We start from the raw sequence: 121,896 nt of genomic DNA on the forward strand, positions 1-121,896 counted from the left end.
TGAAAGTAAAGTCTCGGGTAAATAGGATAGTGAAAAAGGCGTTTGGTATGTTTTCCTTTACTGTTCAGAGCATTGAGTAGAGGAGTTGGGAGGTCATTGATGCGGCTGTACAGCACATTGGTTAGATCAGAGTGGTGCTGGAAAAGCACAGCAGGTCAGGCAGCATCCGAGGAGCAGGAAAATCAGGAAAGTTTCCTATTGAAGGGCTTTTGCCCGAAACGTCGATTTTCCTGCTCCTCGGATGCTGCCTGACCTGCTGTGCTTTTCCAGCACCACTCTGATCTAATCTCTGATTTCCAGCATCTGCAGTCCTCACTTTTGCCTCGGACATTGGTTAGGCCACTGTTGGAATATTGCGCGCAATTCTGGTAAATTCTCCCTCCTATTGGAAGGATGTTGCAAAACTTGAAAGGGTTCAGAAAAGATTTACAAGGATGTTGCCAGGGTTGGAGGGTTTGAGCTACAGGGAGAGGCTGAACAGCCTGGGGCTGTTTTCCCTGGAGTGTTGGAGGCTGAGGGGTGACCTTATAGAGGTTTATAGAATCATGAGGGGCATGGATAGGATAAATAGACAAGGTCTTTTCACTAGGATGGGGGAGTCCAAAACTAGACGGCATAGGTTTAGGGTGAGAGGGGAAAGATATAAAAATAACATAAGGGGCAACTTTTTCACACAGAGGGTGGTATGTATATGGAATGAGCTGCCAGAGGAAGTGGCGGAGGCTGGTACAATTACAACATTTAAAAGGCATTTGGATGGGTATATGAATAGGAAAGGTTTGGAGGGATATGAGCTGGTGCTGGCAGGTGGAACTAGATTGAGTTGGGATATCTGGTCGGCATGGGTGGGTTGGACCGAAGGGTCTGTTTCCATGCTGTACATCTCTATGACTCTATGACCTTCTCCCAGAAAGTGTTTTACATCGTGATGGGTGGAACTTATTCTATGCTGTCAGTTAACCCTTTCAGTATTAACTGTTGTGGGCAGAGAGTGTCTTGAAGATTTACTGGAATACTGCCAATGCTGGGGAATTGTAGCTCTGAGGAGAGAAGGGATAGGTTGGAGCAGTTTTTCTTTGGACAGAGAAGGCTTGTAATGTCCAAACTTGTGAGTGACAGAGATAGTGTAGATAGGAGGAACCTGTTTCCCTTGGCAGAGAGTTCAAAAACCAAGGGTCATAGATTCAAACTAAGTGCCAAAATGATTAGTGGGGACTTGAGGAAACTTACTTTTACCCAGAGAGTGGTGGGTGTCTGGAATTCGCTGCCTGAGTTGGTGGTGGGGGCAGACACTCAAACACTCTTTAAAAATACCTGGATCCAAAGTGCTGTGAGCTGCAAGGCTATGGGCCATGTGGAGGAAGATGGGATGAGAAAGGACATCTGGGTCAGAATGGACAAAACGGGCCAAATGGCACCCCTTCATTTCTATGGCTCTATGTTTTCTATTGATCAGCTCTTGTCTGGTCAAATGGCAGAGCATGCACACACAGGTCAGAGTGACCATCCCCAGCTCCTAAATCATGTCTATGTTCACATGATCAATTCACATCAAGGGCCATGTATGTCAACAGAGGATAAAAACGCTGGAGGGCAGGTAGGAAATGTGAAAATCAATTGGCCATAACAATGCTGTACCTTTGTCTTTCTCTTTCTCACCTGGCAGCCCCGGCTACCATGCGAAGCTGAGGCTGAGGAAATGGTTTCATATTGTCCACATTCTCCAATCGAGAAGCAAGTTGCCATCCTGCGAGTCCTCAGTTCTCACAATGCTCCTTACTGACAATGAACCGCACTGCATGCGAATTAGAAAGTTCCAATCCAGAGTATGAAATTCTCAACATCTTGTTTGAAAATGTGGTACGTCGGGGGGGGGGGGGGGGGGGGGGGGGGGGGGGGTTGCTTGAAACTGCTGCATTGTTCAGAGAACATTCTCATCTGGGTGCAGCAGTCGGAACTCTTCTGAAGTTGGGAACTGACGTTTGTTGGTGAGTGTATCGAGAGATAATGGCAATAACTTATGCGTTACGCATGACCAAAAACATTGCTTCCATTCTGTAGCATGGATACAGAGGCACTGCAACAGGTGACCATAGCTTTACAAGGATGCTAACAGAACTGCGAGGTGTGACCTATCAGGGAAGATTCACCAGGTGAGAACTTTTGGTAGGAGGTAAGCAAAGCTCAAGAGATGACCTGATGGAGGTCCTTAAAATTACGGAAACGTTTTACCAAGCGCTCATACAGGTAGAAGATCCTTTATCCGAAATGCTCAGGACCAGCTGCTTTTTGGAATTCGGAGTTTTTTGGTTTTCAGAATAAGTGACAGTTTAATGGTGAAATTTTAAAAAATCTTGCCAGAGGAGCAGACTTCTAAGTAAGAGTGTGTTTGGCCACCACCCCCCCACACCACCCCCCCCACCCCACCCCCCCCACCCCCATGTTGTATCTGAGTGACACGTACCCGAGTGGGTTAACTGTTTGCACGCCAAACAACCCTTGTTAATGAGAAAAAGAATTCACAAAAAATCTTCAGATTTCAGAGACTTTCGATTTTTGGATGTTCGGATAAAGGATTTTCTACCTATACTTCCACAATGCTTGTGGGGTCCATCTGTATCACAAAAATAAGATAGAATTCACTCACTTTACACACTGGACCACAGAACCTTCCATAGTGCTAGGTTCTATGATTAACTCATTAAATCTAATGGACAACTGGGACATTAGGAAAGACATCATTATGTAGAGATTGCTCTGAATGTGGATTGGTTGAGGGTGAATAACATAGAAGTGTTGGAGTGGAGTCTAGACATGAGGGAGATAGGAATGGGCAGAAAGGAGGTAGGAGGAGATAGGTGTGGAGCACGTATAAATTATGCCCCATGACCTCTTTCTGCATTGCCCGTTCTATTTAATTTTTGCAATATGGTCTACTGACGCTGGGACTCCAAAATAAAACACATTCCACTGGCCTACTCTGGATTATCTCACCTTGCTGAACATGAAAAGCCAGATTTTTCATGGCTGCAGAATTCACTGCTTTGCATGATGGGTAAATGAGCATCAGAATGAGAAACTACGCATTTAGCTGCATCATTACGTTGCATCCAAAACGTTCATGAGCCAAGGGCATTGCGGTAGTCCATGTGCCCGGAATGCATCGCCTTTACAAATTTCCAACGTTCCCAGCCAAAATAAAAACACAGTGGAACGTCTTCTAAAAAGACTCTGGTCTGCAGTTGTTGAGATTCTGTGTGTTTTCAGGGTCTCTTTCCTCAATCAGGGCTGTCATTCTGTCTATAACTGGAAGGCTTTTTTCAGGAAGCTGTCTTTTTTGCAGACTTGACTCTACGTGGTTTCACCCATTACTGAACGTAAGAACATAAGAACCAGGAGCAGGAGGAGGCCATCTGGCCCATCGAGCCTGCTCCCCCATTCAATAAGATCATAGCTGATCTTTTCATGGCCTCAGCTCCACTCACCCTCTCACTGTAACCACTTAACTCCTTCAATGTTCAAACAAATCTATCTTAGCTTTAAAAATGTTTACTGAAATAACGTCAACTGTTTCCCTGGGTGGGGAATTCCACAGATTCACAACCCTCTGGGTGAGAAGAAGTTCCTTCTCAATTCAGTCCTAAATCTGCTCCCCCCTAGCCTTGAGGCTATGCCCGAGTTTGATCTTGAACCTGTGCTGTGATGACTGATCTCAGAAAGTGTTGGACAAGGTGACAGAAGAAATAGAAAATTAATCTGAACCTTCTTTCCACCGTTCAAAGATTGTGCTTGAAAAATGTATAGATGCTAGTGATGGGTGAAGATTGGATTCCGGATGTAATGCTTTCACAGTCGAATAGCTCACTGGTACTTAGATTCCAGACTCTCATGCTGAGAGTGATCGCTGGAACAAATAATTAAAGTGCATTCCACCTGAAGGCTGTCATTAACGTACGTTGCTCCCTGGATCATAACAGGAAAGCCAATTGGCCTATTGAACACCTTCACATCACAATGCTTATTTGCATGTAGTAGGACCGAAAATAAGTCACACACTCCCCTGAGTCTGCTCCATCATTCAATAAGATAATGGCCGATCTTCCACCAGAACTCAATTTTCCACCTTATCCCATAATCATACAATCTCTACAGTGTGAAAGCAGGCCCAACAAGTCCATACCAGCATCCCAACAAGACTCCCCCCCTTCCTTATCCCTGCATTTCCCATGGTTAATCCACCTATACTGCACCTCCCTGGACACTATGGGCAATTTGCCATGGCCAATCCACCTAACCTGCACACCTTTGTGATCGTGGGAGGAAACTGGAGCTACCTACAAGAAACCCACGCAGACAAACATGCAAACTCCACAGTTGGTTGAGGCTGGAATCAAACCTGGGTCCCTGGTGCTGTGAGGTAGTAGTGCTAACCATTGAGCGACCGTGCCACCCTCACCTATTCCCTGGGAGTGCAAAGTTCTATCAGTTTCAGTCTTAATTTTGTTAAATTACTGAAAGTCCACACCTTCTGCTTACCCAATTCCAAAAATTGACAAACTCTAAGCGAGGTACTGCTTCCTCATCTTAATCCTAATTTGGTACCCTCTTAAACTGAGACATTGGTCCCACATTCCAGACAAGGTAAAAAGTCCCTTATTGCCAAACCTGTCAAGGCCACTACAGGTTTGACACATTTCAGTGGGAACACCCCTCATTCTCCTAATCAGGGAGGACTGGCACATTTTACTCAAATCTAACAAGACGTCTATATATCTCAGGAATCAGTTTAGTGAATTTGTGTTGCATTCTGTCTTAGGCAAGCGTCACAGCAAATCCCAATAGATTTTTGTTCTGTTCAGACACCCCTGTGGAGCAGGTAGACTTGACCCCAGGCCATCTAGCTCAGAGAGAGGGACACTAACACTGCACTAAACAAGTTCATATCAAATCCCTACATCATTGTAACAACAGATCCTTATTTATACTGAAATTCCATTCAGGGAAGGCCAAACACTGATGAAGGTTATTGATGTGATCTGTTTCTCTCCACAAAGTGGCGCCAGACTGAGAACATTTCAAACATTAGCCCTAACCCTCGTGCTAACCCTAACCTTAACCCTAACCCTAACCCTAACCTTAACCCTGACCCTGACCCTAACCTCCATTTCCTATGTCGATGGAGCTGAAAACTCTATACATTTGAACTTTTCCTCTTCACAACTACCTGCTATTTCCAACATTTTCCTTTCAGATTTCCACATCTGTTCTACTTTGCTTTGTTGATAGCTATATCTGTTTCTGTGTCACTAGCTCCTTGATAAATCTGCAGTTACCCACAATCCTTTGTGTGAAGAGTTGCTTCCTGATTATATCATCTAGCTGTAAAGGTATGGTCAATCACTTGCCCTAAACTCCCTGAGATCATTACAATGGCTGGAAGGTGTGATACAAAAATGCACCTTCAGGACTGTGGAGAAAAGTGGTAAGGGGTTATTGGAGAGACCAATCTGACATTGGACATTCAGATACAAAGTTCATCAACATACCATGAAATATACCAAGTTTAATAGGATCGGTTTATATTAATACAGGTTTTCTGTTACTTAGTCCATTACGTGTTCCCAAGAATATGATAGGCCACGCAACACGTTCATGTGAAGTCATGCTTTTTATTTATGTTATACACACCAGGAACATTCCAGAAGCTTCATTTCCTGATCACCTCCTGACTACATTGAAATCATGCTGAGGAATACATAGGTTTGACCTTTGAGTTGTTTGTTTGGATCTGTCAAAGGTGGAGCAATAGAGTGTTTATCAACTCAGAGAAAGTGAGGACTGCAGATGCTGGACACTAGAGTTGAAAAATGTGATGTTGGAAAAACACAGCAGGCCAGGCAGCATCCGAGGAGCAGGAGAATCGACGTTTCGGGTGTAAGCCTGAAGAAGGGCTTATGCCCGAAACGTCGATTCTCCTGCTCCTCGGATGCTGCCTGGCCTGCTGTGTTTTTCTAGCATCACATTTTTCAACAATAGAGTGCTTATGACTTACAGTTCCCAACTAGTGCTTCCAACAGGCGCAGTGCCCTCCCCAGCCAAAGGTCAAGGTGACCACTTACAATCCCTCATCAATCTCTACATGAATAGTGGACATCCTTCTCATTAAATAAGGTGCACTGGATTCAGTATTGCCACACATAGACAAATACAAATAACAATCTCCATAAGAAAGTCACCTAAACTATTCCATTGTTTCAACAACACTTACACACCAGAAAGAAGGAAACCGCACCAAAATCACTTTCCTTTTCGGGAAGGATGACCATGCTGTTAAGGTGCGGGTGTAAGACTAGAATGGGATCTCCTTTATCTGTCATTGTGAGGGACTGGCCTTGATCTGAGACATTTGGAAAAGACATTCCCCAATTCTTGGTTTTATTCTACAGATGGAGCAACAATTCGGGGACAGAATGAAGACAGCATTGACAAAATAACTAAACAAACATCCTTAACTGGAATTAACCAAGAGAAAATGCAAATGAAAGCATTGTATTCTATAGGATGTCAATATTCGGATAATGGATTTTAATTATACAATCCAGAATGTGCCAATGAAATCCAATGTTGAGGCTTTATTTACACCAATTTATTCATGTCCATCTCAAAGGTATTTTCTGACTCCATGGCTTCTGGAGAAGATCATCATCTGCTGGGAGTTCAGATCTAAAACTCTCATTTATGTTACCCGCAGTTTTTAAATATTTAAATTAAATTTATGAGCAATGATCGTAATGTTCCAAACATTGCTTATGGCAATTGAAAACCTGGGCAGGGAACTTGGAGCTGAAAATTACTGATTTGAGTTACAAACCGAAGAACATCATTGACACATTGATCCCTGGACAAAGATAGTTAGGTTTGGGGTACATAGTTTCAGCATGCATGTCCATTCACACTTTAGCACACATCGTGTTACTTATGCACACAATAGTTTCAGATTTGTTGAACAGTTCATTTTGTCACTCACTAAAACACAACTTCAATAAATGTGTCTACGAATGGAACAGGCTGGCAGCGCAATTGCCGTCAGCTCTAACAAGACAATTAAGGATGACCATGTTAATTGACACACACAGTTAGAGGTACAGTCTGACGAGTAAACCTTGGCTGATAGGAGTTGCGTCTCCTGCTGCTTTTACTGACTGGTGGCACAGTTACATCATTGATGGTGATTTCCCAGATGCCCAGTCAGCGAAAGAATTAATGGTAGACATAATTGATCAGCTGTAATGAGGTCTCCTATTCAATCCTGAACTTTCTTGATTGACGCTTCTTCATTGTCTGAACTTTCAGCGGTCTCAGTCGCTTCCTGGAACGAGCCGAAAACACTAGGCCATAAAAGATAGCAAAACAATCCAAGGACAGAGAGTGCAGGTGAATCTTTAACAGTTCCAATTTTACTGTTAGCTTGGCTCAGTTGGGAGCAGCTGGGCAATAGACCTGAGTCTGATTGTGGCACGTTTTACCTTCCAGACTATCAGAGGCAATGCATGATTTAAGATCAACTTTAAGAATCAGCATTGTGTTTTCTTTGGGAATACATTTTATTTGGCCTCTGGCATATGTTGTTATAATTAAAGTACTTTTGTGACTGTTAGCAATACAACTGAGATCAATCAGAGGACATCCAGCATTCTGCTGGTTTTACCATTCAACGCTCACAGCAGCAGTAGGCGTTATGGATTGCAACAACCTTACTGAATTCAGGAAAAGGGGAGAAGGTGAGGACTGCGGATGCTGGAGATCAGAGTCGAGAGAGTGATGCTGGAAAAGCACAGCAGGTAAGGCAGCATCCGAGCAGCAGGAGAGTCAACGTTTCAGGCATAAGCCCTTCATCAGGAATGAGGCTTTAGGGCCAGGGGCTGAGAGATAAATGGGAGGGGGGGTGGGGCTAGGGGGAAGGTAGCTGAGAGTGCAATAGGTGGATGGAGGTGGGGGTGAAGGTGATAGGTCAGGGAGGACGGTGGAGCAGATAGGTGGGAAAGATGATAGACAGGTCCAGAGGGTGGTGCTGAGTTGGAGGCTTGTGACTGGGATATGGTGGGGGGAGGGGAAATGGAGAAACTGGTGAATATCACATTGATCCTGTGTGGTTGCAGGGTCCCAAGGTGAAAGATAAGGCATTCTTCCTCCAGGCGTCAGATGTTTAGGGTTTGGCGACGGAGGAGGCCCAGGACCTGCATATCCTTGGGGGAGTGGGAGGAGGAGTTAAAGTGTTCAGACATAGGGCAGTTGGGTTGGTTGGTGCGGGTGTCCTGGAGGGGTTCTTTGAAATGATCCGCAAGTTGGCGTCCTGACTCCCCGATGTAGAGGAGACCACATCGAGGGCAACTGATACAGTAGATGACATTGGTGGAAGTATAGTTACATTTCTGTCCCTCCATCACCCCTTTGTCTGATCCACGCCACCCCCTCCCCCACACCCCAGCCCACACCCCATTCCCGGCACCTTCCCCAGCCGCTGCAGGAAATGCAAATCCTTCACCTCCATCCAAGGCCCCAAAGGATCCTTCCACATCCAACAGAAATTTACCTGTGCCTCCACCAATGTCATCTACTGTATCTGTTGCTCCTGATGTGGTTTCCTCTACATTGGGGAGAGCAGATGCCAACATGTGGATCATTTCAGAGAACATCTCTGGGACACCCACACCAACCAACCCCACTGTCCCGTGGCTGAACGCCCTCCCACTCTGTCAAGGACACTAAAGACAAGCCAGGGAACTATAGACCAGTGAGCCTGACCTCGTTGGTGGGCAAGTTGTTGGAGGGAATCCTGAGGGACAGGATGTACATGTATTTGGAAAGACAAGGACTGATTAGGGATAGTCAACATGGCTTTGTGCGTGGGAAATCATGTCTCACAAATTTGATTGAGTTTAATGAAGAAGTAACAAAGAGGATTGATGAGGGCAGAGCAGTAGATGTGATCTATATGGACTTCAGTAAGGCAAGGTTCCCCATGGGAGACTGATTAGCAAGGTTAGATCGCATGGAATACAGGGAGAACTAGCCATTTGGATACAGAACTGGCTCCAAGGGAGAAGACAGAGGGTGGTGGTGGAGGGTTATTTTTCAGACTGGAGGCCTGTGACCAGTGGAGTGCCACAAGGATCAGTGCTGGGTCCTCTTCGTTTTGTCATTTACATAAATGATTTGGATGCGAGCATAAGAGCTACAGTTAGTAAGTTTGCAGATGACACCAAAATTGGAGGTGTAGTGGATAGCGAAGAGGGTTACCTCAGATTACAACAGGATCTGGACCAGATGGGCCAATGGGCTGAGAAGTGACAGATGGAGTTTAATTCAGCTAAATGTGAGGTGCTGCATTTTGGGAAAGCAAATCTTAGCAAGACTTATACACTTAATGGTAAGGTCCTAGGGAGTGTTACTGAACAAAGAGACCCTTGGAGTGCAGGTTCATAGCTCCTTGAAAGTGGAGTCGCAGGTTGATAGGATAGTGAAGGCGGCGTTGGTATGCTTTTCTTTATTGGTCAGAGTATTGAGTACAGGAGTTGGGAGGTCATGTTGCGGCTGTACAGGACATTGGTTAGGCCATTGTTGGAATATTACATGCAATTCTGGTCTCCTTCCTATCGGAAAGATGTTGGGAAACTTGAAAGGGTTCAGAAAAGATTTACAAGGATGTTGCCATGGTTGGAGGATCTGCGCTACAGGGAGAGCTCAGGCTGGGGCTGTTTTCCCTGGAGCGTCGGAGGCTGAGGGGTGACCTTATAGAGGTGTACAAAATTATGAGGGGCATGGATAGGATAAATAGACAAAGTCTTTTCCCTGGGGTGGGGGAGTCCACAACTAGAGGGCATAGGTTTAGAGTGAGAGGGGAAAGATATAAAGGGGACCTATGGGGCAACTTTTTCACGCAGAGGGTGGTATGTGTATGGAATAAGCTGCCAGAGGATGTGGTGGAGGCTGGTACAATTGCAACATTTAAGAGGCATTTGGATGGGTATATGGATAGGAAGGGTTTGGAGGGATATGGGCCGGGTGCTGGCAGGTGGGACTAGATTAGGTTGGGATATCTGGTTGGCATGGACAGGTTGGACCGAAGGGTCTGTTTCCGTGCTGTACATCTCTATGACTCTATGACATGCAGGTCCTGGGCCTCCTCCATTGCCAAACCCTAACCACCCAACGCCTGGAGGAAGAACGCCTCATCTTCCGTCTTGGGACCATCCAACCACACAGCATCAATGTGGATTTCACCAGTTTCCTCATTTCCCTTCTCCCCACTTTATCGTAGTCCTAATCCTCCCACTCGGCACCGTCCTCTTGACCTGTCCATCATCTTTCCCATCTATCTGCTCCACCTCCTCCCTGACCTATCACCTTCTCCCTCGCCTTCATCTACCTATTACATTCCCAGCTACCTTCCCTCCAGTCCCACCCCCCCTCCCATTTACCTCTCAACCCCCCTTGGCCCACAAGCCTCATTCCTGATCAAGGGCTTATGCCAGAAACATCGATTCTCCTGTTCCTCAGATGCTGCCTGACCTGCTGTGCTTTTCCAGCACCACACTCTCAACTCTGAATTCAAAAAAGACTTTGTCGAGTTTTCGGCCCTCTCAAACATCTGTTGGTTGGACTCACCCCATTTTCTGAGGCCAGTTCAATTTATGAAATGAAAATCAAATGAACTGTGGATGTTGTAAATCAGGAACAGAAACAGAAGTTGCTGGAAAAGCTCAGCAGGTCTGGTGGCATCTGTGAAGAGAAATCAGAGTTAATGTTTCAGGGTTAAATCAGAGTTGAAGTTCTGAGGAAGGGTCACCGGACCTGAAATGTTAACTCCGATTTCTCTTCACAGGTGTTGCCTAAGTGAGCTTTTCCAACAACTTTAGTTTTTGTTCCAGGTCAACTTATGGTTTGTTTTGAATAAACAGTATAAACGTAGAATCCCTACAGTGTGTGGAAACAGGCCATTCTGCCCACACCAACCCTTCAAAGAGTAACCCAGCCAGACCCATTCCCCTATCCTATTACTCTACATTTACCCCTGACTAATTTACACATCCCTGAACGCAGTGGGCAATTCACCCTAACCTGCACCTCTTTGGATTATGGAAGGAAACCCACACAGACACAGGGTGAATGTGCAAACTCCACACAGACAGTGGCCTGAGGCTGGAATCAAACCTGGGTCCCTGTCACTGTGAGGCAGCAGTGCTAACCACTGAGCCACCGTGCCATCCCTAACTTGACCAGGATTGTATTTACTGTGGCCCCCGAAACAGGTCAGGGCTGAGAATTCTGACATAAGTGCCTCACCTTCTCCCTCTCCAGATCTGCCCACCATCTATGAGGCACAAGGCGGGAGGGTGATGGAACACTCCCCACTTGCCAGATGGGCTCAACTCCAACAACACTCACGTCGCCCAAGACCATTCCAGACAAAGCAACCTTCTGAACTGGCACTTGATCCTTTACTGCAAGCATTCCCTCTCACTCTGTCTGCCACAGTGGCAGCAGGTGTAACCAGTACAAGATGGATGACATGAAATGTTTGAAGGGCAAGTACCAAAAATGCAACTATGATCACCTAAGAGGGAAAGGACAGCAGTTGCAAGAGAACAACACTGTGCTTAGTGAACATGACTTGGTAATGTCACCATCAATGGGTCAAATCCCTGGAGGTCTCTCTTTCAGAGCCACTGTACGTATCCCTCCACCCTAAGGGCTTCAAGAAAATGCCTCACCACCACCTTCTCAAGAACACTTTCAGCATGGGTAATGAATACTGACAATAAAACCCACATGCCCCCGCTGCCTCCCCCCTCTCCCCCACTAGTGACTAAATAAAGAAACAAGAGGAAAACATAACCTCCTTTCATGTGGTGATGGGTGGGGGGAGATCAGACTTTAGTTTTCAAATGTGTGTAAACAGGATGTTAAAAATGCTGAGGTCGTCATGCAGTTCATGTCTCACTCACAACATCAGTTTCCTACAAGACAGTAAGGTATGAGAGCCGAATTAGGCTATTCAGTACAGTGAATGTTGGAACAGACCCAATCGTGTTGACACACTTATCAACCCCATTCTCCTACCTTCTTGCCATTACCCTTGATCCCCTCACTGATCGAGAACCTGTCTATCCCCATCTTAAGCACACTCAAGTCGTTTGCACCAATGAGTTCCATAGATTCACCTCCTTCTGGCTGAAGATATTCATCTTCATCTCAGTTCTGAAAGGCCATTGGTCCACTCTGAGGCTATGCCTTCGGGTGTCTCCAGCAGGTGGAAATATCTCCTCCACATCCATTCTCTCCAGGTTTTGCAATTTCCCATAGTTTCAACCAGATCCTCCCTCTGCCTTCTCAATGCCATCAGGTACAGACCCAAAGTCCTCAACATCTCCTCGTATCACAAACTCTTCACCTCCAGAATCATTCAAGTAAACGCTCTCTGGACCCTTCCAATGCCCACACATCCTTCCTTAGACAAGGGGCCCAAAGCTGCTCAGAATATTCCCTACGCGATCCAACCAGAGCCTTAGACACCTTCAGCAGTATGTCTCTGTTCTTGTTTCTAGCTCTCTGGAAACAAATGCTAATTTTGCATTTGTCTTCCTAACTATCAACTGAATCTGCATGTTAACCTTAAGAGAATCCTTAATAAGGACTCCCAAGTTCTTTTGTGTTCCAGGTTTCCAAAGCCTTTCCCCATTTAGAACATAGTCAATCTTCCATTCTTCCCACACTTTCTCATATTTTATTCCATTTGCCACACCTTTGCCCATACTCCTAGCCTCCCTGCATCTTCAATACTATCTGCCACTTTGTCAATCTTTGTGATATCTACAAACTTAGCAACAATGCCCTCAGTTCCTTTGCCCAGATCATTAATGTACACCATGAATAAGTTGTAGTCCGAACATGGACACCTGGAACACTCCACCAGTCATCGGCTACCCATCCTGAGAAAGGTCTCCTTATCCCAGTTCTCTACTTTCTGCCACTCAGTCAATCCTCTATCCATGCAAGCACCTTTTGCCCCTAACACAATGGGCTCCTATCTTGTTTAACAGCCTCCTGTGTAGCACCTCTTCAAAGGCCTTCTAGAAATTCAAAGAGATCACATCTACTGGCTCTCCTTTGTCTAACCTGCTGGTTACCTCTTCAAAAAATCCAAACAGATTTGTCAGGCATGACCTCCCTTGATGAAGACCTGATTCCTCTGACTATTTAACCATGCACTCTGCAATCTCATCCTTAATAATGAACTGGAAAGGCTTACCAATGACCGAGGTCAGGCTAACCGGCCTACAGTTTCCTATCTTCTGCCTCCCTCTCTTCTGAAACAGAGCCGTCACTTTAACCATTGTCCAGTCCTCTGGCACCCTCCCTGACTTCAGTGATTTCTGAAAGATCACCATCAATGCCTCGACAATCTCCTCAGATACAAGATAAATGAACAGCAGAAGGTTACATCTGTCCATAGAATTGGATCCAAAGTAGCATGTATTAGGAGCTTTAATTATTTCAGACTGTTAGGTATGGAGCTTGCAGGGCCAATTTTCTCCCAGTTGTCTACTACTGTCCAACTACAGAAAGCAGAAATGCACATATCGCTTACACATCCGAATATGTGATTTTGGGCAGTGACCCAATGAACCGAACTCATTGATATAACAAAGCATTGTCTACTCGCTGCATTCCTTCCTATCTTTAGAAATCACTCTAATTTCTCCTATACCTAATTACACCCCCTGCTTTAACTACTCCTTAGTATCTTTGCCCAACTCTATTATTCTTTGGGTACGCGCTCTGCCCGACTTTGTCTTACTGTTTCGGTTACATCGGCATTACTGATTACCGTCCATATTCAATCAACATTTTCTATCATTGACAAAGTGCTAATGACCCCATCATCGCCTTTTCTGATTGAGGGACCAATACTAACCATTTCTTTGCTCAGCTCAGTGCAAGCTGGAAGAACATCACCTCATTTTTCACTTGGGAACTCTGAAGTCTTCTAAACTCAACATCGTGTTCAACAATTTTAGGGTTTGATCAACTTTCTCCATGCTGTCCCCCATCCTCACACACCAGGCCTTTCAATCACATGGACTGTTACCACACACAGCAGGGGCAGCATGGTGGCTCAGTGGTTAGCACTGCTGACTCACTGCGCCAGGGACCTGGGTTTGATTCCTGCCTCAGGCAACTGTCTGTGTGGAGTTAGCACATTCTCCTTGTGTCTGTGTGGGTTTGCTTCAGTTTCCTCCTGCTATCCAAAGATATGCAACTCAGGTGAATTAGCTATGTTCAATTGTCCATGGTGTTAGGTGCATTAGTTGGGGTAAATATCGGGGGGGGAGTGGATCTGGGTGGGTTACTCTTTGGAGAGTCATAGAGATGTGCAGCACAGCCTTCGGTCCAACCTGTCCATGCCGATCAGATATCCCAACCCAATCTAGTCCCACCTGCCAACACCCGGCCCATATCCCTCCAAACCCTTCCTATTCATATACCCATCCAAATGCCTCTTAAATGTTGCAATTGTACCAGCCTCCACCAATTCCTCTGGCAGCTCATTCTATACACGTACCACCGTCTGAGTGAAAACGTTACCCCTCAGGTCACTTTTATATCTTTCCCTTCTAACCCTAAACCTACGCCCTCTACTTCTGGACTCCCCTGCCCCAAGGAAAATACTTTGTCTATTTATCCTATCCATGCCCCTCATGATTTTATAAACCTCTATAAGGTCACCCCTCAGCCTCCGACGCTCCAGGGAAAACAGCCCCAGCCTGTTCACCCTCTCCCTGTAGCTCAAATCCTCCAACCCTGGCAACATCCTTGTAAATCTTTTCTGAACCCTTTCAAGTTTCACAACATCTTTCCGGTCAGGAGGAGACCAGAATTGCACGCAATATTCCAACAGTGGCCTAACCAATGTCCTGTACAGCCGCAACATGACCTCCCAACTCCTGTACTCAATACTCTGACCAATAAAGGAAAGCGTACCAAACGCCTTCTTCACTATTCTATCTAACTGTGACTCCACTTTCAAGGAGTTATGAACCTGCACTCCAAGGTCTTTTTATTCAGCAACACTCCCTCAGTGTGGACTTGCTGGGCTGAAGGGCCTGTTTCCATTCTGTAGGGAATCTAAACAACCTGTTGTCAACCACCAGTAGTTCCCATTAATAGCTATTCATTCTCTCAGGCTGACCTTTGGCTGTCCAATGATTTTCTCTTCTTTTCAGAGGCAAGGGTGTGACTGATTGAGTCAGAACTGACATGCAAAAGGTTCTTATATTCTTGGCTGAATTAGATAAGACCATAACATCATAAGTTTGGACCAGAATTAGGCCATTGGGCGTTTCGAGTCCGCCCAATATGATATGCTTCTCAACTCCATTCTCCTGCCTTCTTCCCGTAACCCTGATCCCCTTGCTTGTCAAGATGCCCGGCATGTAAGCCAACTGGAATAGTGCACAATTTGAACCTTTGGTTACAATTACGGAAATTTTGTTTGAACATTTAAAACCTTGCCAGTCTCCTCAGAAAACAAGACCAAATTCCTCAATCATTCCTCGTGACTTAAGCGTCCTGAATCTGGATTGACTTTACAGATTGTTCTGCTGCTTTTCATAAATAACACGTGATGAGATCGCCTTTATTTTATGACTGAACTGTACAACTCTCTTGGATTTGCATTTCTGTCCCTCAGCTAAGTCAATCCAAAACTTAAAATCGTGCTTTTTGTACTTCAGCCAAATCTATTTTGTCAATTCCCATAAATTTGCCCACTGTAATCCCAAAATCTCATATTGTTCATCTCAACATGTTCTCTCTATTATGGGTATTTAATTCCAAATACCATTAACTGCTGCTGCACTTCTCCTCATATCCTACTATATACTTAATACAAAACCACTGCAAAAGTTACAGAAATGGCTGCTCATTCCGTAATCCAAAATTTCCACCAAAGCTATGGCAGTGAAGTAGGAAATGGCACAGGGCAGGGTGACACTAGGCACACAGACACACAAGATGGCCGCTGAGCCATAAGTTGGCCACTGATGCACAAGATGGCCGCCAGACCACAGTATGGAGAGAGATAGTGGAGCAAACAGATACTGCCTGGGGCCACCAGAATGCCAGCACAATGCACTCACAATCTAGTTGATTAGTTTAAGGTGGGTGGGGGAAAGAGTGCACATGAGAAGCGCCGAAGTGTCTGAGTCCAGCCAGCACCTTTGATAGAAATGCTCACAGTTTGATATGGACTCAGTACAAAGTGCTAATAGCCAGGGCTGCAGTAATCGTCCTTCTCAGGAAGAGCGATTAGTGCCCATTACTACAGCAATGGACTTCCACGCAGACACTGAAACTGACAATGTCTGCGCTGAAACTGACAACGACTGAGCTGCAATGAACAAAGGTTGCGCTGGAACTGACAATGACTGCACCGAAACTATCAATGATTCTGCAATGTTTACAATAAGCAAACTATGTTACAAAGACAGTAACCTCATCACTGACCTATTATATTACAAAATGTATAAAAGTATCTGTGCTCTGAGTTGAGAGAAGACTCACAGCTTCTCACTGTGCTGTTGGTGTCTTTCTGTCCCTGGAGCTCTGGTATTTTCTTGTACAATAAACTCTGTCACTGAACCCTGACTCTGACTCTGAGGCTGGTGATTTTCCCCACAACAGCAGGAGACGAAGAAAACATCTCTCTGAGTAATTACATTGCACTATCCATCAAGAAAAGTCTGAGTAGCACAGCATCTCAACTTGGACATATACCCATTGTTATTTCAGTGTGAGATCCTGGGACTACCTACCCAACAGCACTTTTCAAAGTGGCACATAGATTGTATCAGTTAAGGAAGTGGACCCACCCTTGCTTTTTGGGATAACTTGCAAGCAGCACTCGTATTCATAAGATGCGTAAGCTCAAGAGAAAAATAAATCTCCAAACTGCGTCTGCTGTTTGCCAGTTCTGAGGAAGGGTCACTTGCCCTGAAATGTGAACTCTGATTTCTCACCATAGATGCTGCCAGACCTGCTGAGCTTTTCCAGTCATCTCTAATTTTGTCTCTGCAGTTTGCCGGCCCAATTGCTTCAAGAATCAAATTAGTTCTATTTTCCTCCGTAATGCTTATTCTTCTGTTGAAGTGATCACATTGCAATTCCACTTGCTTCTTAAAGATGATTAGATTCCCTACAGGTTGGAAACAGACCCTTCGGCCCAACAAGCCCACACTGACCCTCCGAAGAGTAACCCACTCAGGCCCATTTCCCTCTGACTAATGCACCTAACACTATGGGACAATTTAGCATGGCCAATTCACCTGACCTGCACATCTTTGGACTGTGGGAGGAAACCGGAGCACCCGGAGGAAACCCACGCAGACAAGGGGAGAACGTGCAAACTCCACACAGACAGTCACCTGAGACTGGAATTGAACCTGAGACCCTGGTGCTGTGAGGCAGCAGTGCTAACCACTGAGCCACCGTGCCGCCCCATCACACGAAAATAAACAAGGACTAACTCTTTCAAAGAACACTATCAATCAAATGGTCTCCTTCTCTGATGCAAGGATGAATAATTCTGCAGCTTTCACGGTGTACCTATTGCAGGTTATCATGAGAAGGTTTTACTGATAGTACAACCTGAAACCTATTTGACGAGACTCCTGTGGGGCAAAAATGGTTGCATCAGCTGGTTGGGCCGAATGGTCTGTGCTCTCAATCCTGTGCAGTTTTATGATGGCATTAGTCAGAATGACATGCATACAGGAGACCACATACAAATTCGTTACCTTCAATCTCTCTAAATCTGGTCGGCCAGGCAAGGATATCTGAGGTGTGTGAAAAGCCTATTCGATGAAAAGAAGAAAACAATTACTCCATCATCATCAAAGATCAAGTTTAGATCAGGTGAGAAGTGCTTTCAATAAAATCCCATTTGGCGCACCAAGTCCATACCAGCCCTCCTAAGAACAACCCACCAACGCTATAACCCCTGCCTTTCCCACGGCCAATCCAAACCTGCATGTCTTTGGATTGTGGGAGTAAACCGGAGTAAACCCATACAGACACGGGGAGAATGTGCAAACTCCACACAGACACTCGCCCGAGGCTGGAATTGAACCCGGGTCCCTGGCGTTGTAAGGCAGCAGTGCTAACCACTGAGATCCGTGATGCTCAATTACATTTTGGAAAGACTGAAGGTTCATGTTTTCCTCCTCCATGTATACATTCAACAGCTGATCGCACAGAAATCTATAATTCCAGATTTAAGAGAAACGTGCCGATACTTTTAGACATTAGCAGAGGTCTTGCGCCCACACAGTGCAGACACCAAGGTCATAGAGTCATTGAGATGTACAGCACGAAAACAGACCTTTGACCCAACTCATCCATGCCCACCAGATATCCTACACTGATCTAGTCTCATTTGCCAGCATTTGGCCCATATCCCTCTAAACCCTTCCTGACCATGTACACATCCAGATGCCTTTTAAATGTTGTAATTGTACCAGCCTCCACCACTCCCTCTGGCAGCTCATTCCATACACGCATCACCCTCTGCATGAAAGAGTTGCCCAGTAGGGCAATTTTGGTGTCCCTGCTATAGGAAGGATATTGAAAGGATTCAGAAAAGATTTACAAGGATGTTGCCAAGGTTGGAAAGTTTGATCTATCGGGAGAGGCTGAATAGGCTGGGGCTGTTTTCCTTGGAGGGTTAGAGGTTGAAGAGCGATCTTATAGAGGTTTATAAAATCATGAGTGGCACGGATAGGGCAAATAGACAAGGTCTTTTTTTCCCAGGGTGGGGGAAGGTCCAAACTAGAGGGGATAGGTTTAGGGTGAAAGGGGAAAGATTTAAAAGGGACCTCCATGTAGATGATGGTGCGTATATGGAACAAGTTGCCAGAGTATGTGGTGGAGGCTCGTACAATTACTGCATTTAAAAGGCATTTGGATGGATACATGAATAGGACGGGTTTAGAGGGATATGGGCCGGATGCTGGCAGGTGGGACTAGATTGGTTTGGGATATCTGGTCGGCATGGACGAGTTGGACTAGAGGGTCTATTTCTGTTCTGTATAATTCTATGATCCTGTGGCAATATGTGAAGAAAATGAGGATTGCAGATGCTGGAGAGTCCGAGGGGAGAGTGTGGTGCTGGAAAAGCACGGCCGGATCGGGGGTATCCGAGGAGCAGGAGAGTCGATGTTTTGAGCATAAGCACTTCATCAGGAAGGTGATGCCCCTCATGCACATTCCTGAAGAAGGGTTTATGCTTGAAATGTCGACTCTCCTGCTCCTCGGATACCCCCTGGCCGGCTGCGCTTTTCCAGTGCCACACTTTTTGACAATATATGAAGAGACAGATCTGGATTTCCATAATGAAAATCACTGGCCGCTACACAAAGAGAGACGCTGAATGCAATGGGAGCGGTTTCACGCAGCAGTACCTTCTTGGCTTGTAGAACCTCATCGGTGGATTTGGAGCGATTCTTGACACTCTGTTTCTGTGGTGAACTTGTTTCAGTCTGGGAGGAAAAATACAAGTGGAGAGATTCATTCAAACAGTAATCAGAGAGATCCAATCCATTTAGTGTCTCCAGACAAGACCATCAGACTGTCTTCCATTCGTTCACAAGACAGTACAATGATATTCAACAAACCTTTCATCAGACCTATTGGAACTGCAGCGTGTGAGTTGATCAAATATTGCGGATAACCAAGAGGTATGCATTACCGCAAGTAATCCCTGACCAAGTTAAGCTTCCAGGCAACAACATCCCTCAAAAACTCTATTATAAAAACAGCAACCCACCTCCAAAAATCAACATAAAAACATAGGGTATGTAACAGAAACATAATGCAGGAGCTGCGCCTATCACAATTAGATTTTATTAGACGTCGATATCACGGTAGATCGTGGTAATTGAGGAGGAAATTACTGCTTGCCTGCCCTCGGCATGCTGCATTGCTCCAGTGAATCACCATAAGACCATAAGACATAGGAGTGGAAGTAAGGCCATTCAGCCCATCGAGTCCACTCCGCCATTCAATCATGGCTGATGGGCATTTCAATGCTACGTACCCGCACTCTCCCCTTATCCCATAATTCCTTGTGAGATTAAGAATTTATCAATCTCTGCCTTGAAGACAATTAACGTCCCGGCCTCCAGTGCGCTCCATGACAGTGAATTCCACAGGCCCACCATTCACTGGCTGAAGAATCGTCTCCTCATTTCCCAGTGTCCACCTTTTCTAAGTCATGCATTATCTTTTAAGTTTCTATTAGATCTCTCCTCAACCTTCTAAACTCGAATGAGTACAATCCCAAGATCCTCAGTCGTTCATCATATGTTAGGTCTACCATTTCAGGGATCATCTGTGTCAATTTCCACTGGACACCCTCCATTGCCAGTATGTCCTTCCTGAGGTGTAGGGCCCAGAATTGGACACAGTATTCTAAATGGGGCCTAATCAGAGCTTTATAAAGTCTCAAAATCACAGCGCAAACTGGAAGAGGAACATCTCATCTTCAGACTAGGCACTTTCCAGCCTTCTTGACTTAACATTGAGTTCAACACCTTCAGATTGTGAACCCACTCCCACTCCTCCCCTCTCTTTTAACTTTACTTGTTAAATTCTCTGTCACTATGTCCTTTCTCCCCTCCCCCCACCCCAGAGGGACTGTCTACTCTTTCCAGTTCTGAAGAAGGGTTACACCTGAAACATCGACTGCTCCACCTTCTGCTGCTGCCTGGCTTGCTGTGTTCTTCCAGCCTCCTGCCTGTGTCTATCTTGGATTCCAGAATCTGCAGTTTTTTTCTTTGCCTTTTTCCAGTCTGGTAGGTACACACACCATTGTTCTGCCCCTCTCAGGAGCCTTTCTCTGTCAGCACTCTACCCTCCACCCATTGCATAAACAGTGCACCCTCCACACGACATGTCAGTTCTGACTAGGAGTCATCTAGACCTGGAGTGTTAGCTTGCTCTCTCTCTCTCTCTGTGGCTTTTGGCTGAGCCGATGTGATCTCGGGCATTTTTTGTTCTCAGGGGTATTTGAGGGTTTTTCTTTTGCTGGTTTGTCAAGACTGCCAGTTTATAAGATACCAGTTAAAACAAAGCTTGCTGTAGTCCTTTTGCGTGTCCTCATACAGACAGCACATTGACTGCAACTAAAATGTCCGAAAGTACACTTTGCAATTTGCCTTGAGGAATCTGATCCAGAAAGGGAGAGGCGAGAAATGGTGGCTGAAAATCTGGACTGAATCCAGGCCGCAGGAGCTACTGATTGATGATGAGAAGGGTAATGCCACACTCTTTGTCCTAACTTCAAGAGGAATAAAATAAGTCGGAGCAAATTACTGGAGATGTTGGATTCTGTCCTGAAAACAACAAATGCTGGATGATCACAGTGGGTCAGGCAGCATCCATGGAGAGACAACAAGCTAACGTTTCGAGTTGAGATGACTCTTCATCAGAGCAGACGTGAAGTGGGGAGGGGGCAGCGCTTATGTTATGGGTGTTGGGGGGGGGGGGGCGTAGGGTGCTGGGGAGAAAGGATGTTGATAGTTCAGATTGAGTGAGCGGAATGTGAGAATGGCAGAACGATGGTGTGTCTAACTGTCAGACTGGGAAGGACAGACAGTCCCACTGGGGTGGGGGGAGGGGAGAGAGGACAGAGAATATAACAAGTAAAGCTAAAACAAAGGGAAGGAGTGGGAGAGGATTGACAACCTGAAGGTGTTGAACTCAATATTTACTCCAGAGGGCTGTAAAATGTTGAACTCTATATTAAGTCAAGAATGGTCTGGCTGGGTTGGTTAGCTCAATTAGCTGGTCTGTAATGCAGAGTAACACAACAGCACAGGTTCATTTCCTGCCCCAGGTGAGGTTACCATGATTCTCAATCTCTCCCCATATCTGAGGCATAGTGACCTCAGGTCAGACCACGTCCAATTGCCTCTTTAATGAGAGAGCAGCTTTGTGGTTCACTAAGGACTAAGGTGACCTCCCATTCATAAACCGTCAATCCTCTGAGCCTATGTATGATTCAAAACCTGCTTTCTAAATCCAGTTCAAATCCATTTCCTGCCTTTTCTGATGGGTGCCAGTGTTAAATTGCCCCATAGTGTTCAGGGATGTGCAAGGTAGGTACATTAGTCAGGGGTAATTGTAGAGTAATTGGGTAGGGGAATGAGTCTGGGTGTGATAGCCTTCAGAGCATCAATGCGGACCTGTTGGGCCAATTGGCCTGTTTCTACACTGTGGGGATTCTATGGTCTTCTAAAAGAAGAGGAAACTAAGCAATGAACCAAGTAATGTAGGCACATGCGTGAAAATGTTCAGTTCAGTAATAATGAAGAAATGTTGATTTATACCAAAATTACAATTATATGCAATTTTATGTGGCAATGTGGGAGTGATTCCATATTCCTTACTGTGCTATCTCCGTGATAGAAATAATTACAAACTTGTCACTGAACTGGGCTTGGTCATAAGGCAGCTGGCTATAAACTCTAACTGTGTCAGACCAGGTAAACCTTCACATCACTCAATCACCCTGGACCATTATACACCATTACTGACTTACTTTTCATTCCAATTCCCAGTTGACAGGGTCAAGACTCACCTCCTGGCTGTCTCTGAGGGGTAGTTTTATCGGAGGCGCTTCTGCTATTGAACTGAGTTCCTTTCAACAGGCCCCACTACCTGCTGATGGAGGCCACTCTATGCTGGTCTGTTGGCCATCAAAGTCACTACAGCCCTACACATTTACATCACTGTGTCATTTGAGGTTGCCACTAGAGATCTCAGTGACATCATGTCGGAGGGCAAGGTGCTCAGTAGTTAGCACTGCTGCCTCACAGCATGGGGGCCCAGATTTGATTCCATCCTCGGGCGAGTAACTATGTGGAGTTTGCACATTCTCCCCGTGTCTGTGTGGGTTTTCTCCCACACTCGAGAGATGTGCAGGTTAGGTGGATTGGCCATGCTGAATGGCCTGGACAGAGTGGATGTTGGGAAGATGTTTCCATTGGTAGGAGAGACCAGGACCTGAGGGCACAGCCTCAGAGTAAAGGGAAGACATTTTCGAACCAAGGTAAGTCAGAGGGTGGGAAATCTATGGAATTCACTGCTATGGAAGGCTGTGGAGGCCAGGTCATTGAGTATATTTAAGATGGAGATAGATAGGCTCTTGAGTGTCAAGAGGATCAAGGGTTACAAGAAGACAGTGGGAGAATGGGGTTGAGAAAGTTATCAACCATGATTGAATAGTAGAGCAGACTCGATGGGCTGAATGGCCTAATTTCTGCTCCTATGTCTTATGGTCTTATTCTACTGCCAGCAACATCTTGCCACAGTCGCTCTCTGCACCCTGTGTCCCACACCAATTATCCTATACTATCTACTCTGCCAAAAAGTATGGTGCAGGAAAAGCATACCTGGTCAGGCAGCATCCAAGTTGATGTTTCCTGCTCCTCGGATGCTGCCTGACCTCCTGTGCTTTCTCAGCACCACACTTATTGACTCTAATCTTCGGCATCTGCAGTCCTCACGTTCTCCTACTGTCTACTCTGTCCTGCAGCACATCTGTACCAGCACTAACGGCCACGTCACCTCACCCATTATAATCTCACTCATCACCCCCTCCCCACACAGGAGAAAGCAGCCCACACAAAGGACAAAGAGAGCCTGACGGACTCAAGGTAATGCCCAATACCCAGGTCCTGACTCCCTAAAGGGAGGGGATCCCGGCCCTCGCAGGAGGAGACCAGGCAGAAGAGTTGCGGAAAAATCCATGTCCTGCCAGCTCCATGCCATCCCAAGGGAGCAGCTCACTGTCACCATCTGAAGGGATGGGAAATAACAGACACATATACCCCATTGGCAAAAATACCGAGTAAGTACCACTCTTCAGTCCACTGCACCTCCCACATAGTCCTCCCTGCACAGTATCAGTCCCAGTTATTGCACAGCACATCCAATCACTAACCTTGAAGCCTTCTCTCAATATTGTTTTGCAATCTCCATGAGCCAGCTTTGGCCTCTGCAACCTCAAACTCCACCTCTCAGGTCCAGAGCACTGAGGCCTCATGGGAAGCATCGTCAAGGTTACCTCCTGCACCCCTCACCAGCCCAGGTACTGACACCTCCTTGGGGGGAGAGAGTGTGGGATTTCAATCTAGCTGGCCCCTCGCTGCCCACAGCTCCGCAGCCAGTGGAGGAAGATGTGCCCCAGGCCCCTGACATGCAGAGAGCTGGCAGAGACCAGGAACCCGCTCAGGCCCGGGTTCGGAGAGGACCCTCTGGAATCGGGAATTAGGACCTTCATCCATGGGCACAGGGAGACATAGCAATGGCGGGAAGGAGTGGGGGAGGGAATGGCCCTCAGCGCCCAGGATCTGCAACAGTGCAGCGAGTCATGTGACTGTCTCCAGGGACAGAGTGGTGGTTGCCATGGAGATCCAGGCCCAGCATCCTCAGGTTCCTACATTTCCTGTTCTCCATCACCCCCAACCAATGGCCCTCAGCGCCCAGGATCTGCAACAGTGCAGCGGTTCACGCGACTGTCTCCAGGGACAGGATGGTAGTTGCCATGGAGATCTAGGCCCAGCATCCTTGGGACAGCGAGGACCCTCAACGCTAGCCCCCCTGACAAGCAGACAGGGCAATGCCAGGAGGTCACCAGCCTGCACACAACCCTCGAGCGTTGTAACCTCAGGACAGCAGCCCTGAGATGTAACCTGGCCCAGGCTGTGAGACCTATGCTTAAAGTGTCCCTGCAGCAGCCTTTCAATGTAGTTCCATGGGAGCTTCCAGAGTGCACTGCATAGGGATAGTGGTCCTGGTGGGTTGGAAGGTGTCAATGTACATGGACAAAAACGGCGTGTGGCTGGTGCCCCTGTGTGACCTTTGACATGGAGGTCGCTTGGGGCAAGTGGCAAACGGAATTCATCAGGCACCCGCTCCGGTTTCCTCGCCAGGTTAGCCCGAGCTCGAGGTGTTTGGTAAGGTGGAAGGGCTGGGGTGCCACATCTTACAGAGGCGAGTTGAGGACACAGTTGGGACACAGCTACAGGAGGAGCAAGCAGTGGAGGAGTCACGGTTCCCAAGCCAACGCCCAACTGCAGCGCCCAGAGGAGCATCGGGTCAGGAACAAGAGGAAGGAAGGTCAAAGAGCTCACGGCCGAGTGAATTACACAAACACCAATTGGGCATGGAGAAGAAAACGGAAAAGATGTCCTGCTCTGCCAAATATATCAAAGCTATTGCAGTCATAACATGCAATGTAAACAGAAACCCAAGATGGCGCCGGAGAGTGGCAACTCTTTGCGGAAACAACACTTTTCACTGTATTTTGGTACATCAGACAATAATGATGATTTTAATGAATTATAAATAATAACAAGCAGTAATCCCAATCATGTGACATCTCGCCACTGCCTAGCGAGAATTTCAACATGCTGCTTTTTCAAAAGCATAAAAGGTGGAGTAGGATGACTGTGAAATCGAAAAATGTGATGTCTGCAGATGCTGGAGATCAGAGTCGAGAGTGTGGTGGTCGAAAAGCACAGCAGGTCAGGCAGCATCCGAGGAGCAGGAGAATCGATGTTTCAGGCATAACCTCATTATCAGGAATGATGTTTGCGGGCTGGAGGGCTGAGAGATAAATGGGAGGGGGTTGGGGCTGGGGGGAAAGTAGCTGAGGAATAGACCGTACTCTGCCGCACATCTTACCAAAGCCCTTGTCATGCAGGCCCCTATAAGCTTCCATCTGTTGCTTCTGTGGACAATCCACTTGTTGTATTATGTGGTCCCTTTGTAACTGACATGCGGCTGCACATATGTTCAGTATCAAGGGTTAGCGTTACTTATATGCGGTCAGTGTGTTCTCAGCTCGGACCCTTCCCAGTTGCCTCACCAGTGACGCTCAGTGACGCTCCCATTGAAGGAACAAGTGGAGATTTTGTCTTGTTCTCCAGATGGGACTGACACACACCACAGCTGTCTGCAACTGATCACATTGTACTTGGAGGGAGAAGCACATTCGTGGTCATCAGGGAATCGAAGGATGAGAGGGAGGGAGGGTACAACAACTGGAGAAGATCCACCTGGGGAGGCTGTGTGCAGGCATCATGGGAATCAGCTCATAAACCATGGATACCACATAGCTTCTCATGCTCCTTCACGAGATCAGAAGTCACATGACACAAGATTATAGTCCAACAAAGTTTATTTGGAACCACAAGCTTTCAGAGCGCTGCTCCTTCCTCAGTTGACTTCACCTGACATAGGGGCAGCGCTTCGAAAGCTTGTGGTTCCAAATAAACTTTGTTGGACTATAACCTGGTGTTGTGTGACTTCTGATCTCGTTCACCCCAGTCCAACACCTCCACATCATGGCTTCCTTCTCACATGCACAACCATCTTCACTACATCCCTCCCTGTTCCCTTCATCCTACAATGAAGAACATTCGAGACACGCGGACAATGTCAGCATCAATGCTATACTGACACCTGGTGTCCAGGTCGCCTGTATTTTCCATCCTGCTCTAACTCCAGTTGCAGTTTGCAGCTTCAAGAAAGGATTCCACTCACGTGGAATTTTTCATGCTCTGGAATTTCCCAGAGGACGTCACACCCTATGGAGTACTTATCATGCTAAGTCACTACTGTAATCTTTCCAGTGATAGCGAATGTGATTTGGATGTTGATCAGTAGCTCAAGGAGATGTAATCTTCCATTTTTAGGGTTACAACGGGATGTTTCACAGCTATATTAGAGAGCCCACAGCAACCCGATGTAATCTCTCACCTAGAATATACCATCTCTCGTCTTTGCAGCCTGCTGTACTGTGCTGGCTGTCCAAGAGGCTGAAGTGGAGGTTGGATCCATCACTTTCTGACAGGGAGGTGAGAGGACTGCTCTTCGTTGTGGACTCGATGGGCCGAATGGCCTGCTTTGATACTCCAAGGATTCTGTGACTGAGCCACAGCTGACACTTCACCGGGCGTTGGTTAGCGAATATCTTGGAGAGAGTGAGCATTGCAGATGCTGGAATCAGAATGGGAGCTGGAAAAGCACAGCAGGACAGAGAGGAGCAGGAGAGTCAACGTTTCAGGCCGTAACCCTTTGTCAGGATGTCAAGGGGGAGGGGAGCCCAGAAGTAAATGAGGGGTGGGGGGGGGGGGGGGGGGGGGGTGGGAGGGGGGCTGGGGGAAGTGTAGGTGGGATGGTGGTAGGTGGATGCAGGTAGGGGTTTATTGTGATTGGTCAGGGGGAGGGATGGGCGTGGATAGGTGAGTGGGAAGATGGACTGGTTAGGGTCAGGTCTGGGAGGCGAGGGAAAGGGCTGGACATGGGATAAGGCTGGGGGAGGAGAAGGGATTTTAAAGCTGGCAAAGTCAAAATTGAGACCACTGGATTGTAAGATCCCCCGTCGAAATATCAGGTGTTGTTCCTCCAGTTTACGTTTGGCCAGACTCTGACAGCGCAGGAGCCTAAGGATGGAGATGTCACCCGAGGGAGTGGGATTAAAATGGGTGGCAACTAGAAGGTTGGGTTGGTTGATGTGTACAGAGCGCAGATGGTCCACAAACCAGTTTCCACATCTGCGCTTGGTCTCCCCGATACAGAGGAGACCACATCAGGAGCAGCTGATACAATAGCAGAATGAAGGTTGGATGGATCAGGAAGGATTGTTTGGGGCCTTGGGATGGAGGGGAGAGGGGGGTGCAAGGCTGGGGTAGGAAGTGTCAGTTTCCGTGAACTGTTGCTCACCCATCCCCATTTTCACCTCCAACCCCAGCTCCATCGGCTGGCTGGTCCAGGCCAACGAACTGTCACCCTCTCAGAACCAGCAAACAGCCCTGCCATCCCATGACAGGTCGACAGTGGGTGGGCTGAGCACCTGAGCTACAAAATGCAGCAGGTCTCAGCCAGATGCCAACAGGCCCTTATTACAAAGCATGGAAACCACCTCCTATCACACCTGCCTTCAGCACAGGGGGCAAAATCTAGAGTAAGACAGAGAACTTTGGATGCTGTGGGTACAGTGTGGCGTAGAAGGAATGATACTTTGACAGGCCATTCTTACTGTTCTCTCATGGAAGTGCTCAGTCTTGCATGTGTTAATTCTAACATAGATTCCTTACAGAGCACATGGAGGCCAATCAGCCCATTGAGTCTGCACCAACCCTCTGAAGGCCATTCCACCCGGACCTATTCCCTTCCATTCAACATGGGTGAATCCACTTGACCTGCGGGAGGAAATGGGAGCACTGGGAGGAATCCGACAGGAGAGAATGGTCAAACTCTGCATACACAGTCACCCGAGGCTGGCATCGAGCCCAGGTCCCTGGCGCGGTGAGGCAGCAGTGCTAACCACTGAGCCACCGTGTCACCCTGAATCAATCCCTCAGAAGAACACATCATTATCATAGCAGCTACACGCTTACCTTTTTCTCCATCCTGGTTGTGGTTTAGTGCAGGGGTTTTGCGAGCTAATTGTTGCTTTTTCTCTCTCTCCAGCTGATATCAATCTTCTAACTTCTGCAACGTAAATGCAGACATAAATTACAGAGTACCTCCAATTTAAGCCTGGAATATACCAAATCCTTTTCTCATTCTGTACATTTGAGAGTTTAAGAGATGCTAAAGGCACAAGTTAGTCATCCAGAACAGCAAGGATTCAATCCAGTGAGGAAGCAACACTTGGTCATGCCACCCTGGAGCTACGGAGAGGGGGCAAAGCAGCCTCAGATCACAGCTCTTAGCTGTGGAAATGCATACCCTCACTGCAGCTCCACAGTGAGGGCATATTTATCACTGCCTACCATTGTTGGATGATCAACCAATGTAGCCCAGCACAATTCAATGTCAATCCACTACAAAACACTTCATTGTGAATATATCTGACCACAAACCATGGTCAACACATACTCATACAGTTAAAGTCATCAGGTAACGGTCCAACAGGTTTCGTTGAAGTCACCTGAGGCAGGAGCAGTGCTCCAAAAGCTTGTGATTTCAAATAAACCTGTTGGACTATAACCTGGCATTGTGTGACTTCTGACTTTGTCCACCCCAGTCCAACATTGGCACCTCCACATCAATACAGATAAAGCTAAAAATCACACAACACCAGGTTATAATCCAACAAGTTTATTTGAAAGTAGAAGCTTTCAGAGTGCTGCTCCGTCATCAGGTAGCTACTGGGGCAGGATCATATGCCACAGAATTTATAGCACAAGATCATAATGTCATATAACTGATACAATATATTGAACAAGCCTGGATTGCTGTTAAGTCTTTGATCTTTTAGAATGGGTTGCAGGTTTTGAGTCATTAATATAGAATTTGTTTCAAGTCACATTATGTCTGAGCTGAGATGTCACTTTTATTTTTAAATAAAGCCTTAAGTTATCTCGGGAATGTGACTAGAAAGAAGTACTGCTATTTAATTATTAATGAATTGATACCTGCAACCCATTCTAAAAAATGAAATATTTAACAGCAATCTAAGTTTGTTCAAAATGTCGTATCAGTTGCACGCCACTCTGATCTTGCGCTGTAAATTCTGTGTCCTATGATCCTGCCCCACTAGCTACCTGATGAAGGAGCGGCGCTCTGAAAGCTAGTGCTTCCAAATAAACCTGTTGGACTATAACCTGGTGTTGTGTGATTTTTAACTTTGTCCACCCCAGTCCAACACCAGCACCTCCTCATCAATACAGATAAACACACACTAACACAGCCATCGCAAATATACCACAACACAAATCACCATAAGACGACCCATAATGATGGAGTGGCACCTGGAAAGATCGGATGGTTTAAGAGTCACAGCTTGAGCAAAGACAGCCATTGACATGAGTGGAAATCCAGCCAAGTTTCATTGGGCGGCTTGCTGACTCTTATCAGAATATTGCTGGTTGGTTTCACCACATGACTGTTAATCTCCAGTCACTTCACTCACACTATTACTCACCTAAGATGCCCTGTCTCAAAGTGTGCTACATTTTACCACCCCTTAGGAAATACACGGACTCTTTGCTCCCTGATTAAAGGACCCTTGGCTGTCAGCTAAACATTCGTTTTGCACCAGGCGCGGTATTGGAACTAAGAAGATCAATTTTTCAAACAATCTGAAAGCATGAGCCAAACTTTTTCTGTTGGAAAGATGACAGCAATGAATTTGGAGAGGAAACTGCAGAGTAGGAGAGAAAAAGAGGTTACAGCGGGAATGAAAAGTTGTGATGATTGCGGATCATCACAATTGTCAGGATAATGATCCAAAATTTATTCAGAGGAGCTCTGGGAGTGCACAGTGTCAAATATCACATGGGAAACCTATAATAAGCTTAGCGTGTTTGTCTGCAACTCACCATCTGTTGATATACAGTATTGCCATGTAAATAGTAACAGCAGACATTGTAAAGACTCACATCAAGTTGGAGGGTTTGAGCTATAGGGAGAGGTTGAATAGGCTGGGCCTGTTTTCCCTGGAGCATCAGAGGCTGAGGGGTGACCTTATAGAGGTTTATAAAATCATGAGGGGCATGGATAGGGTAAACAGACAAAGTCTTTTCCCTGGGGTGTGGGAGTCCAGAACTAGAAGGCATAGGTTTAGGGTGAGAGGAGAAAGATATAAAAGTGACCTAAGGGGCATGTTTTTCACGCAGAGGGTTGAGTGTGTATGGAATGAGCTGCCAGAGGAAGTGGTGCAGGCTGATACAATGACAGCATTTAAGAGGCATTTGGATGGGTATATGAATAGGAAGGGTTTGGAGGGATATGGGCCAGGCAAGTGTGACTAGTTTAGTTGGGACTATGTTCGGCATGGACTGGTTGGACCGAGGGGTCTGTTTCCATGCTGTGTGATTCTATATTTCATTGTTTGCATCATTCTAAGCCCTTCCTCCACCTTCACAACCTTCTGTCTCACTCCTGACACCTACTTAGCTTGCCTGCCGACCACTCAATGTTTCCCCATCTGCACATTGTCATCAATAAATCCAAATCCTCAAACGAAGGGGACACCCATCACATCAGTGCAAAAGGCAAGACTGAAGGGTAAGCGTCTACAGTCAGTCAGAAATACTGAGTGGAAAGTCAATCTTGGACCCTGTCTCGTGGTCCCTAGCATCACGGATTCCAGTCTTCGGCCAATTCAGTTCTTGCCAGAGTGCCTGAAAGCAGGCTTAGCTAAAGTGAGTTGGCAAATTAGATTAAAGGTGGACCAATATAGTTGTAATGGCAGCCATTTAAGGGGATGTTTTAGAACCTGGAGAATTGGCACCCCATCCACCTCATTTAATATCATTTTGTTTCATCAGCGACAGTGACAGCCATCTACAATATGTAATGCAGGAACTCATCAAGGTTCCCGAGACACCACCTTCCAAACCCATGACATTATTTTTTGAATTACAATTAGAATTAGAATCCCAACAGTGTGGAAACAGTCCCTTCAGCCCAACAAGCCCACACTGACCCTCCGAAGAGTAACCCACCCAGACCTATTTCCTATCTTATTACTCTAGATTTACCCCTGACTAATGCACCTCACCTACACATTGCTGAACACTACAGGGTAATTTAGCATGGCCAATTCACCCTAATCCACACATTTTTGGACTGTGGGAGGAAACCGGAGCACCAGGAGGAAACCCACACAGACACGGGGAGAATGTGCAAACTCCACACAGAGAGTCGCCTGAGGGTGGAATCGAACCTGGGTCCATGGCGCTGTGAGGCAACAGTGCTAACCACTGAGGCACCATGCTGCATCTTTTACTAAGAAGGACAAGGGCGGCAGATACATGGAAACACCACCCCCTGCAAGTTCCCCATCAAGCTACTCACCACACTGACTTGGAAATATATCGCTGTTCCTTCAGAGTCACTGGTAAGTATACTGGAGCATTCTAATATTCTGCGAGTCTACATACACCACACGAACTGCAGCATGGAGTCATAGAGATGTACAGCACGGAAACAGACCCTTCAGTCCAACTAGATATCCAACCAGATATCCTAACCAAATCTAGTCTCACCTACCAGCACCCGAGGCTGGGACAGAATCCAAACCCTCCAAACCCTTCCTATTCATAAACCCATCCAGATGCCTTTTAAATGTTGCAATTGTACCAGCCTCCACCACTTCCTCTGGCAGCTCATTCCATACACGCACCACTCTCTGTGTGAAAAAGTTGCCCCTTAGGTCCCTTTTAAATGTTTCCCCTCTCACCTTCAACCTGTTCCCTCTTGTTGTGGATTTCCACACCCCAGGGAAAAGACCTTGTCTATTTACTCCACCCATGCCCCTCATGATTTTATAAATCTCTAAAGGTCACTCCCCAGCCTCCAACACTGCAGGGAAAACAGCCCCAGTCTATTCAACCTCTCCCTTTAGCTCAAGTCTTCCAACCCTAGCAACATCCTTGTAAATCTTTCCTGAACTCTTCCAAAGTTTCGCAACATCTTTCCCATAGGAGGGAGACTAGACAATATTATCAAAGTGGCCTAATCAATGTCCTGTACAGCCGCAACATGACCTCCCAACTTCTATACTCAATGCACTGACCAATAAAGGGAAGCATTACAAATTGCTCCTTCATTATCCTGCTTCCTGAGACTTCACTTCCAGGGAATGAAACGTTCCGTGACTGGGAATCAAACCCAGGCGCGGCAGTGAGAGCGCCAAATCCTAACCGTCCACTTCTCCAGTGCAGTTCGGGTCAGGCAAGAAATGCTGTCCCAGCCTACAATGCTAACATGTGGTGCATGAATCTGCTGCAATGTTTCCTATTCACCTGCCCCTCTGTGAAACACTGTCTTTCAGAGCTAGCCTCAACAAAGGCACTTAGTATATCAGGTCAACACATTTTCAATTTGCCGTGTTGCAAGGAAGCACAGAGGTGTTGGAGATGGAGCGGCTGCATGTTTATTGGAGGAGGCATTGGAAATCAACAACAACTTGCATTAATATGGTACCTTTGAGGGAATAAACAATCCTGTGATGCTTCACAGGGGCATCATTAGACAAAACATGGCAGCAAACCACAGAAGGTGACCTTCAGCGGTCACCAATAGCTTGGCCAAAGATTTAACGGAGCTTCTTAAAGGAGGAAACAGAGAGAGAGAGAGGCAGAGAGATCTACAGTAGGAACTCAAGAGGTAAAGATCAAAATTGTTCAAAGTATGGCCATCAATGCTGGAAGAAATCAAACTGGGGGTGCTAAAGAATGTAACATCAGAAGAGCAAAAATATCCCTAAGATATTGGTCAGTGCACTGAGTATAGGAGCTGGGAGGTCATGTTGAGGCTGTACAGGACATTGGTTAGGCCACTTTTGTAATATTGTCTGGTCTCCCTCCAATCGGAAGGATGTTGTGAAACTTTGGAAGAGTTCAGGAAAGATATTGTGGTGATGAAGGAGATAAGAGAGGTAGGGGCAGTCTTGGTCATGGATGGATCTCAAAGCTTTTGAAGGACAAGTATTTTAAATTCAGTGAATTTCTGGCCATCAGTGGTGGGAGGCTGGGAATTATCCAACTACCTGGTGACATAATTAAAACTCAGTGACCCACATGACATGCAATGCTCAGTCGTGTTGACTTGATTTCAACAGTAAATGAGAATGGATTTTTATAATGATAGCTTGCAGCATGTTCTTACCTTGTCAGAGTTAATGCATGCCTTTCCATCTCTGACAGGCATCCATCCATGCAGCAGATGTCAGTGTGGATCACTGAGGATGGCTCCTTAGAGGTTTCCAGTCAGGATTTGTGTTTAACGGCAGGTAAAGATACTTCATTGGGAAATATACATCAACAGATAATTGAGCTTTCGACTGATGACTCACAGTTCAGGAGTGAGCATGAATGTACCGAAACTAAAGAAAACTAAGGTAGGTGCTGGAAATCTAAAATCCAAAGGTGATATGCTCAGAATGCTAAAGACAGAGTTAACAATGACGAACAAATTATTTATTTATTGGTCACTTGTATTTTACAGTGAATAATACAGTAAAACACTCAAAAAGCAACACAAGGGCTCAGTGGTTAGCACTGCTGCCTCACAGTGCTGGGGACCCGGGTTCGATCCCAGCCTCACGCAACTGTCTGTGTGGAATTTGCACGTTCTCCCCGTGTCTGCGTGGGTTTCCTTCGGGTGCTCTGATGTCCTCCCACAGTCCGAAGATGTGCAGGTCAGGTGAATTGGCCATGCTAAATTGCCCCATAGTGTTAGTTAGGGGTGAATGTAGAATAATAAGGTAGGGGAATGGGTTTGGGTGGGATACTCTTCAGAAAGCTGGTGTGAACCTGCTGGGCCGAAGAGCCTGCCCCTCTGTGAAACATTGTCTTTCAGAGCCAGCCTCACCCAAGGTACTTAGTATATCAGGTGAACACATTTTCAATCTGCCCTGTTGCAGGGAAGCACAGAGGTGTTGGAGATGGAGCGGCTATATGTTTAGTGGAGGAGGTATTGGAAATCAACAACAACTTGCATTAATATGGTACCTTTGAGGGAATAAACAGTCCCATGATGCTTCACAGGGGCATCATTAGACAAAACATGGCAGCAAACCACAGAAGGTGACCTTCAGTGGTCACCAATAGCTTGGCCAAAGATTTAACAGAACTTCTTAAAGGAGGAAACAGAGACAGAGGCAGAGAGATCTACAGTAGGAACTCAAGAGGTAAAGATCAAAATTGTTCAAAGTCCGGCCATCAATGCTGGAGGCATTCTATGAAAAACCTCAAACATCAACACAATCTGGCTCCATGTTTAATAGATTAAGAATAAAAAGGATAAATGAAGTAGTGCCCTGAGCCCTGGACCAGCTCGCCAACGACACCTGCTCTGCCTCTCCTTCTCCACCACCTCCCTGGCGCCTGGGCTAGACCCATCAACATGGGGGTCGTCACTCTTTAGATGCCAACACTTGAACACTGGGCCTAACCCACCGACGCTGAGCCCCCACTCACCGTGCAACCAGGAATCCTACAGTTCTTCAGCTGGTGAACAAGCAGCGCTCCGAAAGCTTGTGATTTCATTGGCCTATAACCTGGTGTTCATGTGACTTCTGACATCATTTACAATGCTGGTTAAAGATGGTCTTGTGCCATCAGTAACACTTTGTTGCTGCTACAGAGGATTGCCACCACGTGCGGCAGCTCAACGGAATTGTTCTTGTGGCAGGCTGGAAGGAAGGATACGATGGAGAGGGGTGTGCTGTCTAGAGGGACAGCCAGAGTCAGAGGCTCGATGACCAAGCTACATACATCAGTCAGTGAGGAGACCTGTTACCATCAAGTACACTTCAATGGCGACTGTCGGAGTGATGAGAGGGAAGATTTCAGAGTAAGGATAGAAATGTCAAGGGACGGTGAGTAATGAATGAAAGGTGGAGGGGAGGGAATAGTTCAGGAAGATGATAGCAGCTAGAGTGAAGTGAGAGATCAAGTTGAACACGAAAGAAGAAAACAACCCAGCATAAACAATTTAACGAAATATTGGCGGATATTTTACCGTCCAAAAATCAAGCTACAACAGAAGCTGATTGCCTTTGTGTAGTACCCTCAAAATAGTAAAACGTCCAAAGATGCTTCCACAGAATACACCACCTCACCCTTGAAACTGAGCCACATAAGCAGACATGGGGAAAGGTGACCAATAGCTTGCTCAAGTAGGTAGCCATTAACAAATGTCTCAATGGGGAAGAGACGGTGAGGAATTCTAGAGCTTACTATCCAGGTCCCTAGAGTTCTCAAGACTGCCCACATCAGTGAAAGGATGGCCAGCAATGGCGGAGAAATTTGTGGATGTGCAAATTCAGAAAGTTAAATAAGGAGCCACTTCCAGCTGTGCAGTCCTGCTAATCAGGTGCTGCGTACGTCAATGCAGGAAGTCATGCAACAACATGTGATCTTGCTCGCTCTCTTGTACAATCTCGTGGGAAGATGCGGCCTAGATTTCAGTATGTTCCAATAAAGTTAGTGCTCTCCTTGATTTGGCAGACTCTGTAAGTATTCTGCACGGTGGCAGCAAGTGAAAGCTTAGAACAGGTTGTAGGCCAAAGCCGTGATTGAATTGGTGCTAAGGGATTTGCCAGATATCACTTTGCTGTGAAGGTGAGCAGTGAGCAGGTGAGTACACTACTGCAGGAAACTGGTGAAAGCCTAGTCAGGCAGGGCGGTGAAGAGGGAAATGTCACATTGAAGGAAGCAATCAAAACACTTGTCATCTACTTTACTCTGAGGAAGAACGCCATTGTTGAGTGATCTAAATTTAACTGGTGTACCCAAACGTCAAGTGCGAATGTTTGCAGGTGACTGTAAATGTAGCAATTTGAAAATGAATTAATTAGAGACAAAATTGTCATTGCAGTGTTTCCTGATGGTGTGCTGCCAATTTATGACCTGAGGTAATTTGGTTGAGCCAACAAGCTGAGATTAGGAAGCAGAATTGATCGGTGATTTGAGGTAACTTGTGAACGCCCTATCTCTGAAGTGGATGATCCAGTATGGACTGTCAAATTTAAAAGAAAACAGAGAAAGGGTCATGAGAAAACTGGACAGACAGCCAGAGGGCCCATCAACAGCCCCTAGCTAACTGTGATCGGTGTGGCAAAAAATCTCCCTGGTAGAGAGTCTAAATCCAATTTGTGACAGTACTGCGGCATGAAGAAGTGCATTTCGTTCAGTTTGTTTGATGAAAAAAGATTGTGACAGAGAATGCCGGGCTGTCTGCCCCAAAGCCAATAAAGTAGCTTCTTATACTTGGGTTTTTTTTTTAAATGTTGGAACAATAGAGGCAGCCTGAATGGGTGGTGTCAAGCTCCCACAGAACCAGAATGTTTAGTTTTAGTTTTTCAGAAGCAATTGTTGCTGGGGTCTGGAAGTTGCATTTGGAAGCTGCAATACATCTCTCCCCGCTACATTGTCTCTCAGAGACTTTTCTTGATGTTTTTCCTTCTGGACTGCAGAATTGCATGTGAGACAATCTATTTTACTGAATTTGCCTTTGCCAAAGGTGTATTTACGAGTTGTTACGATATAGGAACAGTTCATGTTTAGTAGTTAAATAGTCTTCATTCTGTTAAGTTTTCCAATAGAGTTAATTATTCCAATTTCTTTTTTATTTTGTTGTACTTTAGCTATAGATAATGAATAAAGTATGTTTTGCTTCAAATCTGGTAGTTTGACTAAATTGCATTCAGAACACAAAGCCTAACACTTGCCTTTAAAGTAAGAAAAAGTTAGGGTCTAGGCTATCTTCATAATTTATTTTGAGGGGATTTGGTCTGGTCCATGACACCTACCTCTCACCCAAGTCACAATTTAACCACCAGGTCCTTAGCTACATCCAATTGAAATACTCTTTAAGTCACCACCACACTGTCCCCACTGCGTACTGGAGACCCTCACTTTCTCATTGTCCAGTAGGGGAACATCACTAGCTAGCAACCATTTGACAATTCCAAACCTAAGTTTTCATTCATAGCTACCAAAAGCGAACACACAAATAAAAGCAACTAAGCTTGCAGTTCTCCCTCAGAATGCCAACACCAATGGCTATTTTCTAATCCATGATTATAGGGAAGGCAATGACCTAGTGGTAATTTCACTGGACTGTTAATTCAGAGACCCAGGCAACATTCTGGGGACCCGGGTTGGAATCCCACCATGGCAGAGGGTGGAATTTGAACTCAGTAAAATCTGGAAGCAAGATTCTAATGATGACCACGAATCCATTGTCAATTGTTGGTTAAAAACCCATCTGAGTCACTAAGGCCCTTTAGGGAAGGAAACTGCCATCCTTACCTGGTCTGGCCTCCATGTGACTCCAGACCCACAGCAATGACTCTATACTGCCTTCTGGGCAATTAGAGATGGATGGTAAATGCTGACTTAACCAATGATGCCCTCATCCTGCGAGTGAATTTTAAAAATACTTTGCTGCACCCAGTTCCTATCTACTGGAACCTGGTGTCAATCAGGTTCTGTCCAGTTTGTGGTACCCAATCCACAAAGAGAGCTTCAGCGTTCTCAGTGTCCTCATGCTCTTCCTGAGAGGACTGCTCACGTCACTTCAGTAGCTGCTCCAACTGTGCAGAGCACAGCGCACACTGCCCAGACTATACTGGAGGGCCATTCAGATCCAGACGGTGCAGCGCTTCTCCGAGAGCCCTATCTTCTGCTCCAACATGGGCTGGTTCAGAACATCTGCACCAATTTGGTGAAGGTGTTTTGCCAGTGCCGTATCCAACATAGTTCGTCAAAAAGGGAGTGCCTACTGTGGTCTGACCACCTTCCTATCTCAGACCCACATCAACCATTCCACTTCCTATTGCAATCATTTGAGTCCATCGTCATACTTACATGACAGATGATGCAGTATTGTTGCACTCACCACTTGGAAGTATCACAACTTTTGGGTTACTTTGCCCAGCAGTCACCTCCTTTTATGTCATTGCCACTAAAGTTTGCATCTGAACTGCCAGTGTTAGAATTGAAGAAGGGAATTGAAACGTTGATATCTCCACCTCCTGATGCTACCTGGCTTGCTGTGTTCTATGTAGTAATGCTAGAATTGCAAGCACGAAAACTTTGGTGCAATTCACCTTTGAACAGTATTTGATCCATCAGCACATTTACCCTGCATGCATTGCCAATCGGAATGTTTGCAAATGAAATGTAGCTGGCAATTGAAAATGAACGTTTCATGTCTTTGCTCCCTCAGTATCCTGGTGTCCTGCAACATTGACCCCACACTTTTTGCCATCAAAGTGACACTGAATCTGTTCTGATGGGGGATTGTTTCTGCCATTTTCCAGTTCCATTTCAGTTCGAGAGAATGGCACGTGGTGGCAGGGAACGCAGCTGATGTTTTACATTGCTACAACCTTGACAGCCCATTCCCACCTCTACTTCTCTCATTGAGAACCAACTATGTTTAACTCCACCTCCAACTGTCCTGTCAGTCTCCTGAACCCTGATATTACACCTGAACTATGCTACTCAATGCTGTCAATAATGCTCTTCCAATAGCCTACTATACCCTGTGATACTGTTGTATTTACCACTGCCCCCTCAACCCACCTGGACGGTCCACTGCCCTTATTCCCATTGCTACAAATCCCTCTGCTTTCCATCCCAGAGCCTTGACTCCCTCACTCCTTTGGCACCATCCCCTACTGTGTCTCTTTACACTGTCCTTCACCATCACTGATGGAACACCCAGGCCTTTATTCACCCCAGAGCCCTGACCAACATCAAGGGATTGTACCTGGACAGGAGGGATCAGATCCCGCACCACTGCCTTTGCAGCTCCCTGCCCAATACACCAGACTGCTGCTGCTTGTCCCCAGGACTGACAGTTGCCTGCTCCCAGCTGCAGTCAGATGTAACCCTTGAACTTGGGTCCCTGGCACCGTGCCAGGGCAGATTGATGACCATGGCCATACCCTGTACTCTGATGGGATTGTGACCCGCTGACTAAAAGTGACATTCCCCCTGCCAACACCTCCCCAACCCAGCCCCCCCCCATCACCCCCACCCCCACCCCTCCCATCAGCTTGACTGAGGACCACCCCCATTCACTCCCAGGCACAGCCGTTAAGCTGGGTCAATGTGAAGTGTTTGCCACAACACAGTGGGTGTGAGATTGGCATCTCAGTGCGTTCTGTACAGCATGATGTGCAAACGCAATTGGGACATATCCACACTGACTTGTCCAATAAGCTGTCTGTCTTTGTCAACACAAAAGAGCTTGTTAATACGGTTGTACGGATAACCTTTGGCTCTGCCTGAAACATCGTCATATTTACACGACATATGTTGCAGCGATGTTATCCCCGTCTCTCGGAACTATCATAAATGATAACAAGCATCCACCTCCTTTTATGACATTTCAGGTGCAATCCTTCTCCAGGACTCAAATCTCACGTCAGTCAGACCCCTGTATATTGCGTCCCTCATCTTAGAGATGTCAGTGCAACAATCTTCCGAGTGACAGACTGGATTACTTACACAACAGCCTAGGCTGCCTGCAGAACGTATTGCTTTCAAGATAGCAGGTGCTACCGCTGAGTCACAGCTAGCACCTGAGAATTGGGAACCATATGTATGTTTCTGCTGGGTGACAAAATGACAGATCATCCTGTGAATGAAAGTCACGCAGCTCAGATTTGTTGACAACTCCCACCTACACACTATTACTCATGAGTCATTGCATTTAAATTGTATCTCATTCTGTCGAGAACTTCAATGGATGCAATGTTGGCTTTTGGACATCCAGAAGTCTTAAAGTGGGCTACAGAAATGTGCATTCCTTTTATTAGATTAAAGCAAGAGCAGACATAACGTCAATCAGCATACAACAGCGCAGCTCAGTAAAGGCATTGCAAAGCACAAATCCTGATGGAGCAAGGATTCTCATTGTGAGCTTGAAAAGATGATTCAGATCTGAATCACTGTCAGACAATAATGGGTTTTAATACTATGAGTTCTATTCATTCCCACTGAATCACTCACTTCTATCTGGCGATTCTAGCTGTTTTTATTTGACTGGGTAAACATTTGAGGAAGGAGGCAATCTGAGTGCAAAGAATGTTTTGAAATTTCCTGAAGGAAAAAATTGAAATAAAAAGCCATAAGTGGAATCCTTAGATGGATGGAGCTTCTTTTCAGTACAAATAACAAATAAGATTGTATTAAATTATTAGAAAAAATATCAGATTTGAGTGACAGTTGTATTAATTTCTCTGAAACCCATGCTCTGTGTTTAAGCTCTTTGTACTAATTTCTCAGATCACTCAAAGGACCAAATGTGAGGGCAGTAGTGTTCACTGACCTTTCAGTCGAATCTGTTGACATTATGGGTTGGAAGTGCGCCTTCCCTTGTGCAATATTAAATATTCATATTGAGTCCACAATCTGTCTCCTAATCCTCGCTGCTACAGAACATTAAAGGGGGTTTTGAGTTTGCTTGTGAGGTTTGTAGGAAATGTGGGGTGAACAGTGAGGAAGATGAGAACAGCCCTCAAGGGAACATGGATAGACTGGTGAAAGCGTCAAACACATGACAGATCAAATTTAAAGTACAGGATTATATGGTGATCCATGAATGAGGACAGGCAATGGAGCTAAAGTGTTAACAGAAACATAGAGACTGGGGGGGGGGGGGGGGGGGGTCAAGAATCCAAATCAGAGATGGTGATTAAGCTCAGTTACCAACAAAAATGTGGCTCAGTGGTTAAAACTGGTGCCTCACAGCACCAGAGTCCCAGGTTCAATTCCAGCCTCAGGCGACTGTCTGTGTGGAGTTTGCACATTCTCCCCGTGTCTGCATGGGTTTCCTCTGGGTGCTCTAGTTTCCTCCTGCAACCTAAAGATGTGAAGGTTAGGTGGATAGGCTCATAGAGTCAAGGGATAGATGGATCAGCCATGAAAAAGGCAGGGACAGGGGTGTGGGTCTGGGTGGGATGCTCTTCAGCGCGGACTCGATGGGCCAAATTGTCTGCCTCCATTCTGTAGGGATTCTATGAAAAACATAACATACACGCTCCATAATTGGAGGGATGAGAAAACTTGATTTATGTCAGTTTCAGAATGGCCTCATGATTCCTGATTGTGCCTGTCATGGTCACTCCTGAGGCAGGAAACTCACAAACATGGTGCTGACTCCTCACTTCAATCATTTTAGGAGGCAGCACATCACAGAGGGGTTGCTGACTTGCTGCACACTCAAAGAGGTTGAACATACGGGTCTGAGCTAGCCAGCACACCTCACGCTCTCATGTGACGGAAGACGCAGTAAAATGCGCACTGCTAAAGGGTTTCAGACAGTGCAGCCAGCGCATCAAGTGGGGCGGCATGGTGACTCAGTGGTTAGCACTGCTGCCTCACAGTACCAGGGACCTGGGTTCGATCCCATCCTTGGGGCGACCAGCTGTGTGGAGTTTGTATGTACTCCTCATGTCTGTGTGGGCTCCCTCAGGGTGCTCTGGTTTCCTCTCACAGTCCAAAGATGTGCAGGCCAGTTGAATTGGCCATGCTAAATTGCCCTACAGGGATATGTAGGTTAGGTACATTAGTCATTGGCAATGTAGAGTAATGGGTCTGGGTGGGATATTCTTCAGAGGGTCAGTGTGGACTTATTGGGCTGAATGGCCTGTTTCCCCACTGTAAGGATTCTATGAGGTTACCAATGATGTGCTGTGTGATATTTCTCGCGGCTATGTGCCTCTCTCTGTTGAGCCACTGGCTCCTCTGTGGTCAGGGAGCCACTACCTGGGTCAGTGATGAGTTCCCCTCATTAACCTGCAAACAGGGTCCATTCTTCAAAGATGACTGTGTGTCCCTGTTGAGGTGATTATATATGTCAGGCGTACGGCCATCTAACATTTTTCTGCATATAGGTTGCTGCTGCGTATTGACCCGCAAGAGGGCGAACTATCTATTTTTACACTGCAGCTGGGCATCAAGCGAGTGAACCCATTTGAAATAACTGCCCAGAGGCCGGTATCCCATCACCAAGTCACCCTTTATCTAAACGTGCACAGTACGTGGATTCTGACCCAGCTAGCTCAGAGTGAAGAGAATCACTGACACTCCAGTTTACATCTGTCAGATGGGGCTGACAAATTGGCCCAGGTTAACAGCACCAACCAGGGAGCTCATACTCAATGAGGTGCACTTAGCCCTCGTTCCAGTCACTAAACCCTTGCACTCTAGAGTATCTGACTGCCCACCTTTACAACCAGAAGGGCCACTTGCACACGAAAACAAAGGAAAGAAAAAAAGACAAAAAGTAACCGGAAGGGCCACATCTGTGCAACCACTTGCTCCCTGTACCTTCAGAAATCCAGGAAGTCTGACAAATTCACATTCTCGTCTTCCCTGCCTCTCCGATCAATGAGAAGGGGATGAAGTTTCCTTTCCTGGTTTCTGTGACCTCCTGCACGCAGTGGTGAAGTCAGAGGTCACACAACATCAGGTTATAGTCCAACAGGTTTATTTCCAATCACAACTTTTGGAACGCTGCTGCTTTGTCCGGTCACCTCATGACAGAGCAGCGCTCTGTAAGCTTGCAGACTACACAAAGATCATTGGAGTTGTGGACAGCGTAGAAGGTTGGCAAAGGATATAGAGAGATATAGATCAGTTGCAAATGTGGGCAGAGAAGTGGCCATTGGAGTTTAATCTGGGTAAGTGGGAGGTGCTGCACCTTGGGATATCCAATGATAAGGAAAATCATAAAGTCTCTGAACAGCATTGATGTACAGAGGGATCTTGGGGTTCAAGTCCATAGCTCCTTGAAAGTGGCCATGCAAGTAGATAGGGTGGTAAAGAAGCTGAATGGCATGTTTGCCTTTATTAGTCGGGGAGTTGAATACAAGGGTAAGGATGTCGTGTTCATAAGTACTTTGGTGAGAGTATTGTGTTCAGTTCTGGTCGCCACTTTACAAGATGGATGTGGAGGCTTTGGACAGGGTACAGAAGAGGTTTACCAGGGTGCTGCCTGGATTAGAGGGTATGAGTTATAAGGAGAGGCTAGGAAAACTCGGGTTGTTTTCTCTGGAGTGGTGGAGGCTGAGGGGAGACTTGATAGAAGTTTATTAAATTATGAGATGCACAGATAGGGTTGACAGTCAGAATCTTTTTCCCAGAGTTGAAATGTCTAATACTAGGGAGCATGCATTTAAGGTGAGAGGGGGAGGGTTCAAAGGAGACGTGAGGGGCAAAAATGTTAACGAGAGAGTGGCAGGAGTCTGGAACTCGCTGCAGAGGTGCTGGTGGAGGCAGACAATGACAAGGGCATTTAAGGGACTTTTAGATAAGCACATGAAAATGCAAGGAATAGAGGGAAATGGACAAGGGCAGGCAGAAAGAATTAGTTTAATTTGGCATCATGTTCAGCACAACATAGTGGGCCAAATGGCCATTCCTGTGCCGCACTGTTCTATGTTCCATCCCTTTAACCACGTCCAGCTCCCTTTTGAATATATCCAATGAACTGGCCCCAACAGCTTCCTCTGGGAGAGAATCACACAGTCTCCCAACCCTCTGGGTAAAGAAGTCCTTCCTCATCTCAGTACTGAATTGTTTTACTCCTTGGTTCTTAGATTTAGAATCAGATCTGATGGACTCATTGGCAGCCTGTTGTGCTACCAACACCCACAGTTCTGTGACTTGCTGAAATGCAGGGAGATGAAAGGGAATCTTCTATCTTCAGGATAAATGGACACCTGTTTCTGTGTAATGATGAAAGCGGCTCATGCTGGGCTGGAGACTGCAGCCCAGTCTCACTGACGTACTATACTTCACTGGCTAACATATAACATCTCTGTCTCTCTCTCTCTCTCACGTCAACTCATTTCCATTAACTCTGTGATGCATTGGCTTCTCATAGTCTCACGCAGACCCAGGCTGGCAAAATAGATAAAACTAAAGGCAAGATGAAATCCTATTCACAACAACTATGAGGCATTTGACAGAAAGTGCAAGAAGAGTCAACATATGTTTTTAATAAAACTAATTACTTCAAAATATACAGCTGCAGGAATAGAGGCATAAGGGTGAATGTACATAAATTACTGAAGGTGTCAGTGCAGGATGAGAAAGTGGTTAATGAAACCCATAGGATCCTGGGTGTTATAAATAGAAGTTCACCTTATACCTACCTGCATGCGTACAGCATCTCTGCCTTGTCTTCCAGCTTCTTGGCACTTCAGGTTAGGTCAAAGGTTATTGGTGCTGCAATACCGACAAACCTTTTTGCACAGACAAGCTGCTTGTCGATGAGGATCCACCAGCATGGCAAACAGACTGCACTTTCCTTGGTTACCTCTGAGAAATAAGAAGCAGCTGCTCCTCACTCCAGTCAAGGGAGGGTTGCTGTTAATCAGGGGGTCCCCCAGTACGGCCCGACACAGGCACAGTCCACACGTAGGCCCAGGGCCTACCTCCCATGAGCTGCCCAGTTGGGGGATGCTCACTGTCAGGTGACCAATCCAAACAGAATCCAAGAACAGGGCAACGGTCAACCCCAACAGGCCAGCACCAGCTGACAGAGGAATCATGCAGAGCCAGTCAGAGAACCGTAATCTCTACAGTCAGGGGTCTGGGGAGATTATGATGCTGGGGTGTCCTGCTCTTGGTGCAGGGTGCAAGGGAATCCTATATATTGGAGGTATTACTGTAAAAAGGGCTGGGGATGTCTGCAGTGGGGGGAGGGGTGGTAGAAAGCACAGGCACGTATGCAGATGGAGACTTGACAAGTATTGGGGAAATGGAGAGTGATGGGGACACGGAGAGGGATGGGGACACGGAGAGGGATGGGGACATGGACAGGGATGGGGACATGGACAGGGATGGGGACATGGACAGGGATGGGGACACTGAGTGTGATGGGGAAATGGAGAGGGATGGGGACACGGAGAGTGATGGGGACACGGAGAGTGATGGGGAAATGGAGAGGGATGGGGACACGGAGAGTGATGGGGACACGGAGAGTGATGGGGAAATGGACAGGGATGGGGCCATGGAGAGTGATGGGGACATGGAGAGAGATGGGGACGTGGAGAGAGATGGGGACACCGAGAAGGATGGGGACATGGAGAGAGATGGGGACACAGAGAGGGATGGGGACACGGAGAGAAATGGGGTCACGGAGAGTGATGTGGACAGGAAGAGCGATGGGGACACGGAGAGAGATGGGGACACTGAGAGAGATGGGGACACGGAGAGTGATGGGGACATGGAGAGTGATGGGGACATGGAGAGAGATGGGGACATGGAGAGTGATGGGGACATGGAGAGAGATGGGGACATGGAGAGTGATGGGGACATGGAGAGAGATGGGGACTCGGAGAGTGATGAGGACACGGAGAGTGATGGGGACCCGGAGTGTGATGGGGACACAGAGAGAGATGGGGACACGGAGATTGATGGGGACCCGGAGAGTGTTGGGGACATGGAGAGTGATGGGGACCCGGAGAGTGATGGGGGACATGGAGAGTGATGGTGACACGGAGAGAGATGGGGACACGGAGAGTGATGGGGACCTGGAGAGTGATGGGGACACAGAGAGTGATGGGGACACAGAGAGTGATGGGGACACAGAGAGTGATGGGGACACGGACAGAGATGGGGGACATGGAGTGAGATTGGGAAATGGAGAGTGAATGGACATGGAGAGTGATGGGGACACGGACAGAGATGGGGACATGGGGAGAGATGGGGACACGGAGAGGGATGGGGACACGGAGAGTGATGGGGACACGGAGAGTGATGGGGACACGGAGAGAGATGGGGACACGGAGAGGGATGGGGACATACATAGAACATAGAACATAGAAGAATACAGCGCAGTACAGGCCCTTCGGCCCTCGATGTTGCGCCGATCCAAGCCCACCTAACCTACATTAGCCCATTATCCTCCATATACCTATCCAATGCCCGCTTAAATGCCCATAAAGAGGGAGAGTCCACCACTGCTACTGGCAGGGCATTCCATGAACTCACGACTCGCTGAGTAAAGAACCTACCCCTAACATCTGTCCTATACCTACCCCCCCTTAATTTAAAGCTATGCCCCCTTGTAATAGCTGACTCCATACGTGGAAAAAGGTTCTCACGGTCAACCCTATCTAAACCCGTAATCATCTTGTACACCTCTATCAAGTCACCCCTAAACCTTCTTTTCTCCAATGAAAACAACCCCAAGTGCCTCAGCCTTTCCTCATACGATCTTCCTACCATACCAGGCAACATCCTGGTAAACCTCCTCTGCACCTGTTCCAGTGCCTCCACATCCTTCCTATAGTATGGCGACCAAAACTGCACACAATATTCCAGATGCGGCCGCACCAGAGTCTTATACAACTGCAACATGATCTCAGGACTCCGGAAATCAATTCCTCTACCAATAAAAGCCAGTACGCCATATGCCTTCTTCACCGCACTATTTACCTGGGTGGCAACTTTCGAAGATCTGTGTACATGGACACCAAGATCCCTCTGCTCATCCACCAAGTATCCGACCATTAGCCCAGTACCCCATCTTTTTGTTCCTCTTCCCAAAGTGAATCACCTCACACTTAGCTACATTGAACTCCATTTGCCACCTTTCTGCCCAGTTCTGCAGCTTATCTATATCCCGTTGTAACCTGACACATCCTTCCTCACTGTCTACAACTCCACCGACTTTCGTATCATCCGCAAACTTGCTCACCCAACCTTCTAACCCCTCTTCCAGGTCATTTATAAAAATGACAAACAGCAATAGTCCCAAAACAGATCCTTGCGGAACACCGCTAGTAACTGCACTCCAAGATGAACATTTACCATCAACTACTACCCTCTGTCTTCTTCCATCCAGCCAACTCCTAATCCAAACCTCCAACTCACCCTCAATGCCATACCTCCGTATTTTCTGAAGTAGCCTACCATGGGGAACCTTATTAAACGCGTTACTAAAATCCATATACACCACATCTACCGCTTTCCCTTCGTCCACCTCCTTAGTCACCTTCTCAAAGAATTCAATAAGGTTTGTGAGGCATGACCTGCCCTTCACAAAACCATGCTGACTATCCTTGATCACATTATTCCGATCCAGATGCTTATAAATACTATCCCTTCCAATTCTCTCTAAGACTTTGCCCACAACAGAAGTGAGACTCACCGGCCTATAGTTACTAGGGTTATTCCTACTCCCCTTCTTGAACAAGGGAACCACATTTGCTAGCCTCCAGTCTTCTGCCACTACTCCTGTAGACAACGAGGACATAAAAATCAAGGCCAATTGCTCTGCAATCTCCTCCCTTGTTTCCCAGAGAATCCTAGGATAAATGCCATCAGGCCCAAGGGACTTATCTATTTTCACCCTTTCCAGAATTTCCAACACCTCTTCCCTACATACCTCAAAGCCATTCATTCTACTTAATTGTGAATCAGTATTCACATCAGCAACAATGTCCTGTTCCTGATTGAATACTGACGAAAAGTATTCATTCAGTGTATCCCCAATCTCTTTAGCCTCCACACGCAACTTCCCACTACTATCCTTGACTGGACCTATTCCTACCCTCGTCATTCTTTTATTCCTGACATACCTATAGAAAACCTTAGGGTCTTCCCTAATCCTACCAACTAAGGACCTTTCATGTCCCCTCCTTGCTGCTCTTAGCTCTCTCTTCAGGTCCTTCCTGGCTACCTTATAACTCTCAATCGCCCCAATTGAACCTTCACAGCTCATCTTTACATAGGCCGCCCTCTTCCATTTAACAAGGGATTCCAATTCCTTATTAAACCACGGCTCCCTCACACGACCCTTTCCTCCCTGCCTGACAGGTACATACTTATCAAGGACACTGAATAGTTGCTCCTTGAACAAGCTCCACAAGGACAGGGATGTGGACACGGAGAGTGATGGGGACACTGGGAGTGATGGGGACATGGAGAGAGATGGGAACACGGAGAGTGATGGGGACATGGAGAGGGATGGGGACATGGAGACTGATGGGTACATGAAGACTGATGAGGACATGGAGACTGATGGGGACATGGAGACTGATGGGGACATGGACAGGGATGGGGACATGGACAGGGATGGGAACACGGAGAGTGATGGGGACACGGAGAGTGATGGGGAAATGGAGAGGGATGGGGACATGGGGAGGGATGGGGACATGGACAGGGATGGGAACACGGAGAGTAATGGGGACACGGAGAGTGATGGGGAAATGGAGAGGGATGGGGACATGGGGAGGGATGGGGACATGGGGAGGGATGGGGACATGGAGACTGATGGGTACATGAAGACTGATGAGGACATGGAGACTGAAGGGGACGTGGACAGGGATGGGGACATGGACAGGGATGGGGACACTGAGTGTGATGGGAAAATGGAGAGGGATGGGGACATGGAGAGAGATGGGGACACGGAGAGTGATGGGGAAACGGAGAGGGATGGGGACATGGAGAGTGATGGGGAAACGGAGAGTGATGGGGAAATGGAGAGGGATGGGGACACGGAGAGTGATGGGGACACGGAGAGGGATGGGGACATGGAGAGTGATGGGGACATGGAGAGTGATGGGGACATGGAGAGGGATGGGGTCACGGAGAGGGATGGGGACACGGAGAGTGATGGGGTCATGGAGAGTGATGGGGAAATGGAGAGGGATGGGGACACGGAGAGTGATGGGGACACGGAGAGTGATGGGGAAATGGAGAGGGATGGGGACACGGAGAGTGATGGGGACACGGAGAGTGATGGGGACACGGAGAGTGATGGGGAAATGGAGAGGGATGGGGACACGGAGAGTGATGGGGACACGGAGAGTGATGGGGAAATGGACAGGGATGGGGACACGGAGAGTGATGGGGACACGGAGAGTGATGGGGAAATGGAAAGGGATGGGGACACGGAGAGTGATGGGGACACGGAGAGTGATGGGGAAATGGAGAGGGATGGGGACATGGACAGAGATGGGAACACGGAGAGTGATGGGGACACGGAGAGTGATGGGGAAATGGAGAGGGATGGGGACACGGAGAGTGATGGGGAAATGGAGAGTGATGGGGACACGGAGAGAGATGGGGACATGGACAGAGATGGGAACACGGAGAGTGATGGGGACACGGAGAGTGATGGGGAAATGGAGAGGGATGGGGACATGGAGAGTGATGGGGAAATGGAGAGGGATGGGGACACGGAGAGTGATGGGGACTCGGAGAGTGATGGGGAAATGGAGAGGGATGGGGACATGGAGAGTGATGGGGACATGGAGAGTGATGGGGACATGGAGAGGGATGGGGTCACGGAGAGGGATGGGGACACGGAGAGTGATGAGGACACGGAGAGTGATGGGGACACGGAGAGTGATGGGGACACGGAGAGTGATGGGGACATGGAGAGTGATGGGGACATGGAGAGTGATGGGGACACGGAGAGTGATGGGGACACGGAGAGTGATGGGGACTCGGAGAGTGATGGGGAAATGGAGAGGGATGGGGACATGGAGAGTGATGGGGACATGGAGAGTGATGGGGAAATGGAGAGGGATGGGGAAATGGAGAGGGATGGGGACACGGAGAGTGATGGGGACACGGAGAGTGATGGGGACACGGTGAGTGATGGGGAAATGGAGAGGGATGGGGACACGGAGAGTGATGGGGACACGGAGAGTGATGGGGAAATGGAGAGGGATGGGGACACGGAGAGTGATGGGGACTCGGAGAGTGATGGGGAAATGGAGAGGGATGGGGACATGGAGAGTGATGGGGACATGGTGAGTGATGGGGAAATGGAGAGGGATGGGGACACGGAGAGTGATGGGGAAATGGAGAGGGATGGGGACACGGAGAGTGATGGGGACACGGAGAGTGATGGGGAAATGGAGAGGGATGGGGAATTGGAGAGTGATGGGGAAATGGAGAGGGATGGGGACATGGAGAGTGATGGGGACATGGAGAGTGATGGGGACACGGAGACTGATGGGGACAAGGACAGGGATGGGGACACGGACAGAGGTGGAGACATGGACAGAGGTGGGGACACGAACAGAGATGGGGACACGGAGAGTGATGAAAACTCGGAGAGTGATGGGGACACGGAGAGAGATGGGGACATGGACAGAGATGGAGACATGGACAGAGATGGGGTCTCGGAGGATGATGGGGACATGGAGACTGATGGGGACATGGAGATTGCTGGGGACATGGACAGAGATTTGGACACGGAGAGTGATGGGGACACGGAGAGAGATTGGGAAATGGAGAGGGATGAGGACACGGAGAGGGATGGGGACACGGAGAGCAATGGGGACATGGACAGAGATGGGGACACGGAGAGTGATGGTGACACGGAGAGTGATGGGGACACGGAGAGGGATGGAGACACGGAGAGAGATTGGGAAATGAAGAGGGATGGGGACACGGAGAGTGATGGGGAAATGGAGAGGGATGGGGACATGGAGTCTGATGGGGACATGGACAGAGATGGGGACACTGAGAGAGATGGGGACACGGAGAGAGATGGGGACATGGACAGACATGGGGACACAGAGAGTGATAGGGACACGGAGACTGATGGGGACACGGACAGAGATGGGGACACGGAGAGAGAATGGGAATGGACAGAGATGGGGACATGGACAGAGATGTGGAATCGGAGGGTGATGGGGACATGGAGAGGGATGGGGACATGGACAGAGATTTGGACACGGAGAGCGATGGGGACATGGACAGAGATGGGGACATGGACAGAGATGGGGACTCGGAGGTTGATGGGGACACGGAGAGTGATGGGGACATGGAGAGGGATGAGGACACGGAGAGGGATGGGAACACGGAGAGCGATGGGGACATGGACAGACATGGGGACACAGAGAGTGATAGGGACACGGAGACTGATGGGGACACGGAGATTGATAGGGACCCGGAGAGTGTTGGGGACATGGAGAGTGATGGGGACTCGGAGAGTGATGGGGAAATGGAGAGGGATGGGGAAATGGAGAGTGATGGGGACACGGAGAGTGATGGGGAAATGGAGAGGGATGGGGACACGGAGAGTGATGAGGACACGGAGAGTGATGTGGAAATGGAGAGGGATGGGGACACGGAGAGTGATGGGGACACGTAGAGTGATGGGGAAATGGAGAGGGATGGGGACACGGAGAGTGATGGGGACACGGAGAGAGATGGGGACATGGACAGAGATGGAAACACGGAGAGTGATGGGGACACGGAGAGTGATGGGGAAATGGAGAGGGATGGGGACACGGAGAGTGATGGGGACTCGGAGAGTGATGGGGAAATGGAGAGGGATGGGGACATGGAGAGTCATGGGGACATGGAGAGTCATGGGGAAATGGAGAGGGATGGGGACACGGAGAGTGATGGGGAAATGGAGAGGGATGGGGACATGGAGAGTGATGGGGACACGGAGAGTGATGGGGAAATGGAGAGGGATGGGGACACGGAGAGTGATGGGGAAATGGAGAGGGATGGGGACATGGAGAGTGATGGGGACACGGAGACTGATGGTGACAAGGACAGGGATGGGGACACGGACAGAGGTGGAGACATGGACAGAGGTGGGGACACGAACAGAGATGGGGACACGGAGAGTGATGGGGACACGGAGAGTGATGGGGACACGGAGACTGATGGGGTCATGGACAGAGATTTTGACACGGAGAGTGATGGGGACACGGAGAGAGATTGGGAAATGGAGAGGGATGGGGACACGGAGAGCGATGGGGACATGGACAGAGATGGGGACACGGAGAGTGATGGGGACACGGAGAGGGATGAGAACACGGAGAGGGATGGGGACATGGAGACTGATGGGGACATGGACTGAAATGGGGACATGGACAGAGATGGGGACACGGAGAGAGATGGGGACATGGAGAGTAATGGGGAAATGGAGAGGGATGGGGACATGGAGACTGATGGGGACATGGAGACTTATGAGGACATGGAGACTGATGGGGACGTGGACAGGGATGGGGACATGGACAGGGATGGGGACACTGAGTGTGATGGGGAAATGGAGAGGGATGGGGACATGGAGAGTGATGGGGACACGGAGAGTGATGGGGACAAGGACAGGGATGGGGACACGGACAGAGGTGGAGACATGGACAGAGGTGGGGACATGGACAGAGATGGGGACTCGGAAGGTGATGGGGACACGGAGAGTGATGGGGAAATGGAGAGGGATGGGGACATGGAGAGTGATGGGGACAAGGACAGGGATGGGGACACGGACAGAGGTGGGGACACGGAGAGAGATGGGGACATGGAGAGTGATGGGGACAAGGACAGGGATGGGGACACGGACAGAGGTGGAGACATGGACAGAGGTGGGGACATGGACAGAGATGGGGACTCGGAAGGTGATGGGGACACGGAGAGTGATGGGGAAATGGAGAGGGATGGGGACATGGAGACTGATGGGGACATGGAGACTGATGGGGACATGGACAGAGATTTGGACACGGAGAGCGATGGGGACATGGACAGAGATGGGGACATGGACAGAGATGGGGACTCGGAGGTTGATGGGGACACGGAGAGTGATGGGGACATGGAGAGGGATGGGGACATGGACAGAGATTTGGACACGGAGAGCGATGGGGACATGGACAGAGATGGGGACATGGACAGAGATGGGGACTCGGAGGTTGATGGGGACACGGAGGTTGATGGGGACACGGAGAGTGATGGGGACATGGAGAGTGATGGGGATATGGACAGAGATTTGGACACGGACAGTGATGGGGAAATGGAGAGGGATGGAGACACGGAGAGAGATTGGGAAATGGAGAGGGATGAGGACACGGAGAGGGATGGGAACACGGAGAGCGATGGGGACATGGACAGACATGGGGACACAGAGAGTGATAGGGACACGGAGACTGATGGGGACACGGAGATTGATAGGGACCCGGAGAGAGTTGGGGACATGGAGAGTGATGGGGACTCGGAGAGTGATGGGGACATGGGGAGAGATGGGGAAATGGAGAGTGATGGGGACATGGAGAGTGATGGGGAAATGGAGAGGGATGGGGACACGGAGAGTGATGGGGACACGGAGAGAGATGGGTACATGGACAGGGATGGGAACACGGAGAGTGATGGGGACACGGAGAGTGATGGGGACACGGAGAGTGATGGGGACACGTAGAGTGATGGGGAAATGGAGAGGGATGGGGACACGGAGAGTGATGGGGACACGGAGAGAGATGGGTACATGGACAGGGATGGGAACACGGAGAGTGATGGGGACACGGAGAGTGATGGGGAAATGGAGTGGGATGGGGACACGGAGAGTGATGGGGAAATGGAGAGGGATGGGGCCACGGAGAGAGGTGGAGACATGGACAGAGGTGGGGACACGAACAGAGATGGGGACACGGAGAGTGATGAAAACTCGGAGAGTGATGGGGACACGGAGAGAGATGGGGACATGGACAGAGATGGAGACATGGACAGAGATGGGGTCTCGGAGGATGATGGGGACATGGAGACTGATGGGGACATGGAGATTGCTGGGGACATGGACAGAGATTTGGACACGGAGAGTGATGGGGACACGGAGAGAGATTGGGAAATGGAGAGGGATGAGGACACGGAGAGGGATGGGGACACGGAGAGCAATGGGGACATGGACAGAGATGGGGACACGGAGAGTGATGGGGACACGGAGAGTGATGGGGAAATGGAGAGGGATGGGGACACGGAGAGTGATGGGGACACGGAGAGTGATGGGGAAATGGAGAGGGATGGGGACACGGAGAGTGATGGGGACACGGAGAGTGATGGGGAAATGGAGAGGGATGGGGACACGGAGAGTGATGGGGACACGGAGAGAGATGGGGACATGGACAGAGATGGGGACACGGAGAGTGATGGGGACACGGAGAGAGATGGGGACATGGACAGAGATGGGGACACGGAGAGTGATGGGGAAATGGAGAGGGATGGGGACATGGAGAGTGATGGGGTCATGGAGAGTGATGGGGAAATGGAGAGGGATGGGGACACGAAGAGTGATGGGGAAATGTAGAGGGATGGGGACACAGAGAGTGATGGGGACACGTAGAGTGATGGGGAAATGGAGAGTGATGGGGAAATGGAGAGGGATGGGGACACGGAGAGTGATGGGGTAATGGAGAGGGATGGGGACATGGAGAGTGATGGGGACATGGAGAGTGATGGGGACATGGAGACTGATGGGGACAAGGACAGGGATGGGGACACGGACAGAGGTGGAGACATGGACAGAGGTGGGGACACGAACAGAGATGGGGACACGGAGAGTGATGGAGACACGGAGAGTGATGGGGACACGGAGAGAGATGGGGACATGGACAGAGATGGAGACATGGACAGAGATGGGGACTCGGAGGGTGATGGGGACATGGAGACTGATGGGGACATGTTGACTGATGGGGACATGGACAGCGATTTTGACACGGAGAGTGATGGGGACACGGAGAGGGATGGGGACACGGAGAGAGATTGGGAAATGGACAGAGATGGGGACACGGAGAGTGATGGGGACACGGAGAGTGATGGGGACACGGAGAGGGATGAGGACACGGAGAGGGATGGGGAAATGTAGAGGGATGGGGACATGGAGAGTGATGGGGAAATGGAGAGGGATGGGGACATGGAGACTGATGGGGACACGGAGAGTGATGGGGACACGGAGAGTGATGGGGACACTGAGAGAGATGGGGACACGGAGAGAGATGGGGACACGGAGAGAGATGGGGACATGGAGAGTGATGGGGACATGGACAGAGATGGGGACACGGAGAGAGATGGGGACATGGACAGAGATGGGGACACGGAGAGAGATGGGGACATGGAGAGTAATGGGGAAATGGAGAGTGATGGGGAAATGGAGAGGGATGGGGACATGGAGACTGATGGGTACATGAAGACTGATGAGGACATGGAGACTGATGGGGACGTGGACAGGGATGGGGACATGGACAGGGATGGGGACACTGAGTGTGATGGGGAAATGGAGAGGGATGGGGACATGGAGAGGGATGGGGACATGGACAGAGATGGGAACACGGATAGAGGTGGAGACATGGACAGAGATGGGGACATGGAGAGTGATGGGGACTCGGAGGGTGATGGGGACACGGAGAGTGATGGGGAAATGGAGAGGGATGGGGACATGGAGACTCATGGGGACATGGAGACTCATGGGGACATGGACAGAGATTTGGACACGGAGAGCGATGGGGACATGGACAGAGATGGGGACTCGGAGGGTGATGGGGACACGGAGAGTGATGGGGACATGGACAGAGATTTGGACACGGACAGTGATGGGGAAATGGAGAGGGATGGGGACACGGAGAGAGATTGGGAAATGGAGAGGGATGAGGACACGGAGAGGGATGGGAACACGGAGAGCGATGGGGACATGGACAGAGATGGGGACACGGAGATTGATAGGGACCCGGAGAGTGTTGGGGACATGGAGAGTGATGGGGACTCGGAGAGTGATGGGGACATGGGGAGAGATGGGGAAATGGAGAGTGATGGGGACACAGAGAGAGATGGGGACATGGAGAGAGATTGGGAAATGGAGAGTGTTTGGGATACGGAGAGTGATGAGGACACGGAGAGGGATGGGATCATGCACAGAGATGGGGAAATGGACAGAGATGGCGACACGGAGAGGGATGGCGACACGGAGAGGGATGGGGACACGGAGAGGGATGGGGACACGGAGAGGGAGGGGGTCACGGAGAGCGATGGGGACATGGAGAGAGATGGGGACATGGAGAGGGATGGGGACCCGGAGAGTGATGGGGAAATGGAGATTGATGGGGACACGGAGAGTGATGGGGACATGGAGACTGATGGGGACACGGAGAGCGATGGGGACATGGACAGAGATGGGGGCATGGACAGAGATGGGTACTCGGAGTGTGATGAGGACACGGAGAGGGATGGGGTCATGGACAGAGATGGGGAAATGGAGAGAGATGGCGACATGGAGAGGGATGGGGACACGGTGAGGGATGGGGACATGGAGAGGGAGGGTGTCACGGAGAGAGATGGGGAAACGGAGAGAGATGGGGACATGGACAGAGATGGAGACATGGACAGAGATGGGGACTCGGAGGGTGATGGGGATATGGAGACTGATGGGGACATGGACAGAGATTTTGACACGGAGAGTGATGGGGACACGGAGGTGGATGGGGACACGGAGAGAGATTGGGAAATGGAGAGGGATGAGGACACAGAGAGGGATGGGGACACGGAGAGCAATGGGGACATGGACAGAGATGGGGACACGGAGAGTGATGGGGACATGGAGAGTGATGGGGACACGGAGAGTGATGGGGACACGGAGAGGGATGAGGACACGGAGAGGGATGGGGAAATGGAGAGGGATGGGGACATGGAGAGGGATGGGGACATGGAGAGTGATGGGGAAATGGAGAGGGAGGGGGACATGGAGATTGATGGGCACACGGAGAGTGATGGGGACACGGAGAGTGATGGGGACACTGAGAGAGATGGGGACACGGAGAGAGATGGGGACACGGAGAGAGATGGGGACATGGAGAGTGATGGGGAAATGGAGAGGGAGGGTGTCACGGAGAGAGATGGGGAAACGGAGAGAGATGGGGACATGGACAGAGATGGGACACGGAGAGTGATGGGGACACGGAGAGTGATGAAGACACAGAGAGAGATGGGGACACGGAGAGAGATGGGGACACAGAGAGTGATGGGGATGCAGAGACTGATGGGGACATGGACAGGGATGGGGACATGGACAGAGATGGGGACAAGGACATGGATGGGGACATGGAGAGTGATGGGGACATGGAGAGAGATGGGGACATGGAGAGTGATGGGGACATGGAGAGCAATGGGGACGTGGAGAGAGATGGGGACGTGGAGAGTGATCGGGACACAAAGAGGGATGGGGACACGGAGAGTGATGGGGACATGGAGAGAGATGGGGACATGGAGAGGGATGGGGACACGGAGAGTGATGGAGACACGGAGAGAGATGGGGACATGGAGAGGGATGGGGACACGGAGAGGGATGGGGACATGGAGAGGGATGGGGACATGGATAGAGATGTGGACATGGGCAGAGATGGTGACAAGGAGAGAGATGGGTACACGGAGAGTGTTGGGGACACAGAGAGGGATGTGGACGTGGAGAGAGATGGGGACGCGGAGAGAGATCGGGACACGAAGAGGGATGGGGACACTGAGAGGAATGGGAAATGGAGAGTGATGGCGACATGGAGAGTGATGGGGTAGGGAGAGACATGGGAACACAGAGAGATGGGGACATGGACAGAGATGGGGACACGGAGAGTGATGGCGCCACAGAGTGAGATGGGGTCAAGGAGAGTGATGGGGACATGGAGAGAGATGGGGACATGGCGTGAGATGGGGACATGGAGTGAGATGGGGACACGGAGAGTGATGGGGACATGGAGAGTAATGGGGAAATGGAGAGGGATGGGGACATGGAGACTGATGGGGACATGGAGACTTATGGGGACATGGACAGAGATGGGGACACGGAGAGTGATGGGGAAATGGAGAGGGATGGGGACATGGAGACTGATGGGTACATGAAGACTGATGAGCACATGGAGACTGATGGGGACGTGGACAGGGATGGGGACATGGACAGGGATGGGGACACTGAGTGTGATGGGGAAATGGAGAGGGATGGGGACATGGAGAGGGATGGGGACATGGACAGAGATGGGAACACGGAGAGTGATGGGGACACGGAGTGTGATGGGGACAAGGACAGGGATGGGGACACGGATAGAGGTGGAGACATGGACAGAGGTGGGGACACGTACAGAGATGGGGACATGGAGAGTGATGGGGACACGGAGAGAGAAGGGGACATGGACAGAGATGGGGACATGGACAGAGATGGGGACTCGGAGGGTGATGGGGACACGGAGAGTGATGGGGAAATGGAGAGGGATGGGGACATGGAGACTGATGGGGACATGGAGACTGATGGGGACATGGACAGAGATTGGGAAATGGAGAGGGATGAGGACACAGAGAGGGATGGGAACACGGAGAGCGATGGGGACATGGACAGAGATGGGAACACGGAGAGTGATGGGGACACGGAGATTGATAGGGACACGGAGAGTGTTGGGGACATGGAGAGTGATGGGGACATGGGGAGAGATGGGGAAATGGAGAGTGATGGGGACACAGAGAGAGATGGGGACATGGAGAGAGATTGGGAAATGGAGAGTGTTTGGGATACGGAGAGTGATGAGGACACGGAGAGGGATGGGGTCATGCACAGAGATGGGGAAATGGACAGAGATGGCGACACGGAGAGGGATGGCGACATGGAGAGGGATAGGGACACGGAGAGGGATGGGGACATGGAGAGGGAGGGGGTCACGGAGAGGAATGGGGACATGGACAGAGATGGGGACATGGAGAGAGATGGGGACGCGGAGAGAGATGGGGACGTGGAGAGTGATCGGGACACAAAGAGGGATGGGGACACGGAGAGGGATGGGGACACTGAGAGGAATGGGAAATGGAGATTGATGGGGACACGGAGAGTGATGGGGACATGGAGAGAGATGGGGACACTGAGAGGATTGGGAAATGGAGATTGATGGGGACATGGAGACTGATGGGGACAAGGAGAGGGATGGTGACACGGAGAGCGATGGGGACATGGACAGAGATGGGGGCATGGACAGAGATGGGTACTCGGAGAGTGATGAGGACACGGAGAGGGATGGTGACACGGAGAGCGATGGGGACATGGACAGAGATGGGGGCATGGACAGAGATGGGTACTCGGAGAGCGATGAGGACACGGAGAGGGATGGGGTCATGGACAGAGATGGGGAAATGGAGAGAGATGGCGACATGGAGAGGGATGGGGACACGGTGAGGGATGGGGACATGGAGAGGGAGGGTGTCACGGAGAGAGATGGGGAAACGGAGAGAGATGGGGACATGGACAGAGATGGAGACATGGACAGAGATGGGGACTCGGAGGGTGATGGGGACATGGAGACTGATGGGGACATGGACAGAGATTTTGACACGGAGAGTGATGGGGACACGGAGATGGATGGGGACACGGAGAGTGACGGGGACACGGAGAGTGATGGGGACACTGAGAGAGATGGGGACACGGAGAGAGATGGGGACACGGAGAGAGATGGGGACATGGACAGAGATGGGGACATGGACAGAGATGGGGACACGGAGAGGGATGGGGACATGGAGACTGATGGGAACATGGAGACTTATGGGGACATGGACAGAGATGGCGACACGGAGAGTGATTGTGAAATGGAGAGGGATGGGGACATGGAGACTGATGGGGACACGGAGAGTGATGGGGACACGGAGAGTGATGGGGACACTGAGAGAGATGGGGACACGGAGAGAGATGGGGACACGGAGAGAGATGGGGACATGGACAGAGATGGGGACATGGACAGAGATGGGGACACGGAGAGGGATGGGGACATGGAGACTGATGGGAACATGGAGACTTATGGGGACATGGACAGAGATGGGGACACGGAGAGTGATGGGGAAATGGAGAGGGATGGGGACATGGAGACTGATGGGTACATGAAGACTGATGAGGACATGGAGACTGATGGGGACGTGGACAGGGATGGGGACATGGACAGGGATGGGGACACTGAGTGTGATGGGGAAATGGAGAGGGAGGGTGTCACGGAGAGAGATGGGGAAACGGAGAGTGATGGGGACATGGAGAGTGATGAAGACACAGAGAGAGATGGGGACACGGAGAGAGATGGGGACACAGAGAGTGATGGGGATGCAGAGACTGATGGGGACATGGACAGGGATGGGGACATGGACAGAGATGGGGACAAGGACATGGATGGGGACATGGAGAGTGATGGGGACATGGAGAGAGATGGGGACATGGAGAGTGATGGGGACATGGAGAGCAATGGGGACGTGGAGAGAGATGGGGACGTGGAGAGTGATCGGGACACAAAGAGGGATGGGGACACGGAGAGGGATGGGGACACGGAGAGGAATGGGAAATGGAGATTAATGGGGACATGGAGAGTGATGGGGACATGGAGAGAGATGGGGACACTGAGAGTGATGGAGACACGGAGAGAGATGGGGACATGGAGAGGGATGGGGACACGGAGAGGGATGGGGACATGGAGAGGGATGGGGACATGGGCAGAGATGGTGACAAGGAGAGAGATGGGTACATGGAGAGTGTTGGGGACACAGAGAGGGATGTGGACGTGGAGAGAGATGGGGACGCGGAGAGAGATCGGGACACGAAGAGGGATGGGGACACTGAGAGGAATGGGAAATGGAGAGTGATGGCGACATGGAGAGTGATGGGGTAGGGAGAGACATGGGAACACAGAGAGATGGGGACATGGACAGAGATGGGGACACGGAGAGATGGGGACATGGACAGAGATGGGGCCACAGAGTGAGATGGGGACACGGAGAGTGATGGGGAGATGGACAGAGATGGGGACATGGACAGAGATGGGGACACGGAGAGAGATGGGGACACGGAGAGTGATGGGGAAATGGAGAGTAATGGGGAAATGGAGAGAGATGGGGACACGGAGAGTGATGGGGAAATGGAGAGTAATGGGGAAATGGAGAGGGATGGGGACATGGAGAGTAATGGGGAAATGGAGAGGGATGGGGACATGGAGACTGATGGGGACATGGAGACTTATGAGGACATGGAGACTGATGGGGACGTGGACAGGGATGGGGACATGGACAGGGATGGGGACACTGAGTGTGATGGGGAAATGGAGAGGGATGGGCACATGGAGAGTGATGGGGACACGGAGAGTGATGGGGACATGGACAGAGATGGGGACACGGACAGAGGTGGAGACATGGACAGAGGTGGGGACACGGAGAGAGATGGGGACACGGAGAGTGATGGGGACAAGGACAGGGATGGGGACACGGACAGAGGTGGAGACATGGACAGAGATGGGGACTCGGAAGGGGATGGGGACATGGAGACTGATGGGGACATGGACAGAGATTTGGACACGGAGAGCGATGGGGACATGGATAGAGATGGGGAAATGGACAGAGATGGGGACTCGGAGTTTGATGGGGACACGGAGAGTAATGGGGAAATGGAGAGGGATGGTGATACGGAGAGTGATGGGGACATGGACAGAGATTTGGACACGGACAGTGATGGGGAAATGGAGAGGGATGGAGACACGGAGAGAGATTGGGAAATGGAGAGGGATGAGGACACGGAGAGGGATGGGGACATGGACAGACATGGGGACACAGAGAGTGATAGGGACACGGAGACTGATGGGGACACGGAGATTGATAGGGACCCGGAGAGTGTTGGGGACATGGAGAGTGATGGGGACTCGGAGAGTGATGGGACATGGGGAGAGATGGGGAAATGGAGAGTGATGGGGACAAGGAGAGTGATGGGGAAATGGAGAGGGATGGGGACACGGAGAGTGATGGGGACACGGAGAGTGATGGGGAAGGGGAGAGGGATGGGGACACGGAGAGTGATGGGGACACGTAGAGTGATGGGGAAATGGAGAGGGATGGGGACACGGAGAGTGATGGGGACACGGAGAGAGATGGGGACATGGACAGAGATGGGAACACGGAGAGTGATGGGGACACGGAGAGTGATGGGGAAATGGAGAGGGATGGGGACACGGAGAGTGATGGGGAAATGGAGAGGGATGGGGATACGGAGAGAGATGGAGACATGGACAGAGATGGGAACACGGAGAGTGATGGGGACACGGAGAGTGATGGGGAAATGGAGAGGGATGGGGACACGGAGAGTGATGGGGACACGGAGAGTGATGGGGAAATGGAGAGGGATGGGGACACGGAGAGTGATGGGGACACGGAGAGAGATGGGGACATGGACAGAGATGGGGACACGGAGAGTGATGGGCAAATGGAGAGGGATGGGGACATGGAGAGTGATGGGGTCATGGAGAGTGATGGGGAAATGGAGAGGGATGGGGACACGGAGAGTGATGGGGAAATGGAGAGGGATGGGGATACGGAGAGTGATGGGGACACGTAGAGTGATGGGGAAATGGAGAGTGATGGGGAAATGGAGAGGGATGGGGACACGGAGAGTGATGGGGTAATGGAGAGGGATGGGGACATGGAGAGTGATGGGAACATGGAGAGTGATGGGGACACGGAGACTGATGGGGACAAGGACAGGGATGGGGACACGGACAGAGGTGGAGACATGGACAGAGATGGGGACACGAACAGAGATGGGGACACGGAGAGTGATGGAGACACGGAGAGTGATGGGGACACGGAGAGAGATGGGGACATGGACAGAGATGGAGACATGGACAGAGATGGGGACTCGGAGGGTGATGGGGACATGGAGACTGATGGGGACATGTTGACTGATGGGGACATGGACAGAGATTTTGACACGGAGAGTGATGGGGACACGGAGAGGGATGGGGACACGGAGAGAGTTTGGGAAATGGAGAGGGATGAGGACACGTAGAGGGATGGGGACACGGAGAGCGATGGGGACATGGACAGAGATGGGGACACGGAGAGTGATGGGGACACGGAGAGTGATGGGGACACGGAGAGGGATGAGGACACGGAGAGGGATGGGGAAATGGAGAGGGATGGGGACATGGAGAGTGATGGGGAAATGGAGAGGGATGGGGACATGGAGACTGATGGGGACACGGTGAGTGATGGGGACACGGAGAGAGATGGGGACACTGAGAGAGATGGGGACACGGAGAGAGATGGGGACAGGGAGAGAGATGGGGACACGGAGAGAAATGGGGACATGGAGAGTAATGGGGAAATGGAGAGGGATGGGGACATGGACAGGGATGGGGACATGGACAGGGATGGGGACACTGAGTGTGATGGGGAAATGGAGAGGGATGGGGACATGGACAGAGATGGGAACACGGAGAGTGATGGGGAAACGGAGAGTGATGGGGACAAGGACAGGGATGGGGACACGGATAGAGGTGGAGACATGGACAGAGGTGGGGACACGTACAGAGATGGGGACTCGGAGGGTGATGGGGACACGGAGAGTGATGGGGAAATGGAGAGGGATGGGGACATGGAGACTGATGGGGACATGGAGAGAGATGGGGACATGGAGAGTGATGGGGACATGGAGAGCAATGGGGACGTGGAGAGAGATGGGGACGTGGAGAGTGATCGGGACACAAAGAGGGATGGGGACACGGAGAGGGATGGGGACACGGAGAGGAATGGGAAATGGAGATTGATGGGGACACGGAGAGTGATGGGGACATGGAGAGAGATGGGGACATGGAGAGGGATGGGGACACGGAGAGTGATGGAGACACGGAGAGAGATGGGGACATGGAGAGGGATGGGGACACGGAGAGGGATGGGGACATGGAGAGGGATGGGGACACTGAGAGAGATGGGGACATGGATAGAGATGTGGACATGGGCAGAGATGGTGACAAGGAGAGAGATGGGTACACGGAGAGTGTTGGGGACACAGAGAGGGATGTGGACGTGGAGAGAGATGGGGACGCGGAGAGAGATCGGGACACGAAGAGGGATGGGGACACTGAGAGGAATGGGAAATGGAGAGTGATGGCGACATGGAGAGTGATGGCGACATGGAGAGTGATGGGGTAGGGAGAGACATGGGAACACAGAGAGATGGGGACATGGACAGAGATGGGGACACGGAGAGTGATGGGGCCACAGAGTGAGATGGGGACACGGAGAGTGATGGGGAGATGGACAGATTTGGGGACATGGACAGAGATGGGGACACGGAGAGAGATGGGGACATGGAGAGTAATGGGGAAATGGAGAGGGATGGGGACATGGAGACTGATGGGGACATGGAGACTTATGAGGACATGGAGACTGATGGGGACGTGGACAGGGATGGGGACATGGACAGGGATGGGGACACTGAGTGTGATGGGGAAATGGAGAGGGATGGGGACATGGAGAGTGATGGGGACACGGAGAGTGATGGGGACATGGACAGAGATGGGGACACAGACAGAGGTGGAGACATGGACAGAGGTGGGGACACGGAGAGAGATGGGGACACGGAGAGTGATGGGGACAAGGACAGGGATGGGGACACGGACAGAGATGGGGACATGGAGACTGATGGGGACATGGACAGAGATTTGGACACGGAGAGCAATGGGGACATGGATAGAGATGGGGACATGGACAGAGATGGGGACTCGGAGGTTGATGGGGACACGGAGAGTGATGGGGACATGGACAGAGATTTGGACACGGACAGTGATGGGGAAATGGAGAGGGATGGAGACACGGAGAGAGATTGGGAAATGGAGAGGGATGAGGACACGGAGAGGGATGGGGACATGGACAGACATGGGGACACAGAGAGTGATAGGGACACGGAGACTGATGGGGACACGGAGATTGATAGGGACCCGGAGAGTGTTGGGGACATGGAGAGTGATGGAGACTCGGAGAGTGATGGGACATGGGGAGAGATGGGGAAATGGAGAGTGATGGGGACACGGAGAGTGATGGGGAAATGGAGAGGGATGGGGACACGGAGAGTGATGGGGACACGGAGAGTGATGGGGAAGGGGAGAGGGATGGGGACACGGAGAGTGATGGGGACACATAGAGTGATGGGGAAATGGAGAGGGATGGGGACACGGAGAGTGATGGGGACACGGAGAGAGATAGGGACATGGACAGAGATGGGAACACGGAGAGTGATGGGGACACGGAGAGTGATGGGGAAATGGAGAGGGATGGGGACACGGAGAGTGATGGGGAAATGGAGAGTAATGGGGAAATGGAGAGAGATGGGGACACGGAGAGTGATGGGGAAATGGAGAGTAATGGGGAAATGGAGAGGGATGGGGACATGGAGAGTAATGGGGAAATGGAGAGGGATGGGGACATGGAGACTGATGGGGACATGGAGACTTATGAGGACATGGAGACTGATGGGGACGTGGACAGGGATGGGGACATGGACAGGGATGGGGACACTGAGTGTGATGGGGAAATGGAGAGGGATGGGCACATGGAGAGTGATGGGGACACGGAGAGTGATGGGGACATGGACAGAGATGGGGACACGGACAGAGGTGGAGACATGGACAGAGGTGGGGACACGGAGAGAGATGGGGACACGGAGAGTGATGGGGACAAGGACAGGGATGGGGACACGGACAGAGGTGGAGACATGGACAGAGATGGGGACTCGGAAGGGGATGGGGACATGGAGACTGATGGGGACATGGACAGAGATTTGGACACGGAGAGCGATGGGGACATGGATAGAGATGGGGAAATGGACAGAGATGGGGACTCGGAGTTTGATGGGGACACGGAGAGTAATGGGGAAATGGAGAGGGATGGTGATACGGAGAGTGATGGGGACATGGACAGAGATTTGGACACGGACAGTGATGGGGAAATGGAGAGGGATGGAGACACGGAGAGAGATTGGGAAATGGAGAGGGATGAGGACACGGAGAGGGATGGGGACATGGACAGACATGGGGACACAGAGAGTGATAGGGACACGGAGACTGATGGGGACACGGAGATTGATAGGGACCCGGAGAGTGTTGGGGACATGGAGAGTGATGGGGACTCGGAGAGTGATGGGACATGGGGAGAGATGGGGAAATGGAGAGTGATGGGGACAAGGAGAGTGATGGGGAAATGGAGAGGGATGGGGACACGGAGAGTGATGGGGACACGGAGAGTGATGGGGAAGGGGAGAGGGATGGGGACACGGAGAGTGATGGGGACACGTAGAGTGATGGGGAAATGGAGAGGGATGGGGACACGGAGAGTGATGGGGACACGGAGAGAGATGGGGACATGGACAGAGATGGGAACACGGAGAGTGATGGGGACACGGAGAGTGATGGGGAAATGGAGAGGGATGGGGACACGGAGAGTGATGGGGAAATGGAGAGGGATGGGGATACGGAGAGAGATGGAGACATGGACAGAGATGGGAACACGGAGAGTGATGGGGACACGGAGAGTGATGGGGAAATGGAGAGGGATGGGGACACGGAGAGTGATGGGGACACGGAGAGTGATGGGGAAATGGAGAGGGATGGGGACACGGAGAGTGATGGGGACACGGAGAGAGATGGGGACATGGACAGAGATGGGGACACGGAGAGTGATGGGCAAATGGAGAGGGATGGGGACATGGAGAGTGATGGGGTCATGGAGAGTGATGGGGAAATGGAGAGGGATGGGGACACGGAGAGTGATGGGGAAATGGAGAGGGATGGGGATACGGAGAGTGATGGGGACACGTAGAGTGATGGGGAAATGGAGAGTGATGGGGAAATGGAGAGGGATGGGGACACGGAGAGTGATGGGGTAATGGAGAGGGATGGGGACATGGAGAGTGATGGGAACATGGAGAGTGATGGGGACACGGAGACTGATGGGGACAAGGACAGGGATGGGGACACGGACAGAGGTGGAGACATGGACAGAGATGGGGACACGAACAGAGATGGGGACACGGAGAGTGATGGAGACACGGAGAGTGATGGGGACACGGAGAGAGATGGGGACATGGACAGAGATGGAGACATGGACAGAGATGGGGACTCGGAGGGTGATGGGGACATGGAGACTGATGGGGACATGTTGACTGATGGGGACATGGACAGAGATTTTGACACGGAGAGTGATGGGGACACGGAGAGGGATGGGGACACGGAGAGAGTTTGGGAAATGGAGAGGGATGAGGACACGTAGAGGGATGGGGACACGGAGAGCGATGGGGACATGGACAGAGATGGGGACACGGAGAGTGATGGGGACACGGAGAGTGATGGGGACACGGAGAGGGATGAGGACACGGAGAGGGATGGGGAAATGGAGAGGGATGGGGACATGGAGAGTGATGGGGAAATGGAGAGGGATGGGGACATGGAGACTGATGGGGACACGGTGAGTGATGGGGACACGGAGAGAGATGGGGACACTGAGAGAGATGGGGACACGGAGAGAGATGGGGACAGGGAGAGAGATGGGGACACGGAGAGAAATGGGGACATGGAGAGTAATGGGGAAATGGAGAGGGATGGGGACATGGACAGGGATGGGGACATGGACAGGGATGGGGACACTGAGTGTGATGGGGAAATGGAGAGGGATGGGGACATGGACAGAGATGGGAACACGGAGAGTGATGGGGAAACGGAGAGTGATGGGGACAAGGACAGGGATGGGGACACGGATAGAGGTGGAGACATGGACAGAGGTGGGGACACGTACAGAGATGGGGACTCGGAGGGTGATGGGGACACGGAGAGTGATGGGGAAATGGAGAGGGATGGGGACATGGAGACTGATGGGGACATGGAGAGAGATGGGGACATGGAGAGTGATGGGGACATGGAGAGCAATGGGGACGTGGAGAGAGATGGGGACGTGGAGAGTGATCGGGACACAAAGAGGGATGGGGACACGGAGAGGGATGGGGACACGGAGAGGAATGGGAAATGGAGATTGATGGGGACACGGAGAGTGATGGGGACATGGAGAGAGATGGGGACATGGAGAGGGATGGGGACACGGAGAGTGATGGAGACACGGAGAGAGATGGGGACATGGAGAGGGATGGGGACACGGAGAGGGATGGGGACATGGAGAGGGATGGGGACACTGAGAGAGATGGGGACATGGATAGAGATGTGGACATGGGCAGAGATGGTGACAAGGAGAGAGATGGGTACACGGAGAGTGTTGGGGACACAGAGAGGGATGTGGACGTGGAGAGAGATGGGGACGCGGAGAGAGATCGGGACACGAAGAGGGATGGGGACACTGAGAGGAATGGGAAATGGAGAGTGATGGCGACATGGAGAGTGATGGCGACATGGAGAGTGATGGGGTAGGGAGAGACATGGGAACACAGAGAGATGGGGACATGGACAGAGATGGGGACACGGAGAGTGATGGGGCCACAGAGTGAGATGGGGACACGGAGAGTGATGGGGAGATGGACAGATTTGGGGACATGGACAGAGATGGGGACACGGAGAGAGATGGGGACATGGAGAGTAATGGGGAAATGGAGAGGGATGGGGACATGGAGACTGATGGGGACATGGAGACTTATGAGGACATGGAGACTGATGGGGACGTGGACAGGGATGGGGACATGGACAGGGATGGGGACACTGAGTGTGATGGGGAAATGGAGAGGGATGGGGACATGGAGAGTGATGGGGACACGGAGAGTGATGGGGACATGGACAGAGATGGGGACACAGACAGAGGTGGAGACATGGACAGAGGTGGGGACACGGAGAGAGATGGGGACTTGGAGAGTGATGGGGACAAGGACAGGGATGGGGACACGGACAGAGATGGGGACATGGAGACTGATGGGGACATGGACAGAGATTTGGACACGGAGAGCAATGGGGACATGGATAGAGATGGGGACATGGACAGAGATGGGGACTCGGAGGTTGATGGGGACACGGAGAGTGATGGGGACATGGACAGAGATTTGGACACGGACAGTGATGGGGAAATGGAGAGGGATGGAGACACGGAGAGAGATTGGGAAATGGAGAGGGATGAGGACACGGAGAGGGATGGGGACATGGACAGACATGGGGACACAGAGAGTGATAGGGACACGGAGACTGATGGGGACACGGAGATTGATAGGGACCCGGAGAGTGTTGGGGACATGGAGAGTGATGGAGACTCGGAGAGTGATGGGACATGGGGAGAGATGGGGAAATGGAGAGTGATGGGGACACGGAGAGTGATGGGGAAATGGAGAGGGATGGGGACACGGAGAGTGATGGGGACACGGAGAGTGATGGGGAAGGGGAGAGGGATGGGGACACGGAGAGTGATGGGGACACATAGAGTGATGGGGAAATGGAGAGGGATGGGGACACGGAGAGTGATGGGGACACGGAGAGAGATAGGGACATGGACAGAGATGGGAACACGGAGAGTGATGGGGACACGGAGAGTGATGGGGAAATGGAGAGGGATGGGGACACGGAGAGTGATGGGGAAATGGAGAGGGATGGGGATACGGAGAGAGATGGAGACATGGACAGAGATGGGAACACGGAGAGTGATGGGGACACGGAGAGGGATGGGGAAATGGAGAGGGATGGGGACACGGAGAGTGATGGGGACACGGAGAGTGATGGGGAAATGGAGAGGGATGGGGACACGGAGAGTGATGGGGACACGGAGAGAGATGGGGACATGGACAGAGATGGGGACACGGAGAGTGATGGGCAAATGGAGAGGGATGGGGACATGGAGAGTGATGGGGTCATGGAGAGTGATGGGGAAATGGAGAGGGATGGGGACACGGAGAGTGATGGGGAAATGGAGAGGGATGGGGATACGGAGAGTGATGGGGACACGTAGAGTGATGGGGAAATGGAGAGTGATGGGGAAATGGAGAGGGATGGGGACACGGAGAGTGATGGGGTAATGGAGAGGGATGGGGACATGGAGAGTGATGGGAACATGGAGAGTGATGGGGACACGGAGACTGATGGGGACAAGGACAGGGATGGGGACACGGACAGAGGTGGAGACATGGACAGAGATGGGGACACGAACAGAGATGGGGACACGGAGAGTGATGGAGACACGGAGAGTGATGGGGACACGGAGAGAGATGGGGACACGGAGAGAGATGGGGACATGGACAGAGATGGAGACATGGACAGAGATGGGGACTCGGAGGGTGATGGGGACATGGAGACTGATGGGGACATGTTGACTGATGGGGACATGGACAGAGATTTTGACACGGAGAGTGATGGGGACACGGAGAGGGATGGGGACACGGAGAGAGTTTGGGAAATGGAGAGGGATGAGGACACGTAGAGGGATGGGGACACGGAGAGCGATGGGGACATGGACAGAGATGGGGACACGGAGAGTGATGGGGACACGGAGAGTGATGGGGACACGGAGAGGGATGAGGACACGGAGAGGGATGGGGACACGGAGAGAGATGGGGACACGGAGAGTGATGGGGACAAGGACAGGGATGGGGACACGGACAGAGATGGGGACACGGAGAGCAATGGGGACATGGATAGAGATGGGGACATGGACAGAGATGGGGACTCGGAGGTTGATGGGGACACGGAGAGTGATGGGGACATGGACAGAGATTTGGACACGGACAGTGATGGGGAAATGGAGAGGGATGGAGACACGGAGAGAGATTGGGAAATGGAGAGGGATGAGGACACGGAGAGGGATGGGGACATGGACAGACATGGGGACACAGAGAGTGATAGGGACACGGAGACTGATGGGGACACGGAGATTGATAGGGACCCAGAGAGTGTTGGGGACATGGAGAGTGATGGAGACTCGGAGAGTGATGGGACATGGGGAGAGATGGGGAAATGGAGAGTGATGGGGACACGGAGAGTGATGGGGAAATGGAGAGGGATGGGGACACGGAGAGTGATGGGGACACGGAGAGTGATGGGGAAGGGGAGAGGGATTGGGACACGGAGAGTGATGGGGACACATAGAGTGATGGGGAAATGGAGAGGGATGGGGACACGGAGAGTGATGGGGACACGGAGAGAGATAGGGACATGGACAGAGATGGGAACACGGAGAGTGATGGGGACACGGAGAGTGATGGGGAAATGGAGAGGGATGGGGACACGGAGAGTGATGGGGAAATGGAGAGGGATGGGGATACGGAGAGAGATGGAGACATGGACAGAGATGGGAACACGGAGAGTGATGGGGACACGGAGAGGGATGGGGAAATGGAGAGGGATGGGGACACGGAGAGTGATGGGGACACGGAGAGTGATGGGGAAATGGAGAGGGATGGGGAAATGGAGAGGGATGGGGATACGGAGAGTGATGGGGACACGTAGAGTGATGGGGAAATGGAGAGTGATGGGGAAATGGAGAGGGATGGGGACACGGAGAGTGATGGGGAAATGGAGAGGGATGGGGACACGGAGAGTGATGAGGACACGGAGAGTGATGTGGAAATGGAGAGGGATGGGGACATGGACAGAGATGGGGACACGGAGAGTGATGGGCAAATGGAGAGGGATGGGGACATGGAGAGTGATGGGGTCATGGAGAGGGATGGGGACACGGAGAGTGATGGGGAAATGGAGAGGGATGGGGATACGGAGAGTGATGGGGACACGTAGAGTGATGGGGAAATGGAGAGTGATGGGGAAATGGAGAGGGATGGGGACACGGAGAGTGATGGGGTAATGGAGAGGGATGGGGACATGGAGAGTGATGGGAACATGGAGAGTGATGGGGACACGGAGACTGATGGGGACAAGGACAGGGATGGGGACACGGACAGAGGTGGAGACATGGACAGAGATGGGGACACGAACAGAGATGGGGACACGGAGAGTGATGGAGACACGGAGAGTGATGGGGACACGGAGAGAGATGGGGACATGGACAGAGATGGAGACATGGACAGAGATGGGGACTCGGAGGGTGATGGGGACATGGAGACTGATGGGGACATGTTGACTGATGGGGACATGGACAGAGATTTTGACACGGAGAGTGATGGGGACACGGAGAGGGATGGGGACACGGCGAGAGTTTGGGAAATGGAGAGGGATGAGGACACGTAGAGGGATGGGGACACGGAGAGCGATGGGGACATGGACAGAGATGGGGACACGGAGAGTGATGGGGACACGGAGAGTGATGGGGACACGGAGAGAGATGGGGACACGGAGAGAGATGGGGAAATGGAGAGGGATGGGGACACGGAGAGAGAGATGGGGACACGGAGAGAGATGGGGACACGGAGAGAGAGATGGGGACATGGAGAGTGATGGGGACATGGACAGAGATGGGGACATGGACAGAGATGGGGACACGGAGAGAAATGGGGACATGGAGAGTAATGGGGAAATGGAGAGGGATGGGGACATGGAGACTGATGGGGACATGGAGACTGATGAGGATATGGAGACTGATGGGGACGTGGACAGGGATGGGGGCACTGAGTGTGATGGGGAAATGGAGAGGGATGGGGACATGGAGAGGGATGGGGACATGGACAGAGATGGGAACACGGAGAGTGATGGGGACACGGAGAGTGATGGGGACAAGGACAGGGATGGGGACACGGATAGAGGTGGAGACATGGACAGAGGTGGGGACACGTACAGAGATGGGGACATGGAGAGTGATGGGGACACGGAGAGAGAAGGGGACATGGACAGAGATGGGGACACGGAGAGTGATAGGGACACGGAGAGTGTTGGGGACATGGAGAGTGATGGTGACTCGGAGAGTGATGGGGACATGGGGAGAGATGGGGAAATGGAGAGTGATGGGGACACAGAGAGAGATGGGGACATGGAGAGAGATTGGGAAATGGAGAGTGTTTGGGATACGGAGAGTGATGAGGACACGGAGAGGGATGGGGTCATGCACAGAGATGGGGAAATGGACAGAGATGGCGGCACGGAGAGGGATGGCGACACGGAGAGGGATGGGGACACGGAGAGGGATGGAGACATGGAGAGGGAGGGGGTCACAGAGAGGAATGGGGACATGGACAGAGATGGGGACATGGAGAGAGATGGGGACGCGGAGAGAGATGGGGACGTGGAGAGTGATCGGGACACAAAGAGGGATGGGGACACGGAGAGGGATGGGGACACAGAGAGGAATGGGAAATGGAGACTGATGGGGACACGGAGAGGGATGGTGACACGGAGAGCGATGGGGACATGGACAGAGATGGGGGCATGGACAGAGATGGGTACTCGGAGAGTGATGAGGACACGGAGAGGGATGGGGTCATGGACAGAGATGGGGAAATGGAGAGAGATGGCGACATGGAGAAGGATGGGGACACGGTGAGGGATGGGGACATGGAGAGGGAGGGTGTCACGGAGAGAGATGGGGAAACGGAGAGAGATGGGGACATGGACAGAGATGGAGACATGGACAGAGATGGGGACTCGGAGGGTGATGGGGACATGGAGACTGATGGGGACATGTTGACTGATGGGGACATGGACAGAGATTTTGACACGGAGAGTGATGGGGACACGGAGATGGATGGGGACACGGAGAGAGATTGGGAAATGGAGAGGGATGAGGACACGGAGAGGGATGGGGACACGGAGAGCGATGGGGACATGGAGAGGGATGAGGACACGGAGAGGGATGGGGAAATGGAGAGGGATGGGGACATGGAGAGTGATGGGGACATGGAGAGTGATGGGGAAATGGAGAGGGATGGGGACATGGAGAGTGATGGGGAAATGGAGAGTGATGGGGACACGGAGAGTGATGGGGACACTGAGAGAGATGGGGACACGGAGAGAGATGGGGACACGGAGAGAGATGGTAACATGGAGAGTAATGGGGAAATGGAGAGGGATAGGGACATGGAGACTGATGGGAACATGGAGACTTATGGGGACATGGACAGAGATGGGGACACGGAGAGTGATGGGGAAATGGAGAGGGATGGGGACATGGAGACTGATGGGTACATGAAGACTGATGAGGACATGGAGACTGATGGGGACGTGGACAGGGATGGGGACATGGACAGGGATGGGGACACTGAGTGTGATGGGGAAATGGAGAGGGAGGGTGTCACGGAGAGAGATGGGGAAACGGAGAGAGATGGGGACATGGACAGAGATGGGGACAAGGACATTAATGGGGACATGGAGAGTGATGGGGACATGGAGAGAGATGGGGACATGGAGAGTGATGGGGACATGGAGAGCAATGGGGACGTGGAGAGAGATGGGGACGTGGACAGTGATCGGGACACAAAGAGGGATGGGGACACGGAGAGGGATGGGGACACTGAGAGGAATGGGAAATGGAGATTGATGGGGACACGGAGAGTGATGGAGACACGGAGAGAGATGGGGACATGGAGAGAGATGGGGACATGGAGAGGGATGGGGACACGGAGAGGGATGGGGACATGGAGAGGGATGGGGACATGGATAGAGATGTGGACATGGGCAGAGATGGTGACAAGGAGAGAGATGGGTACACGGAGAGTGTTGGGGACACAGAGAGGGATGTGGACGTGGAGAGAGATGGGGACGCGGAGAGAGATCGGGACACGAAGAGGGATGGGGACACTGAGAGGAATGGGAAATGGAGAGTGATGGCGACATGGAGAGTGATGGGGTAGGGTGAGACATGGGAACACAGAGAGATGGGGACATGGACAGAGATGGGGACACGGAGAGTGATGGGGCCACAGAGTGAGATGGGGACACGGAGAGTGATGGGGACATGGAGAGAGATGGGGACACGGAGAGTGATGGGGACATGGAGAGAGATGGGGACATGGAGTGAGATGGGGACACGGAGAGTGATGGGGACATGGAGAGAGATGGGGACATGGCGTGAGATGGGGACATGGAGAGAGATGGGGACATGGAGAGAGATGGGGACATGGAGTGAGATGGGGACATGGAGTGAGATGGGGACACGGAGAGTGATGGGGACACGGAGAGTGATGGGGACATGGAGAGAGATGGGGACATGGAGTGAGATGGGGACACGGAGAGTGATGGGGACATGGAGAGAGATGGGGACATGGACAGAGATGGGGACATGGAGAGGGATGGGGAAATGGAGAGCGATGGAGACACGAAGAGTGATGGAGACACAGAGAGAGATGGGGACATGGAGAGTGATGGGGACACGGAGAGAGATGAGGACATGGAGAGTGATGGGAACATGGAGAGTGATGGGGACATGGAGAGTGATGAGGACATGGAGACTGTTGGGGACATGGAGACTGATGGGGACATGGACAGAGATTTGGACACGGAGAGTGATGGGGACACGGAGAGTGATGGGGAAATGGAGAAGGATGGGGACATGGAGAGGGATGGGGACACGGAGAGTGATGGGGAAATGGAGAGGGATGGGGACATGGAGAGGGATGGGGACACGGAGAGTGATGGGGAACTGGAAAGGGATGGGGACATGGAGAGTGATGGGGACACGGAGAGTGATGGGGACACGGAGAGAGATTGGGAAATGGAGAGTGATTGGGACACAGAGAGTGATGGTGACACGGAGAGCGATGGCGACACAGAGAGCGATGGGGACATGGACAGAGATGGGGACATGGACAGAGATGGAGACTTGGAGGCTGATGGGGACACGGAGAGTGATGGGGACAGGTAGAGTGATGGGGAAATGGAGAGGGATGGGGACACGGAGAGTGATGGGGACACGGAGAGAGATGGGGACATAGACAGAGATGGGAACACGGAGAGTGATGGGGACACGGAGAGTGATGGGGAAATGGAGAGGGATGGGGACACGGAGAGTGATGGGGAAATGGAGAGTGATGGGGACACAGAGAGCGATGGGGACATGGACAGAGATGGGGACATGGACAGAGATGGAGACTTGGAGGCTGATGGGGACACGGAGAGTGATGGGGACACGGAGAGTGATGGGGAAATGGAGAGGGATGGGGACATGGAGAGGGATGGGGACACGGAGAGTGGTGGGGAACTGGAAAGGGATGGGGACATGGAGAGTGATGGGGACACGGAGAGTGATGGGGACACGGAGAGAGATTGGGAAATGGAGAGGGATGAGGACACGGAGAGGGATGGGGACACGGAGAGTAATGGGGACACGGAGAGGGATGAGGACACGGAGAGGGATGGGGACACGGAGAGTGATGGTGAAATGGAGAGGGATGGGGACATGGAGACTGATGGGGACATGGAGAGGGATGGGGACACGGAGAGAGATGGGGACACGGAGAGAGATGGGGACATGGAGAGAGATGGGGACATGGAGAGAGATGGTGACATGGACAGAGATGGGGACACGGAGAGAGATGGGGACATGGACAGAGGTGGAGACATGGACAGAGGTGGGGACACGGAGAGTGATGGGGACACTGAGAGAGATGGGGACACGGAGAGAGATGGGGACACGGAGAGAGATGGGGACATGGAGACTGATGGGGACATGGAGACTGATGGGGACATGGACAGAGATTTTGACACGGAGAGTGATGGGGACACGGAGAGGGATGGGGACACGGAGAGAGATTGGGAAATGGAGAGGGATGAGGACACGGAGAGGGATGGGGACACGGAGAGCGATGGGGACATGGACAGAGATGGGGACACGGAGAGGGATGAGGACACGGAGAGTGATGGGGACACGGAGAGTGATGGGGAAATGGAGAGGGATGGGGACATGGAGACTGATGGGGACATGGAGTCTGATGGGGACATGGACAGAGAAGGGGACACGGAGAGTGATGGGGACACTGAGAGAGATTGGGACACGGAGAGAGATGGGGAAACGGAGAGAGATGGGGACATGGACAGAGATGGGGACATGGACAGAGATGGGGACATGGAGAGTAATGGGGAAATGGAGAGGGATGGGGACATGGAGACTGATGGGGACATGGAGACTTATGGGGACATGGACAGAGATGGGAACACAGAGAGTGATGGGGAAATGGAGAGGGATGGGGACATGGAGACTGATGAGGACATGGAGACTGATGAGGACATGGAGACTGATGGGGACGTGGACAGGGATGGGGACATGGACAGGGATGGGGACATGGACAGGGATGGGGACACTGAGTGTGATGGGGACACGGAGAGTGATGGGGAAATGGAGAGGGATGGGGACATGGAGACTGATGGGGATATGGAGACTTAAGAGTGACATGGACAGAAATTTGGACACGGAGAGCGATGGGGACATGGACAGAGATGGGGAAATGGACAGAGATGGGGACTCGGAGGGTGATGGGGACACGGAGAGTGATGGGGACATGGACAGAGATTTGGACACGGACAGTGATGGGGAAATGGAGAGAGATGGGGACACGGAGAGGGATGGGAACACGGAGAGTGATGGGGACATGGACAGAGATGGGGACACGGAGAGTGATAGGGACACGGAGACTGATGGGGACACGGAGATTGATAGGGACCCGGAGAGTGTTGGGGACATGGAGAGTGATGGGAACTCGGAGAGTGATGGGGACATGGGGAGAGATGGGGAAATGGAGAGTGATGGGGACACGGAGAGTGATGGGGAAATGGAGAGGGATGGGGACACGGAGAGAGATTGGGAAATGGAGAGGGATGAGGACACGGAGAGGGATGGGAACACGGAGAGTGATGGGGACATGGACAGAGATGGGGACACGGAGAGTGATAGGGACACGGAGACTGATGGGGACACGGAGATTGATAGGGACCCGGAGAGTGTTGGGGACATGGAGAGTGATGGAGACACGGAGAGTGATGGGGACATGGACAGAGATGGGGACACAGAGAGGGATGAGGACACGGAGAGTGATGGGGACATGGAGAGTGATGGGGAAATGGAGAGGGATGGGGACATGGAGTCTGATGGGGACATGGAGTCTGATGGGGACATGGACAGAGAAGGGGACACGGAGAGTGATGGGGACACTGAGAGAGATTGGGACACGGAGAGAGATGGGGAAACGGAGAGAGATGGGGACATGGACAGAGATGGGACATGGAGAGTGATGGGGACATGGAGAGTGATGAAGACACAGAGAGAGATGGGGACACGGAGAGAGATGGGGACACGGAGAGGGATGGGGACATGGAGAGGGATGGGGACATGGATAGAGATGTGGACATGGGCAGAGATGGTGACAAGGAGAGAGATGGGTACACGGAGAGTGTTGGGGACACAGAGAGGGATGTGGACGTGGAGAGAGATGGGGACACGGAGAGAGATCGGGACACGAAGAGGGATGGGGACACTGAGAGGAATGGGAAATGGAGAGTGATGGCGACATGGAGAGTGATGGGGTAGGGAGAGACATGGGAACACAGAGAGATGGGGACATGGACAGAGATGGGGACACGGAGAGTGATGGGGCCACAGAGTGAGATGGGGACACGGAGAGTGATGGGGACATGGAGAGAGATGGGGTCATGGCGTGAGATGGGGACATGGAGTGAGATGGGGACATGGAGAGTGATGGGGACACGGAGAGTGATGGGGACATGGAGAGAGATGGGGACATGGCGTGAGATGGAGACATGGAGTGAGATGGGGACACGGAGAGTGATGGGGACATGGAGAGAGATGGGGACATGGAGTGAGATGGGGACACGGAGAGTGATGGGGACATGGAGAGAGATGGGGATATGGACAGAGATGGGGACACGGAGAGGGATGGGGACACGGAGACTGATGGGGACATGGAGAGAGATGGGGACTTGGACAGAGATGGGGACATGGAGAAGGATGGGGAAATGGAGAGCGATGGAGACACGAAGAGTGATGGAGACACAGAGAGAGATGGGGACACGGAGAGTGATGAGGACATGGAGAGTGATGGGGACATGGAGAGTGATGGGGACACGGAGAGTGATGAGGACATGGAGAGGGATGGGGACATGGAGACTGTTGGGGACATGGAGACTGATGGGGACATGGACAGAGATTTGGACACGGAGAGTGATGGGGACACGGAGAGTGATGGGGAAATGGAGAGGGATGGGGACTGGGAGAGTGATGGGAAAATGGAGAGGGATGGGGACACAGAGGGCGATGGGGACATTGTGAGGGATGGGGACACGGAGAGAGATGGGGACACGGAGAGTGATGGGGAAACGGAGAGAGATGGGGACACGGAGAGAGATGGGGAAATGGAGAGTGATGGCGACACAGAGAGCGATGGGGACAAGGACAGAGATGGGTACACGGAGGCTGATGGGGACACGGAGAGTGATGAGGACACGGAGAGGGATGGGGTCATGCACAGAGATGGGGAAATGGACAGAGATGGCGACATGGAGAGGGATGGGGACACGGAGAGGGATGGGGACATGGAGAGGGAGGGGGTCACGGAGAGGAATGGGGACATGGACAGAGATGGGGACATGGAGAGAGATGGGGACGCGGAGAGAGATTGGGAAATGGAGAGGGATGGGGATATGGAGACTAATGGGGACATTGACAGGGATAGGGAAATGAATATGGATGGGAACACGAAGAGTGATGGGGACACGGTAAAGGATGGGGACATGGAGTGTGATGGGGATATGGAGAGTAATGGGGACGTGGAGAGAGATGGCGAAACAGAGAGAGATGGGAACGTGGAGAGTGATCGGGACACGAAGTGGGATGGGGACACAGAGAGGGATGGGGAAATGGAGAGTGATGGGGAAATGGAGAGTGATGGGGAAATGGAGAGTGATGGGGACATGGAGAGTAATGGGGACGTGGAGAGAGATGGGGAAACGGAGAGAGATGGGGACATGGAGAGTGATGGGGACACGGAGAGAGATGGGGACGCGGAGAGTGATGGGGACGCGGAGAGTGATGGGGACGCGGAGAATGATGGGGCCACGAAGAGGGATGGGGACACGAAGAGGGATGGGGACATGGAGACTGATGGGGACATGGAGAGTGATGGGGCCACGGAGAGAGATGGGGTCAGGGAGAGAGGTGGGGATACGGAGAGTGATGGGGCCACAGAGTGAGATGGGGACACGGAGAGTGATGGGGATACGGAGAGAGATGGGGACACAGAGAGGGATGGGCACATGGAGAGTGATGGGGACACGGAGAGTGATGGTGTCATGGACAGAGATGGGGACATAGACAGAGATGGGGACATGGACAGAGATGGGGACATGGACAGAGATGGGGACATGGAGACTGATTGGGACACGGAGAGTGGTGGGGTCAGGGAGATTGATGGGGACACGGAGAGTGATGGAGACACGGAGAGAGATGGGGACATGGAGAGGGATGGTTTTATGGAGACTGATGGGGACATGTAGAGTGATGGGCACATGGACAGAGATGGGGACATGGACAGAGATGGGACACGGAGAGTGATGGGGACATGGAGAGTGATGGGGACATGGAGACTGATGGGGACTTGGAGAGTGATAGGGACATGGAGAGTGATGGGGACCCGGAGAGTGATGAAGACACAGAGAGAGATGGGGACACGGAGAGAGATGGGGACACAGAGAGTGATGGGGATGCAGAGACAGATGGGGACATGGACAGGGATGGGGACATGGAGAGAGATGGGGACATGGAGAGCGATGGGGAAATGGAGATTGATGGGGACACGGAGAGTGATGGGGAAATGGAGACTGATGGGGACACGGAGAGGAATGGGGACATGGAGACTGATGGGGACACGGAGAGTGATGGGGACATGGAGACTGATGGGGACACGGAGAGGGATGGTGACACGGAGAGCGATGGGGACATGGACAGAGATGGGTACACGGAGAGTGTTGGGGACACAGAGAGGGATGTGGACGCGGAGAGAGATGGGGACACGGAGAGAGATCGGGACACGAAGAGGGATGGGGACACGGTGAGAGATGGGACATGGACAGAGATGGGTACACGGAGAGTGTTGGGGACACAGAGAGGGATGTGGACGCGGAGAGAGATGCGGACATGGAGAATGATCGGGACACGAAGTGGGATGGGGACACGGTGAGGGATGGGGACACTGAGAGCAATGGGGAAATGGAGAGAGATGGAGAAATGGTGAGTGATGGGGACATGGAGAGTAATGGGAATGTGGAGAGAGATAGGGAAATGGAGAGAGATGGGGACATGGAGAATGATGGGGACACGGAGAGTCATGGGGACACGGAGAGAGATGGTGACAAGTGGGGAGAGATGGGGACTTGGACAGTGATGTGGACACGGACAGAGATGGGGACATGGAGATTGATGGGGACATGGACAGGGATGTGGACACAGACAGAGATGGGGCCACGGAGAGAGATGGGGACACAGAGAGAGATGGGGACACAGAGAGTGATGGGGACATGGAGAGTGATGGGGCCACGGAGTGAGATGGGGACACGGAGAGTGATGGGGAAATGGAGAGTGATGGGGACATGGACAGAGATGTGGACATGGACCGAGATGGGGACCCGGAGGGTGATGGGGACATGGAGAGGGATGGGGACATGGACAGAGATGGGGACATGGAGGGTGATGGGGACTCGGAGAGTGATGGGGACATGGAGAGTGATGGGGACACGGAGAGGGATGGGGACACTGAGAGAGATGGGGACACAGAGAGAGATGGGGACACAGAGAGAGATGGGGACACAGAGAGAGATGGGGACACGGAGAGTGATGGGGACACGGAGAGTGATGGGGACATGGAGAGTGATGGGGACACGGAGAGGGATGGGGACACTGAGAGAGATGGGGACACAGAGAGAGATGGGGACACAGAGAGAGATGGGGACACGGAGAGTGATGGGGACACGGAGAGTGATGGGGACATGGAGAGTGATGGGGACATGGAGAGTGATGGGGACACGGAGAGGGATGGGGACACTGAGAGAGATGGGGACACAGAGAGAGATGGGGACACAGAGAGAGATGGGGACACGGAGAGTGATGGGGACACGGAGAGTGATGGGGTCATGGAGAGTGATGGGGACACGGAGAGGGATGGGGACACTGAGAGAGATGGGGACACAGAGAGAGATGGGGACACGGAGAGTGATGGGGACACGGAGAGTGATGGGGACACGGAGAGTGATGTGGAAATGGAGAGTGATGGGGACATGGAGAGTGATGGGGACACGGAGAGGGATGGGGACACTGAGAGAGATGGGGACACAGAGAGAGATGGGGACACGGAGAGTGATGGGGACACAGAGTGTGATGGGGACACGGAGAGTGATGGGGACACGGAGAGTGATGTGGAAATGGAGAGTGATGGGGACATGGAGAGTGATGGGGACATGGACAGAGATGTGGACATGGACCGAGATGGGGACCCGGAGGGTGATGGGGACATGGAGAGGGATGGGGACATGGACAGAGATGGGGACATGGACAGAGATGGGGACATGGAGAGGCATTGGGACATTGACACAGATGGGAACACGGAGGGTGATGGGGACTCGGAGAGTGATGGGGACATGGAGAGTGATAGGGACATGGAGAGAGATGGGGACACGGAGAGAGATGGGGACACGGAGAGAAATGGGGACACGGAGAGTGATGGGGACACGGAGAGTGATGGGGACACGGAGAGAGATGGGGACATGGAGAGCGATAGGGACATGGAGAGAGATGGGGACACAGAGAGAGATGGGGACACGGAGAGTGATGGGGACACGGAGAGGGATGGGGTCATGGACAGAGATGGGGAAATGGACAGAGATGGGGACATGGAGAGAGATGGGGATATGGAGAGAGATGGGGACACGGAGAGAGATGGGGACATGAAGTGAGATGGGGACACGGAGAGTGATGGGGACACGGAGAGGGATGGGGACATGGAGAGGGATGGGGACATGGAGAGTGATGGGGACATGGAGAGAGATGGGGACATGGAGAGTGATGGGGACATGGAGAGAGATGGGGACATGGAGAGTGATAGGGACACGGAGAGAGATGGGGACACGGAGAGGGATGGGGACATGGAGAGGGATGGGGACATGGAGAGAGATGGGGAAATGGACAGAGATGGGGACATGGAGAGGGATGGGGACACGGAGAGGGATGGGGTCATGGACAGTGATGGGGAAATGGACAGAGATGGGGACACGGAGAGGTATGGGGACACGGAGAGTGATGGGGACATGGAAAGGGATGGGGACATGGACAGAGATGTGGACATGGACAGAGATAGGGACATGGAGAGGGATGGGGACACGGAGAGTGATGGGGACACGGAGAGTGATGGGGACATGGAGAGAGATGGGGACATGGAGAGGGATGGGGACACGGAGTGGGATGGGGTCATGGACAGTGATTTTGAAATGGACAGAGATGGGGACACGGAGAGGGATGGGGACATGGAGAGGGATGGGGACATGGACAGAGATGTGGACATGGACAGAGATGGTGACACGAAGAGGAATGGGGACACGGAGAGGGATGGGGACATGGAGAGATATTGGGACCCGGAGACTGATGGGGACGCGGAGAGAGATGGGGAAATGGAGAGAGATGGGGACATGGAGACTGATGGGGACATGGACAGGGATAGGGAAATGGATATGGATGGGAACACGTAGAGTGATGGGGACACGGAGAGGGATGGGGACACGGTGAAGGATGGGGACATGGAGAGAGATGGGGACACGGAGAGTGATGGGGACATGGAGAGAGATGGGGACATGGAGAGTAATGGGGACGTGGAGAGAGATGGGGAAATGGAGAGAGATGCGAACATGGAGAGTGATCGGGACACGAAGTGGGATGGGGACACAGAGAGGGATGCGGACACTGAGAGCAATGGGGAAATGGAGAGAGATGGAGAAATGGTGAGTGATGGGGACATGGAGAGTAATGGGGATGTGGAGAGAGATGGGGAAATGGAGAGAGATGGGGACGTGGAGAATGATGGGGACACGGAGAGTGATGGGGACATGGAGAGGGATGGGGACATGGAGAGTGATGGGGACACGGAGAGAGATGGCGACAAGTGGAGAGAGACGGGGACTTGGACAGTGATGTGGACACGGACAGAGATGGGGACATGGAGATTGATGGGGACATGGACAGGGATGTGGACACGGACAGAGATGGGGCCACGGAGAGAGATGGGGACACAGAGAGAGATGGGGACACGGAGAGTGATGGGGACATGGAGAGTGATGGGGACATGGAGAGTGATGGGGCCACGGAGTGAGATGGGGACACGGAGAGTGATGGGGACATGGAGAGACATGGGGACACAGAGAGAGATGGGGACACGGACAGTGATGGGGACATGGAGAGTGGTGGGGACATGGAGAGCGATGGGGACACGGAGGGTGATGAGGACATGGAGAGGGATGCGGACATGGAGAGGGATGTGGACATGGAGAGGGATGGGGACACGGAGAGTGATGGTGACATTGACAGAGATGTGGATATGGACAGAGACGGCAACATGGACAGGGATGGAGACATATAAGGTGATGGGGACACGGAGAGTGATGGAGACACGGGGATGCGATGGGGACATCGAGAGTGATTGGGGACATGGACAGAGATGGGGAAATGGAGAGTGATGGGGACACGGCGAGGGATGGGGTCACGAAGAGTGATGGGGACATGGAGAGTGATGGGGACATGGAGACAGATAGGGACATGGAGAGTGATGGGTACATGGAGAGTGATGGGGCCACGGAGAGAGATGGGGTCACGGAGAGTGATGGGGACATGGAGAGAGACGTGGACATGGACCGAGATGGGTACCCGGAGGGTGATGGGGACATGGACAGAGATGGGGACACGAAGAGGGATGGGGACACGAAGAGGGATGGGGACATGAAGAGGGATGGGGACACGGAGAGAGATTGGGAAGTGGAGAGTGATTGGGACACGGAGAGTGATGGGGACACGGAGAGTGATGGGGACACAGAGATCGATGGGGACATGGACAGAGATGGGGACATGGACAGAGATGGGGACTCGGAGGGTGATGGGGACTCGGAGGGTGATGGGGACATGGAGAGTGATAGGGACATGGAGAGAGGTGGGGACATGGAGAGAGGTGGGGACACGGAGAGTGATGGGGACATGGAGAGTGATAGGGACATGGAGAGAGGTGGGGACATGGAGAGAGGTGGGGACACGGAGAGTGATGGGGACATGGAGAGTGATGGGGACATGGAGAGAGATGGGGACACGGAGAGGGATGTGGACACAGAGAGAGATGGGGACGCGGAGAGAGATGGGGAAACGGAGAGAGATGGCGACATGGACAGAGATGGGGACATGGACAGAGATGGGGACTCGGAGGGTGATGGGGACACGGAGAGAGATGGGGACAAGGAGAGAGATGGGGACAAGGAGAGTGATGTGGACACGGAGAGTGATGGGGACACGGAGGGTGATGGGGACATGGAGAGAGATGGGGACATGGAGAGAGATGGGGACACGGAGAGTGATGGGGACATGGAGAGTGATGGGGACATGGAGAGAGATGGGGACATGGAGAGAGGTGGGGACTCGGAGGGTGATGGGGACATGGAGAGAGATGGGGACATGGAGAGAGATGGGGACACGGAGAGTGATGGGGACATGGAGAGTGATGGGGACATGGAGAGAGATGGGGACATGGAGAGAGGTGGGGACTCGGAGGGTGATGGGGACATGGAGAGAGATGGGGACACGGAGAGTGATGGGGACATGGAGAGAGATGGGGACATGGAGAGAGATGGGGACACGGAGAGTGATGGGGACATGGAGAGTGATAGGGACATGGAGAGAGGTGGGGACATGGAGAGAGGTGGGGACACGGAGAGTGATAGGGACACAGAGAGAGATGGGGACACAGAGAGAGATAGGGACACGGAGAGGGATGGGCACACGGAGAGGGATGGGGTCATGGACAGAGATGGGGAAATGGACAGAGATGGGGACACGGAGAGGGATGGGGACACGGAGAGGAATGGGGTCATGGAGAGGGATGGGGACATGGACAGAGATGGTGACAAGGAGAGAGATGGGGACTTGGACAGTGATTGGGACACAGAGAGAGATGGGGACACAGAGAGGGATGGGGTCATGGACAAAGATGGGGAAATGGACAGAGATGGCGACACAAAGAGGGTTGGGGACTCGGAGAGGGATGGGATCATGGAGAGGTATTGGGACATGGAGAGGGATGTGGACACAGAGAGAGATGGGGACGCGGAGAGAGATGGGGAAATGGAGAGAGATGGGGACATGGAGAGAGATGGGGACATGGAGTGTGATGGGGATATGGAGAGAGATGGGGACGTGGAGAGTGATCGGGACATGAAGTGGGATGGGGACACGGAGAGGGATGGGGACACTGAGAGCAATGGGGAAATGGAGAGTGATGGGGAAATGGTGAGTGATGGGGACATGGAGAGTAATGGGGATGTGGAGAGAGATAGGGAAATGGAGAGAGATGGGGACGTGGAGAATGATGGGGACACGGAGAGGGATGGGGACACCGAGAGTGATGGGGACATGGAGACTGATGTGGACATGGACAGAGATGGGGACACGGACAGAGATGGGGACACGGAGAGTGATGGGGCCACGGAGTGAGATGGGGTCACGGAGAGTGATGGGGACATGGAGAGTGATGGGGACATGGAGAGTGATGGGGACATGGACAGAGATGGGGACATGGAGAGGGATGGGGACATGAAGAGTAATGAGGACACAGAGAGAAATGGGGTCACGGACAGTGATGGGGACACGAAGAGGGATGGGGACATGAAGAGGGATGGGGACACGAAGAGGGATGGAGACACAGAGAGGGATTGGGAAGTGGAGAGTGATTGGGACATGGAGAGTGATGGGGACACGGAGAGTGATGGGGACACGGAGAGCGATGGGGACATGGACAGAGATGGCGACACGGACAGAGATGGGGACATGGAGGGTGATGGGGACTCGGAGATGATGGGGACATGGTGAGGGATGGGGACACGGAGAGGGATGGGGACACGGAGAGGGATGGGGACACGGAGAGTGATGGGGACACGGAGAGAGATGGGGAAATGGAGAGGGATGGGGACACGAAGCGTGATGGAGACACGGAGAGGGATGGGGACACGGTGAAGGATGGGGATATGGAGAGAGATGGGGACATGGATTGTGATGGGGATATGGAGAGTGATGAAGACATGGAGAGTAATGGAGACGTGGTGAGAGATGGGGAAATGGAGAGAGATGGGGATGTGGAGAGTGACTGGGACACGAAGTGGGATGGGGACACTGAGAACAATGGGGAAATGGAGAGTGATGGGGTCACAGAGAGAGATGGGGACATGGAGAGGGATGGGCACATGGAGAGGGATGGGGACATGCAAATTTATGGGGACACGGAGAGTGATGAGGACATGGAGAGGAATGGGGACATGGAGCGGGATGGGGACATGGAGCGGGATGGGGACATGGAGAGGGATGGGGACACGGAGAGTGAAGGCGACATGGACAGAGAGGTGGACATGGACAGTGACGGGGACATGGAGAGGGATGGGGACACGGAGAGTGATTGGGGACATGGACAGAGATGGGGACATGGACAGAGATGGGGACATGGAGAGGGTTGGGGAAATGGAGAGTGATCGGGACTAGGCGAGGGATGGGGACACAAAGAGTGATGGGGACACGGAGAGTGATGGCAACATGGAGAGTGGTGGGGACACGGAGAGAGATGGGGACATGGACAGTGATGAGGACATGGAGAGTGATGGGGACACGGAAAGTGATGGGGACACGGAAAGTGATGGGGACACGGAGAGTGATGGGGATATGGAGAGTGATGGGGACACGGAGAGTGATGGGGACATGGAGAGAGATGAGGACCCGGAGAGTGATGGGGACACGGAAAGTGATGGGGACACGGAAAGTGATGGGGACACGGAGAGAGATGAGGACCCGGAGAGTGATGGGGACACGGAGAGTGATGGGGACACAGAGAGTGATGAGCACAAGGAGAGAGATGAGGACCCGGAGAGTGATGGAGACATGGAGAGAGATGGGGACACGGACAGTGATGGGGACATGGAGAGTGATGGGGACACGGAAAGTGTTGGGGACACGGAAAGTGATGGGGACACGGAAAGTGATGGGGACATGGAGAGTGATGGGGACATGGAGAGTGATGGGAACACGGAGAGTGATGGGGACACGGAGAGTGATGGGGACACGGAGAGAGATGAGGACCCGGAGAGTGATGGGGACACGGAAAGTGAAGGGGACACGGAAAGTGATGGGGACACGGAGAGTGATGGGGACATGGAGAGTGATGGGGACACGGAGAGTGATGGGGACATGGAGAGTGATGGGGACACGGAGAGAGATGAGGACCCGGAGAGTGATGGGGACACGGAGAGTGATGGGGACATGGAGAGCGATGGGGACACGGAGGGTGATGAGGACATGGAGAGGGATACGGACATGGAGAGGGATGTGGACATGGAGAGGGATGGGGACACGGAGAGTGATGGTGACATTGACAGAGATGTGGATAAGGACAGAGACGGCAACATGGAGAGGGATGGGGACATATAAGGTGATGGGGACACGGAGAGTGATGGAGACACGGGGAGCGATGGGGACATCGAGAGTGATTGGGGACATGGACAGAGATGGGGAAATGGAGAGTGATGGGGACACGGCGAGGGATGGGGTCACGAAGAGTGATGGGGACATGGAGAGTGATGGGGACATGGAGACAGATAGGGACATGGATAGTGATGGGTACATGGAGAGTGATGGGGCCACGGAGAGAGATGGGGTCACGGAGAGTGATGGGGACATGGAGAGAGACGTGGACATGGACCGAGATGGGTACCCGGAGGGTGATGGGGACATGGACAGAGATGGGGACACGAAGAGGGATGGGGACACGAAGAGGGATGGGGACATGAAGAGGGATGGGGACACGGAGAGAGATTGGGAAGTGGAGAGTGATTGGGACACGGAGAGTGATGGGGACACGGAGAGTGATGGGGACATAGAGATCGATGGGGACATGGACAGAGATGGGGACATGGACAGAGATGGGGAATCGGAGGGTGATGGGGACTCGGAGGGTGATGGGGACATGGAGAGTGATGGGGACATGGAGAGAGGTGGGGACACGGAGAGTGATGGGGACATGGAGAGTGATAGGGACATGGAGAGAGGTGGGGACATGGAGAGAGGTGGGGACATGGAGAGAGGTGGGGACACGGAGAATGATGGGGACATGGAGAGTGATGGGGACATGGAGAGAGATGGGGACACGGAGAGGGATGTGGACACAGAGAGAGATGGGGACGCGGAGAGAGATGGGGAAACGGAGAGAGATGGCGACATGGACAGAGATGGGGACATGGACAGAGATGGGGACTCGGAGGGTGATGGGGACACGGAGAGAGATGGGGACAAGGAGAGAGATGGGGACAAGGAGAGTGATGTGGACACGGAGAGTGATGGGGACATGGAGAGTGATAGGGACATGGAGAGAGATGGGGACATGGAGAGAGCTGGGGACACGGAGAGTGATGGGGACATGGAGAGTGAGAGGGACATGGAGAGAGGTGGGGACATGGAGAGAGGTGGGGACACGGAGAGTGATGGGGACATGGAGAGTGATAGGGACATGGAGAGAGTTGGGGACACGGAGAGTGATGGGGACATGGAGAGTGATGGGGACATGGAGAGTGATGGGGACATGGAGAGGGATGGGGACATGGACAGAGATGGGGAAATGGACAGAGATGGGGACACGGAGAGGAATGGGGACACGGAGAGGAATGGGGTCATGGAGAGGGATGGGGACATGGACAGAGATGGTGACAAGGAGAGAGATGGGGACTTGGACAGTGATTGGGACACAGAGAGAGATGGGGTCATGGACAAAGATGGGGAAATGGACAGAGATGGAGACACAAAGATGGTTGGGGACTCGGAGAGGGATGGGATCATGGAGAGGTATTGGGACATGGAGAGGGATGTGGACACAGAGAGAGATGGGGACGCGGAGAGAGATGGGGAAATGGAGAGAGATGGGGACATGGAGAGAGATGGGGACATGGAGTGTGATGGGGATATGGAGAGTGATGGGGAAACGGAGAGAGATGGGGACGTGGAGAGTGATCGGGACATGAAGTGGGATGGGGACACGGAGAGGGATGGAGACACTGAGAGCAATGGGGAAATGGAGAGTGATGGGGAAATGGTGAGTGATGGGGACATGGAGAGTAATGGGGATGTGGAGAGAGATAGGGAAATGGAGAGAGATGGGGACGTGGAGAATGATGGGGACACGGAGAGGGATGGGGACACCGAGAGTGATGGGGACATGGAGACTGATGTGGACATGGACAGAGATGGGGACACGGACAGAGATGGGGACATATAAGGTGATGGGGACACAGAGAGTGATGGGGACATGGAGAGAGATGGGGACACGGAGAGTGATGGGGACATGGAGAGTGATGGGGCCACGGAGAGAGATGGGGTCACGGAGAGTGATGGGGACATGGAGAGTGATGGGGACATGGAGAGTGATGGGGACATGGACAGAGATGGGGACATGGAGAGGGATGGGGACATGAAGAGTAATGGGGACACAGAGAGAAATGGGGTCACGGACAGTGATGGGGACACGAAGAGGGATGGGGACATGAAGAGGGATGGGGACACGAAGAGGGATGGAGACACAGAGAGGGATTGGGAAGTGGAGAGTGATTGGGACATGTAGAGTGATGGGGACACGGAGAGTGATGGGGACACGGAGAGCGATGGGGACATGGACAGAGATGGGGGCACAGAGAGGGATGGGGACATGGAGAGGGATGGCGACACGGACAGAGATGGGGACATGGAGGGTGATGGGGACTCGGAGATGATGGGGACATGGTGAGGGATGGGGACACGGAGAGGGATGGGGACACGGAGAGTGATGGGGACACGGAGAGAGATGGGGAAATGGAGAGGGATGGGGACACGAAGCGTGATGGGGACACGGAGAGGGATGGGGACACGGTGAAGGATGGGGATATGGAGAGAGATGGGGACATGGATTGTGATGGGGATATGGAGAGTGATGAAGACATGGAGAGTAATGGAGACGTGGTGAGAGATGGGGAAATGGAGAGAGATGGGGATGTGGAGAGTGACTGGGACACGAAGTGGGATGGGGACACTGAGAGCAATGGGGAAATGGAGAGTGATGGGGTCACAGAGAGAGATGGGGACATGGAGAGGGATGGGGACATGGAGAGGGATGGGGACATGCAAATTTATGGGGACACGGAGAGTGATGAGGACATGGAGAGGAATGGGGACATGGAGCGGGATGGGGACATGGAGAGGGATGGGGACATGGAGAGGGATGGGGACACGGAGAGTGAAGGCGACATGGACAGAGAGGTGGACATGGACAGTGACGGGGACATGGAGAGGGATGGGGACACGGAGAGTGATTGGGGACATGGACAGAGATGGGGACATGGACAGAGATGGGGACATGGAGAGGGTTGGGGAAATGGAGAGTGATGGGGACATGGAGAGGGATGGGGACACGGAGAGTGATGGCAACATGGAGAGTGGTGGGGACACGGAGAGAGATGGGGACACGGACAGTGATGAGGACATGGAGAGTGATGGGGACACGGAAAGTGATGGGGACACGGAGAGTGATGGGGACATGGAGAGTGATGGGGACACGGAGAGTGATGGGGACATGGAGAGAGATGAGGACCCGGAGAGTGATGGGGACACGGAAAGTGATGGGGACACGGAAAGTGATGGGGACACGGAAAGTGATGGGGACACGGAGAGAGATGAGGACCCGGAGAGTGATGGGCAACGGAGAGTGATGGGGACACAGAGAGTGATGAGCACAAGGAGAGAGATGAGGACCCGGAGAGTGATGGAGACATGGAGAGAGATGGGGACACGGACAGTGATGGGGACATGGAGAGTGATGGGGACACGGAAAGTGATGGGGACACGGAAAGTGATGGGGACACGGAAAGTGAAGGGGACACGGAAAGTGATGGGGACACGGAGAGTGATGGGGACATGGAGAGTGATGGGGACACGGAGAGAGATGAGGACCCGGAGAGTGATGGGGACACGGAGAGTGATGGGGACATGGAGAGCGATGGGGACACGGAGGGTGATGAGGACATGGAGAGGGATGCGGACATGGAGAGGGATGTGGACATGGAGAGGGATGGGGACACGGAGAGTGATGGTGACATTGACAGAGATGTGGATATGGACAGAGACGGCAACATGGAGAGGGATGGGGACATATAAGGTGATGGGGACACGGAGAGTGATGGAGACACGGGGAGCGATGGGGACATCGAGAGTGATTGGGGACATGGACAGAGATGGGGAAATGGAGAGTGATGGGGACACGGCGAGGGATGGGGTCACGAAGAGTGATGGGGACATGGAGAGTGATGGGGACATGGAGACAGATAGGGACATGGAGAGTGATGGGGCCACGGAGAGAGATGGGGTCACGGAGAGTGATGGGGACATGGAGAGAGACGTGGACATGGACCGAGATGGGTACCCGGAGGGTGATGGGGACATGGACAGAGATGGGGACACGAAGAGGGATGGGGACACGAAGAGGGATGGGGACATGAAGAGGGATGGGGACACGGAGAGAGATTGGGAAGTGGAGAGTGATTGGGACACGGAGAGTGATGGGGACACAGAGATCGATGGGGACATGGACAGAGATGGGGACATGGACAGAGATGGGGACTCGGAGGGTGATGGGGACTCGGAGGGTGATGGGGACATGGAGAGGGTTGGGGACACGGAGAGAGATGGAGACACGGACAGTGATGGGGACATGGAGAGTGATGGGGACACGGAAAGTGATGGGGACACGGAGAGTGATGAGGACATGGAGAGGAATGGGGACATGGAGCGGGATGGGGACATGGAGCGGGATGGGGACACGGAGAGAGATGGGGACATGGATTGTGATGGGGATATGGAGAGTGATGAAGACATGGAGAGTAATGGAGACGTGGTGAGAGATGGGGAAATGGAGAGAGATGGGGATGTGGAGAGTGACTGGGACACGAAGTGGGATGGGGACACTGAGAACAATGGGGAAATGGAGAGTGATGGGGTCACAGAGAGAGATGGGGACATGGAGAGGGATGGGCACATGGAGAGGGATGGGGACATGCAAATTTATGGGGACACGGAGAGTGATGAGGACATGGAGAGGAATGGGGACATGGAGCGGGATGGGGACATGGAGCGGGATGGGGACATGGAGAGGGATGGGGACACGGAGAGTGAAGGCGACATGGACAGAGAGGTGGACATGGACAGTGACGGGGACATGGAGAGGGTTGGGGAAATGGAGAGTGATCGGGACTAGGCGAGGGATGGGGACACAAAGAGTGATGGGGACACGGAGAGTGATGGGGACACGGAGAGTGATTGGGGACATGGACAGAGATGGGGACATGGACAGAGATGGGGACATGGAGAGGGATGGGGAAATGGAGAGTGATCGGGACGAGGCGAGGGATGGGGACACAAAGAGTGATGGGGACACGGAGAGTGATGGGGACACGGAGAGTGATGGGGACACGGAGAGAGATGAGGACCCGGAGAGTGATGGGGACACGGAAAGTGATGGGGACACGGAAAGTGATGGGGACACGGAGAGTGCTGGGGTCACGGAGAGTGATGGGGACTTGGAAAGTGATGGGGACACGGAGAGTGATGGGGACATGGAGAGTGATGGGGACACGGAGAGTGATGGGGACTTGGAAAGTGATGGGGACACGGAGAGTGATGGGGACATGGAGAGTGATGGGGACACGGAGAGTGATGGGGACACGGAGAGAGATGAGGACCCGGAGAGTGATGGGGACACGGAAAGTGATGGGGACACGGAAAGTGATGGGGACATGGAGAGTGATGGGGACACGGAGAGTGATGGGGACATGGAGAGTGATGGGGCAACAGAGAGAGATGAGGACCCGGAGAGTGAAGGCGACATGGACAGAGAGGTGGACATGGACAGTGATGGGGAAATGGAGAGTGATCGGGACTAGGCGAGGGATGAGGACACAAAGAGTGATGGGGACACGGAGAGTGATGGCAACATGGAGAGTGGTGGGGACACGGAGAGAGATGGGGAAACGGACAGTGATGAGGACATGGAGAGTGATGGGGACACGGAAAGTGATGGGGACACGGAAAGTGATGGGGACACGGAGAGTGATGGGGACACGGAGAGAGATGAGTACCCGGAGAGTGATGGGGACACGGAAAGTGATGGGGACACGGAGAGTGATGGGGACACGGAGAGTGATGGGGACACGGAGAGTGATGGGGACATGGAGAGTGATGGGGACACGGAGAGTGATGGGGGCATGGAGAGTGATGGGGACACGGAGAGAGATGAGGACCCGGAGAGTGATGAGGACACGGAGAGTGATGGGGACACAGAGAATGATGAGGAACCGGAGAGTGATGGAGACATGGAGAGAGATGGGGACACGGAAAGTGATGGGGACACAGAAAGTGATGGGGATACGGAGAGTGATGGGGACATGGAGAGTGATGGGAACACGGAGAGTGATGGGGACACGGAGAGTGATGGGGACACGGAGAGAGATGAGGACCCGGAGAGTGATGGGGACACGGAAAGTGATGGGGACACGGAAAGTGATGGGGACACGGAGAGTGATGGGGACATGGAGAGTGATGGGGACACGGAGAGTGATGGGGACATGGAGAGTGATGGGGACACGGAGAGTGATGGGGACATGGAGAGTGATGGGGACACGGAGAGTGATGGGGACACGGAGAGAGATGAGGACCCGGAGAGTGATGGGGACACAGAGAGTGATGGGGACATGGAGAGCGATGGGGACATGGTGAGTGATGGGGACGCGGAGAGGGATGGGGACACGGAGGGTGATGAGGACATGGATAGGGATGCGGACATGGAGAGGGATGTGGACATGGAGAGGGATGGGGACACGGAGAGTGATGGTGACATTGACAGAGATGTGGATATGGACAGAGACGGCAACATGGAGAGGGATGGGGACATATAAGGTGATGGGGACACGGAGAGTGATGGAGTCACGGGGAGCGATGGGGACATCGAGAGTGATTGGGGACATGGACAGAGATGGGGAAATGGAGAGTGATGGGGACACGGCGAGGGATGGGGTCACGAAGAGTGATGGGGACACGGAGAGTGATGGGGACACGGAGTGTGATGGAGACACGGAGAGTGATGGGGACACGGAGAGTGATGGGGACACGGAGAGCGATTGGGACATGCAAATTGATGGGGACATGGAGAGGGATGGGGACATGGAGAGTGATGGGGACATGGTGAGAGATCGGGACATGGAGAGTTATGGGGACATGGAGAGGGATGGGGACACGGAGAGAGATGGCGACATGGAGAGGGATGGGGAGATGCAAGGTGATGGGGACATGGAGAGTGATGGGGACATGGACAGAGATGTGGACATGGACAGAGATGGGGACATGGAGAGGGATGGGGAGATGCAAGGTGATGGGGACATGGAGAGTGATGGGGACATGGAGAGTGATTGGGGACATGGACAGAGATGGGGACATGGACAGAGATGGGGACACGGAGAGGGATGTGGACATGGAAAGGGATGGGGACACGGAGAGTGATGGGGACACGGAGAGTGATGGGAACACAGAGAGTGATGGGGACACAGAGACAGATGGGGACATGGACAGAGATGTGGACATGGACAGGGACGGGGACATGGAGAGTGATGGGGACACGGGGAGTGATTGGGGACACGGAAAGTAATTGGGGACACGGAGAGTGATTGGGGACATGGAGAGGGATGGGGGCACGGAGAGAGATGGGCACACAGAGAGAGATGGGGACACGGAGAGAGATGGGGACACGGAGAGAGATGGGGACACGGAGAGAGATGGGGACACACGGAGAGAGATGGGGACACGGAGAGTGATGGGGACACGGAGAGTGATTGGGACATGTACAGAGATGGGGACATGGACAGAGATGGGGAAATGGAGAGTGATGGGGACACGGCGAGGGATGGGGTCACGAAGAGTGATGGGGACACAGAGAGAGATGGGGACACAGAGAGAGATGGGGACACTGAGAGTGATTGGGACAAGGAGAGAGATGCGGACACGGAGAGAGATGGGGACATTTACAGAGATGGGGACATGGACAGAGATGGAGAAATGGAGAGGGATGGGGACACGGAGAGGGATGGGGACACGGAGAGGGGTGGGGACACGGAGAGGGGTGGGGACACGGAGAGGGGTGGGGACACGGAGAGTGATGGGGACATGGAGAGTGATGGGGACATGGAGAGAGATGGGGACACGGAGAGTAATGGGGACTTGGAGAGAGATGGGGACACGGACAGAGATGTGGACATGGACAGAGATGGGGATATGGAGAGGGATGGGGACACGGAGAGTGATGTGGACATGGACAGAGACGGGGACATGGAGAGGGATGGGGATATGGAGAGTGATGGAGACACTGAGAGTGATTGGGACACGGAGAGGGATGGGGACATGGAGAGGGATGGGGACACGGAGAGTAATGGGGACATGGACAGAGATGGTGACATGGAGAGGGATGGGGACACGGAGAGGGATGGGGACATGGAGAGGGATGGGGACACGGAGAGTGATGGGGACACGGAGAGTGATGGGGACATGGACAGAGATGGGGACAAGGACAGAGATGGAGACACTGAGAGTGATGGGAACTGGAGAGGGATGGGACCACGGAGAGAGGTGGGAACACGGAGAGTGATGGGGACACGGAGAGAGATGGGGACACAGAGAGTAATGGGGACACAAAGAGGGATGGTGAAATGGTCAGAGATGGGGACATGGAGAGTGATGGGGACACGGAGAGTGATGGAGACACTGAGAGTGATGGGGACATGAAGAGTGATGGGGACATGGAGAGGGATGGGGACATGGAGAGAGATGGGGACATGGATAGTGATGGGGACACGAAGAGTGATGGAGACACGGAGAGTGCTGGGGACATGGACAGAGATGTGGACATGGACAGGGATGGGGACATGGACAGGAATGGGGACACAGAGACGGATGGGGACACGGAGAGTGGTGTGGAAACGGAGAGTGATGGGGACATGGACAGAGATGGGGACATGGACGGAGATGGGTACCTGGAGAGGGATGGGGACATGAAGAGTGGTGTGGAAACAGAGAGTGATGGGGACCTGGACAGAGATGGGGACATGGACGGAGATGGGTACCTGGGCAGAGATGGGGACACGGAGAGTGATGTCGACATGGACAGAGACGGGGATGTGGAGAGGGATGGGGACATGGAGAGTGATGTGGTCATGGAGAGGGATGGTGACACGGAGAGGGGTGGGGACATGGAGGGTGACGGGGACATGGAGAGTGACGGGGACACGGAGAGTGATGGGGACACAGAGAGGGATGGGGACACGGAGAGGGATGGGGACACGGAGAGGGATGGGGACACGGAGAGGGATGGGGACACGGACAGAGAAGGGGACATGGACAGAGATGGGGACATGGACAGAGATGTGGACATGGACAGAGATGGGGACATGGAGAGGGATGGAGACACTGAGAGTGATTGGGACACGGAGAGAGATGGGGACATGGAGAGTAATGGGGATATGGACAGAGATGGGGACATGGAGAGGGATGGGGACACAGAGAGGGATGGGGACATGGAGAGAGATGGGGAAATGTAGAGTGATGGGGACATGGAGACTGATGGGGACATAGAGAGTGATGGGGACATGGAGAGAGATGGGGAAATGTAGAGTGATGGGGACATGGAGACTGATGGGGACATAGAGAGTGATGGGGACATGGAGAGAGATGGGGAAATGTAGAGTGATGGGGACATGGAGACTGATGGGGACATAGAGAGTGATGGGGACATGGAGAGAGATGGGGAAATGTAGAGTGATGGGGACATGGAGACTGATGGGGACATAGAGAGTGATGGGGACATGGAGAGAGATGGGGAAATGTAGAGTGATGGGGACACAGAGAGTGATGGGGACACAGAGAGTGATGGGGACATGGAGAGGAATGGGGACATGGAGAGTGATGGGGACACGGAGAGAGATGGGGACACGGACAGAGATGGGGAAAAGGACAGAGATGGCGACACTGAGAGTGATGGGAACTGGAGAGGGATGGGAACACGGAGAGAGGTGGGAACACGGAGAGTGATGGGGACACGGAGAGAGGTGGGAACACGGAGAGTGATGGTGACATGGTCAGAGATGGGGACATGGAGAGTGATGGGGACATGGAGCGGGATGGGGACATGGAGAGTGATGGAGACACTGAGAGTGATGGGGACACGGAGAGTGATGGAGACACTGAGAGTGATGGGGACATGGAGAGTGATGGGGACATGGAGAGGGATGGGGACATGGAGAGGGATGGGGACATGGAGAGAGATGGGGACATGGAGAGAGATGGGGACACAGAGTGTGATGGGGACATGGAGAGTGATGGGGACACGAAGAGTGATGGAGACACGGAGAGTGCTGAGGACATGGACAGTGATGTGGACATGGACAGGGATGGGGACACAGAGAGGGATGGGGACACAGAGAGGGATGGGAACATGGACAGAGATGTGGACATGGACAGAGATGGGGACATGGACAGACATGGGAACATGGAGAGGGATGGGGACATGGAGAGTGGTGTGGAAACGGAGAGTGATGGGGACATGGACAGAGTTGGGGACATGGACGGAGATGGGTACCTGGAGAGGGATGGGGACATGGAGAGTGGTGTGGAAACGGAGAGTTATGGGGACATGGACAGAGATGGGGACATGGACGGAGATGGGTACCTGGGCAGAGATGGGGACACGGAGAGTGATGTGGACATGGACAGAGACGGGGACGTGGAGAGGGATGGGGACATGGAGAGTGATGTGGTCATGGAGAGGGATGGTGACACGGAGAGGGGTGAGGACATGGAGGGTGACGGGGACATGGAGTGTGATGGGGACACGGAGAGTGATGGGGACACGGAGAGTGATTGGGACATGTACAGAGATGGGGACATGGACAGAGATGGGGAAATGGAGAGTGATGGGGACACGGCGAGGGATGGGGTCACGAAGAGTGATGGGGACACAGAGAGAGATGGGGACACAGAGAGAGATGGGGACACTGAGAGTGATTGGGACACACGGAGAGAGATGGGGACACGGAGAGAGATGGGGACACGGAGAGAGATGGGGACACGGAGAGAGATGGGGACATTTACAGAGATGGGGACATGGACAGAGATGGAGAAATGGAGAGGGATGGGGACACGGAGAGGGATGGGGACACGGAGAGGGGTGGGGACACGGAGAGGGGTGGGGACACGGAGAGGGGTGGGGACACGGAGAGTGATGGGGACATGGAGAGTGATGGGGACATGGAGAGAGATGGGGACACGGAGAGTAATGGGGACTTGGAGAGAGATGGGGACACGGACAGAGATGTGGACATGGACAGAGATGGGGATATGGAGAGGGATGGGGACACGGAGAGTGATGTGGACATGGACAGAGACGGGGACATGGAGAGGGATGGGGATATGGAGAGTGATGGAGACACTGAGAGTGATTGGGACACGGAGAGGGATGGGGACATGGAGAGGGATGGGGACACGTAGAGTAATGGGGACATGGACAGAGATGGTGACATGGAGAGGGATGGGGACACGGAGAGGGATGGGGACATGGAGAGGGATGGGGACACGGAGAGTGATGGGGACACGGAGAGTGATGGGGACATGGACAGAGATGGGGACAAGGACAGAGATGGAGACACTGAGAGTGATGGGAACTGGAGAGGGATGGGACCACGGAGAGAGGTGGGAACACGGAGAGTGATGGGGACACGGAGAGAGATGGGGACACAGAGAGTAATGGGGACGCAAAGAGGGATGGTGAAATGGTCAGAGATGGGGACATGGAGAGTGATGGGGACACGGAGAGTGATGGAGACACTGAGAGTGATGGGGACATGAAGAGTGATGGGGACATGGAGAGGGATGGGGACATGGAGAGAGATGGGGACATGGATAGTGATGGGGACACGAAGAGTGATGGAGACACGGAGAGTGCTGGGGACATGGACAGAGATGTGGACATGGACAGGGATGGGGACATGGACAGGAATGGGGACACAGAGACGGATGGGGACACGGAGAGTGGTGTGGAAACGGAGAGTGATGGGGACATGGACAGAGATGGGGACATGGACGGAGATGGGTACCTGGAGAGGGATGGGGACATGGAGAGTGGTGTGGAAACAGAGAGTGATGGGGACCTGGACAGAGATGGGGACATGGACGGAGATGGGTACCTGGGCAGAGATGGGGACACGGAGAGTGATGTCGACATGGACAGAGACGGGGATGTGGAGAGGGATGGGGACATGGAGAGTGATGTGGTCATGGAGAGGGATGGTGACACGGAGAGGGGTGGGGACATGGAGGGTGACGGGGACATGGAGAGTGACGGGGACACGGAGAGTGATGGGGACACAGAGAGGGATGGGGACACAGAGAGGGATGGGGACACGGAGAGGGATGGGGACACGGAGAGGGATGGGGACACGGAGAGGGATGGGGACATGGAGAGTGATGGGGACACGGACAGAGAAGGGGACACGGACAGAGATGGGGACATGGACAGAGATGTGGACATGGACAGAGATGGGGACATGGAGAGTGACGGGGACACGGAGAGTGATGGGGACACGGAGAGAGATGGGGACATGGAGAGTAATGGGGATATGGACAGAGATGGGGACATGGAGAGGGATGGGGACACAGAGAGGGATGGGGACATGGAGAGAGATGGGGAAATGTAGAGTGATGGGGACATGGAGACTGATGGGGACATAGAGAGTGATGGGGACATGGAGAGAGATGGGGAAATGTAGAGTGATGGGGACATGGAGACTGATGGGGACATAGAGAGTGATGGGGACATGGAGAGAGATGGGGAAATGTAGAGTGATGGGGACATGGAGACTGATGGGGACATAGAGAGTGATGGGGACATGGAGAGAGATGGGGAAATGTAGAGTGATGGGGACACAGAGAGTGATGGGGACACAGAGAGTGATGGGGACATGGAGAGGAATGGGGACATGGAGAGTGATGGGGACACGGAGAGAGATGGGGACACGGACAGAGATGGGGAAAAGGACAGAGATGGCGACACTGAGAGTGATGGGAACTGGAGAGGGATGGGAACACGGAGAGAGGTGGGAACACGGAGAGTGATGGGGACACGGAGAGAGGTGGGAACACGGAGAGTGATGGTGACATGGTCAGAGATGGGGACATGGAGAGTGATGGGGACATGGAGCGGGATGGGGACATGGAGAGTGATGGAGACACTGAGAGTGATGGGGACACGGAGAGTGATGGAGACACTGAGAGTGATGGGGACATGGAGAGTGATGGGGACATGGAGAGGGATGGGGACATGGAGAGGGATGGGGACATGGAGAGAGATGGGGACATGGAGAGAGATGGGGACACAGAGTGTGATGGGGACATGGAGAGTGATGGGGACACAGAGTGTGATGGGGACATGGAGAGAGATGGGGACACAGAGTGTGATGGGGACACGAAGAGTGATGGAGACACGGAGAGTGCTGAGGACATGGACAGTGATGTGGACATGGACAGGGATGGGGACATGGACAGGAATGGGGACACAGAGAGGGATGGGGACACAGAGAGGGATGGGAACATGGACAGAGATGTGGACATGGACAGAGATGGGGACATGGACAGACATGGGAACATGGAGAGGGATGGGGACATGGAGAGTGGTGTGGAAACGGAGAGTGATGGGGACATGGACAGAGTTGGGGACATGGACGGAGATGGGTACCTGGAGAGGGATGGGGACATGGAGAGTGGTGTGGAAACGGAGAGTTATGGGGACATGGACAGAGATGGGGACATGGACGGAGATGGGTACCTGGGCAGAGATGGGGACACGGAGAGTGATGTGGACATGGACAGAGACGGGGACGTGGAGAGGGATGGGGACATGGAGAGTGATGTGGTCATGGAGAGGGATGGTGACACGGAGAGGGGTGGGGACATGGAGGGTGACGGGGACATGGAGAGTGACGGGGACATGGAGAGAGATGGGGACACGGAGTGTGATGGGGACACGGAGAGTGATGGGGACACGGAGAGTGACGGGGACACGGAGAGTGATGGGGACACGGAGAGAGATGGGGACACGGAGAGTGATGGGGACACAGAGAGAGATGGGGACATTGACAGTAATGGGGACATGGACAAGGATGGGGACATGGACAGAGACGGGACGTGGAGTGGGATGGTGACATCGAGAGTGATGGTACACGGAGAGTGATGGGGGCACGCAGAGTGATGGGGACATGGAGAGAGTTTGGGACATGGAGAGGGATGGGGACATGGAGAGGGATGGGGACACGGAGAGGGATGGGGAAACGGAGAGAGATGGGGACATGGAGAGAGATGGGGACACGGAGAGTGATGAGGACACGGAGAGAGATGGGGACATGGAGAGAGATGGGGACACGGAGAGAGATGGGGACATGGAGAGGGATGGGGACACGAAGAGTGATGGAGACACGGAGAGAGATGGGGACATGGAGAGAGATGGGGACACGGAGAGTGATGAGGACACGGAGAGAGTTGGGGACACGGAGAGAGATGGGGACTTGGAGAGAGATAGGAACACTGAGAGAGGTTGGGAAACGGAAGAGATGGGGACATGGACAGAGATGGGGACACGGAGAGTGATGGAGACACTGAGAGTGATTGGGACATGGAGAGAGATGGGGACATGGAGAGGGATGGGGACACGAAGAGTGATGGAGACACGAAGAGTGATGGGGACACGGAGAGTGATGGGGACACGGAGAGAAATGGGGACATGGACAGGGATGGGGACACGCAGAGTGGTGGGGACATGGAGAGAGGTGGGTTCACGGAGAGAGATGGGGACCCGGACAGAGATGAGGACACAGAGAGTGATGGAGACATGGAGAGTGATGGGGACACAGAGAGTGATGGGGAAATGGAGAGTGATGGGGAAATGGAGAGTGATGGGGAAATGGAGAGGGATGGGAACACTGAGAGAGGTTGGGGCATGGAGAGCGATGGGGACACGGAGAGAGATGGGGACACGGAGAGTGATGGGGACATGGACAGAGATGTGGACATTGCAAGGGATGGGGACACGGAGGGTGATGGGGACACGGAGAGTGATGGGGACACGGAGAGTGATGGGGACACGGAGAGTGATAGGGACATGGAGAGTGATGTGGACATGGAGGGTGACGGGGACACGGAGAGAGATGGGGACACGGAGAGAGATGGGGACACGGAGAGTGATGGGGACATCGACAGTGTTTGGTGAAATGGTAAGTGATGGGGTCCTGGAGAGTGATGGTTGATAGTCAATAAATGGGGTAATCCCAAGGAATATTGAGTTATGTGGACAGCATCAGAGGGTGTGGTAAGATTTGGAAAGCATGATTCTATCAGCAGTGACTATCACTTTGGTCTCTACTGGGGTATTGCAGAAGAACAGAGTGCGTATAATCAAGGTGTATACTGTTTGAGGTCAGGGCACTGGGAGAATAGTTGGAGGTGAAGTTTAATATGATTTGTCTTCATATAGTGCTGGGCTGTTGGGTTGTGGACATAGTTGGAAAGGTCAAGCAAGGCAAATGGGGACTCAGGCTCTGGGGGATTATCTGGTGACCAGGTTGAGGCCAGGACTAATGGTGCCCATCATGAGCTGTGTTCCCTGTCACCACTTGTCATTCTTTTCTGAAACACAGCTGAGAAATGCTGTGTTAATACTCAGGGTGGGCAGAGTCAGTGTCACTTTGATGTATCAAAGTGTGTTCCCCACCATGGTACTGTAGAGGGTAAATATGAAGCATGCATTTACAAACTCAAGTTACATTTAATTTGCAATTGCCTCTTCTCATTTGCAATGCATGCAAAATGATTATGGCTAGGCTCTAAATGCTGTGCATTGACAAATTGTCCCATGACTTTAACACTTAACAATGTAACATTGGATCTCAATGGTGCAGATGTTAATATCCATGAGTTAAAAGGAGCTATCTGCTGACTAACTGCAGTCCATCACTTGTGAAGCATCCAAGGGTGTTGTGGGGAGAGGGGAGACTCACGCCAACATACGTCATGTGAGTATCACAAAAGATGACACTAGAGTTGATGATATTTTGCATGGTTCTCAGGGGTCAAAACATAGTCGGGCCTTCCTTATTGATTCTGGATCAGTGGTGCTGGAAGAGCACAGCAATTCAGGCAGCATCCAACGAGCAGCGAAATCGATGTTTCGGGCAAAAGCCCTTCATCAGGAATAAAGGCAGAGAGCCTGAAGCGTGGAGAGAGAAGCTAGAGGAGGGTGGGGGTGGGGAGAGAGTAGCATAGAGTACAATAGGTCAGTGGGGGAGGAGATGAAGGTGATAGGTCAGGGAGGAGAGGGTGGTGTGGATACGTGGAAAAGGAGCTAGGCAGGTCGGACAAGTCCGGACAAGTCAAGGGAGCTGGAAGTTTGAAACTTATCTCCCAGACCATTCAGAACCTCATCACCTCAGGAGATCTCCCACCCACAGCTTCCAACCTCATAATCTGGGAACCCCGCACTGCCCGGTTCCACCTCCTTCCCAAGATCCACAAGCCTGACCACCCTGGCCGACCTATTGTCTCAGCATGCTCCTGTCCCACTGAACTCATCTCTACCTACCTCGACACTGTCCTATCCCCCCTAGTCCAGGAACTCCCCACATACGTTCGAGACACCACCCACACCCTCCACCTCCTCCAAGACTTCCATTTCCTCGGCCCCCAATGCCTCATCTTCACCATGGATATCCAATCCCTCTACACCTCCATCCGCCATGACCAGGGCCTCCAAGCCCTCCGTTTTTTCCTCTCCAGACGTCCCCAACAGTACCCTTCCACCGACACTCATTCGTTTGGCCGAACTGGTCCTCACCCTTAACAATTTCTCCTTTGTATCCTCCCACTTCCTCCAGACCAAAGGGGTAGCCATGGGCACACGTATGGGCCCCAGCTATGCCTGTCTCTTTGTTGGCTACGTAGAACAGTTGATCTTCCATAATTACACTGGCACCACTCCCCACCTCTTCCTCCGCTACATTGATGACTGCATTGGCGCCACCTCGTGCTCCCACGAGGAGGTTGAGCAATTCATCAACTTCACCAACACATTCCACCCTGACCTTAAATTTACCTGGACCATCTCTGACACCTCCCTCCCCTTCCTGGACCTCTCCATCTCCATTAGTGACGACCGACTTGACACTGACATTTTTTACAAACCCACCGACTCCCACAGCTACCTGGATTACACCTCTTCCCATCCTATCTCTTGCAAAAATGCCAACCCGTATTCCCAATTCCTCCGCCTCCGCCGTATCTGCTCCCAGGAGGACCAGTTCCACCATAGAACATATCAGATGGCCTCCTTCTTTAGAGACTGCAATTTCCCTTCCCACGTGGTTAAAGATGCCCTCCAACGCATCTCGTCCACATCCCACACCTCCGCCCTCAGACCCCACCCCTCCAACCGTAACAAGGACAGAACGCCCCTGGTGCTCACCTTCCACCCTACCAACCTTCGCATAAACCAAGTCATCCGCCGACATTTCCGCCACCTCCAAAAAGACCCCACCACCAGGAATATATTTCCCTCCCCACCCCTTTCCGCCTTCCGCAAAGACCGTTCCCTCTGTGATTACCTGGTCAGGTCCACGCCCCCCTACGACCCACCCTCCCATCCTGGCACTTTCCCCTGCCACTGCAGGAACTGTAAAACCTGTGCCCACACCTCCTCCCTCACCTCTATCCAAGGCCCTAAAGGAGCCTTCCACATCCATCAAAGTTTTACCTGCACATCCACCAATATCATTTCTTGTATCCGTTGCTCCCGATGCGGTCTCCTCCACATTGGGGAGACTGGGTGCCTCCTAGCAGAGCGCTTTAGGGAACATCTCCAAGACACCCGCACCAATCAACCAAACCGCCCCGTGGCCCAACCTTTCAACTTCCCCTCCCACTCTGCCGAGGATATGGAGGTGCTGGGCCTCCTCCACCGCCGCTCCCTCACCACCAGACGCCTGGAAGAAGAACACCTCATCTTCCGCCTCGGAACACTTCAACCCCAGGGCATCAATGTGGATTTCAACAGCTTCCTCATTTCCCCTTCCCCCACCTCATCCTAGTTTCAAACTTCCAGCTCCACACCGTCCCCTTGACTTGTCCGGACTTGTCCTACCTGCCTATCTCCTTTTCCACCTATCCACTCCACCCTCTTCCCTGACCTATCACCTTTATCCCCTCCCCCACTCACCCATTGTACTCTATGCTACTCTCTCCCCACCCCCACTCTCCTCTAGCTTATCTCTCCACGCTTCAGGCTCTCTGCCTTTATTCCTGATTAAGGGCTTTTGCCCGAAACATCAATTTCGCTGCTCCTTGGATGCTGCCTGAATTGCTGTGCTCTTCCAGCACCACTGATCCAGAATCTGGTTTCCAGCATCTGCAGTCATTGTTTTTACCTTCCTTATTGATGTCATGCTTCACTATCTCAGTTGGCCTAACAAGGTGCGGGTAGGCCATGTGGAAGAGACGATGGGTCTACAGGAGATACAGTTCTGTTGCTTGGAGGGGTCCTCCAGTGTGGTCTGGACTGAACGTGGGGTGTCATCCTGGTCAGCACAATTGGAGCAGGCAACGGAGCAACGAATGGATGCTGAGGAACTGAGGGAACCGGAGCTCTCTGACAAGGAGGGAGGTTGAGGATATTGGGAAGCTCTCTTTGTGCATGAGTTCGTTCAGCTGCAGTCGTAGGTACTTACCAGAGAGGATGTGCTGTTTCAGTGGATGGGAGCTGGGTGCAGAAGACCATTATGAATGCTAAATAATTGTTGGTTGTGACTGTTTGCATTGTGGGGTGAACTGCAGCCTTGATGCGTTTATTTCTGTTCGCTTATGTTTGGAAGCGTCTGATTACTTACCTGTGTGTGATGTTCTCTCATTGGAGAGTGTACTGGAGGGTGGGAGGCTCCATAGGGTATTGGGAACAGAGTAATAGTGAAATAGAGAGTGAGTTCAGATGGAATGCAGCCTCGGATGGATAAACTGTATGGCCGGGAGGTTGAACGATAACTCAGGTTGTATGTGTGAGGGAGTGCTAACCATATTGCCCGTGAGGGGTTAAGCTGGATGACATAGACCTCTCTGAGCTGACAGCAGCCTTTTAAAGATGCAGTGGGCATCAGGAATGCCAGCGGTTTGACTGAATCCATTGAGTGCCGAGTTGCTCCGGTAACAGCATGAGGAGAGAATCAGACATGAGAGATGCCACAGGAGCGATATAGTTACTGAGGAGATTTCAGTAATACACAGTGACAAATCTTGCTTGGCCTCACATTGAAAACTCCTGACACAACTCGTGCTTCAGCAAAACAAAATGATTCAGCCAAGCTCTTTAGAGAAAGGCAGAGAAGATTCACAGAAGATTCATGAATAATATGAATAAATTGGAGAAGATGGGGCTGTTATAGAGTCATTCAGTTGTACAGCAGCACGGAAACAGACCCTTTGGTCCAACTCATTCATAATAAACAAATATCCTAGACTGATCTAGTCTTATTTGACACCATTTGACCCATATCCCTCCAAAGCATTACTGTTCATGCACCCATCCAAATGCCTTTTAAAATGTTGCAATTGTACCAGCCTCCATTACTTCCTCAGACAGCTCATTCCATACACTCACCATCGGCTGGGTGAAAAAATTGCTCCTCAGGTCCCCTTCAAATCTTTCCTGGGAAAATGTTGCAATGTGAGCCTTCATTCTTCAGAAGTTTTATTGAATCTGTCCATTAATTCAGAATAATCCTCAATCTTTCACTGCCTTTTGCTATGTAATAGCCAGGCTTCCCGAATTTATTCTTACGTATTAGAAACTGATGCCATCCTTAATCTTCTCACCAATAATTTACGAGACTGTTGCCCCATCTTCTCCAACTTATTCATGAATCTTCTGTGTTTTTTTTAAAGATACCCTACAGTGTGGAAACAGGCCCTTCGGCCCAACAAGTCCACACTGACCCTCTGAAGAGTATTCCACCCAGACCCTAACCAATGCACCTAACTCTATGGGCAATTTAGCATGACCAATTCACCTGACCTGCACATCTTTTGGACTGTGGGAGGAAACTGGAGCACCCGGAAGAAACCCATGCAGACACGGGGAGAACGTGCAAACTCCACACAAACAGTTGCCCGAGGCTGGAATCGAACCTGGGTCCCTGGTACTGTGAGGCAGCAGTGCTAACCACTGAGCCACCATGCTGCCCACACCCTCTAAAGAGCTTGGCTGAATCTTTTTTTTTGCTGAAACACAAGTTGTGTCAGGAGTTTTCAATGTGAGGGACCAGTAATGGTGTTCCTTGCTCAACAGCAGTCATTCAAGAATTATTATGATCTCCTCCATCCTCAAACAGAGAGGTGTAAGTTCACAAAGAAACAAGAATTGCGAGCAAGTTACATGGGGGTGCAAGCTCTAATAGCATGAGTAGATAGTTCCCTCAATGTAGTAGAAAGGGGACAAACAAAGAAAGTTAGACATTCAATTCCGTGGGATTGCCACATAGTTGAGGCACTATTTCTGACTGGATGTTAAACCAGGACCTCAACTCATTCCAATTCTCATGACACTGTTTGAACTATAGCAGAGAGTTCTCTAGGTGTTCATACTTATGTTATAACAGTAGCAACTCTTCAAAAGTACTATATTGGCTTTCGGGAAACCTTGAGGCTGCAAAAAGATGTGAAATGAATGCATCTTTCTTGTGAATAATCGCTCCTGAACAAATAATCTTGCAAACGGAGTAACCAGTGATGTGTCCCCGTTTTGCTGGACATTGCTCTGTGCAAATTGACTTCCCGGTTTGCCCAGGAGAGAGTGGGGACAGCAGAATTATTATGATCTCCTCCATCCTCAAACAGAGGGATGCAGGTTTACAAAGAAACAACAATTGTGAGAAAGTTACCTGAGGGTGACATTGCCCTCATTATAGCAGAAGGGAACAAACATCCTTTTCATCATTCCTGATGAAGAGCTTATGCTCGAAACATCGACTCTCCCGCTCCTCGAATGCTGCCTGACTGGCTGTGCTTTTCCAACGCCCCACATCCCCATTTGCCTGTACTTCAACAGTGACCATACACTGCAGTGCAGTGAGAATACCTATCAAAGCCAAATGTTCCTTCTTGTTACTAAAATAGGCAGGAATGAGTTCTCATCTGAAACAATGTCCTGCCTTCCATTTTCCAGACACTGATCAACTCGTTGTGCATCTCAAGAATAATCTGGCACTTTTTCATATTTCCAATGTTGCAAGTTCCTTTTCCATATCCTCCAATTAATTCACCTCAATCTATCAAAACTGCTTTTAAATTGAAATGGGCCATTTTAAAACAACTGCCTTTCAAATAAAGAAAGCCTTGGACAAGGTCTTTGTTCTTTCCTCAGTTGGTTTTGTCATTAACACACAGCAAAATATATAACAACATGATATTGATAATGTCAGCATCAGGCTAAAGAAAGCAAAACTGACTGAAACAAAACAAAGAGATGTATTTAGAGTCACATAGACATAGTCATACAGCAATCTCAGCCCAACTCATGCCAACCAGGTTTCCAAAACTGAACTAGTCCCACTTGCCTGTGTTTGGCCCCTCCCCCTCTCGACCTTTCCTATCCATATAATTGTCCAAATGCCTTTCAAACGTTGTAACTGTACACACCTCCACCACTGCTTCTGGCAGTTCGTGCCATACACGCGCCACCCTCTGTGTGAAAATGGTGCCTCTCGGGTCCCTTTTAAATCTTTCCTCTCTCACCTTAAACCGATGTCCTCTGGTTTTGAATTCCCCCACCCTGGGGAAAAGACCTTGTCTTCTTATCCTATCCACGCCCCTCACACAACCACCTGTTGACATGCTCCGAAAGCTAGTGCTTCCAATTAAACCTGTTGGACTATAACCTGGTGTTGTGTGATTTTTAACTTTGTACACCCCAGTCCAACACCAGCGTCTCCAAATCATGCCCCTCATGATTTTATAAATCTCTATAAACCTCAGCTTCCTGCACTCATTCAGAAAGCATTTTGTCTTATTGTTGTTAATGGGATCTTGCTGTGTTTAATCTACTGCTTCTGCCTGTGTAATGCCAGCTACTCCAATGAAAGAAACTGGGTGTGTAATCATTTGACTGGGCCTGATCATGTGAAAGACGCCACATCAATGCAAAGTCCCTGTCTGTGATTCCCTCCAAGTAAACATCCAGAGATGGAACTGCCTGAGGCAAAATCTTTAAGAGGCAATTTGTTGAAATTAGGTTTCCGAGGAGAGTTACCCTTTGATATGTTGTATTAGCAAGTGCATAAAAACACTCTGTTCTCAAACTATGGAATGTAATTAAGTTGGAGAAAGTGAGGGCTGCAGATGCTGGAGATCAGAGCTGAAAATGTGTTGCTGGAAAAGCGCAGCAGGTCAGGCAGCATCCAAGGAGCAGAAGATGTTTCGGGCATAAGCCCTTCTCCAGGAATGTAATTAAGTTGCAAATCAAAGTCTACAGCTGCACCTCACACATACACAGTGAAAAAGCTAATATTTCAGTTGAACAACCATTTCAAAATTTTACGAGATGTAATGTTTTTGACAATATACATGACACATGACCTGGGCTGCCATGGAACTTAAACTTTAAATATTTGCTAAATTAATTTGACCTTCCCTATTTTGAAAAAAAAACTTGAGTGCACAGTGCACCGTAATTTTATCTCTCTTCAGTGCCCTCCCGCTAGTGAAAGCTCTGGTCATGGAATTAAGGAAATCAATTATTCTCACCTGTTTGTGAGTTTCAGTAATGGATCCGAGTGAGCACTGATAGTGCTTTCCAGCGAAGTCCCTTGCTTTCTATGAACAATGTCATACATGCAGACTTTTCAGAGGAGGAGGTGAGAGGTTACACCAGCTAAATGAATAATCCCAAGGCTTAGACAATCAGAAGTCAATTGTAGCAGCTGTCTGAGCGAGTCACTAATTCAACACAGAATGCCACCTTCCTGATTCCTACGGTTCAGTACCACAGGAAGCAGGAAGGCTCTATGCTCTCATGTCACAGTCTCTTTTGACTTTATTGATTCACACCGAGGAGGTGATGGCCTAGGGCTGTTATCACTGGACTGTTAATTCAGAAACGCAGCTAACATCCTAGGGACGAGTATTCAAATCCCACCATGGCAGCTGGTGAATCATAGCTTCCCTACAGCGTGGAAACAGGCCCTTCGGCCCAGCAGGTCCACCCTGACTCCCTGAGGAGTAACATGCCCAAATACATTCCCCTGTTATTCTGCATTTACCCCTGACTAATGCACACCCCTGGACACTGTGGGCAATTTAGCATGGCCAATTCACCAGACCTGAACATCTTTGGACTCTGGGAGGAAATCAGAGCACCCGGAGCAAACTCACGCAGACACAGGGAGAATGTGCTAACTCCACACAGACAGTCGCCCGAGGCTGGAATTGAACCTAGGTCCCTGGTGCTATTAGGCAGCAGTGCTAACCACTGAGCCACCGTGCTGCCCGGTGGATATTTGGATTCAATAAATGCCTGGAATTAAGAATCTAGTGATGAGCATGAATCCATTGTCGGAAAAGCCCATCTGGGTCACTAATGTCCATTAGGGAAGGAAACTGCCATCCTTACCTGGTCTGGCCTACATGTGCCTCTGACCCTCAGTAACGCGGTGGAGTCTCATCTGCCCATTGGGCAATTAGGGATGAGCAGTAAATGCTGTCCCGAGCCAGAGACACCCTCATCCCATGAATGGATAAAGAAAGAAAAAAAATACAGGCAGAAGATCCTTTATTCAAACATCCAAAAACCGAAAAGCTCCGAAATCCAAAGGTTTTTGTCTCATTAACGAGGCTGTTTGGGGAGCAAACAGTTAACCCAAGTCAACCCCCACTCATTGCATGTCACTCCCATGTGACGTGGGGGGGTGGTGGGGGGAGTGGGGATGCGTGGCCAAGCATGTTCTTAGTTAGAAGCCTGCTTCTCCTGTAAGACTTTTTTAAAATTCCACCATTAAACTGTCACATTCTGAAAACCAGAAAATTCTGAATTCCGAGAAACAGCTGGTTCCGATAATGGATAATTTCGGATAATGGATCTTCTACCTGTACCGCATCCTAGAATGATACAACACAGAACGAGATCACTTGGCTCATTCGGTTCATGTTGGGCTTTTCAAAGAGTTATCTAATTAATTTGACTTCCTTGCCATTTCCCCACTGATCAACAAATTCTTTCTCCTTCAAAGTGTCTATTCAATTCCCTTTTAAAAATTATTGAATCTGTTACTACCATCCATTGCAATCTAGACTGCAAGTTTCTTTCTTCAGATTGCCTCTGTTTCTTTTACCAAATGCCATTAAAAGCCTGTGTCCTGTAGTTACTAATCCTTCAGCCGTTGGAACAATGTAATGCGGGTCTTAGGAGTAGCAGTTGGCCATTTGGCCCTTCAGGGGAAGCAGGAGAGTCAACGTTTCGGGCATAAACCCGGAGGAAACATCACAGAAACGCTTCACAGGAGGCTACCAAGCACTGAGGATGTCACCTAGACAGGGGACGAAACGTCTGCAACACAAATTCCCAGCTCGGCGAACAGAACCACAACAACGAGCGCCCGATCTACAAATCTTCTCACAAACTTTGAATAAGCCCTGCATCATTCCCGATGAAGGGCCTGAAATGTTGTTTGTCCTGCTCCTCGGATGCTGCCTGACCTGCTGTGCTTTTCCAGCACCGCACTCTTGACTCTGATCTCCAGCATCTGCGGTCCTCACTTTCTCCCATTTGGTCCTTCCAGTTGGTTCCAACATTCCCTAAGATCATGGCCGATTTGGTTTAGTCATTTTCCTGTCTTCCTAACCACATAACCCTTGACTCTCTTGTCTCTCAGAAATCTTACTCAGCCATGAATAAATTCAATGATCCAGACTCAATGCTCCGTGGGGAATTCCACAAAGTTATGAATCACTGAAAGAAATAATAAACAGTTTTCATCTCCATCTCATCTCCTCTTATCTTTAAATTGCTACCTCTCGCTCAAATGGAAATATTATCCCAGCATTTGCCCTATTAGGTCCTCTCAGGACCTTATATTTTTTAATAACAGCACCTCTTATTCTTCAAAACTCCAACGAAAACGGCCGTAGAAATAATTTCTCTTAAATTACTCTATCGGGCTTTTTGTGGCTTTAGCAACTTGATCAAATCTCTCTCTGAAGGGAGCAATCATGCTCCCAAGACTTCCTGCCATTCTCATAAAGGTTCTCTGTACCTTTTCTGCCTTCATATCTTATTCCCTGGTCTTTAGTCCCTGACTTCAACCTGATTTGATCCTAAATCCTTGATTGGTATCACGCACTGAATTTGATACAGCCTTTAGCTGTGGCCTGTAGTAACTTTTCAAGGTTCAGTGAAATGTCCTTGCTTTTACACTCAAAGCCGTCGTTTATGAAGTGGGAACGGGGCGTGCTTTTTTGAGCAGCACTGTCAGCTTGCCCTTCTGAGTTCAAAGATTGGTGTACATAACCTCTTTGTGCTCTTGCACTCTGTCCAAAATTGTACCGTGTCTATATATTCTCTCACATTCTTTTTTCTTTAAAGCATCAATTCACTTTGTTAAATTTAACGTGTGATCTCTCTGTCTACTTTATAGGCTGTCCATGAAGTTTGTAACTACAGTCGGTTCTGCTATAACACGTATTTCTCCAATGCAAATTAGCTATAATGTGATTGAAGAATTTAGACCATTACTTGTAGAACAGGAACATCCCTTACTGGCTATAATGACATTCCAGCTCCATTGGTTAAAAGGTGTTGCTGTTATGGGATTTTCTTATATTATGGGATCGCATGGGAATGTGGGTGCTCCGGCTTCCTCCCACAATCCAAAGATGTGCAGGTTAGGTGAATTAGCCTTGCTAAAATTGTCAGTAGTGTTAGGTAGATTCATCAGGGGTAAATGTAGAGGAATGGGTCTGGGTGGGTTACTCTCCGGAGGGTCAGTGTGGACTTGTTGGGCCGAAGGGCCTGTTTCCACACTGTAGGGAATCTAATCTGAATGGAACTCTCTCATTATATCAGAACAGACAGTGTGACTTGCTAAGTTTTGTGCGATCTGCAGAATTTAAAGTCATGTTCTTTTGTTCACTCGACCTGACCTTTAAGTCCAGGTCATCAATATAACCAAGGAGAGTTGTCTTTGTAAAACTGGGGCTATCGTGCACAATAAACTTACCTCAGCCCAGCACTTTCACTGTCTTATTATTCCCCTTAAGTCAATGTTGCATCCATGTTGCCTTTAATACTATTTTATCTACTTTTTTTTCAATTACCTTTCCCTTCGGAACTGCTCAATGTTTTATCGGAGTACAACAAAAAGCATATCAATGGCACAATTGTGATGTGGCAATTTGATGCAGCCTTGAATGGCCTCAGAAATAATACGAATGAAACAAAATCAATGTAATGGTTTTGTAGCGCTGAGCTGAGCAGAGGTGATGGTCTCAGGGGTAGCAGTTATGCTGTTTTAGCTGATCTTGGTAACAAGTTGAAGGTACGGAGGGCTGATGATTCACTGCCCTTGTTTTACAGGAGGAGGGGTGGTGTTGGGGAAGATATCCCACTTCTGTCTGCTGTCCACCAGTTCCTGAGGTAAAATATATATGGCCGGAGGTCGAGTGAGAATGGGTTCAGCCTGGGTCATTCTACATCCAACTATCATGTCGGCATTCACTAGTGAACCTCAGGTAGGAATGAAAACGAGAAAGGACCAAGAGTGCGGGGAACCATAGCAAGAGAAGCAACCCGCAAGAGAACATGGGCTGGATTTTAAAGGACCGCTTCTGTACACGTTTCAGCTAAAATGTTCGGATAAACACATACACGGTCCTGAAAGCTACCTCCCAGCAATTGCTTTAAGGCTTCTTCCTCCTCTTTTTAGAATGAGCCGGCATTTCAATTGGACATGGGTTGTGGCTCAAGGTCAGGGGAATGACCCTTTGCAGTGGTTGCTCTTGATGACCTGAGGGGACTGCCTCCATCTGACAGCAGCCTCCTGGGCAGTTAAACATAGAAACACAGAATATAGGAGCAGGACGAGACCATTCGGCCCTTGAAGCCTGCTCCTCCATTCATCATGATTATGGCTGGGTGCCCTACTCAATGGCCTAAACTGGCTTTCTCCCCATGACCTTTGATCCCATTTCCCCAATTACTATTCCGAGCCTTGAATACATTCAATGTTTTACATCAACTACTTCCTGTGGTCATGAATTCCACAGGGTCACCACGCTTTGGGTGAAGAAATGTCTCCTCATCTCTGTCCTAAATGGTCCACCCCAAATCCTCAGAGTGTGACCCCTGGTTCTGGACACACCCATCACGGGGAACACCCTCCCTGCATCTACCCTGCCTAGTCCTGTTTGAATTTTAAAGGTCTCTATGAGATTCCACCGCCCCCACCCCACCTGTCTGAACCCTAGTAAAAACAATCCTGACCCAGTCAATCTCTCCTATACGTCAGTCCCTCCATCCCCGGAATCAGCCTGGGAAACCTTTGCTGTACTCCCTCAAGAGCAAGAGCATCCTTCCTTAGAAAAGGAGACCAAAACTGCGCACAATATTCTAGGTGTGGCCTCACCAAGGCCCTGGATAACTGCAACAACACGTCCCTGCTCCTGTACTCGAAAAGCTACAGAGTGAATGAATGAAGAAGCAAACCAACCAACCTGGGCAATTAAAGCCACTGGGTTTCCCATGTGGAATGGTTATGCCTTCGCCCCACTGTGGGTAAAATACTTCCTGGTTGCTCGGCAACCACAGGATTACCCCCCTTCCTAACTTCCCCATCACCTCCACCTTCAAACGCTTCGGCAGCAGAATGTAAAACCCAATGCATGGAGAAGAAAAATGGGAAAATAAGGTCCTTAAATTGGGAGGATTTAGTGGATATAATATCCATTGTAAATTATGGAAAAGAAGTGACGAAACAACTGTCAGAATAGTAACAGATCTAAAAGTAAATGAATGTTTGGGGCTTCGAAATAGCTTTCAGAAATATTATCGAACTGTTGAAATAAAGCAGGAGAAATTAACTTCGGCAGCCATTTTAAATTGTCTGCATAGCAGCAAATAGCAAAATCATCACATTGTTTCTCATATCAGTGGAATATTACCTTGATCCTCACTCTCATTTGTCTCTTGGGCCTTAATGGCTCACTATCATTCTTTAATCTTTAACTCCCATTGGTGCTCTGAGGCTCAGCTCATAATCCCCTTCTCAAGGGCAACTAGGGACAGGCAATAAATGCTGACCAGTCCCACAAGTGAGTATAAAATATTCCCCACTCCCATTGATCCCATGAACTTCAAACCCTGACTCCCATTGGGCCCCTGAACCTCAAACCCTGACTCCCATTGGGCACCTGGAACACAAACTCTGATTCCCATTGGGCCCCTGGAACACAAACTCTGATTCCCATTGGGCCCCTGAACTTCAGATTCTGACTCCCATTGGGTCCCTGAACTTCAAACTCTGATTCCCATTGGGCCCCTGAACTTCAGATTCTGACTCCCATTGGGTCCCTGAACCTCAAACTCTGACTCCCATTGGGTCCCTGAACTTCAAACTCTGACTCCCATTGGGTCCCTGAACCTCAAACTCTGACTCCCATTGGGTCCCTGAACCTCAAACTCTGACTCCCATTGGGTCCCTGAACCTCAAACTCTGACTCCCGTTGGGTCCCTGAACTTCAAACTCTGACTCCCATTGGGTCCCTGAACCTCAAACTCTGACTCCCATTGGGCCCCTGAACCTCAAACTCTGACTCCCATTGGGTTCCTGAACTTCAAACTCTGACTCCCATTCGGTCCTTGAACCTCAGCCTCTGACTCCCACTGGTCCCCTGAACCTCAAACTCTGTCTCCCATTTGGTCCCTGAACTTCAAACCCGGACTCCCATTGGGGCCCTGAACCTTAAAGTCTGACTCCCATTGGTCCCTGAGTCCTGCACATCATTTTGATTTGAACTTCCGATTTTAATTTGTCTCCCACCCCTAGATTTCCTCATTCTTGGTGATCTGCTTGCTGTCTTTGGTTTCTGGATGAAGTTGGTAAGTGCTGTTCTGGAACATAGAACACAGAACATAGAACATAGAAAAGTACAGCACAGAACAGAACAGGCCCTTCGGCCCACGATGTTGTCCGAGGATTATTCCTAATCTTAAAAAAAAACCTAACCTACGCACCCTTCAATTCACTGCTATCCATGTGCATGTCCAGCAGTCGCTTAAATGTCCCTAATGACTCTGCCTCCACCACCACCACTGGCAATGCATTCCATGCATTCACAACTCTCTGCGTAAAGAACCTACTTCTGACGTCTCTTCTATACCTTTCTCCTAATATCTTAAAACTATGACCCCTCATGCCAGTCAATCCTGCCCTGGGGAAAAGTCTCTGGCTGTTGACTCTATCCATGCCTCTCATTACCTTGTACACCTCAATCAGATCACCTCTCTTCCTCCTTCTCTCCAGCGAGACAAGCCTGAGCTTAGTCAACCTCTCTTCGTAAGACAAGCCCTCCAGTCCAGGCAGCATCCTGGTAAACCTTCTTTGTTCTGTAATGCAAAGCCTTGAATTGTATTAATGCCTGAAACCCTGTACACCAGCAGCTCCTGGTCAGAAACATTGACTCCCATTGATTCCCTCCCCCCTTACCCCATGGTGGCTCACATCCTGCTGGTAATGTGACCTGACACTGTAAGCTCTGTTGGCTTCCTAGAGCTGAACCTTTGAGTTGCACTAATCATCTGGTTAAAATCCATGACCTCCCTTCGGCTTTGGACTCAATGCTACATTTCAGGATTTTACAGATAATAAGCCCAACAGCTCCTGGGGTCCATCTAATAATTATCTCGCTGAGGGGACAAAACACTCATAGTCCGTGAAATATTGTTTGAAATGTTTATACAAAACCAGATAACAACCATTTGGGGATATTATGAAGCATACACTGAAGATTTACTCAGAGGAATTGTTTACATAATACTTTTCCTAATCTTCAAAGTCAGAAGTCACACGACACCAGGTTATAGTCCAACAGGTTGATTTGAAATCACAAGCTTTCAGAGCGCTGCTTCTTCGTCAGCTGAAGACTCCAAAAGCTTGTGATTTGAAATAAAAACCTGCTGGACTATAATCTGGTGTCATGTGACTTCTGGCTTTGCCCATCCCAGTCCAACTCCGGTACCTCCACATCATGGCTTTCCTAATCTTGGAATGTTCAAAAGAGTTTCACGTCCCTCCTGAAAACGTGTTGCCAATATTTTGGGGAACAAAGCAATTGATTTGTGCAAAATGGAATCGCAAGAAACTGCAATGTGATCATCATCTGATAACCTCCGTCAGTGATAACTGTTGGTGCAGGACAACTCTTTGGGAACATTTTCTTCACTGATATGGCAGCTGGAGCCTCAAATTAAGACCATGTTCAAAATGCAGAGCTTCTTCCACTCCAGCACTCCCCCATCGAAGTCTTCGTTGGATTCTGTGTTTCTGGAGTGGATCCAACATGACTCAGAAGAGAGAGTGTTACTGGTGAGCCACCCATATACGTAATCTCTGAACCAGCAAAGGGGATTTGATAAGGGGGTTGTGGAGGACTGGAAATAAAACTTGACAGATTATCTCTTCTTTAAACTACTGGATCTCAGAACATTTCATTCCATCCTTACATCTTCTAGCTCAGTCTGTCTACAACCAAATCAGGTATACACTATGTTTTATGTTGGTTTGTGAAACCCTGCAAGGGTGCAGGCTGTTCTTTATAATCAGCTGTGCTCCTGACTGACATGAAGAAAGGGCAAAGCTTTTAGCTTCAGCCTAGCCACTGTTGCATAAAGATTTTCCAAAAGCAACTTCCTCCTCATTCAGAAATAGTATTCCTAAACTGAACAAAGGCATAGCAATTCCACTTAAACCTCCTGCTTCCTTTCAGTTCGTGTCCCAAAGAACGTTAGAAATGAGTTGTCATTTGTAGATTTGCAATATTGCAATCTGGTTTCAAGCTAAAATTAGAATCATACGTACAACAAACCCCTAAAGAGGGGAGATCTTAGGTGTGTTTATGTTATAATTACAGTTTCCATTATAGTCAGCATTCTGTCCCAGAAATCATTCACTGCTACAAATCCAGAATTAGTCCCAACACATTTTGAACACCAGTAAATGGCAATCATAAACCATTGTAATGGCACATTGTAAATACAGCTGACTCTCAATTCAAAGTAATTTTCACACAAATACAAGTTAAACCATCCAGTCATTTTGAATTAAGCAATTTAAATAAATGGTAGAGAGATTTGATTTGCACAATTTCAATTCAATACAATCAATAATTGAAATGAGGGGAAGATCCATGTAGAGTCATGCTAGGACAGGAGAGAGTTAAAGGTTATATTATATATAATAAATATGCTGGTAAATTTCAACTGTCTGTCGCTCATGAACAGAACACAAATACACACTATCATGAACTGATATTTTGACCCTTTGATTATTTTTGTTAAAAACTTACATGATCTTGAATAAATGATGTTGCTCAAACAGATTGTTAACTCTGGAACACAGAGCACAGAAGAGACTCACAGATTATCTCTCTCCATCCCTCGTAGCCACCTCATAGAGCTCTCTCCAAATGCACTGATTATTTCATTCATTAGTTCTGAACAGTTCACTGTGCAGTCACTCCCCAGGGTGGTGGCAGGAGAGACCACGTGAGATGCTGAACAGCCTATCAGGCCCCATTCCATCCTGGGGGGTGGCAGAGAGACATTAGGCACTGAGACGACATGTAGAGTCCCTTGTTTTAATCAGATATGCACATAGTTTATCGCTCAGAGTGATTTTACTCGGAAGATGTTGTCTGTTGCTGAGTGTCTGGTGCAGTCACGTATTGGAATCCTGTGAGACATATCCCCTCCAGCAGACTCTGATAAAATTACGTTGGACCCTAAATCTATTCAGTGGCTGGTTCTGTAGTGAGCTGAATGTTAATTCAAATCTACTTACCTGTCCATCTGGTATAACATAAGCACCATCTTCTGTAGATTTTAATGTTTCTTAAGCACAGACGTATTATGAATGTGTGAAGCTGGTAAAAACACAAGCATCTTGAGTCACTATTAATTGCTTTATTGGTTATTTCACAGGATGTGGGCATTGATGGTGAGGCCAATATTAATTGCCCCATCTCTTATTGTGATGAAAAAGGTAGAGTTGAGGTGCCTTCTTTAACCGCTGCTGTCCCTTTGGATTCAATCCTGTCCAAATGTCTGAGTTAGTTTGTTTTAAATTAAAAATCACACAACACCAGGTTATAGTCCAACAGGTTTAATTGGAAGCACACTAGCTTTCGGCTAACCGCTCCCTCTTCAGTTTGTTTTATTCAGGTGACCTCTTCCACAAAGACATAGATGACTTAAGTTTCACTTTCCAAAAGTTCTTGCGTTGAACGTGCTGTTGGGTTGGACACTCAAAGCGCAGTGCCAGACAGTGTCCGGAGCTGAAATATCAAGCTCATGTAGAGAAATGTGAGCTGCTACTGTAAAAGAAAAGCAGGTCACAGTGAAAAAGCTGCTGAAGAGAAAACGGCTGCAGCTCCTGTTGCAGATGTAAGAAAACAAATAGGAATTCGACGGCGGAATTATGCAATGATTTATTGAGCAAACTGGAATATGTACAATTCATTACACTTCCATCACAGTTGGGAAGAAATTGTATCAAAAAATATATTCCACCCTCAATCTCACTGAAGATCAGAAAATAAAGACAGACGTCTTAGAGTCATAGAGATGTACAGATGGAAACAGACCCTTCGGTCCAGCTCATCCATGCCGACCAGATATCCCAACCCAACCCAGTCCCACCTGCCAGCACCTGGCCCACTTCCCTCTAAACCCTTCCTATTCATGTACCCATCCAAATGCCTTTTAAATGCTGTAACTGTACCAGCCTCCACCACTTCCTCTGGCAGCTCATTCCATAGACCCTCTGTATGAAAAAGTTCCCCCATAGGTCTCTTTTGTATCTTTCCCCTCTCACCCTAAACCTATGCCCTCTAGTTCTGGACTCCCCGACCTCAAGGAAAAGATTTTGTCTATTTATCCTATCCATGCCCCTCATAATTTTGTAAACCTCTATAAGGTCACCCCTCAGCCTCCGACACTCCAGGGAAAACAGCCCCAGCCTGTTCAGCCTCTCCCTATAGTTCAAATCCTCCAACCCTGGCAACATCCTTGTAAATCTTTTGTGAACCCTTCCAAGTTTCACAACATCCTTCCGATAGGAAGGAGACCAGAATTGCACGCAATATTCAAACAGTGGCTTAACCAATGTACTGTACAGCCACA

General features: G+C 51.1%; 1 long non-coding RNA gene across 1 annotated transcript; it reads right to left on the bottom strand.

Annotated features, from left to right (window-relative positions):
- Positions 1-6,453: 6,453 nt before the first annotated feature.
- On the bottom strand, positions 6,454-120,290 carry LOC122556948 (uncharacterized). Its single transcript, XR_006313719.2, has 5 exons — positions 120,063-120,290; positions 28,530-28,623; positions 19,521-19,598; positions 17,859-17,915; positions 6,454-7,369 (listed from the first exon to the last, which is right to left on the bottom strand). It is a non-coding gene; the product is annotated as an uncharacterized LOC122556948 (long non-coding RNA).
- Positions 120,291-121,896: the final 1,606 nt, after the last annotated feature.

This window comes from Chiloscyllium plagiosum, unplaced genomic scaffold (genome assembly GCF_037043375.1).
Source record: "Chiloscyllium plagiosum isolate Xiang-an unplaced genomic scaffold, Cpla_swu_hap1 HiC_scaffold_16, whole genome shotgun sequence".
Lineage (NCBI taxonomy): Eukaryota > Metazoa > Chordata > Chondrichthyes > Orectolobiformes > Hemiscylliidae > Chiloscyllium > Chiloscyllium plagiosum.